The following is a 144,179-nucleotide window of genomic DNA, read 5'->3' as shown; positions in this document are numbered from 1 at the left end:
CTTAGCAGCAGAGTATTTTCCTTTTTGTCTGTCCCATTTGTCTCTTCCACTGTGTGTTACCATCTGCAGTGATGAGGCTAGTGTTTTTGATGGCCAGTGCATTACCCAGGGTCAATTGAGGTGACAGTCAGGGAGAAGGCATGTGACACTGGCAGGGGGAAGAACCCACATAGGGCATTAGTGAAGCCTAGGGACAGGCAGAGGATGGTGTTAGGATGTGTCCTATTCATCGCTCCCTACCTTTAGGGCCATCCTATCTTTTTCCATCCTGTCGTATTTATATCCTTTGTTGTCCTCCTGACATCTGTGTCCGAGTGTGACACCCAAAGGCTGCATAATGGGGTCGCATGTGGCCTGAAGGCTGCGTGTTTGAGTCCCCTGCTCTAGAACATTAGCACAGCCACCAATGGGTCTAAAACTGTGTATGGATACCTTGTTTTCAAAATATTAATTTCACAATAGTGGAATTCGAAGCACAGCCCATCATTCATGCTTTTCTGAAAATTATTTAAAAGCCTACTTATCAAGCTATACTAGAGATAAATTGATAACAATGAGGGTAGATCAAAATTCCATTATTATTTTTTAAGGTGGTAGGGTTTCTGCAACTGGATGGATAGCACATATGTTATTCCAGCACTTGCTAAACTTTTTAGCGATGTTATGACTAGAGATGAGCGAGTTTGCCTTTTTTTGGGTCGAGTCGGGTTTCATGAAACCCGACTTTCGTAAAAGTCGGGTCGAACAAAATCGGCCGACTATAGGGAAAAGTCGGAGGCCGAATGAAACACGAAACACAATGCAAGTCAATGGGGAAGCAAAGTCGTCAGGGAGTGGAGGACAGTAAACACACCTACAGTGCCCATTTCAATGCAAACGACATCAATTCTTATAACTGAAGCTTGTCAACCTTAATTTACTTCCTAATAATAGTTACGCATTGAAAACTGGGGGTTATTTGGCTAAAGTTGTGGGGGGGTAGGGCTGGCTCCAGGTATTCGTGTGCCCTGGGCCAAAGAGTGTCAGTGCGCCCCTTTAACACATACCACAACTCATGATGCTCCGATACGCCACAGAAATATAGCTATAGTACAAAGACACATACTTCACTGCTTACATGACATGACTGATCTATTTTAAATTGTACAATAGCTCAAAAACAGGACAGTATATTACTCCATACAGTGTTATGGCCACCACATTGTACACCATACAGAATAATGAGCCCCATATATTTCTCCATACCAAATAATTAGTCACATATAATGTTCCATACAGTATCTGATGAGCGCCACATAATGCTCCATATATAAAGGGCCCCATTTGTAATGCTCCAGTGTATAATGTGTCCCTTAGATGCTGCTCCAGTGTCTGATCTGCCCCATTTACAATGCTCCAGTACACGATGGGCCTCATGGATGATGCTCCAGTGTATCATGGGCCCTAATAATGCTCCATATATAATGGGCCCCATTTGTAATGTTCCAGTGTATAATGGGCCCCTTAGATGCTGCTCCAGTGTCTGATCTGCCCCATTTACAATGCTCCAGTACATTATGGGCCTCATGAATGATGCTCCAGTGTATGATGGGCTCCAATAATGCTCCATATATAATGGGTCCCATTTGTAATAATCCAGTGTATAATGTGCCCCTTAGATGCCGCTCCAGTGTTTGCTCTGCCCCACTTATATTGCTCCAGTACATGATGGGCCTCATGGATTCATGGATGATGCTCCAGTGTATGATGGGCTCCAATAATGCTCCATATATAATGGGCCCCATTTGTAATGCTCCAGTGTATAATGTGCCCCTTAGATGCTGCTCCAGTGTCTGATCTGCCCCATTTACATTGCTCCAGTACATGATGGGCCCTATTTTTAATTAACCCAGGCATGATATGTGAAAACAGCTCCACGGAGTAATCTGAGGTGTGTGCTTCCACATCCTTCACTTTTGGTGTGGGTGAAGGACACAAGGAAAGGTGTTGCTCCTGACCAGAAGTCTGCAGTTCCGACTCAGTGCTTGCATTTTTTACAACTTCAGAAGAGGAGGCGATAGAGCTGGAGGCTGTTTCAGCAATGTAAGCCACAAACAGTTCCTGATACTCGTTTTAAAAGCAGTCTACCTACTCCCAGAAAAGGGAGCCTTACAGGCCTTCCAGAGCTACACCATGACGCTGGCTCAACACCTCCTGCCTTAGCTGCTATTGTGTTTTTGGCACTACCAGCAGATGCACCACCACCATCAGTACCAGGTGGCCCTCCACGCCCACATCCGCGTCCTCTTCCACCATACTTCCTCATGTTTTTGAAAGTGGACCAAAAATACCAGCAGATATATGGTACTCTATCAGAAGCGTTCAGTTCTATACAGTCTATGGATAACAGTAAATCTCTGCATATATTTCATGAGGCATACATAGACGCTCACAGGCTCAGTATGGATTACCCAATAAAATAACAAGTTGAAAAAAGGGTGCAGTATCACCAGATACAAGGTATATATAGTACAGTCTAAACATTCTGATTATCCGTATACATTTCAGGAGGCAGACACAAACGCTCTCAGGCCCATTACACAAGAATATGAAAAGCTGTAAATGGGTTATGTAACACAAGCATACAGCTGTATACAGTGTTGGGGTAATCTTAAAGTTACAAATATATTGCCGGAGTAACAGACAGACGTTTACAGGCTCATTATGGATTACACCTGAATCTAAATAGCTTAAAAGGTTACTGTATCAGAAGCGTTCTGCTGTATACAGTGTTGGCAAAATTGAAAATATCAGTATATATTTCCGTAGTCACCCTCAGATGCTCACTCAGTTTGGCTTTGACCATAATAAAAAATGTTGTAAAAATGGTCCTGGATAACAAGATAGCAAGTATATATTTTTAGGGTACAATTGAAATCTCAGTATAAATAGTCCCGTAGTCACTCTCAGATGCTTACACAGTATGGATTTGACCGTAATGCTAAATGTCGAACAAAGGTACTGTATAACAAGATACAGGCTGTATCGAGTTTAGTGTAAAAATTTGTTTCTCCGATTCACCGTATATATAGAAGGCAGAACCCACACACGCTCACTCACTATGGATGATGTAGGGAAGGTGGACTGACAGACAAACCAGCCTGTAGTGAGAAGCAGAGGTGTAGCGCACTGTAGGTGTGAAACCGCTAAGATAAAGAGAAAGGGTGCAGTATTTTAGCTTGCCCATTGGAGGGCAGTGGAGATTGTAGGAGTGGGACTGAATAACTGCCATTGGTCAGAGAAACTGTTAGGTGATGGTGGGCGGAGTTACCAGAACTGGAAGTATAAAATGCTGAGGGAAGGTTCTGGAAGAGTCAGTTAGCGAAGGGAGCACAGTAAAGAGGAAGTTCTGCTGAGCAAATAGAGACAGTGGAAAGGCTCCAGAGAGGACTGACAGTTGAGGCGGTCACGGGGGGGGTGGCCCAGAGGACGGTAGCCGCAGACGAAGACGGCCTGGGGCTATCATACGGACGATGTGCTCAGACCGGTGCAGCGCTGTGGTGGTTGGGCCCAGGCCAGCCACAGTGGAAGAGCCACAGAGGACGCCATGATTATAGTTACAAAGGAAGTGAAGGTACCGGGGCCTGTGCATAGAGAAATGTGAAACGGCTGTGGTGAATTGCTGTTGTCGACAGAAGGATGGGCATTAAAAATGGACCTGTTCAATACAAACTCTGTCTTAGCTTCGTGTTTGTCTGCGGCAAGAAGAGGGTTCCCCCCACAGTTGTTTATCCTACAGATGATACCTTAATGCAAATTTTTGAAACAAGGTGCTGTATCAGCACATACCAGGTGTGTCCAGCCTAGGGTTAAATTTCCGTCTATACTTCCGGAGTCAGACACAGACACTAACAGACAAATTTAGGAGAAAAAAGGGAGCAAACGAATCCAAGTAGTATAAAAATATCAAAATCCTTTATTAAATGTGAGCACAGACAATATATATAAATAACCAGCAAAGTTGCAGATGACAAATAGACACCAATATTAAGAAGGCAGGTGGGGGTGAAAAAAAAAAAGGCATATTGTGCCAATTCACATATCCAATCCTCTCCTGTGTGATTCTGTGTGTTGAGCTGTGTATCTAATCCTCTCCTGTTTGATCCTGTCTCCTGAGCTGTATATCTAATCCTGTGTGATACTGTCTTGTGAGCCGTGTATCTAATCCGCTCCTGTGTGATACTGTCTAATGAGCCATGTATCCAATCCTTGCCAATGAGAGACTGTCTGCTGAGCCATGTACCAATCCTTTCCTGTGTGATACTGTCTGCTGAGCCATGTATCTACTCCTCTCCTGTGTGATACTGTCTGCTGAGCCGATATCTAATCCTCTCCTGTGTGATACTGTCTGCTGAGCCATGTATTTAATCCTCCCATGTGTGATACTGTCTGCTGAGCCGTGTATCTAATTATGTGCGAACTATATGGCTGTATTATGTGTCATCTATATGGCGGCATTAGGTGTGATCTATATGGTGGTATTAGGTGTGATCTATATGGCGGCATTAGGTGTGAACTATATGGCGGTATTAGGTATCTATATGATGGTATTAGGTGGGATCTAGGTGATGGTATTAGGTGGGATTTCTGTGGCGGTATTAGGTGGGATCTATATGGCGGTACTATGTGAGAACACTATGACAGTATTATATGCAGAAAGGGGATCCATTCTAGGGTGGTTCTGGCTAATAGATGGGGCAGCATGACCTCCAGTTAGGTGCAGTCAGGGGAGGGCTGGTGAGGCAGCTGAAGAGAGGGGTCTCATTTATTATCGTTATTATATGGCTACATTTCCCCCCAGCCTGCTTCCAAGCATCACCACAGACTGCGCCTGTCGCCTCACATTCACACATCGCCAGGACAGGATCTGAGGAGGGGAATGGGGTCATTTCAGGCAAAGTATGGATCAGAGCAGGCCATCAATCAGCAGATATGTTTCCTGGATTTCTGTGGATTTGACAAGCAGACTGTTGTGAATTCACTTTCTGAACTACCTCTGGTTGCTGGTGAGGGTGGTGGAGCTGGTTGTATTGACAGAGAAGTCGTGAGTTCTCTTTCCAGGCTCCCTCTGGTGGTTGCAGGAGGTAATGAAGCTGATCTAAATAACAGAGACCTGCCACCTGATAATGAGGACGACGATTGGACATCTGGAGTCTCTGACTGGATTTAAGACAGCCAACTCCCTCTATCCCTGCTGGTGATTTTTCCTGCCTCCTGAGGTCTTAGTATCCAGTTCAGTCCCTGCATTCTCAAGCTAAGTGTTCTTTGCTATTGTTCACATTTTATTTGGTTTTGTCTATTCAGTTTGTGTGGTCAGCCAGCCCCGGCTGGGGCTGTGCTGAATTCCCATCCTTATATTACTGTTTGTGCCAGTTTGTTTTTGTCCCTTATTAGATTGGCCTCTTTTTGCTCTGTTCTCAGAATATGCCAGAGTGCTGATATAGTGGGTGAAGTCTAGTGACTTCAGGGTTTTTTTTTCCTATCAGAAGTGTTGGACATTTTTGCAGGGTTTTTTGGCGTGATTGCAGACAGTATCTTTCCTTTCCTGTCCTTTCTAGTTAGTGTGGACCCATCGTTTTCTCAGCCTATTTTCCTACCTGTGTTTATGTTTTCATCTTGTCTCACCGACAATATATGTTTGGGGGCTATCTATTCCTTTGGGGTCTGCTCTGGGGCAGTTTAGATTTCCCCTTTTCTTGCTTTAGGCTTATTTAGTCCTCCGGCTGTGTCGAGGCGTCTAGAATCATCGTAGGTACGCTCCACGGCTACTGCTAGTTGTGTGGATAGGATCAGGGGTCTGCAATCCGCTTAGTTACCAACCTCTCTGGTTTTCTGTGGCTTAGCTTGATCTTGTTTTCCTCCACGGTGACCAAATCTTAACAGAATCACCAGCCTAATCCGCAGATTCTAGGGTACTCAAAAGCAGGAAAGAATTGTTTAAAAAAAAAGTGTCAGAATTTTTTTTTTTATATGTATTTTTTCCTCTTTTTCTCTGCGGCCGTGGGAAGATTTCTTCCTTAATGGAGTTTAAGCAATTGTTTGATCATGTTGAGCAACTCGCTGCTGAAATGCGGGGAATTTCTGCCTATCTCACCCAATCTTCTGTTGTAGAACCAAAAATCCCTACTCCTGATGTGCTTTCTGGAGATCGGTCTAAATTTTTGAATTTTAAGAATAATTGTAAATTATTTCTTGCCTTGAAGCCTAATTCATCGGGGAGCTCTGTGCAGCAGGTTAAAATTGTCATCTCCTTGCTGCACGGCATTCCCCAGGATTGGGCGTTTTCTCTGACACCTGAAAATCCTATACTGACTAATGTGGATGCATTTTTTCAAGCCTTGGGGTTGTTGTATGATGAACCTAATGATATTGATCAAGCTGAGAAAACCCTATTTGCATTGAACCAGGGTCAGAATTCTGCAGAGTTTTACTGTCAAAAATTCCAAAAGTGGGCAGTCCTTACTACATGGAGTGATGGTGCCTTGGCAGCTCTCTTTCGGAAGGGTTTATCAGAGACCGTAAAAGATGTTATGGTGGGATTTCCTGTTCCCTCTGGTCATGATGATTCTATGTCATTAGCTATTTAAGTTGATCATCGTTTACGTGAACATAAAACTACATGAGAGGCGTTGCCACCTTTAGAACAAACGTCTGAACCCATGCAATGTGTCCAGGGCGCAACATCAGGAGTTTAGAAGGCATAATAAGCTGTGTTTTTTTCTGTGGAGACGCCTCTCATACTATTTCTGTCTGCCCTAAACGAGAGAAACGTTTTGCACACACATTTGCTGTGGGCAGTGTACAACCTAAGTTTCTTTTGGCAATTACTCTGATTTGCTCCTTATCCACATTTTCCGCTAAGGCTTTTGTACATTCAGGAGCAGCTTTGAATCTGATGGATTTGGACTTTGCTAAACGTTGTGGTTTTCCCATGATACCTCTGCGGACGCTTATTCTTGATGGGTATTGATGCTACTCCTTTGGCGGAGAATAAACCTCAGTTTTGGACCCAGATGATAATGCGGGTCGCCCCAGACCACCAAGAAAATTGTACATTTTTGATGCTGCACAATTTGCATGATACTATTGTTCTGGGTTTTCCCTGGTTGCAAACTCATAATAAGGTTTTGGATTGGAAATCTGTGTCTGTGGTGAGTTGGGTTGTCAATGTGTTCTTAGCGATACTCCTGTTTTCTCCACCTCTCCTCAGTCTCATGATATTCCTGATTATTTGGCTAATTTTTCTGATGTATTTAGTGAGAGTAAGTCTGAGTCTTTGCCTCCTCATAGGAGTTATGACTGTGCAATTGAGTTGATGCCCGGGTGTAAATTTCCCAAGGGTCTGCTTTTCAACTTATCGGTACCCGAACATGATGCTATGCGATCTTATATCAAGGAGTCATTGGAGAAGGGTCATATTAGACCATCCTCTTCACCCTTAGGTGCTGGGGGTTTTTTTGTGACCAAGAGAGATGGTTCATTAAGGCCATGCATTGACTATCGCTCCTTTAGCAAAATTACAGTTAAATATCAGTACCCGTTACCCCTGATTTCTGATTTATTTGCCAGAGTTAAAAGTGCCTGCTGGTTTACCAAGCTTGACCTCAGGGGGGCGTATAATCTTATTCGCATCAAGCACGGTGATGAATGGAAAACGGCGTTTAATACTCCGGAGGGACATTTTGAGTACCTGGTGATGCCTTTTGGGCTCACTAATGCCCCTTCTGTCTTCCAATCCTTTATGAATGATATTTTCCGAGACATTGTGGATAAGTTTTTGATTATCTATCTGGATGATATTTTGATCTTTTCCAGTGATTGGGATTCTCATGTGGAACATGTCCGGACTGTGTTCCGGATTTTGAGGGAGAATTCCCTGTATGTTAAGGGATCGAAATGCCTCTTTGGTGTACAGAGGATTTCATTCTTGGGATTTATTTTGTCTCTGTCGGCTATTGAATTGGACCCGGCCAAGGTACAGGCCATTTATGTTTGGGTTCAGCCCACTTCTTTGAAGGCTCTCCAGAAGTTTTTGGGTTTTGCTAATTTTTATCGTAAATTTATAGGTAATTTTTCTGGTATTGTCAAACCACTGACTGATCTGACCAAGAAGGGTGCTCATGTGCTGAATTGGTCTCCAGAGGCTGTCTCGGCATTTCAGGAGCTTAAGCGGAGATTCACTTCTGCACTGGTTCTACGGCAACCTAATGTCTCACTTCCATTTCAGGTGGAGGTAGATGCTTCTGAGATTGGTGCAGGAGCTGTTTTGTCCCAAAAAGATCCGGTGACTTCTAAAATGAATCCCTGTGCCTTCTTTTCTCAAAAAATTTTCCCCATCTGAACGTAACTATGATGTGGGGAATCGGGAATTGTTGACCATGAAATGGACATTTGAAGAGTGGAGACATTGGTTGGAGGGAGCTAGACATCAAGTTGTGGTCCTCACCGACCACAAGAATTTAATTTAATTTATCTTGAATTGGCCAAACGCTTGAATTCTAGACAGGCTAGGTGGGCCTTGTTTTTCACACGTTTTAATTTTGTGGTCTCTTTTCATCCAGGCACTAAGAATGTTATGGCAGATGCCCTTTCTAGGAGTTTATTTGCTGAGTCTCTTATTGTGGCCGAGCCTACTACCATCCTAGGTGAGGGGGTAGTTCTTTCTGCCATCTCGCCCGATTTGAGATGCGACCTGGAGGAATTTCAGGAGGATGAACCTGAGCATTGTCCTATGGGAAAATTGAATGTTCCTGACCAGTGGAGGAAGAGAGTGATGTCTGAAGTAGTTAAAACCTCTCTTTTTTTCTGTGGATTAGCTTGGTCTTGTTTTCCTCCATGGTGGCCTAATCATAACACATACGGTCCATCCATGTGTATAAAAGACAGCGCTCTATGTACAATCCCTGGCTGCTCCGCGCACCGAACATGGTGCCCGCCATAGACCAGCACACTGCTCTCCCGAAACACTCTGTGCTGCTGTCACCCTGCTCCCTCCACCATATATCTCCCAGAATCCTTGCAACATGCCTGCCATCCTCGGTGACTGTCTGCTTGTCAGTATAAGTTTGCAGTCACCAACAAAATGGCTGCTGTGTTCCTAAATGTCATCCTCTCTTATCCCTTAGCAAACACCCAGGAGGGGAGTAGAGGAGTGACATCACACCCATGTCAGCAGACTCAGCCCATATTTACTGAAGGGCAGCTAGTTATACAGTAGATTTTTGTCAAATTTCAGTAACTGCTCCCCCTAGTGTTTAAAAGTGGAAATGCCCAATCTTTTAAAAAACATTTTTATATTTTACTAAATTTTTTAACATATGATAATATTTTTTAAGAAAACTTAAACATTAAGACTTTATATTTTTTCAATTGCTGGAAAATTTTCTTTTTGATGCCACCTTCCCTTTAACAAAAAATCACAGGAATAAGATATGCCAAATTTTTTATGAGCAAACAGCAGATGCACTTCGAGTATTACTTTCGATCTTACTTTTAGTCTTTGACAAAATCTTTTAAAAATTTATGTAATAGATAAATGGATATGGATCTTTTATCTTTGACTAAGCGCAAGAGTGGTGCTTGAAATGTGTCAGTTCAGTAGTTTGTTCTCTTAGTAGAATCAGTAGGAGCCAAAACTTTTATGAAACGCTTGAACCGTAGCTTCTGCATTGAAGCAGCTGCTGATCCCACTCCTCCGTTCATTTCAATCACGACAGATGAGCTGTGACTTCATTGCTGTTATTGAAATTTATAAAAAAGGCATTCCTTGCGCTGTTCATATGCTGCAAACTGAAATTTATGTAAGCTGGCTTTAATTTATATCATTTTCTGGCATAAATTAGAGTAAATGTAATGAGCAGACGTGAATAGATAAATAAAAAATTGTCCCCATATTCTCTGTTGTGTCAGTGCGTGGAAATCGGACTTCACTCAGATGTCTTCTGAGTGCAGTCCAAAGTTTCCCACACACTCAATCACTTGCATGACTGAGTGCAATATGAATATCAGATCAAACTTGGGAATGCAGCAATTGTTTTTACAAGGAAAAATATGGATGTGCACATCCCCATAGATTAATATTGATCCCTTCTTTTGTCGGATCACACTCGGACAACAAATATACTCATCTGTGCCTGCCCAAATTATTAGCAGTTGACACCCTAAGTGATATTACATTTATCACCTGTTCTGTATATTGGTTATATAGCTGATATTTAAGACTTTACTTATTTGATTTTCATTTTTTTTTTATTTTCCAATGTCTGGAAAATCTGACGAGTGTCATTTTATGTGGTAATAACTCTGGAATGCTTCAACATATCCCATTGTGTTTTTTTTCCGTTGAATACATGTGAGGGATGCCTGTTATTTAGGGAATCCCCACATGTATTCAGCATGTCCAGCAGTCACAAATCCTGCAGCTGCGTCGACAAAAACTAAATCTCCGAGCACGCCAAAATACTCGGAGGACAACCGAGCATGCTCGGGAAAACCTGAGCAACGAGTATACTCGCTCATCACTAACCCTAACTAAAGAGTCTAATGTTATTAAAATATAACTTTAATTTTAATTTTAATAATTGCGCAATTTAAAACCACAGCATCTGTTTACACCAGCTACCTCCCCAATAGCAGCCTCATTCCCCTGATGAAGCCAGAAATGGTGAAACATGTTGGGAAGGCAGCTGGTGTAAATATGTAAAAGAAGCTTATCTGTATTGATATTTATACACTCACTGGCCACTTTATTAGGTACACCTGTCCAACTGTGTGTTAAGACTTAATTTCTAATCAGCCAATCACATGGCGGCAACTCAGTGCATTTAGGCATGTAGACATGGTCAAGACAATCTCCTGCAGTTCAAACCGAGCATCAGTATGGGGAAGAAAGGTGATTTGAGTGCCTTTGAACGTGGCATGATTGTTGGTGCCAGAAGGGCTGGTCTGAGAATTTCAGAAACTGCTGATCTACTGGGATTTTCACGCACAACCATCTCTAGGGTTTACAGAGAATGGTCCGAAAAAGAAAAAAAATCCAGTGAGCGGCAGTTCTGTGGCCGGAAATGCCATGTTGATGCCAGAGGTCAGAGGAGAATGGGCAGACTGGTTCAAGCTGATAGAAAGGCAACAGTGACTCAAATTGCCACCCGTTACAACCAAGGTAGGCAGAAGAGCATCTCTGAACGCACAGTGCGTCGAACTTTGAGGCAGATGGGCTACAGCAGCAGAAGACCACACTGGGTACCACTCCTCTCAGCTAAGAACAGGAAACTGAGGCTACAATTTGCACAAGCTCATCGAAATTGGACAGTAGAAGATTGGAAAAACATTGCCTGGTCTGATGAGTCTCGATTTCTGCTGCGACATTCGGATGGTAGGGTCAGAATTTGGCGTAAACAACATGAAAGCATGGATCCATCCTGCCTTGTATCAACGGTTCAGGCTGGTGGTGGTGGTGTCATGGTGTGGGGAATTTTTTCTGGGCACTCTTTGGGCCCCTTGGTACCAATTGAGCATCGTTGCAACGCCACAGCCTACCTGAGTATTGTTGCTGACCATGTCCATCCCTTTATGACCACAATGTACCCAACATCTGATGGCTACTTTCAGCAGGATAATGCGCCATGTCATAAAGCTCGAATCATCTCAGATTGGTTTCTTGAACATGACAATGAGTTTACTGTACTCAAATGGCCTCCTCAGTCACCAGATCTCAATCCAATAGAGCATCTTTGGGATGTGGTGGAACGGGAGATTCGCATCAGGGATGTGCAGCCGACAAATCTGCGCCAACTGTGTGATGCCATCATGTCAATATGGTCCAAAATCTCTGAGGAATGCTTCCAGCACCTTGTTGAATCTCTGCCACGAAGAATTGAGGCAGTTCTGAAGGCAAAAGGGGGTCCAACCCCTTACTAGCATGGTGTACCTAATAAAGTGGCCAGTGAGTGTATGCAATTAATAGTGGTTGGCGTGCCACATTATGCAATTATTAACTGAATCTTGAAACGTGCGTACAAGGCGGTTAGGTTGTTTTCCATCACTTTGGTTTACCATTTCTGCACTCAGCACCTTTTTAATACTGTATATGAGCCATTTAACTCTTCTTCTATGTCTAGGCAGTTTTGACTAGAGCAATGCTGAATAATTGACGTTTGTGTACGTGTTTGCTGGTCACATGTCATTCTAGCTATCAGGACTACCTTTTATACGGTGACATTTAGGATTCTGGCCACTTTATACTTACTGCTTGCTTCTATACTAATGTGCACTTTATATGATGTAACTTGTGCCCCTGTATTTCTGTGCTCAGCACTCTATTCTAATGCCAGGCCCGTAGCTGGCAGTGTGGTCTAAATATGCTACTACGGCCTGCAGACTAACATTGAGCACATTGGGCACGTCATTGGTCAGCAAATGAAAGGGAGATGTCAGCGGTGGATCTTGGTGATTTTCGTGGCTGAATACAATCAGCATGGCAGATCATTCCTGAAAATATCCTCAATAAGCACATTGAGAGTATTATAATGCATGAATGTGCATGTATTTTTGCATGTGGTGCTCGCACTCGATACTAAATAAATTGAGATGTTTTGAAAATTTTGTTTTCATATCATTCGCATGTCTATTGATCCATCGATTTCTTTAATTCCCTAATTCAAACTCTGTGACAAATCTTACCTGTCCTGCATGCATTGACTTGGTATGTTTTTTAAACTGACCACTGCAATACCCCCTCAAAACTTTTCAAAATTACCAGCCTGTTTTACTTTGTCTATGTTATATCCAGCATCTTGCTCAATTGTAATTATCTGAAAAAGATGAGCACAGACATCTCCCCTTTGTTTCACACCGGAATGCATTTGTAAGCAAATATATTTTGAGCACTACATCTGCATAGAAGTCAGTCTGACAAGTGCATCAACTAAGTGCAGCACTTAAGTGTATTACAATAAATTAGACCAGAATTTAACCAGAAAGGGACTGAGGATAACTGGATACATAGTCACAATAAACAATGCTTCTGTCTGTTTTCACTCTCATCCCTATAGTCCTTCACTTACTACTAACTCTTCTAATCCCTACACCTAGTAATAAACTGGTCATATTACCCTCCATCCTCCACATCCATCTTGCCTCCTCCTCAGAACTGTACCTCAACATAAAATCCTCTATCTCCGAATACAGACAGCCACCTCTCTTGCTCCCTTCCACAAATACTTTCTCTGCTCCTCCTCATAGCAGGCAATATCTCTCCAAATCGTACTCCTCCTCACCACATTCTCACAGTCAATTCTACCTTTCATCCATGATCTATCATAAATTTCGACAAACTTTCTAACCTTATACCCATTTGTCCAGCCTCTGCTTCTCCAGTCACTCTAACGGGAGCTCTATGGAACCCTCACTCTGTCTGTAACAAACTTTCATACATCCATGATCTTTTCAATACTAACAAACTTACCATCACCGAAACCTGGCTCACACCCTCTGACACAGCTGCTCCAGGTGCACTTTCATATGGTGGATGACAATTTTCCCACACCCTCCATCCCAGCAGTAAGCATGGAGCAGGAGTTGGTTTTCTCCTGTCAGATAACTGCTCCTTCCACTGCCACCATCCACTACTCTCCCCTTTTTTGAGATGCACTCTATGAACATCTTCTCCCCTCCAAACTTCAACTGGCTGTCATCTACCACCCCCCTGAGCCAGTCACCATCATCTTTGACCAATTAACCACCTACAAAAGACAAAATGAGAAAAACCGTCTGTATTTAAATAAAAAGTAAAAGTGCATCTTAATAATTCAGAGTTTTTACTAATACTGTATTTGATCAAATATAGCATTAAAGCCATCCCACCGTCGACAAGCTGACTCTGTGATCGGGGCGATCCTACACTGTCTAATATTAAAAAAACCTTATCATGTGTCAAAGTGTGTGAATAAGGGCAGACAAAAGGACCGGGTCCCAACCAGTGGACACCAGTCAGTGGAAGACTTTAAATACAATTTCCAGCTCAGGAGAGGGAGGCCACACCCCAGCTTGCACAGAATGCAAAAAGAAAAAAACACAAAAATTGAGCTTGGCTTGAGTTGATATACATGCAGCATATAAATGCATGTTCACATTGGCCATAAAGCATACAAAACCTACGAGACAAAATTAGAAAACCCTGCTGTAATTAATTAAAAATCAAAAGTGCATTTAAATAATTCAGAGTTCTTAGTAATACTGTATTTGATCAAATATAGCATATAAACCGTCTCACCGTCAACAAGGTGACTCTGTGGTCGGGGCGGTCCTACACTGTCTAATATTAAAAACCTAATCATGTGTCAAAGTTGACGTCAGTGTGTATAAGGGCAGAAAAAAGGACCGGGTCCCAACCAGTAGACACAGTCAGTGGAAGCCTTTAAATACAATTTCCAGCTCAGGAGAGGTTTTGTTTGCTTTATGGCCAATGTGAACATGCATTTATGCACTGCATGTATACCAACTCAAACCAAGCTCAATTTTTTGTGTTTTTTCTTTGTATTTTTGTACTCTGTACAAGCCGGGTTGTGGCCTCCCTCTTGTGAGCTGGAAATTGCGTTTATATGCTCCATGCACATAAACTCAAACCAAGCTCAATTTTTGTGTTTTTTTAACCCTTTTACATCAGCCTGACTAAAGAACTGAAGTGAGCTTCCTGGGTTGTTGAGCAGAGATAGAAAAATCCCATTCCAAAGAGCACTTTATTGCATTTAAACAGTACCTCACTACTTTCAAGTCCACGCTCACTGTAGAAAAACAAACAACCTCCTGCTTTGTGGTCTCTCCGCTAACACTCTCGCATCCCTCCAATCCATCCTAAACTCCGCTGCCTGACAAATTCATCTATCCCCCACTATTTTCTAGTCTCTCCTCCCTGTCAATCCCTTCACTGGCTCCCCATTGCCCGGAGACTCCAGTTCAAGACCCTAACCATGGCATTCAAAGCCGTCCACAACCTGTCTCCTCCATACATCTGGGACATAGTCTTCCTTATACTTACCTGGATGCAATGTCTGATCCTCACAAGATCTCCTTCTCTACTCCCTTCTTATTTCTTCTTCCCAAATTTTTACCCATGCATACTCCCACTCTGGAATTCTCTACCCCAACATATCAGACTCTCGCCTACTGTGGAATCCTTCAAAAGTAACCTGAAGTCCTACATCTTCTCATAAGCATACAACCTGAAGTATCTCTTGTTCCACCATTCCACTGCATGACCAGCTCTGCCCTCATCTACTGTATTCTCACCTATCCCTTGTAGGTTGTGAGCCCTTACAGGCAGGGTCCTTTCTCCTGTTGTACCACTTAGTGACTTATTTTGTTTAAGATAATTGTGCTTGTTTTTTATTATGCATACATCTTTTTGCATGCAAAGAACCAAGAAAAAATTGGCGCTATAATAATAAAAAATAATAATAATTCTATGACTTTCTCTTGCAATTTCAATATTGTGGAGTGTATTTTGTATGTACCGTATTTTTCGGACAATAAGACGCACTTTTTTCCCCAAAAATTTTTGGGGAAAGTGGGGGGTGCGTCTTATGGTCGCAATGCACGGTACCTGGTGCGCTGGTGGCAGTGGGCGAGGCTCTGCGGTGCGGTGGTGGCAGCGGGCGGCGCTCTGTGGTGCGGTGGTGGCAGCGGGCTGTGCTCCGGTGCAGGGGCGGCGGCTAAGCCGGCATTTCTTCTCAGCCCGGAGGCCCCGCACACCCCTTGCTGGGCGCCACCATGTTGCGGTGGCCTCCGGGAGCATGGACGCCGGCAAGATGGCCGCCGGTCCGGGGACGGCGCATGCGCAGCTTCAGATCTCGTGCCGAGATCTCGGGGGACGAGATCTCGTTGCCAAGATTTAAATCTCGCTCCCGAGATCTCGGCACGAGATCTGAAGCTGCGCATGCGCCGTCCCCGGACCGGCGGCCATCTTGCCGGCGTCCATGCTCCCGGAGGCCACCGCAACATGGCGGCACCCAGCAAGGGGTGTGCGGGGGCCTACGGGCTGCGAAGAAACGCCGGCGGAGCCGCCGCCCCTGCACCAGAGCACAGCCTGCTGCCACCACCGCACTGCAGAGCGCCGCCCGCTGCCACCACCGCAGAGACCACCTGTCCCTGCCACAGCTGCCCCTGCCTCACTGCCCCTGCCACAGCTGCCCCTGCCCACCTGCCCCTGCCACAGCTGCCCCTGCCCCAGCACAGCTGCCCCTGCCCACCTGCCCCTGCCACAGCTGCCCCTGCCCCTGCCACAGCTGCCCCTGCCACAGCTGCCCCTGCCCCAGCACAGCTGCCCCTGCCCACCTGCCCCAGCACAGCTGCCCCTGCCACAGCTGCCCCTGCCCCAGCACAGCTGCCCCTGCCACAGCTGCCCCTGCCACAGCTTCCCCTGCCCCAGCACAGCTGCCCTTGCCCACCTGCCCCAGCACTGCTGCCCCTGCCACACCTGCCCCTGCCACAGCTGCCCCTGCCCCAGCACAGCAGCCCCTGCTACAGCTGCCCCTGCCACAGCTGCCCCTGCCACAGCACAGCTGCCCCTGCCCACCTGCCCCTACCACAGCTGCCCCTGCCCCTGCCACAGCTGCCCCTGCCACAGTTGCCCCTGCCCCAGCACAGCTGCCCCTGCCCACCTGCCCCAGCACAGCTGCCCCTGCCCCAGCACAGCTGCCCCTGCCACAGCTGCCCCTGCCACAGCTGCCCCAGCACAGCTGCCCTTGCCCACCTGCCCCAGCACAGCTACCCCTGCCCCAGCACAGCAGCCCCTGCCACAGCTGCCCCTGCCACAGCTGCCCCTGCCACAGCACAGCTGCCCCTGCACAGCCCACCCGCCCCAGCCCCAGTGCAGCTGCCCCAGCACAGAGCCGCCGCCACCGCACGAGCCTGGACCACTGAATGACCCCTGTGACTACTTCTCCACCTGTGCCGGATCCCTTCCCAGGTAAGCTGAATTCGGAATGTAAGACGGACCCCCATTTGACACATTATTATTTTTTTCCCTATTTTCCTTCTGAAAATTGGGGTGCGTCTTATGGTCCGGTTTGTCTTATAGTCCGAAAAATACGGTATGATAAAAAAGGATGTTGTGTTTTTAGAAATATGACATGGGATTCAACTTAAATAAGCTCTTTCTAAAATATCATACCAGAATACCAGATACTAAATACCAGATAATCACCTCATCATTAGGCCAGCTTAAATTTAGCAGGGGAGATTTGCATTCTAAATACTACAAATTCTTCATACACTGAAAAGATAATTGGATACAGAATCCTTATGAAGCCTAATGTAAAAAATCCTGCTTTTGAGGGTATATTCACTGGTAAGCCACATTTAAGTGTAACTGCTACTCCATCCTAAAACTACAGAGACTGCACAATTTGCAAGTATGATCATTTAATTTGGATTTCATGTTTTAGGCTATTTTCAAGTTTGCTTTTAGCAGACCTCATAGGAGTTAATTTAGTTCACTATTCTTCCTGTCAAAAAGAGGGAACTCTTGAAAAGTTTCCAAATTGTATCCAAACTAGTCCTAGTAAACATTTAAAACTGGTAAATGTTATTCAGATCATGAGTCTAGAGTCTGGTACACTTCTATTCAAGCCAACCCTCTAATGTGAACATAATGTAAGCAGGTGACTGCAGGCAACACACAAATGAGCACTAGGCGGGAACAGACAACAAAATTATCTATTGCTTCCGGAATGGTGGAATTTGTGGATCTGCGTAAGCAGATTAACAATAGAAAACAGCACAAACACAAGTGGGTTATACAATGCAAAACATATAATAAGTCTTACAGTTCAATCAGAATAATCAAGAAGTCACTTAAAGGATTATAATTGCTCTCTGGCAGGGGAGAGCTGCTGCGGGGAGAGCTCCTAGAAGAGGTACTAAGCTAGCTCCTCTTAACACAATGGCAAGGATCACCGCATATTCCCGCTAAGCCGCAAGTCCTCCTAACAAAGTGTATTAAAAAGCGCCAAGCTTCCTTTACACCAGTCAATCCCCATCCACCTGTTGTCCTTGCACAGGTCGACCCCTGTACTATATATTGGTGTAGGAAGTGATGGCCCATCTCACTTGTGTCTTTCTCCTATCACCACAGGCATCCTCACCTGTCAAAGTCTCCTCTTGAATCTTCAATGCTTGAACAAAGTCGAGTGTATCCTTGGCATAGAGGAAAGAGGACTGGGATTTTTCTCCTGGCTGTCATTGTCTGGCATCTGGATCTTGACTAGTGCTGATTGGGGATTTGGACCTTGAGCGACACAGTTTGGGCTTTAGGTCTTGACTTGACTAGAACCATTTTTCGAGTCTTGACCTGCATAATCAGGTCTTTGGATCTCACTGGTTGCCATCTGGGCTCTGTCAGACAGCACCCAGCACCCTGCTGGGGCAGGCTTTCCGCTGAGGCATGTCACTCTGGCTTCAGCGTCGTTTCTGGCCCACATGAACACCTCTCCTTTCCTTGAAGCCAAATTCTCCCCCCCGGTTTGGCACGCAGGATAATTATATCCAGGAACTTCGTCATACAAGGCACCTTACTGCATGTGCACTTGAACTTCTTGTTCCGCCTGCAACTCTTCCGGTTCCGGTTGGTTCCACATGATTCCATCTAGCCAGTAAGTGACAGCCTTTCTGCGCAAATAACACATGACACAGAGGCTTTTCAAGGGTACAATCGCCTCCACTTACATTATCTTTGTATACATAAATAGATAACTTATTTAGTTGTGATCAATGTAGTGTATTTGCAGATTTTATTTAAGTTAAAGGGTTGCTCTCATTGCAAGTTATCACCTATTAGGATAGGTGATAACTTGGCAATCAGTGGGAGTCCAAACATTATGACTCACACCTGTCGAGCAAATGAGACTCTGAAATGTCTCATCGGAATGGAGAAGTGCATGGGAAATTCATGCACACCTCTGCTCCATTATTTCTCTATTATACTACTGTAGATAGTTGAACACTGCGTTCAGCCACTACTCCATTGAAATTTCTCATTTCACAACCCTGACCTTCGGTTCTGTAGCGGTCCCAACACTCAGACTTCCACCTATCAACAAGTTATCTCCTTCTCCATATGAAGAGGGAAATGGAAAGAAAACATTTTAATAGGATACTTAACAATACAGTAAATTTTAGAAAGTTAGCATTAGGAATCCAAAAAATGCCGAAGTATCGTCTTGATTCAGCAGTATCTGAATGATGTAATATTCACAGTAATACTTAATTTTAATTTCAAATGAAAAATGGGCTTTGTGTAAAGTAGATAAAATAGCTCACCCACTGTCACCCTGTTCTCCATTTCTATTCAGAAATAATAGGACCATATTTATACAGAGGAACAATAAGCATTTGAATGTATCTTAGGTCACAAGGTGCTGTCCCGCTAGGCCCATGGAAAATCTTATTGATTTATTGAGATGCTAAAAGAGGCAACTGCAGAGATATTAACATTTCATAGTCAAAGAAAGTGTGTGATATAATTGTGCAAATGATTCAACTGTCAATTCTTTAAAGCAACAACAGTTATATTAGTACCTGAGTATTCAGTATGTTATAAGTCTATCATTAAAGTACGACTATTATTTGTTTAATCAGTCAAAACTATAATTTTATTTAATTTTCTAAAATGTTTTATATGACTTGAATAAGTATAGTATTCCTTCCATGAATTCAAAATCTTTGTGCTATTTTAATAGTGCAAGGAGCAGCCCCTACTAATTAACAAGTCTAGAGTGGTTTCAACTTCTGTAAGGATCTTCAGGACTAGCAATCCTGCATTAAGATAATGCTATGATTGTCTGTGCAATGTAGGCACATAACAATCTGCTCTCGTACAGATATAATTGTAAAGTTCTAAATTAGCTGGAAATTCTTTAAGATCCCAATCGCATTGTGAATACCACACTTGTCCTGGGTTCGAATCCCACCAAGGACAACATCTACAAGGAGTTTGTATGTTCTCCCCGTGTTTGCGTGGGTTTCCTCTGGGTACTCCTGTTTCCTCCCACATTCCAAAGACATACTGATAGGGAATTTAGATTGTGAGCCCCATCGGGGACAGTGATGATAATGTGCGCAAACTGAAAAGCGCTGCGGAATAAGCGCTATATATAAAATAAATTAAAAATAAAGATTATTATTGTTTATCTACTTTGTGCATCTATGGCTTCCTATTTTAACGGTGAACAATTGGCACTTGCCATATTTTCTTAGTATTTTGTGGTACATACCAGTTGCTATCAAAAATTTAGGAATGTGTGTAGGTGTGGCACCCCCAGGAGTATGGTCGCCACAGTGGCATTACCTTCCTCCTAGGGAGCGTGATGTCATGCTTGGAAGCAATAAAGGATCTCTCTGGCAGTTAATCACAACACACAACACAGGTCCCACTCCAGGCCAGCAGAGAATCATAGAATCATAGAATCATAGAATGGTAGAGTTGGAAGGGACCTCCTGGGCCATCTGGTCCAACCCCCTGCTCAAAGCAGGATTCGCTAAATCATCCCAGTTAGATGTCTGTCCAGCCTCTGTTTGAAGACTTCCATTGAAGGAGAACTCACCACTTCTCGTGGCAGCCTGTTCCACTCATTGATCACTCTAACTGTCAAAAAGTTTTTTCTAATATCTAATCTGTGTCTCCTCCCATTCAGCTTCATCCCATTGCTTCTAGTCTTTCCTTGTGCAAATGAGAATAAAGTTGATCCTTCTACAATGTGACAGCCCTTTAGATATTTGTAGACAGCTATTAAGTCTCCTCTCAGTCTTCTCTTTTGCAAACTAAACATTCCCAAATCCTGCAACCTTTCCTCATAAGACAGGGTTTGCAGACCGGTCACCATTCTGGTCGCTCTTTTCTGAACTTGCTCCAGTTTGTTGATGTCTTTTTTAAAATGTGGTGCCCAAAATTGGACACAATATTCCAGATGAGGTCTGACCAAAGAGGAGTAGAGGGAAATAATTACTTCACGTGATCTAGACTGTATGCTTCTGTTAATACATCCTAGAATTGCATTTGCCTTTTTTGCTGCTGCATCACACTGTTGACTCATATTCAGTTTGTGATCGATTAGTATACCCAAGTCTTTTTCACATGTGCTGTCACTTAGCCCTATTCCTCCCATTCTATATATGCTTTTTTCATTTTTATTGCCCAGATGTAGTACTTTGCATTTCTCCCTGTTAAAAACCATTCTGTTAGTTGCTGCCCACTTCTCCAGTTTATTTAAATCTTTATGAATCCTCTCTCTCTCTTCTCTAGTATTAGCTATCCCTCCTAGCTTTGTGTCATCAGCAAATTTAATCAGTTTACCCTCAATTCCTTCATCTAAATCGTTGATAAAGATGTTGAACAATACAGGGCCCAGGACAGAGCCCTGTGGTACCCCACTTGAGACATTCTTCCAACTGGATGTGCAGCCATTTACGACCACTCTTTGGGTCCGATCACTAAGCCAGTTATGAATCCACCTAACAGTTGCTTTGTCCTTCCAAACTTAGTCATTTTTTCAATAAGGATTGTATGAGAGACTTTGTCAAATGCTTTGCTGAAGTCAAGATATACTATATCTACAGCATTTCCTTGATCCACCCAATCAGTAATACCGTCATAGAAGGAAATTAAATTAGTCTGACATGACTTATTAGTTACAAACCCATGCTGACTCTGTTTAATCACTTCATTCTTATCCAGGTATTGACATACATGTTGTTTAATAATTTGTTCAAAGATCTTTCCTGGTATAGAAGTCAGACTCACCGGCCTATAGTTGCCTGGGTCCACCTTCTTCCCCTTTTTGAAGATAGGATCAACATTTGCTCTTCTCCAGTCTTCTGGCACTTCTCCTGTTCTCCAAGAATTTTCAAAGATTATGGAGAGGGGTTCAAAAATTTCTTCTGCTATCTCCTTCAGTACTCTGGGGTGTAATTCATCTGGACCTGGAGACTTGAATTCATTTAGGTTAGCTAAGTGTTTCCTCACTATCTTTCTGTTTATAGATATCCTGGATTCTTCTATTCCCTTAATAGGACAGTGAATAACAGTTGATGTTACATTTCCTTTCTGAGAGAAAACAGATGCAAAATAGGAATTTAAAAGTTCAGCCTTCTCAACATCCTGTCTTACCATTTCATCATTTTCATCCTGTAAAAATCCTATAGCATCTTTGACTTTTCTTTTACTTTTGACATATCCCCAAAATCCTTTATTATTGCTTTTGACATCTCTTGCAAGCCTCAATTCATTTTCAGCTTTAGCTAATCTGATTTGTGCCCTGCAGTTTCTGCAGACAGCATTATATTCTTCTTTAGATATGCCTCCCTCTTTCCATTTTATAAACATTTTTTTCTTCCTTTTTAGCATGTGCTTAAGTTCTGTGTTCATCCATCCTGGTTTCCTTAAATGCTTCCTATTCTTCCCTCTTTTCGGAATTGTTAACAACTGTGCTTTGAGAATTTCATTTTTCAAGATTTCCCATCCTTCCTGGACATTTTTGTCTTTAAGGATATCCAGCCATTGGATCCCTCCAATTCTCTTTCTGAATCCCTTAAAATCTGCCTTTCTGAAATCTAACCTTGACGTCTGAGTCTTCACAGGTCTTCCGCCTCTAGTTATCCAAAATTCTAAAATAGCATGGTCGCTACCTCCTAGGGTCCCAGCCACTTTTACCTCCTCAACCATTTCCTCCCTGTTTATAAGGATTAGATCCAAGGTAGCAGTTCCCCTTGTTTTCTCCTTTACCTTTTGGAAGATAAAGTTGTCAGCAAGAGAGGATAAGAATTTCCTTGACCTGTTAGTTTTGCCTGAGAGAGATTCCCAACAAATGTCTGGATAGTTGAAATCTCCCATGACAACTATGTCATATTTTTTGGAGAACTTGGCCATTTGATGCATAAAGAGTTCATCCATATCTTCAGCTTGCACAGGCGGCCTGTAGTAAATGCCTACAATGGTGTCCTTTCCATTGTTCTGTCCTTGTATTCTTACCCAAACAGTTTCCACAGAACTCCCAGTCTCTGAAGCTTCAATCTCTGTGCAGATATACGCATTTCTAACATACAATGCGACACCCCCTCCTCGTTTATCAAGTCTGTTTCTTGCAAATAAGTTGTATCCTTCTAGTCTTGTATTCCAATCATGTGTATTGTCCCACCAAGTTTCAGTGATTCCAATGACATCATATTTCTTTTCCTGTGTTAGTAGTTCCAATTCTCCTTGTTTGTTGCCCATGCTTTGTGCATTAGTATAGAAACATTTTAGTTTGTGATTGGTTTCTCTTTCTCCAATATTTTTATTAATTAGATTCTTTCGTCTTTGTTCTTCCTTTCCACTTCTAATAGCAGAGTTCTCAATAGCATTTGTCAGGTGTATGGCTTTTTCTGGTCTTTTGCTTCCCTTCCCATGTTGTTCTAGTTTAAAGCTCTCCTTACAAGTGTAGCAAGGCGACTTCCAAATACCTGCTTTCCAGTCTTCGTAAGGTGCACCCCATCTCTAGCAAGTAGTCCATCGTATAAGTAGTTCACTCCGTGATCCAGAAATCCAAATCGTTGCTGACGGCACCATCGACGTAGCCAGTTGTTCACCTGCAGAATCTTATTCCACCTCCTTGTTCCATGGCCATCCACTGGGAGGATGGAAGAGAAGACCACCTGCGCTCCCAGTTCTTTCACTTTCTTGCCTAAGTCTTCAAAGTCTCTGCAGATGGTTTCCAGGTCGTTTCTTGCGGTGTCATTTGTCCCCACATGTAGTAGCAGGAATGGGTAGTCATCTGTAGGTCTGAAGAGTCCTGATATCCTGTCAGACACATCTTTAATTTTTGCACCTGGAAGACAGCACATTTCCCCAAAACTGGGGGAAGAGCTGCTCTCTGAGGGCCAGAAAGGGAAAATTAAGAGTTTGTGGGAGGAGGGCAACGTGTGTGGACGTGAGGAGAGGAGCTGGGGGATTGAGCAGAGTGTTCAGGCTCGTTCCCAGCTATAGCGCATGATCTGGAGTCCAGTATCCAAGGCTGTATGGACACTGATGGTCCTGCAACAGACACTGGAGGAATAGGAAGCTGTAAATGCTCTATTTCAACATAAGATTCGGAGGCACAACAGCTACGGGTGAGCCAGAAGAGAAAGGCTACAGCTGTCTGCCATACGAGGGAGTTCTAAAGAGAATAAGCAAGTGGAACTTCAGTGTAACACAGTACTGCAAGTACCTAAAACTAAGCACTAGGAAGGAGACTACACAACCCATCTGCATAGAGAGATTCCTAAGTTGCTTCCAGGCTAGCCAGCTCCTGTGCCATCTGTAATCTGGACCCTGGACTGCATTTGCCAAGCAAAGTAAAGGTAAAGAAACTGCACCCTATTGTGTCCTTACCTTCTTCCTGCAACCTCTCCAGCACTGCTACATCTCTGTGCCAAACACTACACCCTCTTCCTCAACACCTACCCTCTTCATCTACTCTGCCCTGGGACTCCAGCCCTGCCTGTGGAGGGCTACACCATCATTGCTGCACCCCACCATCTGTCCCAGAGGATCTGTCCGCAGCGTCGGCTTAACATCTTCATTGCTGAACACAACAGGTGGCGTCACAAATCATTCACTCATAAACTTTATTCCATCACTTCATTCCCCTTTTACATGGGCGCCCAGGGCCACGGACAGGGTCACCGCTGCTGTGACATTCCCCTCTGAGAGACCGGCCCGGTACCAAGTACCCCACAACCCTGGGAGGGCAACCCATAGGTAATATTTGCTTTCACTTATTGTCTGAGCTAGTGATGTGAATTCTCTAAGCCATAGGTCTAGGGAAGCAGCATAGACTGGAGTGCAGCAAAGCAGGTCTAGATGAATGAAATGTGAACAGCAGGATATGAAGGATTGAAGACAATAAAGCTTAGCAGGTAGTTCAGAAGAAGCAAAGCCAGGTCTGTGGATACACATGGGAGCAGTAAATGTATGTGAAGCTGGTGTCTTCTGGCAGGAAAACCACAGATCACAGAAATGTAGTCTGGTATCTTCAAGCAAAGAAAAAGATTATACCAGTGATGTATGCAAACTGGGGCTTGCAGTTAGGAAATAGTTAACCTCTGGAAATAGGTGATGTATAGGGAAACTTGAAGTGATGCTTTACATTGATTGCAAGGACCAGGTGTGATTTGGACTGGAAACAGCTACAAAAAGTTGATAGATTGCAGAGAGATTGGTGAGGACAAAAACTGACGAAATGTCACTGCCCTTGTAAATAACTCTGGTTATGGCATGGAGGTTAGGAGAATCTGAGGAGATAACAGACATCTTGTTGGAGCTCAACCTGGTCAAGTGGCAGCAAAAATATTAAAAAACTTGAGGAATCTTGAAACACATCCTGCATAGCAAGCTGTCAATCATTGTGCAGGGGAGTCGTTACAGCACTCACACTGTGTAGTGAACGGTGACAGTAACAGCTCACTGTGCTGGCGAGATGATTGGAAGCGAGTAGTTTCAGGGACAATATATCTTTATTTTCTCTCTATAGTCACTCTTCCAAATAAATTTGTCTTCAGGTTACAAAATAAATCTGAAGGAAAGAAGGAAATAGCATTTTTGGAGTTGACAAGTTCCCTTTAAAGCCAAAACAACTTTACTTTTGATACCATTGATACATGCTGCCCTATCTCATGATGACCAGCCAGCCCTGAGGGATCTCTTTTTTCAAACCTATTATGGTTGTATTTATAACTAGTATGGGCATTGGTGTGGGTTTCACATGATATCTGGGCTATTTAGATACTAGCCTGGCGTAGGTTATTGGTGCATTGGGCTACTTTTTACCCCCTCTTGCTTCTCCTTCCTGATTTTTGGTGTCAATTTGCTATGTGCAATTTTGCTATTTATGACTATTGTTTATACTTGTAATAATAAAGATTGTGATAATTTTCTAAATATAGTCTGGATTCAATCACTCTTTTTTCTCCTTGTGTGTATAGTGTGAGCAATGGTGGTGCACACGGCGAGCAAATGATCATACACACAGAGATAATGCCACTCAGTGTGAACAAAATGCAGACTTCAAAGCTCTGTTACTCCACAGAGAGGAACAATACAAACTAGTTCTAAGTGCTAAGTACTGTTATCTGTCACATGACAAAGCATGTGGATTGAACCGACTCTGCAACAGAACCGTGTCAGTAGCACACGGTAACAAAAGAGGTGCTGAGTATGGAGCCCTAACTATGGGTTGGACATGCTCTGCAAACTGCAGATGCTATGCCAAGCGCCTAATTTCCCCCACTGACACTAGCTGCCTACCTAAAAGTTCAGTTCCAAGCTAGACAGACGAATAGCACATGCAGGCAGAGTGGTATAGTCTCCACACACATAACCACACATCAATGATACTAGTGTGCCCGCGGGCATCGCTGGGAGCCTTTTATACCAAAAGCTCCCCCCAAACACTCATGCTGACATCACTCGTGGGCCAATCCGAAGCTGCCACATCACCAGAGCAGCTGACGTCTGACCACCAATAGGAAGACGCCACATCACGGACATGCCCAGTACGGTGATCTCTGGACTTAGACTCCAGAGCGTCTGAATTCCACTGCCCATCGCTGGTTACCATAGACTTGGTTGGTGAGCCAGCAGTAACCAACTGATGTCTATGCTCAGCAGCACCCACAGCGGCCGAATCTGATTGGGAGACTGCAGAGGCATACAAGGCTTGGGATTTATCCCATGCAACGGGACAATTTCACTGCCTAAAACATAGTCCTGCAGATTCATAGTACAGATTTCTCTTAGTCCCCAGGTCTTAACTGCATATAAACCACTGGCGGAAGTGTGAAATTTTCGTCAGACTAGTATCTCACTCAGACAAGAGTGACCTGTCAATCAGGAAGCCAAGGACTTGAATCTCATTAGCGTTAGCATAAAAATGAAATGCATGATTGCTTTTGAATCCAAAGAAGGATTCTGAAAATAAAGTTATGTATTGATTCTGGATTCCAGCCACCAAACATAGATGTGAGGTAGTAAAACCTGCTAACAGGTTGCCTTTAATAAAATAACTATTTTCATGCATGAGAAAAAAGAAAATATTTGAAACTGGCCTTATAAAAAGAAGGGCTAGAAAAAGTATAAATAACTAAAAAAACAATATATTTTTGTTAGTGTTTACTTCTTTGCGAGGATGAGTTTTAGGTATGAACAGATGTAGCAGGCACGCCAGTGGTGACTTAAATGTCCAGAATAATTTGCATACACTGAGCAACAGAAGTAAAAGTAGTTTTTGTAGACATAAAAATGAAATCCTGGAACATCAAATACATTATGATAATGCAGGTCACTAAGTACATGTTTTTAAGGACTAGAAAATCATTTTAAATCAGTCTCTTCAGTGTTTTTACATCTTTAATAAATGTGTACTTAAAGCAATATCTTACGGCTCCAATTTATCAAGTGTTTTTGACATATCTCTGGTGTAAACACATTGAAAAGTTGCAAAATATCTGTGCAACTAAAAATTGGCAAAAATTTGGTGATTTTTGGTGTTTTCATTCTAGTCATGGCAACAATTGGCAAAACATGGGTGTGATAGGCCATGGCAAATTCTGCCAGATAAATTCTTCAAATTTTCTCCATTTTACAGAAATGTACTGGCAGGGGTAACAGATCTGACAAGGTGCACACTAGTAGTAATATGTGCCTAATTCATTAAGTTACATGCACCACCTAATGAATAAGATGCATTTTACTCCTGTACGCCCATTATTAAGACTGGTGTAGGAAATCATCTGTGTTAAAAGACTTGTAAAATTTTAAGTGAATATTTGAAGTTAAATGGAACCTCACACCAAGATTGGCTGATATGATTTAAGGCCACAACCTTTCAGGCCTGATATACAGCATTCTGTAATGCTGTATATCAACCCCCAACCCGACCTGTAAGAAAACAAAAATAACTTTTATTATACTCACCTGCAGTTATGGTTCGGTCTGAGGGGTGTTGCTCTTTTTGGTTCTTGGTCTGGTGCTTCCCATCATCTTGTGATTCTGTCCTCCTTCTTAATTCATGTGGATGACGTGTCCCTGCATCATCCACAGAAATCTCCTCAACTTTGCGCTCCTGAGCAGTTGTACTTCTCTGACCCATTGAGGGCAGAGCTAAGTACTGCAGTGCGCAGGTGCCAGGAAAGATCCCAGGGAGAGCCCTGATCCCTGCACACTGCATTGCTTTGCTCTGCCCTCAACAGGGCAGAGAAATATGCCTGCACAGGAGAGCAAATCCAAAGACAGTTCTGTGGATGATGCAGGGACGTGTCATCTAGATGAATCAAGAAGGTTCACTTTTAATGAAAGTTAGTTTTCTTCTCTTACAGGTCGAGTTGTGTGCAGATATACAGAATTATAAAATGCTTTATATCTGCCCTGAAAGGTGGTGCCTGCAACTCGTTTTGGCCAAACCTGGTGAGAGGTTCCCTTTAAAAGATGAAATTTGTATGCATGAGGAAATAAAGAACTGACAAAAATGCCGTGGTTTAGCTTTCTCCTTTGACATCAAAAGAGGGATTGAGAATAACCTCACTAGCCAGGAGCATGCTGTCCTGAAATAATTCTAATCGTAGCCTCACTGCTTTAACACAATAGTTCAAAGCAAAAATTAATGTATGTTACGTTGAAAAATGTTAGCATTGTAATTCAACAAAATAGCCTTGGACATGGACATGTCTTGGCATGAATAAAAGAAATACTATGCTTTATTTTGTAAACATTGTAGAGTTAATCCCTTAATGACATATGAGGTACAGTGTAAGTCATATGCCAGCTCCCCGCCTTTTATGCAGGCTTGCAAGCCGAGCATGCATTTTTCCCAGCAGATGATAGCTGTGTTATTCAGCCATCAACCATTTGTAACAGTTGGGGGTGGAGCACAAACATTTGGTAAAAAAGGTTTTAAAAAATATGAAAAATACAGTGGCAACCAAAAGTTTTGCATTTTTTTTAAAGTGTGATTACTCCTGTCTGGTTCTTGTGATGCCATTTTCCTGGTGATTTTAGTAACCTGGAATCAAATTGTTGTCATCTATAAGAATGAAAATTGTGTTTGACATTATTTTATACCTTTAGGTATTAGTTTTCAACATTTGCTGGGCAAAATGTTTTGAATATTTTGTTATGTATGGGTAGTTGAATTTTGACTATTTTTTTTTTTTTGTTTGTGTGTTTTTTGGTTACAACATGGCAAATACAAAGCCAAATTTATCACCAGATGTCAGGAAGCTTATTATTCTAAGACTGAAGTCAGGCAAAAGCCAAAAAGAAGTAGCTACAGAATTCAACTGCTCTCAGAGCAAGTGTCATGTATAATAAAGAATAAAAAAAAGAAAAAGAAGGCTATGGGACAGCTGAAAAACCTAAAAGTGGACAACCACAAAAAACTTCCATCAAAGTTGATCATATTATTACGAAAAAGTCAGTATCTGATGTCCATAAAAGTCCTGTACAGATTTTGAATCAAATGAATGAAGAAAATGGGGTCAAAGTGAGTTGCCAAATTGTGGAGCAGTAGGGTTTAATGCACTAGTTCAAGTAAAGAAGCCTTTCATCTTTACAAAAAACACCAAGGACTGACTTGAGTTTGCCAAAGAACACAGCCAATGGAAAGAGTCAGATAATTACGTGTTTTGGTAGGATGAATGCAAGTTCAATCTGTCTGGTAGTGATGGCAAGTACCATATATACTGCCCAATTGGAAAATGTAATGATGTAAGTACCAAACACCTACAGTGAAACATGGTGGTGGCAATGTTATCATTTAAGAATGCTTTTCTGCATCTGCCAGTGGCCCTCTCTATAGAATTGATAGAAATATAAGTGCTACCATGGACAAGGATAGTGAAAATTCCAGCAAGAAAATGAATATAAGCACCCAGCCAATTTAGTCAAAAATTGATTAGCAAAGAAAAATGTTTTCCTGTTGCAATGGCCAAGTGAATCACCTGATTTAAACCCTACAGAGCATCTTTGGGACGAGTTAGGGCAAAGAGTTGGGGCCCGTACCCATAGCAATAAAGATAAACAACAGACAGCGACAACCCTGGCGCACGCAGCAAACATGTTTTTCACAATAGTGCTCCAATAGCATTTTCTCACACAGAGCCAACTGTCAGCCAAATCAGGGATGACAATAATGATGATACCTCTGTGGTAGACAAGACTTAGGAAGCAGACAGGGTCATTGAGGAGTTAATGTCATCAAAGGAAAAGCATATTGGCCTTGGCGATACACAAAGCAGGCAACATGCATCTACAAGAATCTTTGAGACAAATCTATTTGTTGAGTTGTCAAAATTCTTCATATGTAAAACACCATGGATCCTGGATTATATACAGCGGGTACAGAAAGTATTCAGGTTAGTTTAAAATTTTCAGTTTTTGTTTTTGCAGCCATTTGGTAAATTCAAAAAAGTTCTTTTTTTTCTCATTAATGTACACTCTGTCTGCACCTCATCAATGAATTTTCGGAGGATTTTAGTTCTCCAGAACTACTAAAGTCCTCCAAAGAAACAAAAACAAAAAAACAGCAGAAATAAGGCAGCACCGCTTACCTCTCCAGGACTTTGAACAAATGCACTATGGGATGCATAGTGAAGTGGGTTATGAGCTTGCATGTTTTTAGCCAAAATATTGACCAATATCTCACTATTTTTATGTATTTTGTGGACCGTATTTTTCAGGGTGCAGCCAAGCCCAGCACCTCTGTCTTGTATACAGGGGTGTTCACACTGGGATGCATTGAGAGAGTGCTGGTCAGCCCGCCTAATCGAATAGTAGGGGCGTGACTAATAGCCTGAGAACCAAACACTATGCATTACCTTTATGTGAACAGCGCCCTATACAGACCTTTATTGTGCAAATGTATACTAAGCAGTCACCCCCTCTATGACTGGGTAGGTGGTGAGTGGCTGTCTATTTAGTATTTTGCAACTGTGCTGCCAACATCTTGCTATATGGGCTGGCTATATCCTCTACTGCATTTGTTCAAAGACCTAAGCTGCCTTTTTTCTGCTGTATTTTTTTTTCTAGACATTGGATCACACTCACACCAATGTTAGTTTGTGGGGCCAGGGCTCATGTCAGATTCTTTTCCTTGAAATTGCTGCATTCCCGAGTTTGATGTGAAATTTGGATCCCACTCGGCCATGCAGTGAGTGCTTGGGAAATATCGGATTGCACTCGGATGACCTTTGAGTGCAGTCTGATTTCCACGGCCTCACAGAATAGAGAAGATGGAGACTTTTTTCTCCATTTTCTCATCTGAGAGAATCAGATCACACTATGATCACACTATGAACACATTTTGATCAGAGTGTCGTTTGCATTATTGCCCCGATTCTCTCGGATGAGACAATCTATCGCTGTCTGCACCTGCCGTTATATACAGTATAGTGCCACCATACAGTTGTGGCCAAAAGTATTGACACCCCTGCAATTCTGCAGGATAATACTCAGTTTCTTCCTGAAAATGATTGCAAGCACAAATTCTTTGGTATTATTATCTTCATTTAATTTGTCTTAAATGAAAAAACACAAAAAAGAATGAAGCAAAAAGCAAAACATTGATCATTTCACACAAAACTCCAAAAATGGGCCAGACAAAAGTATTGGCACCCTCAGCCTAATACTTGGTTGCACAACCTTTAGCCAAAATAACTGCGACCTACCGCTTCCGGTAACCATCAATGAGTTTCTTACAATGCTCTGCTGGAATTTTAGACCATTCTTCTTTGGCAAACTGCTCCAGGTCCCTGATATTTGAAGGGTGCCTTCTCCAAACTGCCATTTTTAGATCTCTCCACAGGTGTTCTATTGGATTCAGGTCTGGACTCATTGCTGGCCACCTTAGACGTCTCGAGTGCTTTCTCTCAAACCATTTTCTAGTGCTTTTTGAAGTGTGTTTTGGGTCATTGTCCTGCTGGAAGACCCATGACCTCTGAGGGAGACCCAGCTTTCTCACACTGGGCCCTACATTATGCTGCAAAATTTGTTGGTAGTCTTCAGACTTCATATTGCCATGCACACGGTCAAGCAGTCCAGTGCCAGAGGCAGCAAAGCAACCCCAAAACATCAGGGAACCTCCACCATGTTTGACTGTAGGGACCATGTTTTTATCTTTGAATGCCTCTTTTTTTCTCCTGTAAACTCTATGTTGATGCCTTTGCCCAAAAAGCTCTACTTTTGTCTCATCTGACCAGAGAACATTCTTCCAAAACGTTTTAGGCTTTTTCAGGTAAGTTTTGGCAAACTCCAGTCTGGCTTTTTTATGTCTCGGGGTAAGAAGTGGGGTCTTCCTGGGTCTCCTACCATACAGTCCATTTTCATTCAGATGCCGACAGATAGTATGAGTTGACACTGTTGTACCCTCAGACTGCAGGGCAGCTTGAACTTGTTTGGATGTTAGTCGAGGTTCTTTATCCAACATCCGCACAATATTGCGTTGAAATCTCTTGTGAATTTTTCTTTTCCATCCACATCTAGGGAGGTTAGCCACAGTGCCATGGGCTTTAAATTTCTTGATGACACTGCGCACGGTAGACACAGGAACATTCGGGTCTTTGGAGATGGACTTGTAGCCTTGAGATTGCTCATGCTTCCTCACAATTTGGTTTCTCAAGTCCTCAGACAGTTCTTTGGTCTTCTTTCTTTTCTCCATGCTCAATGTGGTACACACAAGGACACAGGACAGAGGTTGAGTCAACTTTAATCCATGTCAACTGGCTGCAAGTGTGATTTAGTTATTGCCAACACCTGTTAGGTGCCACAGGTAAGTTACAGGTGCTGTTAATTACACAAATTAGAGAAGCATCACATGATTTTTCGAACAGTGCCAATACTTTAGGACAATTCTTTTTGTATTTTTTCATTTCAGACAAACTAAATGAAGATAATAATACCAAAGAATTTGTGTTTGCAATCATTTTCAGGAAAAAACTGAGTATTATCTTACAAAATTGCAGGGGTGTCAATACTTTTGGCCACAACTGTATTCCTAATCTACACCTCCAGCAGTATGCTTGAGCCATCATATGCCATTAAATACAGCATCATCAGCAGATCCAGGCTCATTTTTCACAACACAGCTCACAAATAAGTTGGAGAAATCTGAGCATGTTAGCTACAGACCGGATTGTAAAATTAATTTTGAAAAATATTTAAAAAATATGTTTAGTGTTAAAGCTCAATTTAAATATTATGTACTTTATGATTATGATTCTGTACATTTTCGTATTTATCAGTTTCTGGGCTCGTCCTATACTTAACATTAGATTTTTAGTTTTACAGCTGGTTTTTATATACGGCAGTAAAACATGGCAAAAATTGCATTTTACTGCACAGAACATACAAGATGAACACTCCATTATAGGTAGAAGGAAGGATTTATTTGGAGAGAAAGGTCTATAGTTAATGTGAGCTAGTAAATGCAATACAGTCAGAGAGATTAGGTTCTTCTATTGACCGTATGGTGTTCTCCAATTCTCTCACTATATTTTGTAACCACCGGCGTTCCGGCTTGATCCCTATAAGACAGATTTATTTGTCTCCTTTTCCTATTTAAAGCATCTGTTTTGAGCATGTCATCTATATCTGCAATCCTGTCTCATAAAAATCTTTTATTAACCATATTTCTTCCCATTTTAAGAAACCGACTATTAGGCTTCTGTCACTGCTTCCAACACAAGCATTTCAGTGGTTTATTAAATGTCTCTTGTGCTATATGCTGTCACCAAACTACTTTACTATTCTATATTAATGGCTTGAAAAAAACTCTCTTCATATACTTGGATCTTTTTTCGGCTGGGATAAGAAGGATGAAATTCAGCCAAAAAACAGCAAAGTGAAATACAGTTTAAAATGCTGCAATTATTTACAGCATGTATAATATATTATATATGTTTTAATGATCATACAGTATATTACCTGATTAATCATTTGCAAGATTTTCTAAGTTAATTCTTTTTATACTTGCAGCTTTCTTTGCAAATTCATCAAATTGGTTGTCACAATTCATGAATTTTGCACAGGGCCCAAATTTGTTTCTTCTTTTAAGGTCTTTAATAGGTTTTGAAAATTTTTACAGGGAAAAGTCACATGTTTTGCAAATGTCACAAAAAAAGTGCCAAAATTAACTGATGTACATAAAATATCTCTACAGATGAGCCAAATTTTGTGACTATTTAACCACTTCACCCCCAAGGGTTGTTTGCACGTTCATGACCCGGCCAATTTTTACAATTCTGACCACTGTCCCTTTATGAGGTAATAACTCTGAAACGCTTCCATGGATCCCGGTGATTCTGACACTGTTTTCTCGTGACATATTGTAATTCATGTTAGTGGTAAAATTTCATTCATATAACTTACCTTTATTTGTGAAAAAAATGGAAATTTGGCGAAAATTTTGAAAATTTTGCAATTTTCCAACTTTGAATTTTTATGCCCTTAAATCACAGCGATACGGCACACAAAAAACTTAATAAGTAACATTTCCCACATGTTTACTTTACATCAGCACAATTTTGGAACCAAAATTTTTTTTGTTAGGAAGTTATAAGGGTTTAATTTGACCAGCGATTTCTCATTTTTGCAACACCATTTTATTTTTACGTACCACATCACATTTGAAGCCACTTTGAGGGGTGTATATGATAGAAAATACCCAAAAGTGACAGCATTCTAAAAACTGCACCCCCTCAAGGTGCTCAAAACCACATTCAAGAAGTTTATTAACCCTTCATGTGCTTCACAGGAATTTTTTGAATATTTAAAAAAAAATGAACATTTAACTTTTTTTCCCCAAAAAAATTATTCAGGTTCAATTTTTTTTACTTTATCAAGGGTAAAAGGAGAAATTGGACTGGAAAAGTTATTGTGCAATTTGTCCTGAGTACTCTGATACCTGATATGTGGGGGGGAACTACTGTTTCGGCTCATAGCAGAGCTCAGGAGGGAAGGAGCGCCGTTTGACCTTTTCAATGCAAAATTGGCTGGAATTCTGATCGGATGCCATGTCATGTTTGGAGAGCCCCTGATGTACCGAAACAGTGGAAACCCCCCACAAGTGACCCCATTTTGGAAACTAGACCCCCCAAGGAACTTAACTAGATATGTGGTGAGAACTTTGAACCCACAAGGGCTTCACAGAAGTTTATAACGTACAGTGGTACAATTAAAAAATCATATTTTTTCCACAAAAATGATCTTTTCACCCCCAATTTTTATTTTCCCAAGGGTAACAGGACCCTAAACTTATTGTGCAATTTGTCCTGAGTACGTTGATACCCCATATGTGGGTGTAAATGACTATTTGGGCGCATGGCAGAGCTCGGAAGAGAAGCAGCGCCATTTGACTTTTTTGGCTGGAATTGAGATCTGACACCATGTCGCATTAGGAAAGTCTGTTATGATTGAGTCACCGTAGGAGGCAGACACAAAAATAGAAGCTACGTCCAGAAAACCAGAGAAGTTGGCAAATATCAGATTGCAGACCCCTGAACCTGTCAACACAACTAGCAGTAGCCGTGGGGGGTTCCTACGGTTCCCTAGACCCCTCGATCACAGCCGTAGAGCTAAATAGCCTAAAGACAGAAAAGGAAATCTAAACTGCCCCAGAGCAGACCCCAAAGTAAAAGACAGCCCCCAACATATAATGACGGTGAAGCAAGATGAAAAAACACTCACACAGATAGAAAGATAGGCTGAGCAAACGATGGGGCCCAAGCTAACTAAACAGAACAGGAAAGGAAGGTTGCTGTCTGCAATCTGCCAAAACCCTATCAAAAACATAAGCCAACAAGCTGATATGGAAAAAGACCCTGAAGCAGCTAGGCTTCAAAAACAAAATCAGCACTCAGGTATTTTCAGAAGACAGAGCTAAAGGAATTCAGCTCACCCCAGCAGGGAATGGCAGAAATCCAGAAAAACAAAGCAAAACAAAGTCAAAGCACAAATGCAAAAAGCCGAGCAGAAAACTTAGCTTTAGAAGAGCAGGAATTCACACTGGTCTCCAAGGATCCCACAGAGAAATCACCCGCAGGGCAGAAGGGTGTCGGCGGCCTTATATCCAGTCAGTAACTCCACTCAGCCAGTCATCATCATTAGGCTCAGGTGTTTGATAATCAGGCTCACTACCTTTCTTTACCAGAAGAGGGAGTTCATCGGGCCTCAGTAGTGAAGGGGAAAATGAACTCACAACAAAAGTCCTTGATGTACCAAAACAGTGGAAACCCCCCACAAATGACACCATTTTGGACACAAGACTCCCAAGGAACTTATCTAGATGTTTGCTAAGAACATTGAACCCCCAAGGGCTTCACAGAAGTTTCCACAAAAATGATCTTTTCACCCTCAATTATTACTTTCCCAAGGGAAACAGGACCCTAAAAGTTATTGTGCAATTTGTCCTGAGTACTCTGATATGCCACATGTGGGGGTAAACCACTATTTGGGCGCATGGCAGAGCTCGGAAGGGAAACAGCGCCATTTGAGTTTTTTGGCTGGAATTGAGATCAGACACCATGTCGTGTTTGGAAAGCCCTTGATGTACCTAAACAGTGGAATACCCCCACAAGTGACCCAATTTTGGAAACTAGACCCCCTAAGTAAATTATCTAGATGTGTGGTGAGCACTTTGAACTCCCCCAGTGCTTCACAGAAGGTTATAACGCCCGGGTGTGAAAATAAAAAAAATGTATTTTTTTCACAAACATGATCATTTAGTCCCCATTTTTTATTTTCCCAAGAGTACCAGGAGAAAGTGGACCCCAAAAGTTGTTGTGCAATTTGTCCTGAGTACAGTGATACCCCATATGTGGGAGAAAACTACTGTATAGGCACACGTCGGGGCTCGGAAGGGAAGTAGTGACGTTTTGGAATGCAGACTTTGATGGAATGGTCAGCGGGTGTTATGTTGCCTTTGGAGATCCCCTAATGTACCTAAACAGTGGAAACCCCCCACAAATGACACCATTTTGGAAACTAGACCCCCTAAGGAACTTGACTAGGTGTGTGATGAGCACTTTGATCTCCCCCAGTGCTTCACAGAAGCTTATAACGCCCGGGCGTGAAAATAAAAAAATTGTATTTTTTCCATAAACATTATCATTTAGTCCCCATTTTTTTTTATTTTCCCAAGGGTACCAGGAGAAAATGGACCCCAAAAGTTGTTGTCCAATTTGTCCTGAGTACCATGATACCCTATATGTGGGAGAAAACTACTGTATGGGCCCACGTCGGGGCTCGAAAGGGAAGTAGTGAACGTTTTGGAATACAGACTTTGATGGAATGGTCTGCGGGTGTCATGTTGCCTTTGGAGAGCACCTAATGTACCTAAACAGTGGAAACCCCCCACAAATGACACCATTTTGGAAACTAGACCCCCTAAGGAACTTATCTAGATGTGTGGTGAGTAGTGTTGAGCATTCCGATACCGCAAGTATCGGGTATCGGCCGATATTCGCTGTATCGGAATTCCGATACTTTTTTCATATCGAATACCGGAATCGGAAGTTCCCATAAAGCTAGGAGCGCGCACGATTTGATTCAGCCAATGGGGATCTTCAGAAGTGTGGGCACATCCTGTTAGGCATGTAGGCATGTTAACTACTGGCATGGCTGTGATTGGCTGCTGAAATGATGTCATGATGCACTATAAAAACCGCAGCAGCCGCCATTTCGGGTTCACTCTGCTGTGAATTCAGTTAGGGACAAGCTGCTGTTGAAGACTGTGAGGGACAGTTAGAAATAGCAATCATCAAACATATCTATTGCTCTACCCAGGCTACATAATCCACCACTGTAGCATTTTTGTAGCCCAGCAGCACTGTTTTAATAGCTGTCTGCAAGGGCTGTGTGAGTGCAGACACACGCTGTGTAGTGTGTCCTGCAGGCACGTCTGCTTGTAGGCCGCCTAGCGTGTGTCTCTGCCTCATACACATTTTTCTTTTATTGCTGCTTTTTTTTTCTCCTGTATAGTGTGCTTCCATACGTATCCATATACGTTGGTTGCAAACACTAAAGGAGTGGACAGCGGAGCCTTTCAGCAGCCTTTCAGTGCTATAGCCCATTTCTCTGCACTGTTTTTGGCTGTCTGATAGGTCTCTCTGTGTGTGAGTGCAGCTCACGTTGCAGTGTGCTCTACAGCCACCGCTGGTTGTAGTCCGCTCAGTGTGCGTCACTGCCTCATACATAGTCCTTTTTTTGCAGCTAATTTGTCCAGATTTTTGCTCCTATATTAGTGTGCTTCCATCCGCATCCATTGTCATTGGTTGGTTGCAAACACTATATAGGATTAGATAGAGGAGCCTTTTTGCTGGCTTGTGCCCTTCAGGGCCAGCCAGACTAGTATCACCCTATTTTTTGGAGCCTCATCGATTGCATTGTAGGTTAGCTTCCTGCATTGTAATCGCTCCAAAAAGTTTGTGATACTATAGCTTTCAAATTTTGGTCACATCCTTTTCTTTCCCCCCCCCAAAAAAAAGGAAATAAAGTTCACCAAACACTCCACTTTAGAGATGTGTAGGCCACATTAGATCATATTAAAGTGTAGTACACACACTCTTAGCAAAATTAGTGTTTCTTATACTGGTTAGCAGGTGTTCAGGAATAAGAACACTAAGCCCCCCCTTTTTACTTTTCTGCCTATCTTTATCAGTCTACCAAGATGAAGAAGGCAGGGAGTAAGGCACGTAGTCGTGGCCGTGGAGTTTCAGCAGGGAGAGGACGGGGGGATTCAGCAGGGAGAGGACGTGGGGATTCGGTGTCTGCTGCGGCCACCAGTGACCCGGCATCCCCCACTTTTACCAGGCAACAGTCCTTCATGCGCAGCTTTGTAGGACCTCGCCGTACCCCACTGCTGCGTGACAAACAAATTGAAGCCGTTGTCGGATGGATGGCAGCTAACGCATCCACTTCAATGACTTCCGCATCTTCCCAGGGCCAGAGCACTGAAGAGCAACCATCTGTCTCTTCACCACCTGCCAAATTGCCCAGGCAGTTTGAGAGCCCTGGACAGGAGCCATCTCAATCTTTACTTCTGTTCTCAGAATCTGTTGGCTTGGAAAGAGGTGGCCAGCCAAGCAGCATTCTAGAGCATGAAGAAGAGGTAGTATGCAGCGATGCGCAACTGCTTTGTCCCTCTGAATCTGAAGAGGCGGGTGGGCCAGTGCCTATTGTCAGCACACCTCAGTACTCATCTGATGATGATGAGACTCAGTTGCCAATTTCTGGTGCGTACGGTGCTGGCGAGACAACCCAGGACCAGCCGGTGCTTGAAGAGGGGAGTGGAGATGATGAGATCCTTGACCCATCATGGTGTCAGCCACAGGAAGGTGGTGGGAGCAGCTCTGAGGAAGAGATTCCCTGAACGGCCAAAAGAGGAGGGAGAGGGCGGGGGCTGACTTGGTTGCCTGTAGCCTCCACTTTGGCACCCATGAGGAGCAATCCTCTTCCAAAACAGAAAACGGGCGCTCCCATGACTTGCAGTGCGTGGTCTTTTTTTGACACAGTTGCAGATGACATTTGCTTTGTCAAATGCAAGCTGTCTCATCAGAAAGTTAAACGAGGGAAAAATGTGAGCAACCTCAATACCACAAATATGTGGAAACATGTGCGTACCAAGCACGAGGTGGGGTTACACAGACACCCTGAAGATGTAGGCCAACCTTCAGCAGCACCTACCACCTCTTCAGCTCTTGTTGGGGCCTCTTCCTTCAGCTCACACACAGCTGGTTCGGCTTCCTCACTGCAACGCCATGGAAGAACCTCTGCCACTGTTGTCCAGATACCCAGTGAAATTCCACCCACTGAACCACGTTCTCAGTCATCAGCACACTCCCAAGCCAATCACCAGCAATCGGTAGCACAGGCATGGGAGAAAAAGCAGCCATACTCGGCAAACCATCCCCGAGCACTGGCTCTGAATGCCGGCATTGCCAAACTACTGGCCCTTGAGATGCTGTCATTCAGGCTGGTGGAGACTGACACCTTCCGGAACTTGATGTCATTGGCAGTTCCAAAATACAATGTGCCCAGCCGCTTTTATTTCAGCAGGCAAGCCGTCCCTGCCCTGCAAAAGCATGTGGAGGGAAAAATTAAAAATGCGCTACTAAACGCCGTCAGTAGCAAGGTCCACCTGACCACCGATGCGTGGACCAGTAGCCATGGACAGGGACGATACCTTTCCCTCACTGCCCATTGGGTCAATGTTGTGGAGCCGGTACAGATCTGGAGAGTGGCTCTGTACGTATTCTGCCAACTCGAAGGATTGCAGGAATGCAGTCTGTACATATTGAGTCCTCCTCCTACTCTAGTTCCTCGGAATCAGCACTGCATGAGCCTGTTAGGCCAGATATGAGCACAGGTGTGGCCAAACATCAACAGGCCGTCCTTAAATTAATTTCTTTTGGGAATCGGAGCCACACAGCACAGGAGCTCTGGAATGCCATCAAACAGGAGAGCGATGTGGGGTTTGTGCCAGCGAATCTCCAGCCAGGTTTGGTAGTGAGTGACAATGGCCGAAATCTAGTGGCAGCTCTGGGCCTAGGCAACCTCAGTCACATACCATGTCTGGCACATGTGCTCAATTTGGTCGTGCAGAGCTTTCTAAGGGACAATCCGGATCTTGATGCACTGCTGCACAAGGTTCACCTAGAGTGTGCTCACTTGCGGCGTTCCAGCATGGCAAGATCGCGCATTGCATCTCTGCAATGCCGATTCCGCCTGGCAGAACATCGCATCATATGTGACCTCCCCACCAGGTGGAATACAACGTTACATATGTTGGAGCGGTTGTATGAGCAGCAGGCAGCAGTAATGGAGTACCAGCTGCATCAGGCGCAAACAAGTCGCACTGTGCGCCGGACACACTTCACCACCACTGAGTGGGCCACTATGAGGGACATCTGCCAAGTTTTGCGGGCCTTCGATGACTCCACGCGGATGGCCAGTGCAGATGATGCACTAGTCAGCATGACTGTCCCCCTTGTCTGTCTGCTTCAAAAAACCTTACAAGCACTAAGTGAGGAGGTTTTTGAAGAGGTCGAGGATGAGAAGTCAGAAATGCCATCTGCTTCTGGCAAGTCTGCACAATGTGCTTCCACACAAAGCCCCAGGCAGGGGACACATAGTGAGGAGGATGACGAGGAGTCAATGGAGGAGGAGGAACACATCTCTCCAGAGGAGGGAGGTACACAAGGCTCTAGTAGTCAGTGTGTACAGCGAGGGTGGGGTGATGCTGAGCAGGCTGAGATGCTGCCTCAAGCTGGGGACAGCATTTCCGGTCCAGTTGGCAGTCTGCAGCACATGGTTGATTTCATGCTGCAGTGCTTGTTAAATGACCGCCGCATCGCCAACATTCTCCACACGGCTAATTATTGGGTGTACACCCTCTTAGATCCTCGCTGCCGGGACAACTTACAAAGCCTCATAACACAGTTGATCCGGGAGCGTAAAATGCGGGAGTACCAAGAAACACTTGTGCAGGCCATCATGTTCTCCATTCCCCCCGCAAGTGTTGCTGGTAGTGCTTTTCAAAGCAGCCATGTGGGTAGAGGCAGTGGAGGAAGCTCTGCACAAAGGGGTAGCAGAGGCAGTGCCGCAGGACAAGGCAAGGCCAGTATGGCCCAAATGTGGAAAAGTTTTGTGGGACCGCCACAAACGGCTACACCATCACAGACGGCTCCAGTCAGCAGGAGGCAACGTTTCCGTCAGATGGTGACAGACTACTTGTCTTGCCCTGTTAGTGTACTCCCAGATGGCTCTTCCCCGTTCATGTATTGGGTCTCTAAGCTGGATACATGGCCAGAGCTTAGCCAGTATGCATTGGAGGTGCTGGCTTGCCCTGCTGCCAGTGTATTATCGGAATGTGTCTTTAGTGCTGCAGGTGGTGTGGTAACAGACCGTCGCACGCGACTATCCGCCGATAATGTTGACCGGCTTACTTTTGTGAAAATGAACAAGGCCTGGATCTCATCTGAATTTGCCAGTCCTCTTCCAGAATAATTAATTGGCTGGCAACAGGATCCAGGTCTCCTGTTGTGTTCATGTTTCTATGACCTGAACTTTATTTCCTGGGCTACAGCAATGCCCGTTGTTGCTCAGAAGTGCTGTCCACACAGACAAAACACTCGCTCATGTGTAAGTGGGGTTTGGTAACGTCAGCTGATCCCCTGCTGTGTGTATGGCAAAGTGTCCTGCTCCCTCTAAACTCAAAGTACCTCAGATTTACACCTGGCTCCAAGTAGGCCTCGGCCTACTACCTGATGTTCCCTAGGCTCCGAAACCGCCAGTTGGTGCTCAGATGTGCTGAGCGCACAGACAAAACACTTGTTCATGTGTAAGTGGGGTTCGGTAATGTCTGCTGATCCCCTGCCGTGTGTATGGCAAAATGTCCTGCTCCTTCCAAACTCAAAGTACCTCAGATTTACACCTGGCTCCAAGTAGGCCTCAGCCTACTACCTGATTTTCCCTGGGCTCCGACACCGCCAGTTGGTGCTCAGAAGTGCTGTACGCACAGACAAAACACTCGCTGATGTGTAAGTGGGGTTCGGTAACGTCAGCTGATCCCCTGCTGTGTGTACGGCAAACTCTCCAGCTGCCTTCAACTTCTGACTACCTCTGATTTAATATGTTCTCTGATTTGCCCTCTGTCTCCACTCTGTCTCTAGTATTTCCCCTGACCTCCAACACCGCCAGTTCCTGCTCACAGTTGCCGTACACGCATTCCACACTTGTTCCTGTGTTCCTGGTGTTCTGTTACGTGAGCAGATCCCCCAATGTGTGTCCGGCACTGTCTCCTGCGCTGTCCACCTTCCCACTGCAAGTGGTGGGAAGGTGGACAGAGCAGGAGACATTGGCAGACACTAGTGTTGAGCGATACCGTTCGATACCCCAAAATATCGTATCGGATGGTATCGCCCGATACGAAAAAAAATATCGGGTATCGCCGATTCCGATACCGGAAGTCCCATTCAAGTCAATGGGACTTCCGGTATCGGAATTTAAAAAAGCCCTTTATTTCCTTGTTGGCTAATTCTACATAATTGAAAACAAATAAGAATCATGTAGAATGTATTGTGGGAGGTGGAGGAGACCTTTTTTATATTTTGTCAGATATGTATGTTTCACAACTTCCATGCTCTTCACCTTCTTTTGTACTTCTCCCACACTTTCTCCTTCATGATCCGTAGCAGTAGCATTTTTTTCATCAACTTTTTCTTCACCTTATTCATCTTCTTCTTCTTCATCTTCTTCCCATTAATTTTTTTTTCCATTCTTCATATTCTTCTTATTCAGCTATTATTAATTTTCATATGCTATTTCTTCATCTTCTTCCTATTCTTCTTTTTCTTCATTTTCTTATGGTGACAGACATTCCTGTAGTACTTATCTATAAAAGTTATAAGATTACACCTTACGTTCTGCCTGTCACTAAAGATTTACAACAGGATTTGTCAGCGTTCAGTTTGGCCTGCAGCAGCAGGCATTTTCCAGGGGCACCACGAGGAGGAACGGACTCACCCCCCATTTACTGCTTAGTCTTCTTCTGCTTATAATTTTGATTTCTTTTATGCTGATTTTTAGTCTTATGCTTAATGTTCTTCTGCTTTCTGTTCTTCTGCTTTTGCTTCTTCTGCTTCTTGTTCTTCTGTCTTTTGTTCTGTATCTTGGTGGTTGTCTTCATGTTCTTTGTCCTCTTGGTCATATTATTTAGGGTCATATTTCTGGTCTTCTTTGGTGTGGTCTTCAGGGTCGTCGTCATCAGGGTCGTCGTCATGGAGATCAATACGGATTACCAAAGACAATTTCAAAAAGCTTGATCTTGGAAATGTAGCAGAAGGTACAAGAAGGCTGAGAAACTGGCGAGAACCAGCTGACAGTACTGGAACCCGTAGTGGCAGCAGAAGGAACAAGAGCCAATGGCACTACTGAGGAACAGCTGACGGTGCTGGAACCCAGATGGGTAGCAAAAGCTACAAGAGCCAATGGCACTTCCGAGGACCAACTGACGGTGCTGGACCACGGTTACTAAGCAGAAGGTACCTGTGCTAAAAAGCACTACCAAGGACCAGCTGACGTTGCTGGACCTCGGATACCAAGATGGAGGCACCTAGGCCAAAGGCTCTGGCGAGAACCAGCTGACAGTGCTGGAACCCGGATGGGTAGCAGAAGGAACAAGAGCCAATGGCACTACCGAGGACCAACTGACGGTGCTGGACCACGGTTACTAAGCAGAAGGTACCTGTGCTAAAAAGCACTATCAAGGACCAGCTGACGGTGCTGGACCTCGGATACCGAGATGGAGGCACCTAGGCCATAGGCTCTGGCGAGAACCAGCTGACAGTGCTGGAACCCGGATGGATAACAGAAGGAACAAGAGCCAATGGCACAACCGAGGAACAGCTGATGGTGCTGGTCCACGGTTACTAGGCAGGAGGTACCTGTGCTAGAAAGCACTACCAAGGACCAGCTGACGGTGCTGGACCTTCGGATACCTAGTTGGAGGCACCTAGGCCAAAGGCTCTGGCAAGAACCAGCTGACAGTGCTGGAACCCGGGTGGGTAGCAGAAGGTACCCATCCAAAGCAAAGTAGCCAGGCCGCAAGCCAGCCGCAGTTACCGAAACCCACAGTCCTACAGGGGGTCCATGTCTCATTGGCACTACGGATCCAGCCTTCAGTGCCAGTTCCCGCAGCCCACATAGGAGTCACCTAAACTGCAGGCACCGTAGAATCAGCTAACCAGGCCGCAAGACGACAGGACAACAGATTGTTGGCATAGTGACCTTGACACTACCCGGAAACAGCTGGCGTGCTGGAACCAGGCTGGGCAACAGGGAGTACCCATGCCAAAGACACTGCCGAGAACAAGCTGACGGTGCTGGAACCCAGATGGGTAGCAAAAGCTACAAGAGCCAATGGCACTACCGAGGAACAGCTGAAGGTGCTGGACCACGGTTACTAGGCAGGAGGTACCTGTGCTAGAAAGCACTACCAAGGACCAGCTGACGGTGCTGGACCTTCAGATACCGAGATGGAGGCACCTAGGTCAAAGGCTCTGGCGAGAATCAGCAGACAGTGCTGGAACCCGGGTGGGTAGCAGAAGGTACCCATCCAAAGCAAAGTAGCCAGGCCGCAAGCCGGCCGCAGTTACCGAAACCCACAGTCCTACAGGGGGTCCATGTCCCATTGGCACTACGGATCCAGCCTTCAGTGCCAGTTCCCGCAGCCCACATAGGAGTCACCTAAACTGCAGGCACCGTAGAGTTGGCTAACCCGGCCGCAAGACGACAAGACAACGGATTGTTGGCATAGTGACCTTGACACTACCCGGAAACAGCTGGCATGCTGGAACCAGGCTGGGCAACAGGGAGTACCCGTGCCAAAGACACTGCCGAGCACCAACTGGCGTTGTTGGAACCCAGGGACAATCTTGGTGAAGGCCGAGGCCTACTTGGTGGTAGTTTTAGACTGTTTGTAGGCTACAACAGACTGTCAACGTGCTCCAATTAGGCATCTGTCTCCACTCTGTTTCCAGGATTTCACGTGACCACCAACACCGCTAGTTTATGCGTACAGTAGCCGTCTGCCCAATCCACACGTGTTCCTGTGTTACTGGGGTTCTGTAATGTCAGCAGATCCCCTGATGTGTGTCTGCCAATGTCTCCTGCTCTGTCCACATTCCCACCACTTGCAGTGGGAAGGTGGACAGTGCAGGAGACAGTGCCGGACACACATTGAGGGATCAGCTCACGTAACAGAACACCAGGAACACAGGAACAAGTGTGGAATGCGTGGACGGCAACTGTGAGCAGGAACTGGCAGTGTTGGAGCTCAGGGGAAATACTAGGGACAGAGTGGAGACAGAGGCCAAATCAGAGAATGTTTAAATCTGAAGTAGTTGCAATTTGGAGGCAGCAGCAGTTTGCCCTCCACACAGCAGGGGATCAGCTGACGTTACCGAACCCCACTTTCACATGAACGAGTGTTTTTTTCTGTGTGGACAGCACTTCCAAGCACCAACTGGCGTTGTTGGAGCCCAGGGACAATCATGGTGCAGGCCAAGGCCTACTAGGAGCCAGGTGTAAATCAGAGGTATTTTGACTTTGGAGGGAGCAGGACACTTTACCCTACACACAGCAGGGGATCAGCTGACGTTACCGAACCCCACTTTCACATGAGCAAGTGTTTTTGTCTGTGTGGACAGCACTTCCGAGCACCAACTGGCGTTGTTGGAGCCCAGGGACAATCATGGTGTAGGCCGAGGCCTACTTGGTGGCAGTTTTAGATTGTTTGTAGGCTACAACAGACTGTCAACGTGCTCCAATTAGGCATCTGTATCCACTCTGTTTCCAGGATTTCATGTGACCACCAACACCGCCAGTTTATGCGTACAGCAGCCGTCTGCCCAATCCACACGTGTTCCTGTGTTACTGGGGTTCTGTAATGTCAGCAGATCCCCTGATGTGTGTCTGCCAATGTCTCCTGCTCTGTCCACATTCCCACCGCTTGCAGTGGAAAGGTGGACAGCGCAGGAGACAGTGCCAGACACACATTTGGGGATCTGCTCACGTAATAGAACACCAGGAACACAGGAACAAGTGTGGAATGCGTGTACGGCAACTGTGAGCAGGAACTGGCGGTGTTGGAGGTCAGGGGAAATACTAGACACAGAGTGGAGACAGAGGCCAAATCAGAGAATGTTTAAATCTGAAGTAGTTACAATTTGGAGGCAGCAGCAGTTTGCCTTCCACACAGCAGGGGATCAGCTGACGTTACTGACTCCCACTTTCACATGAACGAGTGTTTGTTTCTGTGTGGACAGCACTTCCGAGCAACAACTGACGAAGTTGGAGCCCAGGGATAGTCATTTTGTAGGCTGAGGCCTACTTGGACGCAGTTTAAGATAAGATGTTGTTTGAATTTGGAGGCAGCAGGATAGTTTGCCGTACACACAGCAGGGGATCAGCTGACGTTCCTGAATCCCACTTTCACATGAGCAAGTGTTTTTTTCTGTGTGGACAGCACTTCCGAGCACCAACTGGCATTGTTGGAGCCCAGGGACAATCATGGTGTAGGCCGAGGCCTACTTGGTGGCAGTTTTAGATTGTTTGTAGGCTACAACAGACTGTCAACGTGCTCCAATTAGGCATCTGTCTCCACTCTGTTTCCAGGATTTCACGTGACCACCAACACCGCCAGTTTATGCGTACAGCAGCCGTCTGCCCAATCCACACGTGTTCCTGTGTTACTGGGGTTCTGTAATGTCAGCAGATCCCCTGATGTTTGTCTGCCACTGTCTCCTGCTCTGTCCACATTCCCACCGCTTGCAGTGGGAAGGTGGACAGCGCAGGAGACAGTGCCGGACACACATTGGGGGATCTGCTCACGTAACAGAACACCAGGAACACAGGAACAAGTGTGGAATGTGTGTACGGCAACTGTGAGCAGGAACTGGCGGTGTTGGAGGTCAGGGGAAATACTAGAGACAGAGTGGAGACAGAGGCCAAATCAGAGAATATTTAAATCTGAAGTAGTTACAATTTGGAGGCAGCAGCAGTTTGCCCTCCACACAGCTGGGGATCAGCTGACGTTACCGAACCCCACTTACACATGAACGAGTGTTTGTTTCTGTGTGGACAGCACTTCCGAGCAACAACTGACGATGTTGGAGCCCAGGGATAGTCATTTTGTAGGCTGAGGCCTACTTGGAGGCAGTTTAAGATAAGACGTTGTTTGAATTTGGAGGCAGCAGGAGAGTTTGCTGTAGACACAGCAGGGGATCAGCTGACGTTACCGAACTCACTTACACATGAGCGAGTGTTTTGTCTGTGCGGACAGCACTTCTGAGCACCAACTGGCGTTGTCGGAGCCCAGGGAAAATCAGGTAGTAGGCCGAGGCCTACTTGGAGCCAGGTGTAAATCTGAGGTTGTTTGTCTGTGGAGGGAGCAGGACACTTTGCCATACACACAGCAGGGGATCAGGTGACGTTACCGAACCCCACTTACACATGAGCGAGTGTTTTGTCTGTGCGGACAGCACTTCTGAGCACCAACTGGCTTTGTAGGAGCCCAGGGAAAATCAGGTAGTAGACTGAGGCCTACTTGGTGGCAGTTTTAGATTGTTTCTAGACTACTACTAACTGTCAATGTACTCCAATTAGGCCTCTGTCTTCACTCTGTTTCGAGTATTTCCTCTAGCTTCCAACCACGCCATTTGCTGCTCTGAAATGCCATCTGCACAACCCACACTTGTTCCTGTGTTACTGGCATTCTGTAACAGCAGCTTCTCCCTAGAGGTGAGTCAGGCAATGTCTCCTGCTCTGTCCACTTTTCCACTACAAGTAGTGGGAATGTAGACAAAGCAGGAGACATTGACGGACTCACCTCTGGAGATGAGCAGATGTTACAGGACCCAGGTAACACAGGAACAAGTGTTGATTGTGCAGACGGCACTTGAGAGCAGAAACAGGCGGTGTTGTAGGCCGGAGGAAATACTCAAAACAGAGTGGAGACAGAGGGCAAATCAGAGAACATATTAAATCAGAGGTAGTCAGAAGTTGTAGGCAGCAGGAGAGTTTGCCGTACACACAGCAGGGGATCAGCTGACGTTACCGAACCCCACTTACACATGAGCGAGTGTTTTGTCTGTGTGGACAGCACTTCTCAGCAACAACGGGCGTTGCTGTAGCCCAGGAAATAAAGTTCAGGTCATAGAAACATGAACACAACAGGAGACCTGGATCCTGTTGCCAGCCAATTATTTATTCTGGAAGAGGACTGGCAAATTCAGGTGAGATCCAGGCCTTGTTCATTTTCAGAAAAATAAGCCGGCCAACATTATCGGTGGATAGTCGCGTGCGACGGTCTGTTACCACACCACCTGCAGCACTAAAGACACGTTCCGATAATACACTGGCAGCAGGGCAAGCCAGCACCTCCAATGCATACTGGCTAAGCTCCGGCCATGTATCCAGCTTAGAGACCCAATACTTGAACGGGGAAGAGCCGTCTGGGAGTACACTAACAGGGCAAGACAAGTAGTCTGTCACCATCTGACGGAAACGTTGCCTCCTGCTGACTGGAGCCATCTGTGATGGTGTAGCCGTTTGTGTCTGTCCCACAAAACTTTTCCACATTTGGGCCATACTGGCCTTGCCTTGTCCTGCGGCACTGCCTCTGCTACCTCTTTGTGCAGAGCTTCCTCCACTGCCTCTACCCACATGGCTGCTTTGAAAAGCACTACCAGCAACACTTGCGGGGGGAATGGAGAACATGATGGCCTGCACAAGTGTTTCTTGGTACTCCAGCATTTTACGCTCCTGGTTCAACTGTGCTTTGAGGCTTTGTAAGTTGTCCCGGTAGCGAGGATCTAGGAGGGTGTACACCCAATAATCAGCCGTGTGGAGAATGTTGACGATGCGGCAGTCATTTAACAAGCACTGCAGCATGAAATCAACCATGTGCTGCAGACTGCCAACTGGACCGGAAACGCTGTCCCCAGCTTGAGGCAGCATCTCAGCCTGCTCAGCATCACCCCACCCTCGCTGTACACACTGACTACTAGAGCCTTGTGTACCTCCCTCCTCTGGAGAGATGTGTTCCTCCTCCTCCATTGACTCCTCGTCATCCTCCTCACTAAGTGTCCCCTGCCTGGGCCTTTGTGTGGAATCACGTTGCGCAGACTTGCCAGAAGCAGATGGCATTTCTGACTCCTCATCCTCTACCTCTTCAAAAACCTCCTCACTTAGTGCTTGTAAGGTTTTTTGAAGCAGACAGATAAGGGGGACAGTCATGCTGACTAGTGCATCATCTGCACTGGCCATCCGCGTGGAGTCATCGAAGGCCCGCAAAACTTGGCAGATGTCCCTCATAGTGGCCCACTCATTCGGGTGAAGTGTGTCCGGCGCACAGTGCGACTTGTTTGCGCCTGATGCAGCTGGTACTCCATTACTGCTGCCTGCTGCTCACACAACCGCTCCAACATATGTAACGTTGAATTCCACCAGGTGGGGAGGTCACATATGATGCGATGTTCTGGCAGGCGGAATCGGCGTTGCATAGATGCAATGCGCTATCTTGCCTTGCTGGAACGCCCCAAGTGAGCATACTCTAGGCGAACCTTGTGCAGCAGTGCATCAAGATCTGGATAGTCCCTCAGAAAGCTCTGCACGACCAAATTGAGCACGTGTGCCAGACATGGTATGTGAGTGAGGTTGCCTAGGCCCAGAGCTGCCACTAGATTTCGGCCATTGTCACTCACTACCAAACCTGGCTGGAGATTCGCTGGCACAAACCACACATCGCTCTCCTGCTTGATGGCATTCCAGAGCTCCTGTGCTGTGTGGCTCCGATTCCCCAAAGAAATTAATTTAAGGACAGTCTGTTGACGTTTGGCCACACCTGTGCTCATATCTGGCCTAATAGGCTCATGCAGTGCTGATTCAGAGGAACTAGAGTAGGAGGAGGACTCAATATGTACAGACTGCATTCCTGCAATCCTTCGAGTTGGCAGAATACGTACAGAGCCACTTTCCAGATCTGTACCCAGCTCCACAACATTGACCCAATGGGCAGTGAGGGAAAGGTATCGTCCCTGTCCATGGCTACTGGTCCACACATCGGTGGTCAGGTGGACCTTGCTACTGACGGCGTTTAGTAGCGCATTTTTAATTTTTCCCTCCACATGCTTTTGCAGGGCAAGGACAGCTTGCCTGCTGAAATAAAAGCGGCTGGGCACATTGTATTGTGGAACTGCCAATGACATCAAGTTCCGGAAGGTGTCAGTCTCCACCAGCCTGAATGACAGCATCTCAAGGGCCAGTAGTTTGGCAATGCCGGCATTCAGAGCCAGTGCTCGGGGATGGTTTGCCGAGTATGGCCGCTTTTTCTCCCATGCCTGTGCTACCGATTGCTGGTGAGTGGCCTGGGAGTGTGCTGATGACTGAGAACGTGGTTCAGTGGGTGGAATTTCACTGGGTCTCTGGACAACAGTGGCAGTGGTTCTTCCATGGCGTTCCAGTGAGGAAGCCGAACCAGCTGTGTGTGAGCTGGAGGAAGAGGCCCCAACACGAGCTGAAGAGGTGGTAGGTGATGCTGAAGGTTGGCCTACATCTTCAGTGTGTCTGTGTAACTCCACCTCGTGCTTGGTACGCACATGTTTCCACATATTTGTGGTATTGAGGTTACTCACATTTTTCCCTCGTTTAACTTTCTGATGACACAACTTGCATTTGACAAAGCAAATGTCATCTGCAACTGTGTCAAAAAAAGACCACGCACTGCAAGTCCTGAGAGCGCGCGTTTTCTGTTTTGGAAGAGGATTGCTCCTCACGGGTGCCAAAGTGGAGGCTACAGGCAACCAAGTCTGCCCCCGCCCTCTCCCTCCTCTTTTGGCCGTTCGGGGAATCTCTTCCTCAGAGCTGCTCCCACCACCTTCCTGTGGCTGACGCCATGATGGGTCAAGGACCTCATCATCTCCACTCCCCTCTTCAAGCACCGGCTGGTCCTGGGTTGTCTCGCCAGCACCGTACGCACCAGAAATTTTCAACTGAGTCTCATCATCATCAGATGAGCACTGAGGTGTGCTGACAATAGGCACTGGCCCACCCGCCTCTTCAGATTCAGAGGGACAAAGCAGTTGCGCATCACTGCATACTCCCTCTTCTTCACGCTCTAGAATGCTGCTTGGCTGGCCACCTCTTTCCAAGCCAACAGATTCTGATAACAGAAGTAAAGATTGAGATGGCTCCTGTCCAGGGCTCTCAGACTGCCTGGGCAATTTGGCAGGTGGTGAAGAGACAGATGGTTGCTCTTCAGTGCTCTGGCCCTGTGAGGATGCGGAAGTCATTGAAGTGGATGCGTTAGCTGCCATCCATCCGACAATGGCTTCAATTTGTTCGTCACGCAGCAGTGGGGTACGGCGAGGTCCTACAAAGCTGCGCATGAAGGACTGTTGCCTGGTAAAAGTGGGGGATGCCGGGTCACTGGTGGCCGCAGCAGACACCGAATCCCCACATCCTCTCCCTGCTGAATCCCCCCGTCCTCTCCCTGCTGAAACTTCACGGCCACAACCACGTGCCTTACTCCCTGCCTTCTTCATCTTGGTAGACTGATAAAGATAGGCAGAAAAGTAAAAAAGGGGGGCTTAGTGTTCTTATTCCTGAACACCTGCTAACCAGTATAAGAAACACTAATTTGGCAAAGAGTGTGTGTACTACACTTTAATATGATCTAATGTGGCCTACACAACTCTAAAGTGGAGTGTTTGGTGAACTTTATTTCCTTTTTTTTTATCTTGGGGAAAAAGAAAAGGATGTGACCAAAGTTTGAAAGCTATAGTATCACAAACTTTTTGGAGCAATTACAATGCAGGAAGCTAACCTACAATGCAATTGATGAGGCTCCAAAAAATAGGGTGATACTAGTCTGGCTGGCCCTGAAGGGCACAAGCCAGCAAAAAGGCTCCTCTATCTAATCCTATATAGTGTTTGCAACCAACCAATGACAACGGATGCGGATGGAAGCACACTAATATAGGAGCAAAAATCTGGACAGATTAGCTGCAAAAAAAGGACTATCAGATGGAAAAACCCAAGATCAACCTCCAATTTGAATTTCAGATCAAAAACAGAGCATTTGAATGGTAAAACATCATTTCTTTTATTAATACAAATATCAAAATTTAAAAGACATTCATGTTCACAGAATTAGTGCAAGAAAAAGGGACAGACGACTCCCATTAAAGTGTATTTTGCTGCATTGTATTAGACCTCATAGCTAATAAACATAAGAACGATAACCACTTTAATTCAATTTGTATACGCTGGTAGAGACCTATACTAAAGTGTCTGCTGTTCAGTAAGAAACATGCAAGGTACACTCACTACACAGCTGGTGCACATAGGCTGAGATGACCACCAGCCTAGGCTGTCCTAATAATGTACCGAAGTTATGTTTATAAATTGCAACTGACTATAACTTATACAAAAGGGTATATATAATATCCAATTAGCGCTAAAGCTACTGAGGCCATTACCTGGATCCTGGCAGCATTAATATGAGTCCAATGGGAAACACTTCCCTCCACCCCGACGTGCACGTTTCGCCCAGCTTCCTCGGGGGGCGTGTCTAGGCTGTGGGTGTGTGGAGTTAAAATACGGGCTTCAGCCAATCAGAGGGAATCTTTCTCCTAAGCCTCAACCAATGAGCCCGGCTCTTTTGTGTAACGCTGTCCGGGATGGTTGTAACGGCGCATGCGCCGATCGCGCTCCACTCCACTTTAATAAATAGACATCCAGCCGCGGTCACGGTGAATGGCCTCCTATCCTCCACCATAAAAACAATGAAGGGGGACGAGCGCCATCAGCATATACGCCCGCGGCACGTATGTCTGGAGGGTGCCGATCCGCACATGCGCACTCCCAGCCCTAGGACTGCTCATATTTCTGGCCCAGATAACTAAGCAGCTGAAGCAAAGACAACAAACTAATAAATATAAAGCCTAAATAACATTTATATATGCACAATATTCATCTATAATAATCAAAACAGAAAAATTTCCTTCCCCACCATCTCATATAATTGTACATATTAATAATAATAATAATAATTGCCTCAGAAAATTTACCCTAATCACCTTTCCTTACTATATTTCACCATTTGCCGTGGATAAGGAATTGGGAAGGCATATATGCAGATTCAAATATTGTATCAAAAATCAAACATCACAATAAGTACCTATCAAGAGATACCCAATACTAAGTGTTAAAGATTATTTCAACAATTAGAAAAAGGATTATTTAATAAATACCCCCCCAAAAAATGGCAAAAATATTGGGGCATCCCAAAATACAAAATTCTTAACCCAAAATGCTCCAATAGATCCCATATAAACTGGCAAAGTCCACCAAATATAAAAGGCAGGGAAAAAATTCTTCATAGACGATCTTATATCAGCGAATTTTCTATATGGCTTCACTTGAATAGATTCCAACCATCTTGCTTGTGGGCCTTTCATTTCCCAGAACTCTCCTTTCATCCTGAATGAGGCTCGTAACCCAAAAACCAAAAAATAGAAAAGAAAAAGGTAAGTACAACTAAAACACTTAGAAAAATTAAAAACACCCCTGCCCTAAAATAATCAAGAGAAAACCCAATGATATCCTATAGAAATGCACCAAAACCTGCATTCTCATTGAGACCCTGTGGTTGAAGTGTACCCAATTTAAATATCCACCTACACTCTAATTTGGCAAGTTTTTTGCCTAAATCCCCTCCTCTTGAATTTAGTACAATGCTGTCAATACCCTTGATTTTCAACAAGTGTGCTTTGCATTCATGGTATCTCTTAAAATGTCTTGGCAATGTTTTGAGAGAACTCCTCAACTCCTCAACATCCTCAACTGTTCTGGCCTTTTCTATATCCAAGCAATGTTCTCTTGTGCGAATTTTTAATTCGAGTGGCACAATTTTTTCCAAGGACTAGACAGTATGGAAAGAAAATAAAAAAAACAAATGTGAGCAAACGGGATGACCATCTTAAGGTAATTAATTTATCACAGCATGAGTTGACAGATACACAAATTGCGGTGTTACAGAGGGGACTAACGTTTTCAATTTCGTCCCATGCAGACACGTTCACGTTAGTAAAGGATCTATCTACACCTGTTCTCAAGAAAATTAATTTTACTAAAAACTCATTTTAAATCGGAACAATTTGAGCTGTTTCCAACAAGGGAAGAGCAGGAAGCGTTGGCTAACCTTCAGTCTTTAATGGAAGAACAATCTTCAGAAGTGAGCTTCTTCCCCAAACATTTGGTAGGTAAATCAAAGAAGTTTCCTCCATTATCATTGGTTCCAGCTGTGGAAGTTTTCACCAAGCTGGTGGCCAATGATATAGCCTCCTTACCGCGTAAACGGTTTGGTCAATCTAATTTAACAATGGAAGAGAAAAGGGCTCTGAAGGCAATGGAATCTTGGGATGATGTGGTGTTTAAGATGGCGGATAAACGGGGTAATATAGTGATCTGGCCTAATTGCATGTACATCATGCAGGGGGAGAAACTATTGAACAACAAGGACTGCTATAGACAGTTAACTTTTAATCCCTCAGTGAAGTTTCAACAGGAGTTAATTGAGATCTTGGAAACCGCACTTGAACACCACATCATTCCCAAAAGATTGGTTGACATTTTTAAGACTATGAAAACAAAGTTGCCAATATTCTATTTGATTCCCAAAGTTCATAAAGATATCCAAAATCCCCCTGGGAGACCTATTGTTTCGAGCAATGACGGCCTGTGTGAGATCATTTGTGATGTTGTTGATTATTTTCTGAAGCCATTGGTCCAGGAACTGCCTTCATGTATTAGAGATACAACTGCGGCTCTAAACCATTTCAACCAGGTACAATTGAGTGATGACATGTTACTCGTGACAGCCGATGTGGAGGTGCTCTATTCTTCTATCTGACATTAGGATGGTATTAGAGCGGTCCAATGGTTTCTGAAATCCAGCAACATACCAAAACCCATGACGAAATTGCTTATTCAATTATTTGATTTTGTACTTAAACATAATGTTTTTACATTTAATAAAAAAAATTATTTACAAATACAGGGGACTGCGATGGGGGCCTCTTGTGCCCCCTCGTATGCCACTTTATTTTTGGGGTCTTGGGAGTGGGAGATATTTCTTAATGATGCCATACCAGGGATGAAGCAGATCCACAATTGGATCAGGTTCATAGATGACGTGCTGTTTATTTGGGAGGGTTCGATGGATGAACTAAACAAGACAATGAAGATTCTCAATGTCAACCCGTACAATATTCGTCTGACACACAAATTTGGCCGAAGTATTGAATTTTTGGATATTCTCATTTCAGCATCTGAAGACGGAGTTCTTTCCACAACTGTATTTCGTAAAAGAACAGCTACCAATTCCCTCTTGAATGCGGGATCTTTTCATCCGAAAACTTTGATACAAGGAATTCCGATTGGGCAGTTTTTACGTATTAAACACATTTGCTCAGAAGACCATCAGTTTGAATTACAAGCCAAGGAACTATCACAACGCTTTAAAGAGCGCAATTATAGTCACAGGAGTATTCACAAAGGTTACATCAGAGCGAAACAGACACCGAGGGATTCATTACTGTGCAGGGCACAGAACAATCACTCATCTGGGAACAAGGTGAGGTTCATAACTACGTTTCATGATCAGTGGAGCGAATGTAGGGATATCTTAAATAAAAACTGGAAAGTGTTATTGAGTGATCCAACTCTAAACAAAATTCTGGATTCATACCCTTCTGTTGTGAGTTCATTTTTCCCTTCACTACTGAGGCCCGAGGAACTCCCTCTTCTGGTGAAGAAAGGTAGTGAGCCTGATTGTCAAACACCTGGGGCTGATGATGATGACTGGCTGAGTGGAGTTAGTGACTGGATATAAGGCTGCCAGCGACCTTCTGGCCTGCAGGTGATTTCTCTGTGGACTTCTAGGAAACCAGTCTGATTCCTGCTCATCAAAAGCTAAGATTTCTGCTTTGCCTTTTTGCATTAGTGTTTTGTTTTCCTTGCTTTTCTGGATTCTGCCATTCCCTGCTGGGGTGAGCTGAATCTCCTTTTGCCTGTTGCTCTGTCTTCAGAATATTCCTGAGTACTGACATAGCCTTTTTTGAAGCCTAGCGTCTTCAGGGCCTTTTTTACTGTCAGTTTGTTGGCTCTTATTTTCTTAGGGTTTTTTCACGGATTGCAGACAGCAGCCTTCCTGTCCTTTCCTATCTAAGCTAGCTTGGGCCCCATCTTTGCTCAGTCTATCCTTCTGTCTGTGTTTTGTTCTTTCTTCTTGCTTCACCGTCATTATATGTGGGGGGCTGCCTTTTGCTTTGGGGTCTGCTCTGGGGCAGATCAGATTTCCCTTTCTGTCTTTAGGCTATGCAGTCCTCCGGCTGTGATCGAGGGGCCTAGGGCATCGTAGGAGCCCCCTACGGCTACTGCTAGTTGTGTTGATATGTTCAGGGGTCTGCAATCCGATAGCTGCCAACTTCTCTGGTTTTCTGGACTTAGCTAGCATTTCTACTTTTGCCTCCTACGGTGACTCAATCATAACACCCTTCAATGGTGGCTAGGCGCTCACGGACGTTACGTGATTGTTTGGTGCACAGTCATTATGAATCTAGTAAAAGGACAAAATCTATGGTGTGTGATAATCCAGGCTTTTTACCTTGTGGTGTCTGTAAGGCTTGTGCTAACTTAATAAGATGAAACACCTTTAAGAATTATAATGGTTCTAAATCTTTTGAAATTCGAAGACATTTAACATGTTCAAGCAAAGGGGTCATATACTATGCCACTTGCCCATGAAATAAAGTGTATGTGAGTTTAACCACTCGCGAATTAAAAATTCGCACAAGAGAACATTGCTTGGATATAGAAAAGGCCAGAACAGCTGAGGATGAGAGTTCTCTCAAAACATTGCCAAGACATTTTAAGAGATACCATGAATGCAAAGCACACTTGTTGAAAAGCAAGGGTATTGACAGGATTGTACTAAATTCAAGAGGAGGGGATTTAGGCAAAGAACTTGCCAAATTAGAGTGTAGGTGGATATTTAAATTGGGTACACTTCAACCACAGGGTCTCAATGAGAATGCAGGTTTTGGTGCATTTCTATAGGATATCATTGGGTTTTCTCTTGATTATTTTAGGGCAGGGGTGTTTTTAATTTTTCTAAGTGTTTTAGTAGTACTTACCTTTTTCTTTTCTATTTTTTGGTTTTTGGGTTACGAGCCTCATTCAGGATGAAAGGAGAGTTCTGGGATATAAGATCGTCTATGAAGAATTTTTTCCCTGCCTTTTATATTTGGTGGACTTTGCCAGTTTATATGGGATCTATTGGAGCATTTTGGGTTAAGAATTTTGTATTTTGGGATGCCCCAATATTTTTGCCATTTTTTGGGGGGGTATTTATTAAATAATCCTTTTTCTAATTGTTGAAATAATCTTTAACACTTAGTATTAGGTATCTCTTGATAGGTACTTATTGTGATGTTTGATTTTTGATACAATATTTGAATCTGCATATATGCCTTCCCAATTCCTTATCCACGGCAAATGGTGAAATATAGTAAGGAAAGGTGATTAGGGTAAATTTTCTGAGGCAATTATTATTATTATTATTAATATGTACAATTATATGAGATGGTGGGGAAGGAAATTTTTCTGTCTTGATTATTATAGATGAATATTGTGCATATATAAATGTTATTTAGGCTTTATATTTATTAGTTTGTTGTCTTTGCTTCAGCCGCTTAGTTATCTGGGTCAGAAATATGAGCAATCCTAGGGCTGGGAGTGCGCATGCGCGGATCGGCACCCTCCAGACATACGTGCCGCGGGCGTATATGCTGATGGCGCTCGTCCCCCTTCATTGTTTTTATGGTGGAGGAAAGGAGGCCATTCACCGTGACCACGGCTGGATGTCTATTTATTAAAGTGGAGTGGAGCGCGATCGGCGCATGCGCCGTTACAACCATCCCGGACAGCGTTACACAAAAGAGCTGGGCTCATTGGTTGAGGCTTAGGAGAAAGATTCCCTCTGATTGGCTGAAGCTCATATTTTAACTCCATACACCCACAGCCTAGACACGCCCCCCGAGGAAGCTGGGCGAAACGTGCACGTCGGGGTGGAGGGAAGTGTCTCCCATGGGACTCATATTAACGCTGCCAGGATCCAGGTAATGGCCTCAGTAGCTTTAGCGCTAATTGGATATTATATATACCCTTTTGTATAAGTTATAGTCAGTTGCAATTTATAAACATAACTTCAGTACATTATTAGGATAGCCTAGGCTGGTGGTCATCTCAGCCTATGTGCACCAGCTGTGTAGTGAGTGTACCTTGCATGTTTCTAACTGAACAGCAGACACTTTAGTATAGGTCTCTACCAGCGTATACAAATTGAATTAAAGGGGTTATCGTTCTTATGTTTATTAGCTATGAGGTCTAATACAATGCAGCAATGAGGTCTAATACAATGCAGCAAAATATACTTTAATGGGAGTCGTATGTCCCTTTTTTCTTGCACTAATTCTGTGAACATGAATGTCTTTTAAATTTTGATATTTGTATTAATAAAAGAAATGATGTTTTACCATTCAAATGCTCTGTATTTTATCTGAACTTCAAATTGGAGGTTGATCTTGGGTTTTTCTATCTGATTGTCTTAAGAGCATTACTTTGGATAATTTTGGCTGGTTTAGTATTAAAAAAAGGACTATGTATGAGGCAGTGACGCACACTGAGCGGACTACAACCAGCGGTGGCTGTAGAGCACACTGCAACGTGAGCTGCACTCACACACAGAGAGACCTATCAGACAGCCAAAAACAGTGCAGAGAAATGGGCTATAGCACTGAAAGGCTGCTGAAAGGCTCCGCTGTCCACTTCTTTAGTGTTTGCAACCAACGTATATGGATACTTATGGAAGCACACTATACAGGAGAAAAAAAAAGCAGCAATAAAAGAAAAATGTGTATGAGGCAGAGACACACGCTGGGCGGCCTACAAGCAGACGTGCCTGCAGGACACACTACACAGCGTGGGTCTTCACTCACACAGCCCTTGCAGACAGCTATTAAAACAGCGCTGCTGGGCTACAAAAATGCTACAGTGGTGGATTATGTAGCCTGGGTCGAGCAATAGATATGTTTGATGATCGCTATTTCTAACTGTCCCTCACAGTCTTCAACAGCAGCCTGTCCCTAACTGAATTCACAGCAGAGTGAACCCAAAATGGCAGCTGCTGCGGTTTTTATAGTGCATCATGACATCATTTCAGCAGCCAATCACAGCCATGCCAGTAGTTAACATGCCTACATGCCTAACAGGATGTGCCCACACTTCTGAGGATCCCCATTGGCTGAATCAAATCGAGTGGGCTCCTAGCATTATGGGAACTTCCGATTCCGGTATTCGATATGAAAAAAGTATCGGAACTAAGTATCGGAATTCGATACAGCGAATATCGGCCGATACCCGATACTTGCGGTATCGGAATGCTCAACACTAGTAGACACACATCAGGGGATCTGCTGACATTACAGAACCCAAGTAACACAGGAACACGTGTGGATTGGGCAGACGGCTACTGTACGCATAAACTGGCGGTGTTGGTGGTCACGTGAAATCCTGGAAACAGAGTGGAGACAGATGCCTAATTGGAGCACGTTGACAGTCTGTTGTAGCCTACAAACAATGTAAAACTACCACCAAGTAGGCCTCGGCCTACACCATGATTGTCCCTGGGCTCCAACAACGCCAGTTGGTGCTCGGAAGTGCTGTCCACACAGAAAAAAACACTTGTTCATGTGAAAGTGGGGTTCGGTAACGTCAGCTGATCCCCTGCTGTGTGGAGGGCAAAGTGTCCTGCTCCCCCCAAAGTCAAAATACCTCCGATTTACACCTGGCTCCAAGTAGGCCTCGGCCTACTACCTGATTTTCCCTGGGCTCCGACACAGCCAGTTGGTACTCAGAAGTGCTGTCCACACAGAAAAAAACACTTGTTCATGTAAAGTGGGGTTCGGTAACGTCAGCTGATCCCTTGCTGTGTGGAGGGCAAAGTGTCCTGCTCCCTCCAAAGTCAAAATACCTCCGATTTACACCTGGCTCCTAGTAGGCCTCGGCCTGTACCATGATTGTCCCTGGGCTCCAACAACGCCAGTTGGTGCTCGGAAGTGCTGTCCACACAGAAAAAAACACTCGTTCATGTGAAAGTGGGGGTCGGTAACGTCAGCTGATCCCCTGCTGTGTGGAGGGCAAACTGCTGCTGCCTCCAAATTGTAACTACTTCAGATTTAAACATTCTCTGATTTGGCCTCTGTCTCCACTCTGTCTCTAGTATTTCCCCTGACCTCCAACACCGCCAGTTCCTGCTCACAGTTGCCGTCCATGCATTCCACACTTGTTCCTGTGTTCCTGTTGTTCTGTTACGTGAGCAGATCCCCCAATGTGTGTCCAGCACTGTCTCCTGCGCTGTCCACCTTTCCACTGCAAGTGGTGGGAATGTGGACAGAGCAGGAGACATTGGCAGACACACATCAGGGGATCTGCTGACATTACAGAACCCCAGCAACACAGGAACACGTGTGGATTGGGCAGAAGGCTACTGTACGCATAAACTGGTGGTGTTGGTGGTCACGTGAAATCCTGGAAACAGAGTGGAGACAGACGCCTAATTGGAGCACGATGACAGTCTGTTGTAGCCCACAAACAATCTAAAACTGCCACCAAGTAGGCCTCGGCCTACACCATGATTGTCCCTGGGCTCCAACAACGCCAGTTGGTGCTCAGCAGTGTCTTTGGCACGGGTACACCTTGTTGCCCAGCCTGTTTTCAGCACGCCTGCTGTTTCCGGGTAGTGTCAAGGTCACTATGCCAACAATCCGTTGTCCTGTCATCTTGCGGCCGGGTTAGCCGACTCTACGGTGCCTGCAGTTTAGGTGACTCCTATGTGGGCTGCGGGAACTGGCACTAAAGGCTGGATCCGTAGTGCCAATCAGACATGGACCCCCTGTAGGACTGTGGGTTTCGGCTACTTTGCTTTGGATGGGTACCTTCTGCTACCCACCCGGGTTCCAGCACTATCAGCTGGTTCTCGCCAGAGCCTTTGGCCTAGGTGCCTCCATCTCGGTATCTGAGGTCCAGCACCGTCAGCTGGTCCTTGGTAGTGCTTTTTAGCACAGGTACCTTCTGCTTAGTAACCGTGGTCCAGCACCGTCAGTTGGTCCTCGGTAGTGCCATTGGCTCTTGTTCCTTCTGCTACCCATCCGGGTGCCAGCACTGTCAGCTGGTTCTCGCCAGAGCCTTTGGCCTAAGTGCCTCCATCGCGGTATCCGAAATCCAGCACCATCAGCTGGTCCTTGGTAGTTCTTTTTAGCACAGGTACCTTCTGCTTAGTAACCGTGGTCCAGCACCGTCAGTTGGTCCTCGGTAGTGCCATTGGCTCTTGTTCCTTCTGCTACCCATCCGGGTTCCAGCACTGTCAGCTGGTTCTCGCCAGAGCCTTTGGCCTAGATGCCTCCATCTCGGTATCCGAGGTCCAGCACCGTCAGCTGGTCCTTGGTAGTGTTTTCTAGCACAGGTACCTCCTGCCTAGTAACCGTGGTCCAGCACCGTCAGCTGTTCCTCGGTAGTGCCATTGGCTCTTGTAGCTTTTGCTACCCATCTGGGTTCCAGCACCGTCAGCTGGTTCTCGGCAGTGTCTTTGGCATGGGTACTCCCTGTTGCCCAGCCTGGTTCCAGCACGCCAGCTGTTTCCGGGTAGTGTCAAGGTCACTATGCCAACAATCCGTTGTCCTGTCGTCTTGCGGCCGGGTTAGCCAACTCTACGGTGCCTGCAGTTTAGGTGACTCCTATGTGGGCTGCGGGAACTGGCACTGAAGGCTGGATTCGTAGTGCCAATCAGACATGCACCCCCTTTAGGACTGTGGGTTTCGGTAACTGCGGCCAACTTGCGGCCTGGCTACTTTACCTTGGATGGGTACCTTCTGCTAACCACCCGGGTTCCAGCACTGTCAGCTGGTGCTCGCCAGAGCCTTTGGCCTAGGTGCCTCCATCTCGGTATCCGAGGTCCAGCACCGTCAGCTGGTCCTTGGCTGTGCTTTTTAGCACAGGTACCTTCTGCTTAGTAACCGTGATCCAGCACCGTCAGTTGGTACTCGGTAGTGCCATTGGCTCTTGTTCCTTCTGCTACCCACCCGGGTTCCAGCACTGTCAGCTGGTTCTCGCCAGAGCCTTTGCCCTAGGTGCCTCCATCTCGGTATCCGAGGTCCAGCAATGTCAGCTGATCCTTGGTAGTGCTTTTTAGTACAGGTACCTTCTGCTTAGTAACCGTGGTCCAGCACCGTCAGTTGGTCCTCGGTAGTGCCATTGGCTCTTGTAGCTTTTGCTACCCATCTGGGTTCCAGCACCGTCAGCTGTTCCTCAGTAGTGCCATTGGCTCTTGTTCCTTCTGCTGCCACTACGGGTTCCAGTACTGTCAGCTGGTTCTCGCCAGTTTCTCAACCTTCTTGTACCTTCTGCTACATTTCCAAGATCAAGCTTTTTGAAATTGTCTTTGGTAATCCGTATTGATCTCCATGACGACGACCCTGATGACGACGACCCTGAAGACCACACCAAAGAAGACCAGAAATATGACCCTAAATAATATGACCAAGAGGACAAAGAACATGAAGACAACCACCAAGATACAGAACAAAAGACAGAAGAACAAGAAGCAGAAGAAGCAAAAGCAGAAGAACAGAAAGCAGAAGAACATTAAGCATAAGACTAAAAATCAGCATAGAAGAAATCAAAATTATAAGCAGAAGAAGACTAAGCAGTAAATGGGGGTAAGTCCGTTCCTCCTCGTGGTGCCCCTGGAAAATGCCTGCTGCTGCAGGCCAAACTGAACGCGGACAAATCCTGTTGTAAATCTTTAGTGACAGGCAGAACGTAAGGTGTAATCTTATAACTTTTATAGATAAGTACTACAGGAATGTCTGTCACCATAAGAAAATGAAGAAAAAGAAGAATAGGAAGAAGATGAAGAAATAGCATATGAAAATTAATAATAGCTGAATAAGAAGAATATGAAGAATGGAAAAAAAAATTAATGGGAAGAAGATGAAGAAGAAGAAGATGAATAAGGTGAAGAAAAAGTTGATGAAAAAAATGCTACTGCTGCGGATCATGAAGGAGAAAGTGTGGGAGAAGTACAAAAGAAGGTGAAGAGCATGGAAGTTGTGAAACATACATATCTGACAAAATATAAAAAAGGTCTCCTCCACCTCCCACAATACATTCTACATGATTCTTATTTGTTTTCAGTTATGTAGAATTAGCCAACAAGGAAATAAAGGGCTTTTTTAAATTCCGATACCGGAAGTTCCATTGACTTGAATGAGACTTCCGGTATCGGAATCGGCGATACCCGATATATTTTTCGTATCGGGCGATACCATCCGATACGATATTTTTGGGTATCGAACGGTATGGCTCAACACTATTGGTGAGCACTTTGAAACCCCAAGGGCTTCACAGAAATTTATAATGCCCGGGCGTGAAAATAAAAAGATCGTATTTTTTCCACAAACATGATCATTTAGTCCCCAATTTTTTTATTTTCCCAAGGGTACCAGGAGAAAATGGCCCCAAAAGTTGTTGTCCAATTTGTCCTGAGTACCCTGATACTCCATATATGGGAGAAAACTACTGTATGGGCCCACGTCGGGGCTCGGAAGGGAAGTAGTGACGTTTTGGAATGCAGACTTTGATGGAATGGTCTGCGGGTGTCATGTTGCCTTTGGAGAGCCCCTAGTGTACCTAAACAGTGGAAACCCCCCACAAATGACACCATTTTGGAAACTAGACCCCATAAGGAACTTATCTAGATGTGTGGTGAGCACTTTGAACTCCCCCAGTGCTTCACAGAAGTTTATAACGCCCGGGTGTGAAAATAAAAAAATCGTATTTTTTCCACAAACATGATCATTTAGTCCCCAATTTTTTTTATTTTCCCAAGGGTACCAGGAGAAAATGGACCCCAAAAGTTGTTGTGCAATTTGTCCTGAGTATACTGATACCCCATTTGTGGGATAAAACTACTGTGTGGGCCCACGTCGGGGCTCGGAAGGGAAGTAGTGACGTTTTGGAATGCAGACTTTGATGAAATGCTCTGCGGGTGTCATGTTGCCTTTGGAGAGCCCCTAATGTACCTAAACAGTGGAAACTCCCCACAAGTGACCCCATTTTAGAAACTAGACACCCCACGGAACTTATCTAGATGTGTGGTGAGCACTTTGAACCCCCAAGGGCTTCACAGAAGCTTATAATGCCCGGGCGAGAAAATGAAAAAATCATATTTTTTTCCCACAAAAATGATCTTTTTGCCCCCAATTATTTATTTTCCTAAGGGCAACAGGAGAAATAGGACCCCAAAAGTTGTTTTGCAATTTCTCCTGAGTAGGCTGATACCCCATATGTGGGGGTAAAACACTGTTTGGGCGCATGGCAGAGCTTGGAAGGGAAGGAGCACCATTTGACTTTTTCAACGCAGAATTGGCTGGAATTGAGATCAGACGCCATGTTGCGTTTGGAGAGCAACTGATGTGCCCAAACAGTGGAAACCCCCCAATTCTAACTCCAACTCTAACCCCAACACACCCCTAACCCTAATCTCAGCCCTAACCCTAGCCCTAACCCTAGCCCTAACCCTAGCCCTAGCCCTAATGGGAAAATGGAAATAAAAACATTTTTTAAATTTTTTTACTTTTCCCTAACTAAGGGGGTGATAATGGGAGGTTTGATTTACTATTTATGGTGGTTTTTATTTTTGGCAGCTGTCACACGCTAAAAGACGCTTTTTATTGTAAAAATAGTTTTTGCATCACCACATATTGAGAGCTATAATTTTTCCGTATTTTGACCCACTGAGTCATTTGAGGTCTTAATTTTGCGGGACGAGTTGGCGTTTTTATTGCTATCATGTTCGGGCACGTGACATTTTTGGATCGCTTTTTATTCTGATTTTTGGGACGCAGAATGAGCAAAAACCAGCTTTTCATAAATTTCTTTTGGGGGGTGCGTTTACACCGTTCTGCGTGGGGCAAAATTGATAAAGCAGTTTTATTCTTCTGGTCAGTACGGTTACAGCGATACCTCACTTATGTCATTTTTTAATGTTTTGGCGCTTTTATGCAATAAAATCAATTTTATATAAAAAATAATTATTTTTCCATTGCTTTATTCTGCGAGCTATAACTTTTTTATTTTTACTCTGATGATGCTGTGTGGCAGCTCGTTTTTTGTGGGATAAGATGACGTTTTCAGCGGTACCATGGATATTTATATGTGTCTTTTTGATTGCGCGTTATTGCACTTTTTGTTTGGTGGTATGATAATAAATCAATATTTTTTGCTTCGTTTTTTATTTTTTAAGGAGTTCGCTAAAGGGGTTAACTAATGGGACAGTTTTATAGGGCAGGTTGTTACGGACGTGGCGATACCAAATATGTGTACTTTTATTGTTTTTTTTATTTCCAAAAAATGAATTTATTAGGGAATATTTTTTTTTTAATCTATTCAGCGATTTTTTAAAAATTATTTTTGCACCTTTTTTTTTTTAAATTTTATTAGGTTGTCCCAGGTGGGACATCACTGTCCTGTGACAGATCGCTGATCTGTCACATCACAGATCACTGTGACAGATCAGCAATCTGTCACAGGCAGTGCAGAAGACTTCCTCATGCCTGCGCTTTGCAGGCACTGAGGATGCCAGCTCCCTGCAGGCCCCCAAAGGTCCCCGTCGCCATCTTGGATCCGGGGACCTGCAGGGAAAGAGCCCCCTGCAGCAGCGCTGCACATTGCGCTGCTGTGGGGGGCTCAGGGAAGCACGGAGGGGCCCCCCCCTGCCGATGCTTCCCTTTAACCCCCGGTACACCGCGATTTTGTTTGATCAGCTGTGATAATCAGCTGACACCTAGCCATGATCAGCGGCGATCACCACGTGGGCGCCGCTGATCATGCTAGGCGTACTATCCCGTCCATGGGCATAGGGGCCCGGGTCCCATGGACGGGATACTGTGTCTGATGTTAGAAAGGGGTTAAAGGGAATCTGTCACCCCCTCAGGGCATTTTTCACTATATTTTGCATGTTTTACATATTTCCCATAAGGGATGGGGGCAGTGCTCTAGAATCACTGCGTTGAGAAACACGTGATGGTGTCTCCGCAGTGCCGGATGTTGATCTCCATGAGGTCAATCATCCTCACTTTTTCTTAGTCTTTTACTAGGCATTGCTCCTACTAGCCAGTTTCCTACTCCACACTGATGAGGGGCAATACCCCGAAACAGCTGTCTGTGGATGGATACCATGTTTTGGCATAGGTGGTTTCCTTCATTGGAGACTGCCCTTCCCGTGGTTGTTCCTTCCCGGTGAAAGACCTGGCTAGTCATTGCTTGCGTTGAGAAACATGTGATGGTGTCTCCGCGTCTTATATATTTTGCATGTTTTACATATTTCCCATAAGGGATGGGGGCAGTGCTCTAGAATAAAGAATCACTGCGTTGAGAAACACGTGATGGTGTCTCCGCAGTGCCGGATGTTGATCTCCATGAGGTCAATCATCCTCACTTTTTCTTAGTCTTTTACTAGGCATTGCTCCTACTAGCCAGTTTCCTACTCCACACTGATGAGGGGCAATACCCCGAAACAGCTGTCTGTGGATGGATACCATGTTTTGGCATAGGTGGTTTCCTTCATTGGAGACTGCCCTTCCCGTGGTTGTTCCTTCCCGGTGAAAGACCTGGCTAGTCATTGCTTGCGTTGAGAAACATGTGATGGTGTCTCCGCGGCTTATATATTTTGCATGTTTTACATATTTCCCATAAGGGATGGAGGCAGTGCTCTAGAATCACTGCGTTGAGAATCATGTGATGGTGTCTCCGCAGTGCCGGATGTTGATCTCCATGAGGTCAATCATCCTCACTTTTTCTTAGTCTTTTACTAGGCATTGCTCCTACTAGCCAGTTTCCTACTCCACACTGATGAGGGGCAATACCCCGAAACAGCTGTCTGTGGATGGATACCATGTTTTGGCATAGGTGGTTTCCTTCATTGGAGACTGCCCTTCCCGTGGTTGTTCCTTCCCGGTGAAAGACCTGGCTAGTCATTGCTTGCGTTGAGAAACATGTGATGGTGTCTCCGCGTCTTATATATTTTGCACGGAGCACTCCAAAGACAGGTTCCAAAAATCAAAAGAGTTGCTGGACAGCTTGTCCAGAGGGTCAAAATATCACAGTGTGCTAGGCCGCAAAATGTCTGCCAAAGTAGGAAGAGTGCAGTGTGGCACTTTTTTGAACAAAATCCTCATGATCAGGCCAAGGTTATCTGTAAGAAGTGCGCAAAGACCTTTAGCCGAGGGAAAAATCTGAAAAATTTGAATACCAGTTGCATTTTTAGACATTTAACCAGCATGCACTTGCAAGCGTGGACACAACACCAAACCTCAAGTACCACATGTGCAACTGATCACAAAGAAGGTAGTCAGCAACGCTACATTGTTTCCCCCACTGTAAGCCCACCGGTTAGCACAGCAGCAAATGTTGAGGTGTCATTGCAAGGCCACAGCAGTCAGGGAATCCCACTGTTATATCAACGAAAGACTGAATCTAGGCCATCAGAAAGAACACCAACTCCATCACCATCATCAACCCTCTATCAGTCCGCCCTGTCCACCGCTACTTCCACCATATGCAGCTCTCAAGTCCAGCTCACCCTCCCAGACACTATGAGTAGGTCAAGAAAGTACTCAGTCTCTCATCCGCGTACACTGTGTTTGAACGCCCACATTGCCAAACTAATCTCGTTAGAGATGATGCCCTATCGGTTGGTGGAAAGCGCAGCTATCCATGAACTCATGGCCTATGCAGTATCACGCTATGACCTACCCAGTCGCCACTTCTCTGGCAAAGCCATCCCAGCCCTCCACCATCATGTGAAAGACCGCATTGTCAGTGAGTGGAAAGGTGCACCTCACAACTGATGCATGGTCCAGTCGGCATGGCCAGGGCCGTTACGTGTCCATCACTGCGCACTGGGGTAATGTGGTGGATGCAGGGTCCACAGGGGACAGCGGTGGTGGGACAGTGCTGCCTAGCCCACGGTATAGAAAACAGTTGGCTGTAGGCGTTCGACCCTCCTCCTCCTCCTCCAGAAGCGAAAAGCTCGTCCACAGAGCGCAGTCGTACGAGCACTCCATCTGCAGCTGCCACTGTTGCACACGAGGTGTCCCCCTATCGAGCAGCTAGTGGAAAGCGTCAGCAGGCTGTGTTGCAGATGATGTGTTTGGGCGACGGACACACCGCCGAGGTACTGGCCGAGTACTTGAAGCGACAAACTGAGTCATGGCTGGGCAGTGTACATCTTGAGGCAGGCAAGGTAGTTAGTGATAACGGCCGTAATTTTGTGGCAGCCATAGCCCTTTCAAAACTCAGCCACATACCTTGCTTGGCTCACACCTTGAACCTGGTGGTGCAGTGCTTCCTCAATAATTATCCGGAGTTAACAGCCCTGCTCCAGAAGGTGCGAAGACTGTGCGCGCTCATCCGCCGGTCGCCTGTACACTCCATTCGTATGCAGAAGCTGCAGCGATTGCTCCACCTTCCCAACCACCGCCTCATTATCAACATTGCAACAAGGTGGAACTCCACCCTGCACATGGTTGAGCGGCTGTGCGAGCAGAGGCAGGCCATAATGCATTTGTGGGAGGATACACGGCCAGGCACTTTGAGAGCAGACATGGAGTTGACAGGTGTGCAGTGGTCGAAGCTGAAAGACCTCTGTAAAGTCCTTCAGTGTTTTGAGGAATGCACACGGCTGGTAAGCGCAGACGACGCCATCCTAAGCATGAGCATCCCACTTATGCGTCTGCTCATGCAAACTTTGATGCACCTTAAGGAGCAGGCATCTGCAGCCAAAGTTGATGAGGAGGAAGAGGAGGAGGGAATCCTTGATGACATTCAGCCATTGTCTGCTCAGGGACCTCTCCTGGACGAGTTGGAGGAAGAAGAGGAGGAGGATGATGATGGGGATGATTACTTAGGGGAGGAGGATGCATCTCGTGGGGCAAGTGAAAATGTTGGCGTGGCAAGGTCTGGTACAGGGTTTGTGCGTGACTGGAGGGATGTGGATTTGCCAGAAAGTGCTCCTCCACCCAGCACTCGCAGTACATCATTGACACCGGGAACATTGGCCCACATGTCAGATTATGCCTTGCAGATCCTAAAAAGGGACCCACGCATTGCCAAAATGATGAACGATGACGACTACTGGTTGGCCAGCATCCTGGATCCACGCTATAAAGGCAAATTACAAAACATCATGCCACCCATATCGATGCTCTCCCGCACAGGTCATTCCCCTTTGACTATTGGGCCGCTAAACTGGACACCTGGCCTGAATTGGCACAATATGCCTTAAAGGAGCTTGCTTGCCCAGCTGCAAGTGTGCTATCGGAAAGAGTCTTCAGTGCAGCTGGATCAATCCTGACAGAAAAAAGGACCCGTCTGTCAACCCAAAATGTGGATGTTCTAACCTTCATTAAAATGAACCATGCATGGGTTTCCAAGTATTTTGTCCCACCTTCCCTTGATTACACATAGGTTGCCAGAAAAATGGCTTGCTTTGGTCCTCCTCCTTTTCCGCGAACTTGACCTATTTCGCCTTTTACAGCAGCTGAATGACCCACATCTACATATGCCACTATGTAAACCTCCCTAAGTGGGCGGCCCCCCCATGGCCGGGGTCACCACCTAGCGCACAAAACCGTGCAAGTGCCGTTGCCCTGGACAGGTGGGTAGGCTGACTCTTGGGCGCGGGCATTGGCATAGGGTCCCTCATAGTGCAATCAAGTGTCTCTGACAGTGGTGGTGCACACCCGCCATCAGACACACTGCCGTACTATTAGGGGCCCAGTGCCAGTACCGACACCCACGAGTGTGCCCCCCTTGCTTGGGCAGGGCCCCAGCATTTGCAATGTTTACCTCTCCCTGCTCCTCCGCTGTTTAGTCTGTGGTGTCAAATCCTTCACTGGGACTGCCACTACAAATTGATTGAACTGAAAGATGATGGTTAAGATGTAGCTATGCCCTGTCCTGCTGGCCGGGCTCTAGCTCCAGATGATCAGTAGCTTCCATTTCTTATGGACGTCGACTGACAATTACATGCAGTGGTGGTTTATCATCAGCTTTCACAGTTTTCCTACTCACAAACGTGTGACATTCCGGCGCACATTTCAAAATGTGCCCTCTCATGCCAATCAAATAGAATCGCCTACGGCCTGTGGCTTCTGTCTTTTGCACTCCAAAGTTACGTGACAGATCATGATAGCCAGTGAGCACCATGTTTACATCGCTCCCTGTGACAAAAATTGGATTGAGATGAGTAACAGTGATGGAATCAACGGAAGTGCGATACAGCAAGACTTTATTCACAAAAAAATGTTTTCACTGTCTCAACACACAAATTAATTGATGGTCAGCATCGCCTATGAGAATTGTGACGGAAGTTTTTCCCGTGAATAATAGTTCCTAGATTTCTGAAATCAATAGCCTTTATGTGAAAAAAGCACATAGCACATGTGAAAAAGACTTGGGTATACTAATAGATCACAGACTGAATATGAGTCAACAGTGTGATGCAGCAGCAAAAAAGGCAAATGCAATTCTAGGATGTATTAACAGAAGCATACAGTCTAGATCACGTGAAGTCATTATTTCCCTCTACTCCTCTTTGGTCAGACCTCATCTGGAATATTGTGTCCAGTTTTGGGCACCACATTTTAAAAAAGACATCAACAAACTGGAGCAAGTTCAGAAAAGAGCGACCAGAATGGTGACCGGTCTGCAAACCCTGTCTTATGAAGAAAGGTTGCAGGATTTGGGAATGTTTAGTTTGCAAAAGAGAAGACTGAGAGGAGACTTAATAGCTGTCTACAAATATCTAAAGGGCTGTCACATTGTAGAAGGATCAACTTTATTCTCATTTGCACAAGGAAAGACTAGAAGCAATGGGATGAAACTGAAGGGGAGGAGACACAGATTAGATATTAGAAAAAACTTTTTGACAGTTAGAGTGATCAATGAGTGGAACAGGCTGCCACGAGAAGTGGTGAGTTCTCCTTCAATGGAAGTCTTCAAACAGAGGCTGGACAGACATCTGACTGGGATGATTTAGCGAATCCTGCTTTGAGCAGGGGGTTGGACCAGATGGCCCAGGAGGTCCCTTCCAACTCTACGATTCTATGATTCTATGATTCTATGATTCTATGTCACTAATTGTATGCATCTCATTTCCTATTGTGGAGAGGCTGGACTGTATTACTGAGACAGAAATATATATGAAGATTTAAAAATAACACCAAAAGTATATAGTTGTGTACGCCTCAAATGCATTTCCTTTTTTCCACTTTTTAGATTGCTGTGTAATCCATACTGAGAACACGGAGATTTTACATGTTTAAACTATGCTATATATACCTGCTATCCAGTGATAAAGTACCCTTTCTCAACTTTTTACAATCTGGTCAAATCCATACTGGCCCTGAGAACATCTGAGTCTGCCTCCTGATCTATAGACATATATTTTTAATGTGTAAACTAGGCTACATATATACGTGTTATCCGGTGAAACTGTACCCTTTATCAACTTTCTACAATGTTGTTGAATCCATACTGGGTCTGAGAACGGCTGCCGAGCTGTTAAGCAAGCTACAGCACCTGTGGTTTGGACACAAAATTTTTTCAGGAATGACGGTTAGGCCTAACTCCGGAATTGCGTTTGACCTGAACTTACTGGGAAATCATCGTTCGCGGGGAATAATCTGAATCCCAGATCCCCATCACTAACGGAGTTCAGCAGGTTATCTGCACCTGTAAGTGACAAAAGCTGGTCCTTTCAGTGTAGCGTGCATGCAGCCCCGGACATGTACTGGAATGCTAGACCTGTTATTGCTCGATCTCATGTGCCACACCCTCGCGTATCCCTCTAGTAAGCTTGACGCGTACCGTGGGGCCATGCTGGAGTCTCGGTCGTTAACGGAATAAAGCTGAGAAATCGCTAGCACAACTACAAATGGACATACCACACCACACAGAATCAACAAAGCTTGCAATCTGTCCTTCTTTTCTGTAGCTTGTATGGTAGTGGTTTCCCGGGTGCAGTCCAATTAAGCCACAGGCTCCACTCCTGGTGGTGCCCTTTTGGACATTCCTTTAAGCTTCAGCTTTGCAATCATACTGGCCCCGGAAACCAAAAACTTTGCTTTCAGGGATGCTGTTGGGAGGTTCGTGGGAATAACGCTGCCCGATCAGCAGTCGGCATATGGGTCGCCCTCCAAGGGCTGTGGGGTACTCAGTACCGGGCCGGTGTCAGTGGGATATGTCACAGCAGTGGTGACCCAGACGGTGGCCCTGGGCGCCCATGTAAATGGCGTGGTATAATGGTAAAGATTTTATATAGATAGTTTGATGCCACCTGTGGTGTTCGGCAACATAGATGTTAGGCCGACGCTGCATGCAGATACTCTGGGACTGATGGTGTTGTGCAGCAAAGATGGTGAAGCTCCCCACAGGTGGAGCTGGAGTCCCAGGGAAGTGTAGATGTAGTGATGGGGGAAAGGCACAGGCGGTGTAGGTGCTGGTACCCAGATGTAGCGGTGCTGGAATAACTGTAGGACACCAGAGCGTGCAGTTCCGAAGCTTTACTCACAGTCTGCAGGTTACACAGATGCCTGCCTCCGTGCTGTGTCCTCCGGGTCAGGACCTCTGCCAACCTCCGGGACCAGAATGGAAAGCTCCCTTCCAACACTCCGCCAACATGTACCTTCCTGAACGTCTCCTTTCTAGCGCTTGTGGGGGAAGCACTCACAGGACCGTGGTTCACTGAAACGCCTCCTGTCTAACAGATGTTCCTCAGACTTTACTTGTATGGCAGACAGCTGTAGCCTTTTCCTTCTGCCTCACACATGTCGATCCTGGGGCCTCCGAGCCTTAGTTGGGTACAGAGCATTTATACCTGCTACTTCCCCCGGTTTCTGCTGCAGGAACGTCAGTGTCCCTACAAACTCGGAGACCGGAATCCGGATCATGCGCTCCAGCTAGGAGTGAGCCTTAACTCTGCTCATCCTCCAGCTCCCCTTCTGACGTCCACACACTTCCCCTTCCCTGCACAGAGTGCCCTAACTTACCTCCTCCCGACCACAGAGAGCAGCTCCTCAGCAGTCAGGCTCAGAGGTCTCTCTGCTGGCCTGGAGTGGGAAATGTGTTGTGTGTTGGTTTCACTGCTAGAGAGATCCTTTGTTGCTCCCAAGCTTGACAACACACTCCCTAGGAGGAAGGCAATGACACAGTGGTGACCGTACTCTTGGGGATGCCACAAGTGCACTGAGGCCCAGCCACTGCTGGATGATGCTGCTGGTACATTGACCCAGACCACTACATTCCCCTCGCACTCTACACAGCCAGAATCTGACCCAGAGGAAACTCAGGTTCCCCTTCCCGCATACTATACCACCTTACACGGTGACAAAGAGGAAGGTGCAGATGAAAGTGCAGGTTCCTTGAGCAGGTGGGGGGGCATACTCATGGGCAATGGCACTGGCACAGGGCACCGCATAGTACGCAAAAGTGTCTCTGCCGGTGGAAGGGCCTAAACAGCCAAGTGCAGTGAGATGGAAGTTGGGGACGACAAGGAGTTCAGAGTAGTGCAGGGATTCCCTAGCAAGGAGACTTATGTAATTGTTTTCAATGTTGGGACAGCAATTTTTGGGGAGCACTATACTCTGGTGAATGATATATGGGGCCCACCATACACTGGAGCATTCCAAAGGTGGACATCAGACACTGGAGCAGCATTTACAGGGCCCATTATACACTAGAGCAGTAGAAATGGGGCCCATTATATATGGAGCATTATTTGGGCCCATAAGACAGTGGAGCTTCATCCATTGGCACCAACATATACTGTAGCATTATGTGGAGCTCATCACAGTTTGAAACATTATATGGGAATAATGATTCCGTATGGAGAAATATATGGGCCTCATTACTCTGTATAGCGCACTAAGCGCTGGCCATAATACTGTATGGAGTTATATACTGTCCGTTTTTGGAGGTATTGGAGAATTTAAAATGGATATCAGTCATGAGATGTAAGAAGTGAAGTATTTTTCATTGTACTCTACTGCTATTTCTCTGCCGTATCGGAGCATCATGAGTTGAGGTATGTGTCAAAGGGGCGCTCTTTGGCCCTGGGCCCACGAAAACCTGGAGCCAGCCCTCCCCCCCACAACTGTAGCCAAATAACCCCCATTTTTCAGTGCGTAACTAGTATTATGAAGTTAATTAAGGTTGACAAGCTTCAGTAACAAGAATTTATGCTTTTGGCATTCAAATGGGCACTGTTGGTGTGTTTCCTGTCCTCCTCTCACTGCCGACTTTAATTCTCCATTGACTTACATTGGGTTTCGTGTTTCGGGACCACCCCGACTTTTCCCTATAGTCGGCCGATTTTGCTCTAACCGACTTTTGGAAAAGTCGGGTTTCATGAAACGAAACTCGACCCTAAAAAACCAAAAGTCGCTCAACACTAGATGTAAGTGTTATATCTTTTTTATGTTTTCAGTTTCAAGTTTACAAAGATGATAGCTAGATATTTGACACCATAACAAAATTTCATGAACAAAAAGGTTATTGCAGGGCTCTCTCCACACGCAACCAATGTCGGCTATATTAAATAGCCAGCATTTATATCTAACAGCCAAGGCTCCAGCCACAACTGATAATGATTTATGTGTCGCATTTTAATGGAATATGTGCCACTGCACATGTTTCCTGGCTAATATCGGTGCATTGTGAGGCAGTCCCGAGGAGCCTATGGGTTACTATTAGGGATGATCAAATGTGATTGGTGATGCCTGGATATCACTTGAGTATGTGGGTGCTTTAATGTGCTCATTACTCGGTGACCTGTAGATGGTGCTCAGTTTAAAACTGGAATCCCTGCATGTTGGTGCCTGTTAATAATAAGCCTGTCAACCCCCTTCATGACCCAGACCTTAATGACCTGGCCATTTTTTGCAATTCTGACCAGTGTCCCTTTATGAGATTCTCAGACTGTTTTTTCAGGTCATATTGGTCTTCATGTTAGTGGTAAATTTCAGTCGATTATTTTTGCATTTATTTGTGAAAAATAACAGAAAATTGGTGAAAATTTTGAAAATTTCACAATTTTGAAATTTTGAATTTTTATTCTGTTAAACCAGAGAGTTATGTGACACAAAATAGTTAATAAATAACATATCCCATATGTCTACTTTACATCAGCACAATTTTGGAAACAATTTTTTTTTGTTAGGAAGTTATAAGGGTTAAAAGTTGACCAGCGATTTCTCATTTTTACAACAAATTTTACCCAAAAGTGACACCATTCTAAAAACTGCACCCCTCAAGCTACTCAAAACTAGATTCAAGAAGATTATTAACCCTTCAGGTGCTTCACAGGAACTAAAGCAACGTGAGAAGGAAAAAATAGACATTTTAATTTTTCCAACAAAAATTTTCTTTTAGCATCAATTTTTTCATTTTTATATGGGTAACAGGATAAAATGTATCCTAAAATTTGTTGGGCAATTTCTTCTGAGTACATCGATACCTCACATGTGGTCATAAACCACTGTTTGGGCACACGGTAGGGCTCAGAAGGGAAGGAGCGCCATTTGACTTTTTGAATGGAAAATATGCTGGAATATATAGTGGTTGTCATGTTGCGTTTGGAGAGTCCTTGTGTGGCTAAGCATTGGAACTCCCCCACAAGTGACCCTATTTTGGAAACTAGACCCTCCAAGGAACATAACTAGTGCATAGTGAGCACTTTGAACCCCCAGGTGCTTCACAAATTGATACGTAAAAAAGTACTTTCTTTTCACAAAAATTTTCTTTTAGCCTCAGTTTTTTCATTTTCACATAGGCAACAGGATAAAATGGATCCTAAAAGTTGTTGTGCAATTTCTTCTGAGTACACCTCATATGTGGTCATGAACCACTGTTTAAGCACACGGCAGGGCCCGGAAGGGAAGGAGCGCCATTTGACTTTTTGAATGGATAATTAGCTCCAATTATTAGCGGACACCATGTCATGTTTAGAGAGCCCCTGTGTGCCTAAAGATTAGAGCTCCCCCACAAGTGACCCCATTTTGGAAACTAGACCCCCGAAGGAACTCATCTAGATGTGTGGTGAGCACTTGAATCCCCCAAGTGCTTCACAGATGTTTATAACGCAGAGCAGTGAAAATAAAAAATCATTTTTTTTCCTCAAAAATGATTTTTTAGCCCGCTATTTTTTATTCTCACAAGGCTAACAGGAGAAATTGGACCACAAAAGTTGTTGTGCAATTTGTCCTGAGTACACCGATACCCAATATGTGGAGGGAACCATTGATTGGGCGCATGGGAGAGCTCAGAAGGGAAGGAGCGCCATTTTGGAATGCAGACTTTGATGGAATGTTCTGCGGGTGGCATGTTGCATTTGCCGAGCCCCTAATGTGCCTAAACAGTAGGAACCCTCCACAAGTGACCCCATGTTGGAAAATATAACCCCCAAGGAGCTTATCTAGATGTGTAGTCAACACTTTGAACCCCCAAGTGCTTCACAGAAGTTTATAACGCAGAGCAGTGAAAATAAAAAATCATTTTTTTTCTCAAAAAGTGATTTTTAGCCCCAATTTTTTATTTTCACAAGGGTAAAAAAAGAAATTGGACACCAAAAGTTGTTGTACAGTTTGTCCTGAGTATGCTTGTACCCCATATGTGGGGGGAACCACTGTTTGGGTACACGTCGGGGCTAGGAAGGGAAGTAGTGACATTTTGAAATGCCGACTTTGATGGAATGTTCTGCGGGTGTCATGTTACGTTTGCAGAGCCCCTGATGTGCCTAAACAGTAGAAACCTCCCACAAGTGACCCCATTTTGGAAACTAGACCCCGCAAGGAACTTCTCTAGATGTGTGTTGAGCACTTTGAACCCCCAAGTGCTTCACAGAAGTTTATAACGCAGAGCCGTGAAAATAAAAAAAAACATTTTTTCCCTCAAAAAATGATTTTTAGCCCACAATTTTTTATTTTCACAAGGGTAGCAGGATAAATTAGACCCCAAAAGTTGTTGTTCAGTTTGTCCTGAGTACACTAGTACCCCATTTGTGAGGGGAGACCACTGTCTGGGCACACGTCGGGGCTTGGAAGGGAAGTAGTGACGTTTTGAAATCCTGACTTGATGGAATGGTCTGCGGACATCATGTTACATTTGCCGAGCCCCTGATGTGCCTAAACAGTGGAAACTCCCCACGATTGACCCCATTTTGGAAACTAGACCTCCCAAGGTACTTATGTGTGATGTGTGGTGAGCACTTTGAACCCCCAAGGGCTTCACAGAAGTTTATAACGCAGACATGTGAAAATAAAAAATCATTTTTTTCCACAAAAATTTTTTTTAGCCCCCAAATTTTTATTTTCCCAAGGGTAACAGGAGAAATTAGACCCCAAACTTATGCAATTTTTCCTGAGTATGCTGATACCCCATATGTGGGGGTAAACCACTGTTTGGGCACACGTAGGGACTCGAAATGGGGGGAGCACTGTTTGACTTTTTGAATGCCAAATTGGCTGGAATAAATGGTGGTGCCATGTTGCGCTTGGAGACCCCGTGATATGCCTAAACAGTGGAAACCCCTCAATTCTAACTCCAACCCTAACTCCAACACAACCCTAACCCTAGTCCCAACCCTAATCATATCCCTAACCACAACCCTAACCCCAACACACCCTTAACCCTAATCCTAACTCTAACCCTAACCACAAGCCTAACCCTAATCCCAACCCCAACCCACCCCTAACCCTAATTCCAACCCTAACCCTAATTCCAACCCGAACCCTATTTCCAACCCTGACCCTATTTCCAACCCTAACCCTATTTCTAACCCTAACCCTAATTCCAACCCTAACTCTAATTCTAACCCTAGTGGAAAAAAAAATATTTTATTTATTTGATTATTTGTCCTTACCTATGGGTGTGATAAAAGAGGGGTTTATTTACTTTTTATATTTTGATCAATGTGGGAGTTTATCACAGTGATCAAAACAAATGAATGAATCTGCAGCATTGCACATTCCGGCAGGCGCACTGCAATATGGCGGCACCCATGATCCGGGACGGCGGGACACCGGGAGCTAGGGCAGGACTCGGAGGGTACTGGGGGGAGGGGAGGTGATCGGACTGCGGGAGGAGTGGAGGGAAGGTGAGGGGGAGCAGATTGTGATGGCGGCAGCCGATCGCTGCCATCAGTCCGTGTGTGGGGGGGGTCAGATTAGTGTTTCCAGCCATGTCCGATGCTACTGCAGCATCGACCGTGGTTGGATTGTAATATTTCATCAAATTTCATTGATGAAATATTACTATCGCTCTGATTGGCTGTTTCACTTTCAACAGGCAATCAGAGCAATCGTAGCCACGTGGGGGCTAAGCCACCCCCACTGTGGTGAAGTATAAAGGGTCCTGTGTGTGAAGTATAAAGGGTCCTTTCATTGACCCCAGTCACCCGAGCCACAGAAGGGTGATTTATACCATGACACCTACATAGGCATCATGGGTCGTATTGGCACAGCTTTTCATGACACCTACGTAGGCGTCATGGGTCGGGTTAGTAATAAGCCAATATGCCTGCAAGGATTGCCTGCGTGTCACTGTAATGTTGTAGCCATCTTAGTAGTGACATTACTTTGATTGTCTGGCCGTGTGACATCATAAGGAGTTATAAAAGAACAGATGTCGCCTGGCTCTGAAAACTGATGCTATTGCTTAGCTCTGTAGCTGTTTGTATTACAGGGAGAAAGTGCCTATCCAGGTGTGTGTGCACATTATAATGAATCAGAGTCCTGTAGTGTTTTTACTGGTGCTGAACCATCATACTAAGAGCCCTTTAAAGGTCTATTTTTTTGCTTTGCTATTTGTATCACATACATTCTGCATTTAGTCTAGGTAGGGAGAGACCGTTGCAGGAGTAGGATCAGTGGCAGGATACAGTCTGTAAACAGGGATTAGGCCTGTGCCGTCCCTTGCAAAATATATAGATGGGGCATTTTTTTGTGTGTGAAATAATTTTAGATATTGTGTGATCCATCAATTATTATATGCTTTGTGGTACATTTTGGTGTTACAACACTCCAAAAAGTGTTAATTTTTTTCTGGATTAAATTACTCACCCATAGCGTATTCCTAGCTCTGGGTTATATTTATGTGATAACTAAGGCCTCTTTCACACTTCAGTTTTTTTGCATCAGTCAAGATCCGCCAAAAGGACGGATGGCGGATCCGTTTTAGTACTGATGCCAACGGATGGCACCCGTCCGTTTTTTGACGGATCCAACAAATGAAGAATTTTAAAGGAATCGCAGCCTGGAGAGAGAGAGAGAGAGAGAGAGAATTTTTTTTTCTCCGGCACCCAGAAAGAATTTCGGGTTAAAACAGTGTCTGGAGGATCCGCCAGAGGGAAAAAACGTTGCAAGCTCCGTTTTGAAATCTTTGAGGATGGTGACGGACAGCAACTTTTGGCGGATCCGCAAAAAAAACAGATGCAACGGACGGCAATCCGTCACAATCCGCCAATAATGGAAGTCAATGGGGAAAAAAACGGATCCTCAAAAAAAAATTGCGGATCCGTTTTTTTCAAAACCTGGCGGATTGTGACTGATTGTAAAAAACTGAAGTGTGAAAGAGGCCTAACACTACAGAATTGCTCACCTATACACTATCCCATGGTGTGAGGTACATTTCTGTGATATCTAACACTTCCAAAAAGCGTTTAAACTTTTTTCTGGCTTAAATTACTCACCCATACAGTATTTTGTGGTCTGGGGAACATTACTGTAATATTGATCACTGTAAAAAAGTTTTAAAAAATGTTGCTGGGTTAAATTTCTCAGCCATATAGTATTCTGGGGTACATTTCTGTGCTATATGACACTCCAAAAAAGTGGTAACATTTTTTGCTGCATTCAATTAGTCATCGATACAGTGTATCATACTTAGTAGGTGACAAAGATGGCAGAACCATGCGAGACTCCCAAGGGAGTGACTGGTGGAATACTGGAGCAAGAGGAAGCTGACGCAACAGCAGAGATGGCAGGACCCTGTTGTCCGGATCCAGACAATTTCCCGGAACCTCAAAGGGTCAAACCCAGGCTGCATTCCTTACCACTGAGGTTTGTGAGGACTGTTGTGAGCTCTCTTGATCCAACTTTTGAGGCACGGCTCCCTCTTGTGGATACTGCTGGTAGTGGTGCTGGTCAGCATGATGTTAACCCAACAGCTGCAGAAGATAATTGGAGGAGTGGTGGTAGTGACTGGGACTACATAAGCGAGCAGACTTCTCTCAGTGACTGCCGGTGATACTCCTTTCTTTGCTTACTGAGGATTTCTGTCTCCTGCCCGATCCTGCATTTTTTCAGCTAAGTGTCATTTGCTAAACCCCTTGCATCTGTTTTTGCCTTGCTGTCAGGGGTCAGCTTGCTTCCCCTGGGGCTGCTGGCTCCTGCCCTGTATGTTTGTATCTTGTGTTTGTTTGCTCAGTCCCCTGCTGTATTAGCCTGTTGCTAGCCGCCAGTTCACACCTGAGTGCTGATATAGTGGGGGCGAGGTTGTTCAAACCTCAGTATTTTTGTACATCAGTCGTGTTAGAAATATTTGGGTTTTTACGGGATTGCAGACAGTGCCTTTTCTGTCCTGTCCTATCCAGTCTGTGTGGGCCCCATCATTTGCTCAGTCTATTTTCTGTCTGTGTTTGTGCTTCATCTTGTCTCACCGACAATATGTGTTTGGGGGCTGTCTATTCCTTTGGGGATCTGCTCCGGGGCAGTTTAGATTTCACCTTTCTGTCTTTAGGCTTAGTTAGTCCTCCGGCTATGACGAAGCGTCTATGGCAACGTAGGAACGCTCCACAGCTACTGCTAGTTGTGTTGTTAAGATAAGGGGTCTGCAATACGCTGAGCGACCAACCTCTCTGGTGTTCTGGTGGCATAGCCTATTGCGCTCTCCTCGGTGACCCATTCATAACAGAGGACCGTGGAAAGGAGAGGCAAGATCCAGGAGCTGGTGGACGGACTTCAGGGTCTAGGCTGATCAGAAAAGACTAGAAGGTGAGCCAGGATCAAGCCTGGAGAAATATTATTGGGACTGATAGCCGCAAGGAACTGATAGATGACATCTCGGGGGGTGGTCATTATGTACGACCCTCAGAGGAGAAGAGAGTCCATTGAAGTGTTTGGGATCCATAATCACATTTCGTTCAACCATCGGGCAGCAGAGATGGAATACTTGCTTCAAAGGCTGCAATAGCTGATGGCTGGAACGAGGGTAATGTTCCTCAAAATGGAGAAGCAACAATGCTGGTATGCAGTGGGTGTGATCCCAGAAGGAAGGGAGTAGGATGCATCCCTCATAAGGAAAGAATGGGCCAGGTAGAGGCATGATGCGGTTAGAGACAGAGCTACTACCACCACCATGAGCATAATATTACTTACAGCTCAGGCACCTGGGAATCAGGCTCCAGGAAGCAGGTGAAGGCAGTTCCCTCAGCCTCCCAAGGAAAGAGAAGGAGAAGCGGACACCTAGAGACAATTGAAGTAGTACTCTCCTTATAATTTATTCCTGGCTTTGCACTTTCTGCAAAGCCTTTATGAGAGCAGATGTACATAATCTTCACTTTTAAAATATTTATGTTCAAAATTTATTTCTGGACTCAATTAGTCATCCATCCAGATTAATGTGTTTTTTGGTGTATTACGGTGGTTTATCAAGTGCTACTGTATTGCTTATGCATAAAATTTTACATGTTTTGGGGTAGATTGGTTGTATATATCCAAAGTTTTTTTTTAAATTATCAATATTATATTGCTCATTCATAGAGCATTACATCTTCTTGGGTGCACTTCAGTGGTATCTATCACTCAAAAAAATTGTTAAAAAATGTATCAGTATTATATTGCTTGTGCATAGAGTATTACATCTTCTTGTGAACATTTTGGTAATATCTATCTCAAAAAAAAGTTACATTTTTTTGCTGTATTATATTGCTCATCCATAGAGTATTACATGTTTTGGAGTATATTTTGGTGGTATATACTGTATAATACTACAAATAAGCAGTGAAAAATTTCTGTGCCTTCAATTACTCGTCCATACAGTTTTATGTGTTTTCTATTACATTTCAATTTTTCATAAAACTCAAAAAATTAAACATTTTTATCTTACTGGTCCATACAGTATTACGTGATTTCTGTTACATTTCAGTGTTTTATTAAAATTTTTAAAAACCTTGAAAAAATGTTTATGGATTCAATGATTCATCCATACACTGTAACGTGGTTTGTGCTATATTTCCATTGGCGATGCTTCCATGGGTCTTCCCCATGCTGTTCTTCTTCCATTCAGCACTTTTTCCATCCATTTCAACATTTTCACTGTCCTTCAGATCTCTTTGCAGGTCTGTGAAAAATGCTTGGATTTTCCATTGACTCCCATTATACTTGTTACTAGAAACAAGCATTTGAGCACTATTAACCCCTTTCTGCTATTAGACGTACTATCCCGTCCATGTGCCCTGGGACTTAATTCCCAGGGACGGGATAGTACGTCTAATGTGATCAGCGGCGCCCACGTGGTGAGCGCTGCTGATCGCGGCCGGGTGTCAGCTGATTATCACAGCTGACACCCGGCACAATGTGTCAGGGGCGGTCACAGACCGCCCCGACATGTTAACCCCTTGTACACCACAATCAAACACAATCGCGGTGTACCGGGGGTTAAAGGGAAGCATCGGCAGGGAGGGGGCTCCCTCCGTGCTTCCCTGAGCCCCCCACGGCAGCGCAATGTGCAGCGCTGCTGCGGGGTCTCCTTCCCTACAGGCCCCCGGATCCAAGATGGTGACGGGGGCCTTCGGGGGCCTGTAGGGAGCTGACTTCCTCACTGCCTGCAAAGCGCAGGCATGAGGAAGTCTGCAGAACTGCCTGTGACAGATTGCAGATCTGTCACAGTGATCTGTGATGTGATAGATCAGCGATCTTTCACAGGACAGTGATGTCCCACCTGGGACTATGTAATAAAGTAAAAAAAAAAAAAAAAAGTGTAAAAATAATTTAAAAAAAATCGCTAAATAAATTAGTAAAAAAAAAAATATTCCCCAATAAATTCATTTTTTGAAAATAAAAAAAAGCAAACAATAAAAGTACACATATTTGGTATCGCCGCTTCCGTACCGACCCACCCTATAAAACTGTCCCATTATTTAACCCCTTTAGCGAACCCCTTAAAAAATAAAAATAAAAAACGAAGCAAAAAATAATGATTTATTATCATACCACCGAACAAAAAGTGCAATAACGCGCGATCAAAAAGACGCATATAAATATCCATGGTACCGCTGAAAACGTCATCTTGACCCACAAAAAAAGAGCCACCATACAGCGTCATCTGCAAAAAAATAAAAAAGTTATAGCTCACAGAATAAAGCGATGCAAAAATAATTATTTTTTTAATAAAATTGTTTTCATTGCAAAAAACCGACAAAACATAAAAAAAGACCTAACCGTACCGACCCGAAGAATGAAACCGCTTTATCAATTTTACCGCACGCGGAACAGTGTAAACGCGCCCCCCCAAAAGAAACTCATGAAACGCTGGTTTTTGTTCATTCTGTGTCCCAAAAATCGGAATAAAAAGCGATCAAAAAATGTCACATGCCCGAAAATGGTACCAATAAAAACGTCAACTCGTCCCGCAAAAAATAAGACCTCACATGACTCGGTGGGTCAAAATATGGAAAAATTATAGCTCTCAATATGTGGTGATGCAAAAACTATTTTTACAATAAAAAGCGTCTTTTAGCGTGCGATAGCCGCCAAACATAAAAACGCCATAAATAGTAAATCAAACCCACCGTTATCACCCACCTAGTTAGGGAAAAATAATAAAACTAAAAGAAAATTTATTTATTTCCATTTTTCCATTAGGGTTAGGGTTAGGGCTAGGGTTAGGGTTAGGGCTAGGGTTAGGGCTCAGATTAGGGTTAGGGGTGTGTTGGGGTTAGGGTTATAATTGGGGGGTTTCCACTGTTTGGGCACATCAGGTGCTCTCCAAATGCAACATGGCGTCTGATCTCAATTCCAGCCAATTCTGCGTTGAAAAAGTTAAATGGTGCTCCTTCCCTTCCAAGCTCTGCCATGCGCCCAAACAGTGTTTTACCCCCACTTATGGGGTATCAGCCTACTCAGGACAAATTACAAAACAACTTTTGGGGTCCAATTTCTCCTGTTACCCTTAGGAAAATAAAAAATTGGGGGCCAAAATATCATTTTTGTGGAAAAAAATGATTTTTTTATTTTCATGCCCAGGCGTTATAAACTTCTGTGAAGCACTTGGGGGTTCAAAGTGCTAACCACACATCTAGATAAGTTCTGTGGGGGGTCTAGTTTCCAAAATGGGGTCACTTGTGGGGAGTTTCAATAGTTTAGGTACATCAGGGGCTCTCCAAACGCACATGACACCTGCAGACCAATCCATCAAATTCTGCATTCCAAAACGTCACTACTTCCCTTCCGAGCCCCGACGTGTGCCCATACAGTAGTTTCCTCCCACATATGAGGTATCAGCGTACTCAGGACAAATTGGACAACAACTTTTGGGGTCCAATTTCTCCTGGTACCCTTGGGAAAATCAAAAAATTGGTGACTAAAAGATCATGTTTGTGGAAAAAATACGATTTTTTTATTTTCACGCCCGGGCGTTTTAAAATTCTGTGAAGCACTGCGGGGTTCTAAGTGCTCACCATACATCTAGATAAGTTCCTTGGGGGGTCTAGTTTCCAAAATGGTGTCATTTGTGGGGGGTTTCTACTGTTTTGGTACATCAGGGGCTTTCCAAACGCGACATGGTGTCCGATCTCAATTCCAGCCAAAAACGTCAAATGGCGCTGCTTCCCTTCCGAGCTCTGCCATGAGCCCAAATAGTCATTTACACCAACATATGGGGTATCAGTGTACTCAGGACAAATTGCACAATAACTTTTAGGGTCCTGTTTAATCCTTGGAAAAATAAAAATTGGGGGTGAAAAGATCATTTTTGTGGAAAAAATATGATATTTTAATTGTACCGCTGTACGTTATAAACTTCTGTGAGGCCCTTGTGGGTTCAAAGTTCTCACCACATATCCAGATAAGTTCCTTGGGGGGTCTAGTTTCCAAAATGGTGTCATTTGTGGGGGGTTTCCACTGTTTTGTTACATCAGGGGTTTTCCAATCACGACATGGTGTCCGATCTCAATTCCAGCCAAAAACGTCAAATGGCGCTGCTTCCCTTCCGAGCTCTGCCATGAGCCCAAATAGTCATTTACACCAACATATGGGGTATCAGTGTACTCAGGACAAATTGCACAATAACTTTTATGGTCCTGTTAACCTTGGAAAAATAAAAATTGGGGGTGAAAAGATCATTTTTGTGGAAAAAATATGATTTTTTAATTGTACCGCTGTACGTTATAAACTTCTGTGAAGCCCTTGTGGGTTCAAAGTTCTCACCACATATCCAGATAAGTTCCTTGGGGAGGTCTAGTCTCCAAAATGGGGTCACTTGGGGGGGTTTCCACTGTTTAGGTACATCAGGGGCTCTCCAAACGCGACATGGAGTCCGATCTGAATTCCAGCCAATTTTGCACTGAAAAAGTCAAACGGCGCTCCTTCCCTGCTGAGGTCTGCGATGCGCCGAAACAGTGGTTCCCCCCCCCAATATCAGGTATCAGCGTACTCAGGACAAATTGCACAATAACTTTTGGATTCCAATTTCTCCTGTTACCCTTGGTAAAATAAAAAAATTGAACCTGAAGTAGTTTTTTTGTGAAAAAAAGTTAAATGTTCATTTTTTTTAAATATTCAAAAAATCCCTGTGACGCACCTAAAGGGTTAATAAACTTCTTGAATGTGGTTTTGAGCACCTTAAGGGGTGCAGTTTTTAGAATGGTGTCACTTTTGGGTATTTTCTATCATATAGACCCCTCAAAGTGGCTTCAAATGTGATGTAGTCCGTAAAAATAAAATGGTGTTGCAAAACTGAGAAATCGCTGGTCAATTTTTAACCCTTATAATTTCCTAACAAAAAAAAATTTTGGTTCCAAAATTGTGCTGATGTAAAGTAAACATGTGGGAAATGTTATTTATTAAGTTTTTTGTGTGCCGTATCACTGTGATTTAAGTGCATAAAAATTCAAAGTTGGAAAATTGCAAAATTTTTGCCAAATTTCCATTTTTTTCACAAATAAATGCAAGTTACATGAATGAAATTTTACCACTAACATGAAGTACATTATGTCACGAGAAAACTATGTCAGAATCACCGGAATCCATTGAAGCGTTTCAGAGTTATTACCTCATAAAGGGACAGTGGTCAGAATTGTAAAAATTGGCCTGGTCATTAACGTGCAAACCACCCTTGGGGCTTAAGGGGTTAATTGCTCAGTTTGAGTAGCGAGCATCCAATCATTTTAGTGCACACTCATCTCTAGTTATGATGGCAGCCAGGGGACTTCTGAAGGCCTTCATCACAGGCATCTCATATGCTGAATTTCAATTGAAATATTCCAATGTATGGTATTTTGGCATAAGTAAGAATTAATGTACAAAATTAAGTAAAGTTTTTAAAAATATAGCAAAATATAAAATTCAAATTAGTCCTCCCACATTGAAAATTAAGAAGTAAAAAAATACACATGTTGCTGTCATGTTCATAAAAGTCCAATCAAAATATAAAAAAACTTAAACCTTGTAATGAGAAAGAAAATCAAAACAGCAGAAAGGCAGTGTTTTTGTCACTGCTAATATCTAACAAAATGCCATAAAGTAAGATCAAAATGTCATATATATAGCCAAAAATTATGTCAATAAAACCAGTGGAAAAAAATGTCACGGAAAATGGCAACACAAACATACAATTTTTTTGTACAAATTTTAGAATCTTTTTCTCCACTTACGTTAAAAAAGTGGAAAAGTTTGGCATCCAGTTATTGAACTGACCTACAGAAGCGTGATTCAAAGTGACTTTTACCACCAAATGTACACCATAAAAACAAACACAGAAAACCATGGCATAATTGCTTTTTTGACAATTCTACTACACTTGAAATTTTTTACAGCTTTTCAGTCCATTGAATGAAAAAATACAATTGATCCTGCAAAACAAGAGCAATCATACAGTTATCTGTATAGAAAGTAAAAAAGTTGACCTTTTGGAAAAAAAAAGAGGTTGAAAAAAGCCATAAAGCAAAAATTGGCTGTGGAGTGAAGGGGTTAAAGGGAGTCTGTCACTCCAAAAAACTTAAATTGAAGTATATATATATATACATATATATATATATATATATATATATATATATATACATATATATATACAGTGGAATGTAAAAGTTTTGGCCCTTTTAGAGATCATCTCATCTTCAACTTTCTTAACAGTTCACAATGACAGTAATTTTGAACAGGGGTGCCTAAACTTTTACATTCCACTGTATATAGAACCTACAAAAGTTAGGAGCATTGAACCCCAGGAGAGAATAGTGCTAGGCTACTGCTTATGATGATCAGAAAACATGTACATTTTATTAATTCCTGATTAAAAAATACATAGTCAACAGATGCTTTTAGGTATGCGATGAGAACACAAAAGATTACAACGTCACCATCCAAAACAATGTATAGGGTATGCTTATTACAAAGCCCAAAAATAATAACTCTCTCCAGGGGCTCAATGCTCCTAACTTTTGTAGAATCCATTTATTCAGGGAGTTGACCCCTTTCCTTAGGGATTATGACATTGAGATAAATTGACCAAGTGACCAAGTGCTAGGTTCTCCATTTCGTCCCCTTAATTACCACCCCTTAACTCATACTCTTATAAACATGTGGACCACTTCAGTTTCTGTCTCCTACCCCTAGTTTTGACTTCCAAAGCTGATATAAAATACAGCCCCAATAAAGGTGATTGGCAACGCTCACTACTTTCCTATCAACATTGACTGCCCACTGCTTTGTGATCCTGTGTGCTTCAAGCATCTGCTACATGCCCATGCACACACTGACACTGTGTGAGGACTCTTTCACACATCTGTGTCTCCGGTACGTGTGGTGACAGTTTTCACATGTATCGGAGACACTGACACATGTAGACCCTTTCAAATAAGTGGATCTGTGCACATGTTTCCCTGGGCAAAAGACACTTACATGTCTGTTTTTTGCAATCAGCATGGACGGCAAAACGTCCCGCACATGTGCACATGGAGAATGCACATTGATGTCCTCCGTGTGTCACCATCGGAATCGGGGTTGAAGCGCTACATTAAGCGCTGTCCCCTAGCTGCAGGTGCTGAAACCAGCTCTCATCATTCTCTCCTTCTCTGCCAGCGAGCAGAGGAGAATGATGAGCGTTATAGTAAAGTCCAAATGACAGCAGGTGGGGGCTTTTGGGACTCTTACCCTCATCATCCGACACCAGCTGCCGCTAATAACAGTGACAGTAGGTGCAGATGATCGGAGTATTCCACAGCCCCCACTTGCTGTCGTTCAGACTTTAATATAATTCTCATCATTCTCCTATGCTTGCCGGAAGAGCAGGGGAGAATGATGAGAGCCGGCGTCAGCACCTACTGCCAGGGAACAGCGTTTACTGTAGAGCTTCTTCGCCGGCCGCCATCCGTGTGGTACTGATGCAGCACATGGGAAGCACACGGTTGCCACATGTGTGCCACACGTAGTACACACATGGATATCGGAAATATCAGGACGTGTGAAACCAGCCTGAACATGGTAAATAAGATATCCAAAAAATGTGTGTGGAATTGCAAATATTTTGCAATCTCAACTGACTTGGAATTGTTTTCCTGCTTTCCAATGCAATACTTGATAAAATGAATGGTATAATTCAAAAGTACAACCCGGTCCACAAAAAACAAGCAATCATACAGCCGTGAAGATGGAAAAATAAAAAAGTTATGGATCTTGGAATAAGAGGAGGAAAAAACGAAAGCACAAAAACTGAAAATCAAAAGGTTTTTAATGGGTAAAACCATTTTTGCAATTGGTTTTAAAAAAATATTGAACCGTTTCTACCGCCTAATCTGGCGGCAGATTTTGCAATATTTCTCTCTCTGATGCCTTCTCTTTTGATTTACACTGAGCAAAATGGTAACAATATTTTGAACTTTTGTCTTTCCATCTCCATATTTCACCATCCATTACTGCTTCGAACGTGAGACTACCATCACTTTACAGACAATCATCTCTGCTATCTCATGCATAAATTTGACTTGCAACTATTTTGCATATGATAAGCTATGCAGATTCTTGTCATGTCACTGCATTGTTACTATTTTGCTCTTGATGTTGGAAAATCTTAATCTTCCTTTGTTCTACAATTAATGACCTGTTCTCACCTTCCCTTAAGCCCCCGTTACACACTGCGATATCGCTAGCAATATCGCTGTAAAGTCACCGATTTTGTGACGTTGCAGCGATATTGCTAGCGATATCGCTGCATGTGATACTTACCTCCGACCGGCTCCCCCGCTGCTCATCGTTGGTCGCGCGAGAAGCTCCTGGATCATTTCTCGTCGAGCGCTTCCTGCTGGGCTTCCTGTGGCACCAACGAGCGATGCGTGGAGGCGGGCGGGAGGACGTCAGGATCCCCGCGTCTGATGGGTAAGTAGCGACCCCCGACCCCAGCGATGTCGCTGGTGAGATCTGCCTGTGTGGCAGCTCACTAGCGACCACTTAGCGATGCACCAGCGATCCATATTGTTGTTGGGATCGCTGGTGCATCGCTATGTGTAACAGTACCCTTATACCTGAGTGTGTCACTATGTTGATTCGCAAGTGGAAGGTCACTGATTCAAATCAAGGAGCAGTCTTGAAGAAGATTTCCCAAGAAAATTAACAAACTGCATCAAGTGAGTATCATGACAGTTGGAACAATACGAAATGAAGTCAGTCCATCCATTCAAAAGTCAAGAGGTGAATGTCTAAACAAAATATCGGAAGGAGCAAGTCAACCCATCACAAGTTCTATCAGTTCTGGTGCTACAAATACTGTAGTGAAGGTGGCTTATATGCTTTGTAATAGTGAGATCACAGATGTCCATGCAAGCTCTGTGAGATGCACATTACACAGGTTTGGAATGGTGGCCTGAAAAACTTTAAGAAGCCTCAACTTTAATGTCGTCAAAGAAGCTTTGACTCGAGTTTGCAGAAAAGTGAGAAAAGTGGAAAATAGATGACTGGAAATGGGAGATTTGGATGAGATGAAAGTCAATAGGCTAGGCTCTGATGGGCGCAAATGGGTCTGAAAGATAAAAGTGATTAAAGGGCTAATGGATTGGGTAATTGAAGGAACTGTCAAGTTTGGTTGAGGAAGCCAGATTATATAGGGAAGTTTCACAGTCAAAGGCCATGGATCAATAGTGGTCTCAATGCTGAGCTTCTGTGAGCATCATACAAGATGAGTAACTACATACACTTGAGTACTATGGGTATGAAGACGTACTGTTCCAGCAGGAAAAATAACCGAAACATACGTTGAGATTGGCAAAGAAATGGTTCACTAAGACAAAGAAGTAGTTGTGCTAGATTGGAAATTCCCCGGACCTCAACCCAATTGAACACTTGTGGGTAGAGTTGAAGAAAATGCTGTATACATAACCAAGTGAGTCAAACAGTATGCACCAACTTTGGAAGCATGTAGTAGAGGCCTTGGAATTTGGTCGAGATATGCTTTAAACTGATCTGGAGCATGCCCAGAAAGATTCAGGTAGTGTAGAAAGCCAAAAGATAGATTTACAAAAAAAGTAAAATGAAGAAAATAAAAATTTAGATTTTAAGAGAAAAACAATAACATTGCAGTAATATTTCTTGAATCTGCATAACTAATGATGCAAAATAGTTACAAATTAAATTTATGTATGAGATAGCCAAGATAATTGTTTATAAATTGATGGTAGTCTCACGGTCGAAGCAATAGTGGATGGTGAGATATGGAGCTTGAAATTTGAAAGTTCAAAACATTGTTACCCTTTTGCTCATGAGTGTATATCCATGTCAAGGTTGAGCTGAACTTTAATGTTGTTATGAATCAGCATAGAAGAGTGTAGGAACAATACATAAAGGTATGAGCACAATTTTATTTCCTCGGGGATTTTACAGTGAATTTTACTGCAAAACCCACATAAAAACTTTTAAATACTCTTGGTTCCTCTTGGTTTCAATAGAAAATCTTTTGTATAGTGTCCATGATGCTGTTTTTTTTTCAATTTGCATTTTACCAGCTCCTATTATAAGGACTCATGCAGATGATCATATTATTGGACCGAGAGGAATCCAACAAAACATTGGATAGCACTCAGACCAATGTTATGCTAAGGGGCCATTCAAATGTCTGATTTTTCCTTGCACAGAACATATTGTTGGAAAAAAAATCACAGCATGCTCGAGTTTTATCAGATATTCATATCACATTTGGCCATGCAAGTCATTGAGTCCCTGGAAAAAATCAGACCATACATGGTTGACATCTGTGTGCTTGCCTATTTCCATGGATCTGGGAGAATCTGAGCTCACTGTGATCACAGAATTTTATCAGTGTGTGATTTGCATAATCAACCTGATTCTTTCGGATGAGAGAATACACATCCATCTTCAGCTAGCCTAAAGGCCCCCGTCCCGCTAGCGAGATCGCTGATTTTGTGACACATCAGCGATCTCGCCAGTGAGATCGCTGTGTGTGACGGGATCAGCGAACGGCCCCCCTGCCGGTTATTGCTGATCATGTAGCATCGGCCAGGGCCATTTTTCGATCGCTGGTCTCCCGCTGGCCAGCGCGCATCACTGCGGTGCTCATGGAAGGTTGTTATGACTAGTGAGCCCTGTCCCCATTCTGCACTGGCATCATTGTCCCCACCTCAAGAGGAAGTGGGAGCTGCACCTGACCGCTCACCTACTTTTAATTATTTATACATCTGAAGGTGGGGACAGTGACATCAGTGCTCTTTGGGTGGAAGGCTCACATGTCATACCAACCTCATGTGAACCAAAGGAACGCGAGTGTTGATACCGCTAGAACGGCAATGACATCAGAGGTGAGAATAAGCTTTTTATTTTAATGAAAATGAGAAGCTCTTGTCCAACTAGTGAACAATATGTGCACAGCACTGTCATTCTTGTGCATTATGTTCATTTTATAGAGTGCTTTTTTAATGCTTTTGTCAAGCATATTCTATGCGGAATCCATCTGAAAAATATGCTGTGCTCACATAACCTTCGGGTTATTAACTTACTGAAAAATTCACAGCTAACTCATTCTTTAGTCTGCTATCTGCACAGAACATAGAGGTTGCACCGGTAAAATTGCTAAGAATTTTTTATTAAACCCAAGTGCAAAGAAAATTATTTTAGTTTTAAATAAAAATGTAAGTAAAATATATTTGCTAGGTAGAATAGAATAAGGGATAACTGAGTAAAAGATAGAAGACTAATACGTTGTTCTTACTAGTAAACTAAAGCAGATGTACTCAACACCAAGCAACAGAACTAAGCAGAAGAAAGAAACCGAACCATCTTTCTACACCATAAGAATTCTGCTCTGAGCTTTTGTATACCATAATGGCCATCATTCTTCCATTCAAATCCCTCTACTTTCTAATTGCCAACTATCTCTGGAGTAAGTGTATAAATAACATGCTATTTTGTGCAATTCACTGTTATTTTTTGGAAAATGATTTTCTTTGCTGGTTCAATTTGACATTTCATTATAGAGAAGTATTATAACTTTGTGTGACCTCTAAAAAGTTGTGTCCTAAAGCATCATCAAAAAGCTTTTTTCCCTCTACACTTTTGTGTTGCCGTTGTCTGGAAAAGGATTTTCTCAGAAGACATTGTGATCTGTAGCGTTTTTGTTATATTTTTTTTTTCGGCAGCCTTACTTCAAAAAACTGTTTCCCAGTTTCTGAGGGTAAAATATCCACATTATTTTATAAATGATACTCCCTACTTTTAATAAAATATTTTTCGTATTCTTTAATAGCAACCACGTAATATAAATTATCACCAATAATGAAAGTAAAAACTATTCAAGTAGACAAAGATTAGATTGGCAATATGAAATACACATTTGAAAATAATCCCAAAACCTAAGCTAAATGGGGTCACCATTTTATCTTTCACTTTCTCCCCAAAAATTGTCCTATATACCTTTTCCTTTCTGCCACTTTTTCATGATATGATCACTTTATTCAATATGAGTATTGTATTTGGCAGTGTTATTTAGTCACTGTACAGTAGTGTTTTTTAGTCACTGTGGGGTGGTGTTATATAGTCGCTGTATGGTGGTGCTATATAGTTACTATATGGTGGTGTTATATAGTCACTGTATGGTGGTGTTAAATAGTCACTGTATGGTGGGGTGGTGTTATTTAGTCATTGTATGGTTGTGTTATTTAGTCACTATATGGTGCTTGTAGTGAAACCTCCACCAGTAGGAGCTAGTGAGGGAAGAGTGGTTACACACTAAGAGTAGCAACCCTGAGCAACAGCACAGGTGCCACAGGTAACGAGAGAGAATAGTCAGACGAACCGAGTCAGAAACTAGCAGGAGCAGACGTACCAGAAGGAGCAGCAATACACGTAGTCAAAATACCAAGCCGAGAGTCAGAAAGCCAGAACATGAGCACGGGGTCCAAAACGTGAGACGAAATACGTGGTCAGGGTACAAGCCGGGGAGTCAGATGCCAGAGAGGGAACATAGCAGCAGAGACGAATACCAAGAGAAGGGGTCAGAAATCAGTCCGGGTCATACACGTGAATATCAGTCAAAGGCAGGAGGATCACCAAGGTACAAGGGTCAGAGGCTCTAAACTGGAAGCTTGAGCTATCAATAACACTGGTCAGCAGGCTGTGAGAGACTGAAATAGCCCAGCTAGCTCCAGAACGAGGCTGAGGAGATTAACTCCCGCATGACCAGTCCGGAGTGAAGACAGCAGAAAATAAACTCCGGACTGGACCATGACAGTACTCCCCTCTCAATGGGGGGCCACTGGACCCCCAGGCTTCCCTGGATGACGAGCGTGAAAGGCCCGGACCAACCGATCCGCATGGACCGAACGCACCGGCATCCATGACCGATCCTCAGGACCGTATCCTTTCCAATGGACCAAGTACTGAAGTGAAAGACGGAGCATACGAGAATCCACCACCTGTTCCACCTCCTACTCGGTCTGACCATCTACCATAACAGGCGGCGGGTGCGAGGGAGACTCATCAGAGGAAGGCACCGACGGCTTCAGAAGTGCTTTATGGAACACATTAGGAATCCGTAATGACGGAGGCAAACGCAGGCGAAAGGCCACAGGATTAATCACCTCTAAAATCTCATATGGACCAATAAACTTGGGACCCAACTTAGCAGAGGGAATTCTCAGCCTTATGTTTTTGGTGGATAACCATACCTTATCCCCCACCTGATAAGTCGGCCCCACCGAGCATCGTTTATCCGCAAAAATTTATATTTGCCCTGAGCCTCCCCAATGTTTCTCTGAACCTCCCTCCAAACCTCCTCCAACCGCAAAAAGGCCGAATCAGCCCCTGGACACTCCGAATCTAGTCTGGAGAATTCACCAAAATGAGGGTGAAACCCATAGTTGCAGAAGAAAGAAGTACCAGTAGACTGATTGACGCGATTATTGAAGGCGAATTCCGCTATAGGTATCACAGAGCACCAATCATCCTGTCTGGATGTGACAAGACACCGCAGGATCTGCTCCAAAGACTGATTGGTCCTTTCAGTCTGACCATTGGTCTCAGGATGGTAGGCGGATGAAAAGGTCAGACTGATGCCCAGCCTTTTACAAAAAGCTCTCCAGAATTTTGCCACGAATTGCACCCCTCTATCAGACACCACACTGACAGGCACACCATGCAACCGAATCACATGCTCAATGAATAGCTTAGATAGAGTCTCAGCATTAGGAAGACCCGTTAAGGGTACAAAATGTGCTTGTTTACTGAACCTATCCACAACTACCCAGATCACAGTTTTGCCATTAGAGGGTGGGAGATGAGTGATAAAATCCATGGACAGGTGAGTCCACGGTCTATCCAGAATTGGCAGTGGCACCAATTCCCCGGCCGGCCGGTTGTGGGAGGCTTTAGCGCGGGCACAAGTTTCACAGGAGGACACAAAACCAGTGACGTCAGAAGTCAACGAGGGCCACCAGAACAGCCTAGTGATGGCTTTACGAGTGGCCGAGTTTCCAGGATGCCCACTCAGAGATGAGTCGTGGAACTCCCGAAGCACCCTTAACCGATACTGGACAGGCACAAAGAGCTTATTTTCAGGTATGGACGGAGGAGCAAGAGATTGGGCCTCACGAATCTCCAGCTCCAATCTCGGGGACACCACAGCCACCACCCCGCGCTGAAGAATGGAGGAAGGAGGCTCAGGTGGCGATACCGGATCTAGGCTGCGAGACAAGGCATCTGCCTTCACATTCTTGGAACCTGGTCCAAAAGTGATGGAAAACTGATATCGGGAAAAAAAAAGTGAACACCTTGCCTGTCTCGAAGCCAGACGTTTGGCGGATTCAATGTAAGACAGGTTCTTGTGATCTGTAATGACAGTGATACGATGGACAGCCCCCTCCAAAAAATGCATCCATTCTTCAAAAGCCAATTTAATGGCCAAAAACTCTCAGTTACCCACATCATAATTCCTTTCAGCAGAGGAAAATTTTTGTAGAAAAGAAGGCACAGGGTCTTAAGTTAGTTAATGTGGTGGGCCCCTGGGACAACACAGCCACCACTCCCACCTCAGAGGCATCCACTTCTATGATGAATGGTTTAGACAAGTCAGGTTGCACCAGTACCGGAGCAGTCATGAAACGTTCTTTTAGCAAAGAAAACACCGCCGCAGCTGGAGCTGACCAGTTTTTGAGATCCACCCCCTTTTGGGTGAGATCAGTGAGGGGTTTGACCACTTGAGAGAACCCCTTGATGAATTTTCTATAATAATTGGCGAACCACAGAAATTGCTGAAGACCCTTGAGATCTCTGGGTTGCACCCAATACACAATGGCCAGTACCTTCCTAGGGTCCATACGAAACCTCTCAGCGGACAGGATGACCCCTAGAAAGGACAATTCTTGAGTAAAAAATGAACATTTCTCCAATTTGGCAAAGAGTGAGTTCTCCCTGAGCCTCTGGGGAACCGCATGAAGATGACCCATATGGCTTTGTCTGTCAGAAGAATATATGAGTATATCGTCAAGATAAACAACTACAAAGCGTCCAATAAAATCAGAAAAAACATGGTTAATGAAATTCTGGAATACCGCTGGTGCGATAGTCAAACCAAAGGGCATAACCAAATTTTCAAACAGACCCTCAGAGGTAAGAAATGCAGTTTTCCATTCATCCCCCTCCCGCCTACGGATGACTAGCACTAACACTGGTCAGCAGGCTTTAAGAGACTGAAATAGCCCAGCTAGCTCCAGAACGAGGCTGAGGAGATTAACTCCCGCATGACCAGTCCGGGGTGAAGACAGCAGAAAATAAACTCCGGACTGGACCATGACAGTGCTGCTATTTAGTAATGTATAGTGATGTTATATAGTCACTGTATAGTGGTGTTATTAAGTCACTGTGTGATGGTGTTATTTAGTCACTGTTTAGTGTTGTTATTTTGTCACTGTAGGATGGTGTTATGTAGTCATTGTAGTGTGGTGTTGTTTAGTCACTGTATGGTGTTATTGTCTGGTAGTTGTAGAATTGGGATATTTAGTCATATTAGGGTGGTTTGATTTAGTCACCATATAATGGTGTTATGCAGTCGCTGTATGGTGATGTTAGTTATCCACTGTATGGTTGTTCCATATGGTCATTGCATGGTGGTGTTATTTAGTCACTGAATGCTGTTACGGTAATTAGTCAATGTATGGTGATTTTATTCAGTCAGTGTTTCTGTCATAGATGGAAATTAGGCTAGTCTGACATTACTTATTAGTTACAAAGCCATGCTGACCCTGGTTAATAACTTCATTCTTATCCAGGTACTTACATATATGTTGTTTAATAATTTATTCAAAGATCTTTCCTGGCATAGAAGTCAGACTCACCAGCCTATAGTTCCCTAGGTCCATGTTCTTCCCCTTTCTGAAGATAGGAACAACATTTGCTCTTCTTCAATCTTCTGGGACTTTTCCTGTTCTCCAAGAAATTTCAAAGATTCAAAAATTTCTTCTGCGATCTCCTTCATTAATCTGGGGTGTAATTCATCCTCACTATCTTTCTGTTTATAGATAGCCTGGATTCTTCTATTCTTTTAGTAGGACAGTGAAGATCAGTTGATGCTATATTTCCTTTCTGAAAGAAAACAAATGCAAAATAGGAATTTAAAAGTTCGGCCATCTAAAAATCTTTTCTTATCATTTTATCATTTTCATCCTGTAAAAATCATATAGCATCTTTGACTTTTCTTCTACTTTTGACATATCCCCAAAATCCTTTTTTATTGCTTTTGGCATCTCTTGCAAGCCTTAATTCATTGTCAGCCTTAGATAATCTGATTCATGCCCTGCAGTTTCTGCAGACTGCATTATATTCTTTTTTAGATATGCCTCCCTCTTTCCATTTGATAAACATTTGTTTCTTCCTTTTTAGCATGTGTTTAAGTTCTGTGCTCCTCCATCCTGGTTTCCTTAAATGCTTCCTATTCTTCCCTCTTTTCGGAATTGTTAACGATTGTGCTTTGAGAATCTCATTTTTCAAAACTTCCCATCCTTCCTGGACATTTTTGTCCTTAAGGATATCCAGCCATTGGATCCCTCCAATTCGCTTTCTGAATCCCTTAAAATCTGCCATTCTGAAATCTAATCTTGAAATCTGAGTCTTCACAGGTCTTCCTCCTCTAGTTATCCAAAATTCTAAAAGAACATTGTCACTACTTCCTTGGGTCACAGCCACTCTTACCCCCTCAACCATTTCCTCCCTGTTTATAAGGAGTAGATTCAAGGTTAGCAGATCCCTTTGTTTTCTCCTCTACCTTTTGGAAGATAAAGTTGTCAGCAAGAGAGGATAAGAATTTGCTTCACCTGTTAGTTTTGCTTGAGAGACATTCCCAGCAAATGTCTGGATAGTTGAAATCTCCCATGTCCAGTATGTCTTATTTTTTGGAGAATTTGGCCATTTGACGCACAAAGAGTTCATCCATATCTTCAGCTTGCACAGGCAGCCTTTAATAAATCCCTACAATGGTGTTCTTTCTGCTTTTCTCTCCTTGTATTCTTACCCAAATAGTTTCCACAGAACTCTCAGTTTCTGAAACTTCAATCTCTGTGCCCATTTGGAGAGACTAAGTCTGGCTATACACATTAGATCCCTCCCTTGACCTGTTATGCACATTCAATATCCAAATAAGTATGTATGGAAGATTTATCTTCCATTTTTTAACAGCTAAAAAATGTCATTTGAGCTCAAATAATTTTCACATATTATTGTCTATCTTTAGTTAAAAAAAATTGCAGACTACCAATTTGGACGCTACTCCTAGATTGGATTTTTCTCTTGAGGTTATGTTCAATACTATTTTCCACTAATGTGCTTTTCTCCTAAACTACAGGCTTTTTTCTCATTTTCTCTTCCTTCTCTGGGAATGTTGATGCTTTCCTTACTCTCCAAAATCTGATCTGCTTCTACAACACCTTCCTTTTTTCTGTGTCTATATATTGCACAGACAGAGCATCTAGCAGCAGAGATTTAATGCATTTGTGATACAATTTGCAGCCGTGTAAAAAAAAGGTTTACACAAACTCTGAAGCAGCACAATTGTACAATAATTTTCAATGTTGAATATCTGGAAAGTTCTTTTAATTTTGCATTTGGGAAGCAAAGCAAAAATATATAAATTTAACAATGCCTTTAGGAACTTGTCAACAATCTAATATATAGGGGGCACTAGTCTTTCCTGCATTATGGCTTATGTCATGGAAAAGAATCATTGAACAGTTGGATTTTGCCACGACTCATCCCTTTGCTTTCAAACTAAATAAAAAATGAAATCTGAGATTGGTGGCAGGATACCTTCCTTTTTCCATACAGAACACATACATATTTGTATACTGAATGTTTGTAATGAGCCAAGTGAGGTATCTATTGTGTATAGCCAGACGGTCACTCAAAATGAGCAAAAGACCTAATATGACAGTTTAGATGCTAAAGGAACTATAAGTAAAGCATCTTAAAAATGCAAAGCAAGAGATACATATTGTATATTCTACAAAGAAATGGGTTAAAAATGGAGAGAAAGAAAACTGCTATATAGAAATGAAGAGTAAAACAGATATCAAGGCACTAAACAAGGATGAAATACGAGTAGAAGCAGAGGAGTTCTGTGGGTTTGCTTTGTGACTATGCATGAAGGGGAATAAGAATCTGTTTTAATTATCTATTTTGTATGAATATATGTTATTTGCTTCTAGATTTATTTTATAAGTGTTTTCATTCACTGTTATCCTGCCTGTAATGATGACAAAGTCATGGTTGGAAAGTAATTTCCACAAAATAGGAAGTGTCAGTCTACAGTAGTTGAGCGAAACGGGTCAGTCAAATTCATGAGTCGCCAACTTTCGATGAAGTCAGGTTTCATGAAACGAAACCCGACTATAACGTGAGGTCGGCCACGAGGTCGGCGACCAGAGCGCCAAAGTCGCGTTTCAAATGATGCTTCCAGAGCCCTTTTTCAGTCAATGATGGAGGGCGCACTCTGTGGGCAAAGCGATGACATGGACATCGGTCACCACCATCTTTGAGAAGGGCATGCAAGTGATTGGCTTGCTTTGTGTGGTGTCACAGGGGATATAAAAAGGCGTGCATGCCAACCGCCATCTTACTTCTGCCGATAATAGCATTAGAGAGAGGTTGCAGCTGCTGATTCTGAATAAGGGAGAGCGTTAGGTAGGGAAGAAGAACAAAAAAACTGATTCTGCTGTTAGCGATTTCCAGTGTACAACACAACAGTTTGTGTGCAGTCACAGGGGAGGCTCTATTTTTTGTGCATCAGCTCTGTTGGTTATTAGGCTGCCTTACAAGGCTCCCTGATAGCTGCATTGCTATTTGCACACTGATGTGCAATCTGCTTTTTAAAAAGCAAAAATAATTTTCTTCCTCTTTTCTGCGCAGTTACCAAACGTTCATTTTTCCACACTTTTGTGTGCAACAGTCCTGCTTATTAGGCTGCCTGCTGCCATACTTGGACTGAGAGCATAATTGTCAACCTCCTAAAATCTCTAGGGAGCTTCCAATTCTCCCCAATACCATATACACACCTTGCATTTTGTCATACACCAGCCAATTTCAGCCTGTTAAATTGAGGTGTAATCTATAGTGGGCCTGAGATTATAGTTCAGCCTCCTAAAATCTCTAGGGAGATTCAAAATCTCCACAATACTATATACACCTTGTACCTTGCTTTACAGTACCATATAGCTGGTGGTATTTTGGGTACATTTTTTCAAAAATGAGGAAGTATGGTGGAAGAGGCCGTGGAAGTGGGTGGGGGTTGCCAGCTGGTACTGATGGTGGTGGGCGTGGTGGTGCATCTGCTGGTAGTGGCAAAAGCACAATAGCACCTAAGGCAGGAGGTGTTGAGCCTGAGTAATTGTCTGGCTCCACAAGGCCCTGAAGGCTCCTGTTATGAATGAGTCACCGTAGGAGGCAAAAACAGAAATGCTAGCTAAGTCCAGAAAACCACAGAAGTTGGCAGCTATCGGATTGCAGACCCCTGAACCTATCAAAAACAACTAGCAGTAGCCGTGGGGGGTTCCTACGATGCCCTAGACCCCTCGATCACAGCCGGAGAACTGCCTAGCCTAAAGACAGAAAGGGAAATCTAAACTGCCCCAGAGCAGACCCCAAAGCAATAGGCAGCCCCCAACATATAATGACGGTGAAGCAAGAAGAAAAAACACTAACACAGATAGAAAGATAGACTGAGCAAATGATGGGGCCCAAGCTAACTAGATAGGACAGGATAGGAAAGCTGCTGTCTGCAATCCGCGAAAAACCCTATCAAAATAAGAGCCAACAGACTGGCGGGAAAAAGGCCCTGAAGACGCCAGCCTTCAAAAAGACTATGTCAGTACTCAGGTATTTTCTGAAGACAGAGCAAACCGACAAAAAGGAATTCAGCTCACCCCAGCAGGGAATGGTAGAATCCAGAAAAGCAAGGCAAACTAAAACCAAAACACAAATGCAAAAAGGCAAAGTAGAAAACTTAGCTTTTGAGGAGCAGGAATAAGACTGGTCTCCTAGAATTCCACAGAGAAATCACCAGCGAGGCAGAAGGGCGTCGGCTGTCTTATATCCAGTCAGAGATCCCCATCGCCCAGTCATCCTCTCCCAGCTCAGGTGCTTGGTAATCAGCCTCACTACCTTCCTTCACCAGGAGAGGGAGTTCATCAGACCTCAATGGTGAAGGGGAAAATTAACTCACAACAGTACCTCCCCCTTGAGGAGGGGTCACCGAACCCTCATCCACGCCACCAGGGCGATCAGGGTGAGCCCGATGAAAGGCACGCACCAATCTCAGAAGCGTCCACCTCTACCTGGAACGGGAGTGAGACATCAGGTTGCCGCAAAACCGGGGCAGAAGTGAATCTTCGCTTCAGCTCCTGAAAGGAAGAAACAGCTTCCGGAGACCAATTCAACACATCGGCACCCTTCTTAGTCAGATCAGTCAGTGGCTTGGCAATACTAGAAAATTTTGCCATAAATTTCCGATAAAAATTAGCAAAACCCCAAAACTTCTGAAGGGCCTTCAAAGAAGTGGGCTGAACCCAATTATAAATGGCCTGTACCTTGGCCGGATCCATTTCAATAGTTGACGGAGACAAAATAAATCCCAAAAATGAAATCCTCTGTACCCCAAAAAGGCATTTCGATCCTTTGACATACAAGGAATTCTCCCTCAAGATCCGGAACACAGTCCGAACATGTTCCACATCAGAATCCCAATCCTTGGAGAAGATCAAAATATCATCCAGATAGATAATCAAAAATTTATCCACAAAGTCTCGGAAAATGTCGTTCATGAAGCACTGGAAGACAGAAGGGGCATTAGTGAGCCCAAAAGGCATCACCAGGTACTCAAAATGTCCCTCTGGAGTATTAAACGCCGTCTTCCATTCATCCCCATGCTTAATGCGGATAAGATTATACGCCCCCCTGAGGTCAAGCTTGGTAAACCAGTAAGCACTTTTAACTCTGGAGAATAGATCCAAAATCAGGGGTAACGGATACTGATATTTAATAGTAATTTTGTTGAGGGCACGATAATCAATACAAGGCCTTAACGAACCATCCTTTTTGGCCATGAAAAAAACCCCAGCACCTAATGGTGAAGAGGATGGTCTAATATGACCCTTCTCCAATGCCTCCTTAATATTGGATCGCATAGCCTCGTGCTCGGGTACAGATAAATTGAAGAGCCGACCCTTGGGAAATTTACACCCCGGACTCAGTTCAATTGCACAGTCATAACTCCAATGAGGAGGCAAAGACGCAGACTCATTCTCACTAAATACATCATAAAAGTCCGCCAAATAGTCAGGGACATCATGCGACTGAGGAGAGGTGGAAAAAACCGGAGCCTCACTAAGGGCACACCGACAACCCCAACTCACCACAGACACAGATTTCCAGTCCAAAACTGGATTATGAATTTGCAACCAGGGAAATCCCAGAACAATAGTATCATGCAAATTATGCAACACCAAAAATCTGCAATTTTCTTGATGGTTTGGGGCGACCCGCATTACCACCTGCGTCCAAAACTGAGGTTTCTTTTTCGCCAAAGGAGTAGCATCAATCCCCCTCAAAGGGATAGGCGTCAGCAGAGGGGTCATAGGAAATCCACAACGTTTAGCAAAATCCAAGTCCATTAGGTTCAGGGCTGCTCCCGAATCCACAAAAGCCTTGGCGGAAAATGTTGGCAGGGAGCAGATCAGAGTAATTGCCAGAAGAAACTTAGGTTGAACACCACCCACAGAAAACGTGTGTGCAAAATGTTTCTCTCGTTTAGGACAGACAGAAATAATATGCGAGGCATCGCCACAAAAAAACACAGCTTATTACGCTTTCTGAACTCCTGACTTTGCTCCCTGGACAAAACTCTATCACATTGCATAGGTTCAGACACTTGTTCAACAGGTGGCAACACCTCTCGTGCAGTCCTGCGTTCACGTAAACGCCGATCAACCTGAATGGCTAATGACATAGATTCATCCAGACCAGAGGGAACAGGAAATCCCACCATAGTATCTTTTATGGCTTCTGACAAACCCTTCCAAAAGAGAGCTGCCAAGGCATTATCATTCCAGGCAGTAAGGACCGCCCACTTTCAGAATTTTTGACAGTACAATTCTGCAGAATCTCGACCCTGGCTCAATGCCAACAGGGTCTTTTCAGCCTGATCAATAGCATTAGGTTCGTCATACAACAACCCCAAGGCTTGAAAAAATGCATTCACATTAGTCAGACTAGGATCATCAGGTTTCAAAGAAAACGCCCAATCCTGGGGATCGCCACGCAGCAAAGAGATGACAATTTTAACCTGCTGCGCGGAGCTCCCTGACGAGTTAGGCTTCAAGGCAAAAAATAATTTACAATTATTTTTGAAATTCAAAAATTTAGACCGATCCCCAAAAAACACATCAGGAGTAGGGATCTTTGGTTCAACAGCATGTCAATGAGCAAGGTAGGCGGAAATTCCCCGCACTTCCGCAGCGAGCTGCTCCACACGATCAGACAATTGCTTTATCTCCATCGAGAGAAAAAAAAATGCCCCCTACGGCCTCAGAGATATAGAGGAAAAAATATACACACCTCTTTTTTTTTAAATTCTTTCCTGCTATTGAGTACCCTAGAATCTGCGGTATGGCTGGTGATTCTGTTATGAATGAGTCACCATAGGAGGCAAAAACAGAAATGCTAGCTAAGTCCAGAAAACCAGAGAAGTTGGCAGCTATCGAATTGCAGACCCCTGAACCTATCAACAACAAATAGCAGTAGCCGTGGGGGGTTCCTACGATGTCCTAGACCCCTTGATCACAGCCGGAGAACTGCCTAGCCTAAAGACAGAAAGGGAAATCTAAACTGCCCCAGAGCAGACCCCAAAGCAATAGGCAGCCCCCAACATATAATGACGGTGAAGCAAGAAGAAAAAACACTAACACAGATAGAAAGATAGACTGAGCAAATGATGGGGCCCAAGCTAACTAGATAGGACAGGATAGGAAAGCTGCTGTCTGCAATCCGCGAAAAACCCTATCAAAATAAGAGCCAACAGACTGACAGGGAAAAAGGCCCTGAAGACGCCAGCCTTCAAAAAGACTATGTCAGTACTCAGGTATTTTCTGAAGACAGAGCAAACCGACAAAAAGGAATTCAGCTCACCCCAGCAGGGAATGGCAGAATCCAGAAAAGCAAGGCAAACTAAAACCAAAACACAAATGCAAAAAGGCAAAGCAGAAAACTTAGCTTTTGAGGAGCAGGAATCAGACTGGTCTCCTAGAATTCCACAGAGAAATCACCAGCGAGGCAGAAGGGCGTCGGCTGCCTTATATCCAGTCAGAGATCCCCGTCGCCCAGTCATCCTCTCCCAGCTCAGGTGCTTGGTAATCAGCCTCACTACCTTCCTTCACCAGGAGAGGGAGTTCATCAGACCTCAATGGTGAAGGGGAAAATGAACTCATAACAGGTTCCCTTTTCTGGGAGTAGGTAAACGCTTTTAAAGCCGGAGCTTCAGGTACAAGCTTTGGCTTATATTGCTGACACAGCCACCAGCTCTATCGCCTCCTCTTTTGAAGTTTCAAAAAATAAAAGCACTGAGTCATCAGTGGAGGCTCCTGGTCAGGAACAACACCTTTCCTTGTGTCCTTCACCCCTACCAAAAGTGAAGGATGTGGCAGGCCACACTACTGATTACTCCATGGAGCTCTTTTCACATACCATGCCTGGGTTATCAAGTCAAATCGTGAATTCCCCAGTCCAAGATGATTCTGACAAGGAGTGCACTGATGCACAGCCACTGCTAGATTTTTCTGCTGGTACATTCACTCAGAGCTCTACATTGTCCTCGCAATGTACTGAGCCAGAATCAGACCCTGATGAAACTCAGTTGCCCCTTCCCGCATACTATAACACCTTACACGGTGACACAGAGGAAGGTGCACATAAAATTGAAGAGGAGGTGATGGATGACCCAGTTGTTGACCCAGATTGGCATCCATTGGGGAAGAGGGTGCTGCTGCCAATAGCTCAGAAGATGAGGAGGAGGATCCACAGCAGGCATCGACATCGCAACAGCTGTTATCTGGCAGGCCCGTAGCAGTCCAAAAACGGTTTACAAAAACCCAAAGTGTTGCAGGACAGCTTGGCCAAATGGTCAAATTAGCACTGCATGCAAGGCCTCAAAATGTCTTCCATAGTAGGAAGAGTGCAGTGTGGCACTTTTTTGAACAAAATCCTAATGATCAGGCAAAGTTTATCTGTAAAAAGTGCGCAAAGACCTTTAGCCGAGTGAAAAATCTGAGAAATTTGAATACCAGTTGCATGCTTAGACATTTAACCACCATGCACTTGCAAGCGTGGACAGATTACCAAACCTCACGTACCACATGTGCACCTGCTCCGAATGAAGGTAGTCAGCAACGCTACATCACTTCCCCCACTGTAAGCCCACCGGTTAGCACACCACCAGCAGCAAATGTTGAGGTGTCGTCGCAAGGCCAAAGCAGTCATGGAATCACAATGTTATTACTACGAAAGACTGCATCTAGGCCATCAGCAAGACCACCAACACCATCACCAATCCTCTCTCAGTCTGCCATGTCCACCGCCAGTTCCACCATATGCAGCTCTCAAGTCCAGCTCACCCTACAAGAGACTCTCAGTAGGACAAGAAAGTACTCATCCTCTTATCCGCGTACACAGTGTTTGAACGTCCACATTGCCAAACTTGTTAGAGATGATGCCCTACTGGTTGGTTGAAAGCAAAGCTTTCCACGAGCTCATGGCCTATGTAGTACCACGCTATGACCTACCCAGTCGGCACTTCTTTTCTCAAAAAGCCATCCCAGCCCTCCACCTGCATGTGAAAGACCGCATTGTCCATGCACTCAAGCAATCAGTGAGTGGAAAGGTGCACCTCACAACAGATGCATGGTCTAGTAGGCATGGCCAGAGCCGTTACGTGTCCATCACTGTGCACTGGGTAATGTGGTGGATGCAGGGTCCACAGGGGACAGCGGTGGTGGGACAGTGCTGCCTAGCCCATGGTATAGGAAGCAGTTGGCTGTAGGCATTCGACCCTCCTCATCCTCTTCCAGAAGCGAAAGCTCGTCCACAGAGCAAAGTCGCACGAGCACTTCATCCGTACCTGCCAGTGTTGCACATGAGGTGTCACACTATCGAACAGCTAGTGGTAAGCATCAGCAGGCTGTGTTGAAGATGATGTTCTTGGGCGACAACAGACACACCACGGAGGTACTGGCCGACTACTTGCAGCGACAAACTGAGTCATGGCTGGGCAGTCTACATCTTGAGGCAGGCAAGGTAGTTAGTAATAACGGCTGGAATTTTGTGGCAGCCATAGCCCTTTCAAAACTCAGCCACATACCTTGCCTGGCTCACACCTTGAACCTGGTGGTGCAGTGCTTCCTTAATAATTATCCGGAGTTAACAGCCCTGCTCCATAAGATGCGAAGACTGTGCTCGCACATCCACTGGTCGCCCGTACACTCCAGTTGAATGCAGAAGCTGCAGCAATTGCTCCACCTTCTCATGCACCGCCTAATTATCGACGTTGCAACAACGTGGAACTCCACCCTGCGCATGGTTCAGAGGCTGTGCAAATTGAGGCAGGCTGTAATGCATTTGAGGGCAGACATGGAGTTGTCTGGTGTGCAGTGGTCGAAGCTGAAAGACCTCTGTAAAGTCCTTCAGTGTTTTGAGGAATGCACATGGCTGGTAAGCGCAGATGACGCCATCATAAGCATGAGCATCCCACTTATGCGTCTGCTCATGCAAACTTTGATGCACATTAAGGAGCAGGCGTCTGCAGCCGACGAGGTAGAGGAGGAGGGAATCCTTGATGATTGTCAGCCATTGTCTGCTCAGGGAACTCTCCTGGATGAGGTGGAGGAAGAAGAGGAAGAGGAGGACTTTGTGCGTGACTGGAGGGATGTTGATTTGTCAGAAAGTGCTCCTCCACCCAGCACTCGCAGTGCATCATTGACACCTGGAACATTAGCCCACATGTGTGATTATGCCTTGCAGATCCTAAAAAGGGACCCCCCGCAGTGCCAAAATGATGAACGATGATGACTACTGGTTGGCCAGCATCCTGGATCCACGCTATAAAGGCAAATTCCAAAACATCATGCCCCAGAAGAACCTAATATTGGCTAACAAAGAAGCAACTCTGGTTAACCATTTGTTTGAGGAATTCCCAACCCATGCAAGGGTTTCAACGGATTTTGTCCCACCTTCCCCTGCTGACACGTAGGTTTCCAGAAAAATGGCTCGCTTTTGCCCTCCTCTTCCTCAGACTTCTCCAATTCCTCCATTTGCAGCTGCTGAATGTCCAACATCAACATGTGCCATTTTTTCAACCTCCCTAACTGGGCTGCCGTGCGAGTGCCGTTGTCCTGGACAGGTGGGTGGGCGCACTCTTGGGTGATGGCACTGGCACAGGGTCCCTCATAGTACAATCAAGTGTCTCTGATGGCGGGGGTGCACACCCGCCGTCAGACACACCGGCATACTATGAGGGGCCCTGTGCCAGTACCACGCCCACGAGTGGGCCCCCCCTGCTTACTCAGGGCCCCAGCACTTGCAATACTTACCTCTCCCTGCTCCACCGCTGTGTAGTCTGGGCTGTTAAATCCTTCACTGGGACTGCCAATACAAATTTGATGAACTGATAGATGATGGTTAAGACGCATCTATGCCATGTGCTGCTGGGCTCTATCTTCAGATGATCAATGGCTTCCATTTGTTATGGACATCGACTGACAATGAGATGCAGTGGTGGTTTATCAACAGCTTTCACGGTTTTCCTACTCACAGGCGTGTGACATTCCTGCCCACATTTTTAAATGTGTCCTCTCATGCCAATCCAATAGAATCGCCTACGGCCTGTGGCTTCTGTCTTTTGCACTCCAAAGTTACCTGACAGATCATGAGAGGCAGTGAGGACAATGTCTACATCTCTCCCTGTGATCACAATTTGATGGAGATGAGTAACGGTGATGGGATCCACGGCACTGCGGTACAGCAAACCTTTCTTCACAAAGAACTGTTTTCGCTGTCTCCACAGACAAAGTAATTGAGGGTCAGCATTGTCTCTGAGAATTCTCCCGGGAGTTTTTCCCATGGTTAGTAATTCCAAAATTTCTGCAATCACTCAACTTTCCGTCTGTACTTGTAGCCATCTCGCTTCCTCTTGTGGAGAGTCTGGACTGTCTTACTGAGACTGAAATATATATGAAGATTGAAAAATACCCCAACAGTGTATACTGGTGTACGCTTCGAATACATTACCCTTTTTCTTCTTTTTCGATTCTTGTCTAATCCATACTGAGGCTGTGAGTGTCTTTGTCTGAAATGTACACAGAGATTTTAAATGTTTAAACTACACTATATATACCTTGTATCCAGTGATACTGTACCCTTTCTCAACTTTCTACAATCTAGTCGAATCCATACTAGGCCTGAGACCGTCTGAGTCTGCCTCCTGATATATAGACATAGATTTTTAATGTTTAAACTATGCTATATATACCTGTTATCCGGTGATACTGTACCCTTTCTCAACTTTCTACAATCTTGTCGAATCCATGCTGGGTCTGAGACCGTCTGAGTCTGCCTCCTGATATATAGACATAGATGTTTAATGTGTAAACTATGCTACATATATACCTTGTATCCAGTGATACTGTACCCTTTCTCAACTTTCTACAATCTAGTCGAATCCATACTAGGCCTGAGACCGTCTGAGTCTGCCTCCTGATATATAGACATAGATTTTTAATGTTTAAGCTATGCTATATATACCTGCAATCCAGTGATACTGTACTCTTTCTCATCTTTCTACAATCACGTCGACTCCATACTGGGCCTGAGACCGTCTGAGTCTGCCTCCTGATTATAGAAGAGCGGTGTTCGAGTCGACCTGTTCGCCAAGTACAAATTCGAGCTGTTTTGTGCGGAGTTCGAGCCGTTCATCGAACTTGAACACTTTGCTTAAAATTCGGCTGTTCGAGGTTCCATTCAAGAACGGTTCGTTCACCAAAAGCATAACTTTATTTTCACATTAATAATGGTTTTAAATGTTAATAAACAGTTTCATGGCATAGTAGCGGTGTCTGGTAGCCAGCGGTGTAGTGCACCTGTCATGGAGCTACACTGTGTGTGTTTCTAATAATTTTTTACCGCATCTTGTCCAGAAAATCCTTTTGGGCCTTGTAGCACTGTCTGCTACTCAGCAGAGGATCCCACCCGTGAACCTAGCTATGCTGCCTATTTATGAAAGAACCAGTTTTTGACTGCATTTAGCCCAGTTAATACTTTGGCCTAGTAACTGTGTCTGCTACTCAGTAGAGGAGCCCACCCGTGAACCAAGCTGTGCTGTCTGTTTATGTAAGAACCATTTTTTAACTCCATTTAGCCCAGTCAATACTTTGGGCCTAGTACCTGTGTCTACTGCTCAGGAGAGGAGCCCACCCATGAACCTAGCTATGCCACCTGTTTATGTAAGCACTGTCTGCTACTCAGCAGAGTTGCCCACCCGTGAACCAAGCTATGCCGCCTGTTTATGTAAGAACTGTGTGCTACTCAGCAGAGGAGTCCAACTGTTAAGCAAGCTACAGCACCTGTGGTTTGGACAATTAATTTTTTCACATTCTTTCTGCAATGCTGGTTAGGCCTAATTCCGAAATTCCGGTTGGCCTGCACTTACTGGGAAATCCTCGCTCGTGTGGAAGAATTGGAATCCCAGATCCCCATCACTAACGGGGTTCAGCGGGTTATCCGCACATGTAAGCGACACACGCTGGTCCTTTTAGTGTAGCGCGCATGCAGCCCCGGACAAGTAAGGGCATGACAGACCCCTCGCGTGCCAGAGCCTCGCGTGTCCCTCTATTAAGCTGGACGCGGACCGCAGGTCATGCCAGAGTCTCGTTCATTAACGGAATTAAGCTGACAAATCGCTAGCACAACTAAAAACGGCCATGCACCACCACCCACAGAATCGACAAAGCTTGCAATCTGTCCATGTTTTCCGTAGCTGGCATGGTTGAGGTTGCCCATGTGGAGTCCAATTAAGCCGTAGGCTCCACTCCTGGTGGTGCCCTTCTGGACATTCCTTTAAGGTTCAGCTTTGCAACCATACTGCCCCCCGGAAACCAAACACTTTGCCTTCATGGACGCTGTTCGGAGGGTCGTGGGAATAACGCCGAACGATCGGCAGTTGGCATAATTTATGGTGGGAAGTCCAACGGTATATGATCGTCTTCGATTTTAGAATTTTAGATTTTTTTTTTATTTTAGATATTTAGTCCAGCCTTTCCTGAATTTATAAGGGCATGACATGCCTATATCTGTGTCTCCTCCTCCTCCTTTTACTCCTCCACCTCTTTTCTATGTGTAGTTGCCCTTTTCCATATGTTATTTTTTTCTTCTGAGCATTGTGTCTGCTTTGAGACACCTTTTAAGGTGTTTTGTAATTGTTTTGTATGTGTTTGTATGTGTTTGTGATGGCCTGCCATTGTTTTCAATGGGGCTCGACGGTGTTCGTCAAACGTTCGACGAACATTCGACGAACTTGCCTCCTCTTTGACGAACCGAACCGATCTCTAGCGGTGTGGCTCAACACTACTCCTGATATATAGATGTACATTTTTAATGTTTAAACTATGCTATATATGCCTGGTATCTGGTGATACTGTACCCTTTCTGCCAGGAAGTCCTCCTCCACCAACCACTCTAAGTGTATCATTGACACCTGGAACATTGGCCCACATGTGTGCTTATTTCTTGCAGATATTCTTTTTATATTGTGGTGTGATCCATCGTGAGCTTGTGAGAGTCTGTGGGTTACTCCTGCAATTTAGATGTAGATTTAAAATTTACCCCAACACTGTGTACAGCTCTACGCTTGTGATACATTACCCATTTACTGCTTTTTATATTCTGGTCTAATCCAAAATGACCAAGTGAGAGTTATTTTCTGACTGTGGAAATAAACACTGATTGACAATGACCCCTACACTGTGTACAGCTGAACGCCTCAGATCCATTACCGTTTTACGGCTTTTTATATTGTGTTGTAATCTATACTGAGCCTGAGAGTGTCTGTGTGTGCCTCCTGAAATATATACGGAGATTTAGAATGTTTAAACTATACTATATATACCTGGCATCTTATGATACTGTACCCTTTATCTACTTTTTATATTCTTGTCTAATCCATACTGAGCCTGTGAGCATTTCTGTGTGACTCATGAAATATATAGGGAGATTGACAATTATCCTTTGACTGTATAGAGCTGTACGCTTCTGATACTGTACCATATATCTGATGCTATTTTGGGTACATTTTCTCCAAAATTTGGAAGAATGGTGGAAGAGGCCGCAGGCTTGGGGGGGCCAGCTGGTACTGATGGTGGTGGTGCATCTGCTGGAAGTGGCAAAAGCACAATAGCAGCTAAGGCAGGAGGTGTTGAGCCTGTGTCATGGTCTGGCTCCAGAACGCCTGGAAGGCTACATTTTCTGAGAGTAGGTTAACCGCTTTTAAAGCCGGAGCATCAGGAACTGGTTTTGGCTTACATTGCCAAAACAGACTCCAGCAAATATGCCCTCCTCTTCTGAAGCTTCAAAAAATGCAAGCACTGAGTCATCAAGTGCTGGCTCCTGGTCAGGAAGAACCCCTTTCCTTGTGTCGTTCACCCCCACCAAAGGTGAATTATGCAACAGGCCACACTTCACATTAGTCCATGTAGCTCTTTCCCACATACTATGCCTGGGTTATCAAGTCAAATCGTGAATTCCCAAGTCCAAGATGAATCTGACATCGAGTATGGGTGGCCAGCCAGGGCAGTGGGGTTAATCGGTAGCGGGCCGGTGTCTCAGAGGGATGTGTCACAGTGGTGGTGACCCGGTCTGTGGGCATGGGCATCCATGCAAAGGGGTGAATAACGTTTATAGGTGAACAATACGTGACGCCACCTGTGGTTTCTGATCAGATTGACCAGCGCTGCAGTGTCACTTTTCTGGGACAGATGTTGTGGTGTAGCTAAGATGTAGAAGCCCTGCACAGGTAGGGCTGTAGTCGCAGGGCAGATGAAAGAGTTGGTAGATGGTGTGTAGTGCAGGATGTAGCAGAGCCATGCGCCAGGCGCAGGAGAAAGATGACAGACACAGTCGTGCAGTTTCTTTACCTGTACTTGGTAAGTGCCGTACAGGACCCAGAGTACAGATGGAGAAGAAGTTGGTCAGCCTGGAAGCAAATTAGGAATTCTGTCTCTGCAGATAGGTATTGTGGCCTCCGTTCTAGCGCTTATCTGACGTACTCGCAGTACTGAGTTCACTGAAGTTCCCCCTGTTGACTCTCTTTTGAAACTTTCTCGTATGGCAGGCAGCCGTAGCCTTTTCCTTCTGGCTCACACAAGTCGCTGTTGGGGCCTCTGAGCCTTAGTTGGGAACAGAGCATTTACAGCTGCTACTTCCTCCGGTTTCTGCTGCAGGACCGTCAGTGCCCCTACAAACTCGGAGACCGGAATCCAGACCATGCGCTCCAGCTAGGAGTGAGTCTTAACTCTGCTCATCCTCCAGCTCCCCTTCTCACATCCACACACTTCCCCTTCCCTTCACAGACTGCCTTAACTTCCCTCCTCCCGGCCACAGAGAGCAGCTCCTCAGCAGTCAGGTTCAGAGCTCTCCCTGCTGGCCTGGAGTGGGAACTGTGTTGTGTGTTGGTTTAACTGCTAGAGAGATCCTTTGTTGCTCCCAAGCATGACATCACACTCCCTAGGAGGAAGGTAATGCCACTGTGGTGACCGTACTCCTAGGGGCGCCACAAGTGCACTGATGCCCAGCCACTGCTAGATGATTCTGCTGGTACATTGACCCCGACCACTACATTCCCCTCGCACTCTACACAGCCAGAATCTGACCCTGATGAAACTTAGGTTCCCCTTCCCGCATACTATAGCACTTTGCTCGGAGAAAAAGAGGAAGATGCAGATGAAAATGCAGGTTCCTGGAGCAGGTGGGGGCGCATACTCATGGGTGATAGCACTGGCACAGGCCCCTCATAGTACGCAAAAGTGTCTCTGCCAGTGGGAGGGCCCATCGCCCACCCGCCGTCAGACACATCGCCGTACTATGAGGGGCACTGTGCCAGTGCCGTCGCCAACGAGTGGGCCTCCCTGCTTGCTCAGGATCACAGCACTTGCAAAGTTGAAATACTTACCTCTCCCTGCTCCACCGCCGTGACGTCTTCCTCGTTTCCTGACAGTGACATTCTGGTCAGAGAGCGCGATGACATCACGTCTGTACGCCCTCTGCCTAAAAGTCCAAGTGCAGAGAGATGGAAGATGGGGACGACGAGGAGTCCAGACTAGTACAGGGATTCCCTAGGGGGAGACTTATTTAATTGTTTTAAAGGTTGGGAGCAATTTTTGGGGAGCACTATACTCTGGAGAATGATATATGGGGCCCACCATATACTGGAGCATTCCAAAGGTGGACATCAGATACTGGAGCAGAATTTACAGGGCCCATTATACACTGGAGCATTAGAAATGGGACCCATTATATATGGAGCATTATTTGGGCCCATAAGACAGTGGAGCTTCATCCATGGGGACCATCATATACTGTAGCATTATGTGGAGCTCATCATATACTGTATAGAACATTATATGGGACCAATGATTCTGTATGGAGAATTATATGGGCCTCATTACTCTGTATAGCGCACTATGCGGTGGCCATAATACTGTATGGAGTAATATACTGTCCGTTTTTGGAGCTATTGGAGAATTTAAAATGGATATCAGTCATGTGATGTAAGACCTGAAGTATTTTTCATTGTACTATACTGCTATTTCTCTGCCGTATCAGAGGATCATGAATTGTGTCATGTGTTAAAGGAGCCCATTGACACTCTTTGGCCCTGGGCCCACGAAAATCTGGAGCCAGCCATACCCCCCCCACAACTTTAGACAAATAACCCCCAGTTTTCAATGCCTAACTATTATTATAAAGTAAATTAAGGTTGACAAGCTTAAGTAATAAGAATTTATGTTTTTGGCATTAAAATGGGCACTGTAGGTGTGTTTCCTGTCCTCCACTCACTGCCGTCTTTTCTTCCCCCTTGACTTGCATTGAGTTTCGTGTTTCAGTCGGCCTTCGACTTTTTACGATAATCGGCCGATTTCGTTCGACCCGACTTTTGCGAAAGTCGGGTTTCATGAAACCAGACTCAACCCGAAAAAAGGCAAAGTCGCTCATCTCTAGTCTACAGTATTGTGAGATCTCAGTGACCCGTGTAAGAACCATATTATATTATTCCGTGTAACTTTTAATAAACCTGTATTAAAGTAACTACCACCATGATTCCCGATGACGCCAGTAATTTATGCAATTAATTATTAATTATTTAATCAATCATCACTGTTCAATATGGAATGATTAACCCCTTCCTGACCAGTGACACAGCGCATGTGCCATGAAAGTCGGTGCCATTCAGACCAATGACGCATATGCTGTGTTATGACTTTAAAGCCCCCCTGCGGGTCGGGTGACCGGGGTCAATGAAAGGTCACCTGACCTGCAGATACAGGGGGCTTTGTACTTCACCACAGGGGGGGTGGCTTCGCCCCCACGTGGCTACGATCGCTCTGATTGGCTGTTAAAAGTGAAACAGCGCTAGTAATATTTCATCAATGAAATTTGATGAAATATTGCAATCCAGCCATTGCCGATGCTGCAGTAGCATCGGACATGGCTGGAGACACCTATCCGACCCCCCCACTGGTTAACAGGGGCGATCTGGCCCCTGCCGCTGAATGACAGCGGAGATCTGCTGCCACATTCCTCATCAGCCTTCCCTCCACTCCCCCTGCCTTCTGATCACCTCCCCTCCCACCCCCCGGTACCTTCCAAGTGCCACTGTCGCTCCCGGTGTCCCGCAGTCCTGCAAAATGGCGGGCGCATGCGCAGTGCGCCCGCCGGAACCTGCGGCTGCAGATACCATTCATTCATTTTGATCACTCTCACAGTGATCAAAATGAAATAAAAAGTAAATAAACCCCCCGCTTATCACCCCCAAAGGTAGGCACATATAATAAAATAAAGAAAATATTTTTATTTTTCCATTAGGGTTAGGGTTAAAGTGGAATTAGGGTTAGGGTTGGAATTAGGGTTAAGATTAGGGTTAGGGATGCGTTGGGGTTAGGGTTGGGATTAGGGTTAGGCTTGTGGTTAGAGTTATGGTTAGGGTTCGGATTAAGGTTAGGGGTGTGTTGGGGTTAGGGTTATGGTTAGGGTTGAGATTAGGGTTAGGGATGTGTTGGGGCTAGGGATGTGCTGGGGTTAGGGTTGGAGTTAGAATTGAGGGGTTTCCATTGTTTAGGCACATCAGGGGGTCTCCAAACGCAACATGGTGCCACCATTCATCCCAGCCAATTTTGTGTTCAAAAAGTCAAACAGTGCTCCCTCCCTTCCAAGCCCCGACGTGTGCCCCAACATATGGGGTATCAGCGTACTCATTAAAAATTGCACAACAACTTTGGGGGTCTAATTTCTCCTGTTACCTTTGGGGAAATAAAAAAATTGGGGGCTAAAAAATTATTTTTGTGGAAAAAAATGATTTTTTTATTTTCACATCTCTGTGTTATAAACTTCTGTGAAGCACTTGGGGGTTCAAAGTGCTTACCAGACATCTAGATAAGTTTCTTGGGTGGTCTAGTTTCCAAAATGGGGTCACTTGTGGGGGGTTTCTACTGTTTAGGCACATCAGGGGCTCTGAAAACGTAACGACGACCACAGACCATTCAATCAAAATGTCACTACTTACATTCCGAGCCCTGATGTGTGTCCAAACAATGGTTTCCCCCCCATATGGGGTACCAGCGTACTCAGGACAAACTGGACAACAACTTTTGTGGTCCAATTTCGCCTGTTACCCTTGTGAAAATAAAAAATTGCGAGCTAAAAAATCATTTTTTGAGGAAAAAAAGATTTTTTATTTCCACAACTTTGTGTTATAAACTTCTGTGAAGCACTTGGGGGTTCAAAGTGCTCACCACACATCTAGATAAGTTCCTTGGTGGGTCTAGTTTCCAAAATGGGGTCATTTGTGGGGGAGCTCCAATGTTTAGGCACACTGGGGCTCTCCAAACACGACATGGTGTCCGCTAATGATTAGAACCAATTTTCATTTCAAAAAGTCAAATGGCGCTCCTTCCCTTCTGAGCCCTGCCGTGCGCCCAAACAGTGGTTCCCCCCCACATATGGGGTACCAGCGTACTCAGGATAAACTGGACAACAACTTTTATGGTCCAATTTCTCCTGTTAGCCATGTAGAAATAAAAAATAGTGTGCTAAAAATCATTTTTGAGGAAAAAAAAAGATTTTTATTTTCACTGCTCTGCGTCGTAAACTTTTGTGAAGCACTTGGTGGTTCAAAGTGCTCACTACACATCTAAATAAGTTCCAAAAGAGGTCTAGTTTCCAAAATCGTGTCACTTGTGGGGGGTTTTCACTGTTTAGGCACACAGGGGCACTTCAAACGCGACATAGTGCCCGATAATGTTTGGAGTTTCCATTCAAAAAGTCAAATAGCACTCCTTCCCTTCCAGACCCTGCCGTGCACCCAAACAGTGGTTTATGACCACATATGAGGTATCGGTGTATGGAGAAATTGCCCAACAAATGTTAGGATCCATTTTATCCAGTTGCCCATGTGAAAATGAAAAAACTGAGGCTAAAAGAAAATTTGTGAAAAAAAGTACTTTTTATGGATCAATTTGTGAAGAACCTGGGGGTTCAAAGTGATCACTATGCATCTAAATAAGTTCCTTGGGGGGTCTAGTTTCCAAAATGGGGTCACTTGTGGGGGAGCTCCAATGTTTAGGCACACAGAGGCTCTCTAAATGCGACACTGCAACCGCTAAATATTCGAGCATATTTTCCATTCAAAAGTCAAATGGCGCTCCTTCCCTTCTGAGCCCTGCCGTGCGCCTAAACTGTGGTTTATGACCACATATGAGGTATCGGGGTACTCAGGAGAAATTGCCCAACAAACTTTACTATCCATTTTATCCTGTTGCCCATGTAAAAATGAAAAAACTGAGGCTAAAAGAAAATTTTTGTGAAAAAAAAGTACTTTTTTTACGGATCAATTTGTGAAGCACCTGGGGGTTAAAATTGATCACTATGCATCTAAATAAGTTCTTGGGGGGTCTTGTTTCAAAAATGGAGTCACTTGTGGGGGAGCTCCAATGTTTAGGCACACAAGGGCTCTCCAAATGCGACATGGCAACCGCTAAATATTTTCCATTCAAAAGTCAAAAGGCGCTCCTTCCCTTCTGAGCCCTGTCATGCACCCAAACAGTAGTTTATGACCACATATGAGGTATCGGGGTACTCAGGAGAAATTGCCCAACAAATTTTAGGATCCATTTTATCCTGTTGTCCATGTGAAAATGAAAAAATTGATGCTAAATGAAAATTTTTGTTGGAAAAATTAAAATGTCCATTTTTTCTTTCCATGTTGCTTTAGTTCCTGTGAAGCACCTGAAGGGTTAATAATCTTCTGGAATGTAGTTTTGAGTAGCTTGAGGGGTGCAGTTTTTAGAATGGTGTCTCATTTGGGTATTTTCTGCCATATAGACCCCTCAAAGTGACTTCAAATGTGAGGTGGTCCCTAAAAAAATGGTTTTGTAAATTTTGTTGTAAAAATGAGAACTCGCTGGTCAACTTTTAATCATTACAACTTCCTAACAAAAAAAATGTTGTTTCCAAAATTGTGCTGATGTAAAGTAGACATGTGGGAAATGTTATTTAGTAACTATTTTGTGTCACATAACTGTCTGGTTTAACAGAATAAAAAATTAAAATATGAAAATTTGCAATATTTTCAAAATTTTTGCCAAATTTTCACCAAATTTCTGATTTTTTCACAAATAAACGCAAAAATTATCGACCTAAACCTACTACTAACATGAAGCCTGACATGAAAAAATAATCTCAGAATTGCTAGGATGCGTTGAAGCGTTCCAGAGTTACCTCAGAAAGGGACACTTGTCAAAATTGAAAAAAATGGTCTGGTCATTAAGGTCAAAATAGGCTTGGTCATGAAGGGGTTAACATCAATAAATGAGGCTATAATACAGTTCACACAAAAATTAAGAAGGTACAGAAGTATCATAACAATAATAATATTAGCACAGCCAAAACACAAATATAGAAATATAGTCCCTATGGACTGCCATATACTCTTCATCCTGCAGGGGTCAACATTAGCATCCACTATGAAATTCAGAGACTCTTCAGGGGAAAAAGTAGGGCTGTAGAACAACATGATATTGTAATATCGAGCTACGATAACTGTCTTCTGGTGGATAGGTGCCTCTTTGTTCTGATGTCCTAAGGGATTAATTGTGATGACCTACATAGGAGGTGGAGGCCTGGCTTTGATTGAATATATAGCTGTATGCCAGAATTTTTGTCACTCTAAGTTACTGGTATCTATTAACACCTTTTGGATTCTGGTATGAATGCTGTTATTTGCCAAGATATCAATATTAATCATTCCATTTTGAACATGGATGTATAGCAGGAGTAGCGATGATTATTTTTTTTGTAAAAACGGGTTTAATAATTTACATTTCAAAGAGCTTTTCCACGTTTTGTCTTTTGGGACTCATTTTCATATAATATTGCTACGGTTTTGAGCTTTCTTTAATTCAGTGCCAAAAGAAATGAATAAGACAAAGGTCATTTTGAAAAAAAAAACATATTTAATATAAAAAGTTTATCAAGCGTCAGTTTCTAAAAGCATATTTTCGTTTAAAACTAAAAATTTGTGCCTTTTGGAAAAAAGTAAGAGATATTGTTCTGGAATATTAGAAAAAAACAATTTATTAAACATCCTTTCTACTATATTTACAAAGGAAAATGAAATGTCAGATAAAATACTAAGGAATAAAATAAGCTCGACATGAAATGTCACCTGTCAAACCCAGGAAGAATTGCAGAGCTGCATTATGCACAGCAAAATACTGTAGACATTGAGACTAAGTGGCATACTACTCCTATTGTGGGGGAATTAAGTGCCTTGATTGATAAACTCTTATTTCTGATATGTAGGGAATCTATGTTGACAGAGATGACACCACAGAGCTGGCGCATGGCAAATATGGAAAGAACATTTAACCAAGTCTCACAGACTGAGTCGGCAAGCTATAGGTCAGGGTAAAATGTTTAACATTTTACTATGAAATGCTCTCCTGGAGTATCTCAGTGGAAAAAGCTCATAACAAAGCATTAGCATGGCTATTTCAGTGATTGGAGCTGTCACATTGATTTGACAGATCTTTCTGTGATGTAAAAGTCTCTTGAATTTCCCAGGAATGCACTATTTCACCTCTTCATGAATCAGGAGCGTCGGATGAGTGGCATGCACCTCTGTGTGTGACTCACAACAAGTCCTACTTCAGACCTGCTGAAACATTTGTGGTGTAGAGAACGCTGCCAATCATCATGAATTTGACAAGCGGCAGTTGCCATCCACCTACCATATGTTGCTCTATACATACATATATCTTGCCCTTTACTACTATGGCACCATTGTAATGTTTCTGGACCAATAGAGTAACCCGATCTAACTGTTTTTGGTTATGTATTTGCCACAGAGTGTACACTGCTCGGGGTATGGTTTTCATACACATCAGAGAGGTCTCTTACACATGTAGGGTAAGTTCTCCTGATTTTAATGCATTCATGTGTACAGAGGCCATTATGCACTAAAGCCTATGGAAGACATTGAAAATGACCTTGGACAAGTATTGAATGGAAGTCCTAGAGATTCCGCGTCCCCTCCGTTGATCGTTTAGGTCCTGCCTTCATCAGGGGGCAAAGGTAAAATTGAGGTGTAAGGGTTAAAAAGGAATGCAGTGAAAATGATTGGCGCCGAAAAAAACGGGCAGCTCACAAAGAACTGGATATGACACAGTGGGGCAAGAGGTGACGCATGTGTCACTGTGGCAGCAGCGAGGCCCGACATCATAGGTTCAGCAGGACAATGGCGGTGAACTAAATGATCGCAAAGATTTCTGGAATGACTTGCTGTGATAAAGATCTAGGGTTACCAGTGCTTTTGTATACACCCCACTGTAAAATATTAGGGTTCCGTTATCTTCATGAGTAGTGTTGAGCGATACCACCCGATACTGAAAAATATCAGATCGGAATGGATAGGCCGATCTAAAAAAAGTATCGGGTATCGCCGATTCCGATCCCGGAAGTCCCATTCAAGTCAATGGGACAGAAATATCGGAATAAAAAAAACTCCTTTCTTGCCTTGTACAGCCTGTTCGGGGGGGGAAGAGTGTGGGCGGTGCGTGGGCAGACACTGTGCGTGTCTGTGTGTGTGGGCGGGGTCTGTACGGGCCTCTCGGTGGTCTGTACGGGCCTCTCTGGGGCCTGTGCCGACTGTCGGTGGTCTTTACGGGCCTCTCAGGGGTCTGTTTGGGCCTCTCGGGGGCCTGTGCCGGCCTGCCGGGAGCCTGTGCTGGCTGCCGGTGGTCTGTACGGGCCTCTCGGTGGCCTGTGCCGGCTGTCGGTGGTCTGTATGGGCCTCTCGGGGGCCTGTGCCGGCTGTCGGTGGTCTGTATGGGCCTCTCGGGGGGCCTGTGCCGGCCTGCCGGGGGGCCTGTGCCGGCTGCCGGTGGTCTGTGCGGGCCTGCCGGGGGTCTTGTGTGTGTGCAGGCATCGTCCGATGGGACTTCAAGTCCCATCGAGTGATGCTTGCTACACTGGCAGTGATTGACACATTAGCCAATGATGGGACAGTAGTAGTCCCATCATCCGGCTAAAGTGTTGAATGTAAAAAAAAAAAAAAACATACTACATACATACTACATACTACATATATACATACTACATACATGCTACATACATGTTACATATATACTACATTCATACAGCATACATAATACATACATGCTACATATATACTACATTCATACAACATACATATATACTACATACATACTACATATATACTACATTCATACAACATACATATATACTACATACATACATGTATACTACATTCATACAACATACATACATACTACATATATACTACATACATGCTACATACATACTACAGATACACTACATTCATACAACATACATACTACACACATACATAGTACATACATACAACATACATACTACATATATACTACATTCATACAACATACATATTTTTTTACAGTGGCGGAGTAATACAGTGCGGAAGGATACCTACCTCCCGACACTGGATTCCTTGAGCCCCGTAGAGGGCGGTTGCATCAGCTGATGCTGCTGCTCTCCACTGGAGATCGGCGTGGGACCTTCGTGGATTTCTGCGGATCAGGGTAAGTATATGGCTTGTTTGTTATTTTAATATTTTTCCTTAGATGACACTGGCTTCGGGGAACAATGTGACAAGTATTGGTGAGTATGTACTCTGTTATATGTACTGTATGTCTATGTATGTATTGTATGAATGTATTGTATGTAGTATATATGCAGTATGTATGCATGTATGTAGTATGTATGTAGTATATATATAGTATGTATGTAGTATATATGTATGTATGTTGTATGAATGTAGTATATATGTAGCATGTATGTAGCATGTATGTATGTTGTATGAATGTAGTATATATGTAGCATGTATGTAGTATGCATGTATGTTGTATGAATGTAGTATATATGTAGCATGTATGTAGTATGTATGTATGTAGTATGTATGTAGTATGATTTTTTTTTTTTACACTCAACACATTAGCCGGATGATGGGACTACTACTGTCCCATCATTGGCTAATGTGTCAATCACTGTCAGTGTAGCAGGCATCGCCCGATGGTACTTATAGTCCCATCGGACGATGCCTGCACACACACAAGACCTCCGGCAGGCCCGCACAGACCACCGACAGCCAGCACAGGCACCAGGCTGGCCCGCACAGACCACCAGCAGCCGGCACAGACCCCCTAGAGGCCCGTACAGACCATCGGCAGCCGGAACATGTCCCCGAGAGGCCCGTACAGACCCCCGACAGTCGGCACAGACCCCCCGCAGTCGGCACAGACCGCGCATCATGATGCGCACAGACCGCGCATCATGATAACGTCATTTCAGCAGCCAATCACAGCCATGCCAATAGTTAACATGCCTAACAGGATGTGCCCACACTTCTGAGGATTCCCATTGGCTGAATCAAAGCGAGCGGGCTCATAGCATTATGGGAACTTCCGATTCCGGTTTCCGATATGAAAAAGTATCGGAAGTCAGTATTGGAATTCCGATACAGCTAATATCGGCCGATACCCGATACTTGCGGTATCGGAATGCTCAACACTATTCATGAGTATATTTATTGCATGTATTATGTCTTTATACTCTTAGATTATAATATCATTACTTCTAGTATTAGTTAATTGCGATCATTGCCATTTAAATATTTTCTTGCATTGGACCAAAATATTACTGCTAACGGTTGTATACATCCAATCTGGTCCCGTACGCATTTGCACTCTATCGCCACAATGCCCACTTGCTCTCTGTATCTTTGTAGTGTCTGACATTAACTCACATGGTCTCATGTGGTGGCGATGTCATTCATCACATGACGCCGATGCTGACGGGCATCGCGGTTGCCATAGTGACAGATGCATCACTTCTGACCCCCTGTATCATATCTGGTTTCTTGTGAGCTGCCAGCTTTTTTTGACACCAAACATTTTCACTGCACTCCTTTTTAACCCTTGCACTGTCACTTTAAAATTGCCCCCTGATGGAGTTAGGGCCAACAAGCGCGTAAGGGTGTACACGCAATGTCTAGGACTTTCATTCAATACTTGTGCAAGGTAATTTTCAATGCATTCCATAGACTTTAGTATGCAAATTGCCTCTTCAGAGAGAAAGAGGACTTTTACTCTACAGCGCCACCTATTGGTACTAGCGATCCTACAAGTCACAATCAACCCTTTAACGAGTCTTGTAATATGACTTAGGATAAAAGCCAAATCAGAATCTCAATTTGCAGACACGGTGTTTCGGGCTATTGGCTCTCGTCAGTGCAAAGTATGAGAACTGATTTGGCTAGGTGAGAGGCTCTGGACTGAGGTCTAAGGGGTAAAGTTTCTCCTTGTGGAGAGTGACATACCAGCTCTGGCTTGTCAAGGTAAGGAGGCTTATTCACTGTGCAATGCTCTTTTGGGAAATTTTATATGCAAATTGCCTCTTCAGAGAGAAAGAGGACTTTTACTCTACAGCGCCACCTATTCTCGTTAAAGGGTTGATTGTGACGTGTAGGATCGCTACTACCAGTAGGTGGCGCTGTAGCGTAAAAGTCCTCTATCTCTCTGAAGAGGCAATTTGCATATAAAATTTCCCAGAGGAGCATTGCATGGTGAATAAGCCTCCTTACCTTGACAAGCCAGAGCTGGTATGTCACTCTCCACAAGGAGAAACCTTACCCCTTAGACCATAGACTTTAGTACATATTGACATCTGTAGACATGGATTCAATTTTTTATATTGCATTCTGTACTATGTATTATATTTCTATTATGTTTCATTGCATTGACAATTTTGTCTAATCAATTGTGCTCCTGTCATATTGCTGTGCACTGGCAAAATTATATAAAGTACTAACCTTAATTCAATTACATGCATTGATTGTGTAATAATATGACGGTAATACTATACAATCAATGCATGAATTATTTCTGTTGGAATGTTCCTCTTGGCGTGACCTTGGTGTGCACAGCTTGTGTTTTCATGTGTATATGTCATTCCCACTACCTTGTTTTGTCATTTATGACCAATATAATAACATTTGATAATTTTTTATTGAACTTTGGACTGTTCATCATCTTTTCTTTCACTTTCCACATATAATTATTTTGTGTTGTCCTTCATCTAGTCCTTATATATATTAGCATGTTTTCTATTCCTATGATACATCTATTTCATAACAGCATCTAACATGCTTTCTTATCTCATGCGTTATATGTCTTGTGATGATTACGTACGTCAAATATTGGGAAGCGTTTAATGTAAGTTCCTTTTTTATAAAGAATACACAAAACTGTTTAATTGATGAACCTGTTAGTAATTCAGACATAGTGCAATGTGCATGTATTCATATACCGTACTTTACAAGAACTCATCTTCTGCTGTTCTCAAAGATCACATGTCTTCTTTGTGGTAGTTGCTTTCCCAATGAAAGACTATGAAACTCACATAGAGGCTTCCAAAGAATTACATCAAGAAAATTACTATTGGTCCAACAGAAAGACATTGTATGATGCTGTGTGTAGTCATGTGTTGCAGAATAGGATCATGGCTCAGTGGTCAGCACTGCAGCCTTATAGCGCTAGGGTTTAGGCTTCAAATCCCACCAAGGACGACATCTGCATGGAGTTTGTATGTTCTCCACGTGTTTGCATGGGTTTCCTCCTGGTACTCCGGTTTCCTCCCACATTCCAAAAGTCATACTGCTAGGGAATTTAGATTGTGAGCCCCATCAGGTACAGTGCCAATAATGTCTGTAAAGCGCTGTGGAATTAATGGCACTATATAAATGAGCGAGTAAAGTAACTGTGCTGGAAATTGGAGAAGACAGAAATTTGATACAATACATTGATATAATACTGTGTACATATCAGATTGATCAATAACATTTCCTTCTGACAGTTCTTCATTAAAGTGACATTTTTGTCTCAAAATGACTTATTGTTTAAACCCTTTACAACATGCGTCGTATATATACGGCGCATGTCGTGATCCACCCACTGCTGTTAAAATGTTAAACGCTGCCGTCATTCTCCCATCGGCGCCCCGTCACATAATCGCTGGGTGCCGATGGGTTGTCATGAAAACCCGAGGTTTGCAGGAGACCCTTGTGGTTGTCATGGCCGATCTGCTATGAGCGCCACCCGGTGGCCAGCATTCACAGCAGATGAGCATTTCTGCTACTCACAGCAGGTCGGCAGCCCTTCTCTGTGTAGCACAAGCGATCAGAAGATTGCAGCTTCAAGTCTACTAAGGAGAGTATTTAAACATGTAAAAAAAGGGAAAAAAATGTTTTTTAAAAATACAAAAAATTAAAAAAATATAAAAGATCAAATCATCCTTCTTATACCCATTTAAAGTAAAGCAATAAAAAAGCACATTTTTGTATCGCTTGATTCATAAACGCCCGATCTATCAAAATATAAAAAGAATGAATCAGCTCACTAAATGGCGTAACGAGAAAAAATTAAAAATGCCATAATTACGTCTTTTTGGTCACCACAACATTTCAATAAAATGCAATATCATATCCCAAAGTGGTGTCAATAAAAATGTTAGCTCAGCACTCAGAAATAAGCCCTCACCCTGCCCCAGATCCAGAAATATGGAGATGCTACAGGTCTTGGAAAATGACACCATTTTTTTTGTTACAAATTTAGGAATTTTTTTCAGCACTTAAATTAAAAAGAACCTAGACATGTTTACTATCTACAAACTCATAATGACATGAGTCATATAAATATAGTCATATAAATAAACTGGAGAAGTGGGCAGCAACTAACAGAATGGTTTTTAACAGGGAGAAATGCAAAGTACTACATCTGGGCAATAAAAATGAAAAAAGCATATACAGAATGGGAGGAATAGGGCTAAGTGACAGCACATGTGAAAAAGACTTGGGTATACTAATAGATCACAGACTGAATATGAGTCAACAGTGTGATGCAGCAGCAAAAAAGGCAAATGCAATTCTAGGATGTATTAACAGAAGCATACAGTCTAGATCACGTGAAGTAATTATTTCCCTCTATTCCTCTTTGGTCAGACCTCATCTGGAATATTGTGTCCAATTTTGGGCACCACATTTAAAAAAGACATCAACAAACTGGAGCAAGTTCAGAAAAGAGCGACCAGAATGGTGACCGGTCTGCAAACCCTGTCTTATGAGGAAAGGTTGCAGGATTTGGGAATGTTTCGTTTGCAAAAGAGAAGACTGAGAGGAGACTTAATAGCTGTCTACAAATATCTAAAGGGCTGTCACATTGTAGAAGGATCAACTTTATTCTCATTTGCACAAGGAAAGACTAGAAGCAATGGGATGAAGCTGAATGGGAGGAGACACAGATTAGATATTAGAAAAAACTTTTTGACAGTTAGAGTGATCAATGAGTGGAACAGGCTGCCACCAGAAGTGGTGAGTTCTCCTTCAATGGAAGTCTTCAAACAGAGGCTGGACAGACATCTAACTGGGATGATTTAGCGAATCCTGCTTTGAGCAGGGGGTTGGACCAGATGGCCCAGGAGGTCCCTTCCAACTCTACGATTCTATGATTCTATGATTCTATGGAGAATCATAATTGCAGATCAGTTTAAGGATTTAGTGAAGATGATAGAAATATAAAAATCAATTGTGGTATTGCACTTTTTTTGCAATTTCATCTTACTTGGAATTTTTCCCCAATTTTCCAGTACACTATATGGTAAAATCAATGATGTCGCTCAAAAGTGCAACTCATCCCACAAAAAACAAGCTCTCACATGACAATATTGATGGAAAAGTAAAAAAAAAAAGTTATGGCTTTGGTAAGAAGGTGGGCAAAAAAAACAGAAATGCAAAAATGAAAAAAATGGCCAGGAGTGAAGGGGTTAAATTAGCTTTTGAGTTAAATGTATATAAAAAAATGCATTTTTGTCTTTATATCACAATGGTTTATAAAAAGCATCTATTAGAAATCTTGCAATTTTCGCACAGGCTAACTGTGAAATTACCTATTGTGGTTTATGGATTCTGTGCTACTAGCTATGCATAAAGATGTTTTCAGTCACTGTAATCCTGCCTCTGATGATAAGGAACTACTGCAAAATATTCTCTAAATGATAGGAATTCGGAGTCTAAAAATCCCCAGTGGCCACTTTGGAAATTACAAGATTACTTATTTTTTGCTTTTTTAACACAGATCGTGATCCGAAAAAAAATATTTAACACAAAAACTTGTTTTAAATAATTGGCCATGTTCTGATGACACCTTCACATTAAGCCAATTTTTCAGCTCCCGTCCTAACTACTTTTATAAAGGTTTTATGATTAGTGATTTCCTAACCCAAAACATAATAGCATGGCTCATGCAGACAGCCATGCAAATTGCAATGCACAGACTCTCTGCAGCTCTCCTGAACCAAGTGTGACAGCCTCGTAGAAATACCTGTAGTTGTTATGCTTTAACCTGGAAATTTGTGGCTAGTTCGTGCTTTGTGGTCAAAGATTCGACCAATCTGAATGGACATCTTCATGAGCACTTGGGCTGTTGTCAAACACCCTTGAAACATGGACCATTCTCGAATTGGAAGACTTAAGGCCCCGTCTCACATAGCGAGATCGCTGATGCGTCACCGATTTTGTGACGCAACAGCAATCTCGCCAGCGATCTCACTACATGTGACACATAGCAGCGACCGCCCCCCCCCACTGGATATCGCTTGATCGTGCTCGAATGTCCTGGGCCATTTTATCATCGTCGGAATCCCACTGGCCAGTATGCATCTCTGTGTTTGACGCCGACGAGCGACCCCGTTGGAGCCCAGAACTCGGACGCAGGCTGGAATTGTTCAAAATAGCTGCTCTGTGTCAACGCACCAGCGAACCTTACCAGGTCGTATCATTGTCAGGATCGCTGGTGCGTCACTATGTGAAATGGGACCCTTATCCTGACCTCTGGGTCTACCTAACTGAATTAAATGCATCACAGTCCGTCCATGTTTCATGAATGTGTGAAACCAGCCTTAGCATTTTAATTTGACTATACCCGTCCCCAATCAGAAGGGTATTACTTGTATACGAATTTTATCAGCTTCCTTTCCTACTTTCTGAAATAAAATTACTCTGACTCAGTAACAGATTTCTAAATTTAGAAACCAATTGGTATGTTAGGAAAGGTTATAAACTTTTTTTAAATATTTGGAAAGTTACTACAGTATAAAATAAAAAACAAACGGGGAGATAATTTTAGATTTAGAAATTGGATACAGTTAGTCTTGGATGATTATGCAAGATGTAAAAGAGCGACCAGAATGGTGACCGGTCTGCAAACCCTGTCTTATGAGGAAAGGTTGCAGGATTTGGGAATGTTTAGTTTGCAAAAGAGAAGACTGAGAGGAGACTTAGTAGCTGTCTACAAATATCTAAAGGGCTGTCACATTGTAGAAGGATCAACTTTATTCTCATTTGCAAAAGGAAAGACAAGAAGCAATGGGATGAAACTGAATGGGAGGAGACACAGATTAGATATTAGAAAAAACTTTTTGACAGTTAGAGTGATCAATGAGTGGAACAAGCTGCCACGAAAAGTGGTGAGTTCTCCTTCAATGGAAGTCTTCAAACAGAGGCTGGACAGACATCTGACTGGGATGATTTAGCGAATCCTGCTTTGAGCAGGGGGTTGGACCAGATGGCCCAGGAGGTCCCTTCCAACTCTACGATTCTATGATTCTATGATGTTTCTTGGATGCTTGTGGAAGAGAAGGCCAATATAGGTACTGATGTTTCACAATGATTTTACTTGTAGATTTAGCTATAATAGTGCTCAAATTTATAGTGCGTTTTCATAAAATATGTAGATTCTACAAAGACAGTGGTCTCATATACAAAGACATGTAACGGTTAGGTTATAGGACCTTGATCATTTTCTTTGACCAAAAGATTCATGTTTTACCATTAACCCCTTCCCGACCAATGACGCCACATAGGCGTCATGAAAACCTGTGCCAATCCAAACAGTGACGCCTATGTGGCATCATGACTTTAAAGCCCCCCTGCGGGTCGGGTGACTGGGGTCACTAAAAGGTCACCCGACCCGCAGATATGGGGACTTTATTCTTCACCACAGGGGGTGCGGCTTCGCCCCACGTGGCTACGATCACTCTGATTGGCTGTTAAAAATGAAAGAGCCAATCAGAGCGATAGTAATATTTCATCAATGAAAATTGATGAAATATTACAATACAGCCATGGCCAATGCTGCAGTAGCATCGGACATGGCTGGAGACCCAGATCCAACCCGCCCATGACCCCCACGGCCCCCGATACCAACTGATGGTGGCAATGTGCCGCCGCCGTCATCATCTGCTCCCCTCCCCCTTCTCTCCACTCCCCCCACCTTCCGACCCCCCCAGTACCTCTGATGTCCCTCTCCAGCTCCCGGTGTCCCGCCGTCCTGCTTCATGGGCACCGCCATCTTGGAAAATGGCGGGCGCATGTGCAGTGCACCCGCCAGCTGCAGATTCATTCATTCATTTTGATCACTGTGATAAACTCTCACAGTGATCAAAATAGAATGAAAAGTAAATAAACCCCCCCTTTATCACCCACATAGGCAGGAACAAATAATAAAATAAAGAAATTATTTGTATTTTTCCATTAGGGTTAGGGTTGGAAATAGGGTTAGGGCTAGGGTTAGGGTTAGGGTTAGAAATAGGGTTAGGGTTAGGGTTGGAATTAGGGTTAGGGCTAGGGTTGGAATTAGGGTTAGGGTTGGAATTAGGGTTAAGGTGGAATTAGGGTTAGAGTGGAATTAGGGTTAGGGTTGGAATTAGGGTTAGGGTTGGAATTAGAGTTAGGGTTAGGGATAGGGTTAGGGGTGTGTTGGGGTTAGGGTTATGGTTAGGGTTGGGATGTGTTGGGGTTAGGGCTGTGGTTAGGGGTGTGTTGAGGTTAGGGTTGGAGTTAGAATTGAGGGGTTTCCACTGTTTAGGCACATCAGGGGGTCTCCAAATGCGACATGGTGCAACCATTGATTCCAGCCAATTTTGCGCTCAAATATTCAAACGGTGCTCCCTCCCTTCCAAGCCCTGACGTGTGCCCGAACAGAAGTTTACCCCAACATATGGGGTATCAGCGTACTCAGGAAAAATTGCACAGCAACTTTGGTGGTCTAATTTCTCCTGTTACCCATGGGAAAATAAAAAATTGGGGCTAAAAAAAATATTTTCGTGGAAAAAAAATGATTTTTTTATTTTCACATGTCTGAGTTATAAACTTCTGTGAAGTGCTTGGGGATTCAAAGTGCTCACCAGACATCTAGATAAGTTCCTTGGAAGATCTAGTTTCCAAAATGGGGTCACTTGTGCGGGGTTTCTACTGTTTAGCCACATCAGGGGCTCTGCAAACGTAACTACGACCGCAGACCTTTCCATCAAAGTCTGCATTTCAAAACGTCACTACTTCCATTCTGATCCCTTACGTGTGCCCAAACAATGGTTCCCCCCATATATAGGGTACCAGCGTACTCAGGACAAACTGGACAGCAACTTTTGGCATCCAATTTCTCCTGTTACCCTTGTGAAAATAAAAATTTGCGAGCTAAAAAATCATTTTTTGAGGAAAAAAATTGATTTTTTATTTTCACAGCTTTGCGTTATAAACTTCTGTGAAGTACTTGGGGGTTCAAAGTGCTCCCCACACATCTAGATAAGTTCCTTGGGGGGTCTAGTTTCCAAAATGGGGTCACTTTGGGGGGGTTCCACAGTTTAGGCACACCAGGTGCTCTGAAAATGTAACATGACGCCCGCAGAACATTCCATCAAAGTCAGCATTTCATAATGTCACTACTTCCCTTCCGAGCCCTGATGTGTGCCCAAACAGTGGTCCTCCACCTATGGGGTACCAGCGTACTCAAGACAAAGGACAACAACTTTTGTGGTCCAATTTATCCTGTTACCCTTGGGAAAATAAAATTGTCGGCTAAAATTCATTTTTTTGAGGAAAAAAAATGATTTTTTATTTTCACGGCTCTGCGTTATAAACTTCAGTGAAGCACTTGGGGGTTCAAGTTGCTCACCATACATCTAGATAAGTTCCTTGGGGGGTCTAGTTTCCAAAATGGGGTCATTTGTGGGGGGTTTCCACAGTTTAGGTACATTAGGGGCTCTGCAAATGTAACATGATGCCCGCAGACCATTCCATCAAAGTCAGCATATCAAAATGTCACTACTTCCCTTCCGAGCCCCGACATGTGCCCAAACAGTGGTGTCCCCCCCACATATGGGGTAAAAGCATACTCACGACAAACTGGAAAACAACTTTTGGTGTCCAGTTTCTCCTGGTACCCTTGTGAAAATAAAAAATTGTGCACTAAAAAATAATTTTTTGAGGAAAAAAATATTTTTTATTTTCATGGCACTGTGTTATAAACTTTTGTGAAGCACTTGGGGGTTGAAAGTGCTCACCATGCATCTAGATAAGTTCCATATGGGGTCTATTTTCCAAAATGGGGTCATTTGTGGGGGTGCTCTAATGTTTAGGCACACAGGGGCTCTCCAAACATGACATGGTGTCCGCTAATGATTAGAGGTAATTTTCATTTCAAAAAGTCAAATGGTTCTCCTTCACTTCTGAGCCCTGCCGTGCACCCAAACAGTGGTGCCCCCTCCACATATGGGGTATCGGTGTACTCAGGACAAACTGGACAACAACTTTTGGGTTCCAATTTCTCCTGTTACCCTTGTGAAAATAAAAAATAGTGTGCTAAAAAATCATGAAAAAAAATGATTTTTTATTTTCACTGCTCTGCGTTATAAATTTTTGTGAAGCACTTGGGGTTCAAAGTGCTCACTACATAAGATAAAACTAGATGAGTTCCATAAGGGGTCTAGTTTTCAAAATGGTGTCACTTGGGGGGTTTCACTGTTTAGGCACACAGGGGCTCTCCAAACACGACATGGTGTCCGATAGCGATTGGAGCTAATTTTCCATTCAAAAAGTCAAATAGCGATCCTTCCCTTCCGAACCCTGCCGTGCGCCCAAACAGTGGTTTATGACTACATATGAGGTATCTGTGCACTCAGGAGATATTTCCCAACAAATTTTAGGATCCATTTTATCCTATTGACCATGTGAAAATGAAAAAATTGATGCTAAAAGAAAATTTTTTTTGTAAAAATTAAAATGTCCATTTTTTCTTTCCACACTGCTTTAGTTCCTGTGAAACACCTGAAGGGTTAATAATCTTCTTGAATGTAGTTTTGAGTAGCTTGAGGGGTGCAGTTTTTAGAATGGTGTCATTTTTGGGCATTTTCTGCCATATAGACCCCTCAAAGTGACTTCAAATGTGAGGTGGTCCCTAATAAAATGTTTTTGTGAATTTTGTTGAAAAAATGAGAAATCACTGGTCAACTTTTAACCCTTTTAACTTCCTAACAAAAAAAATTTTGTTTCCAAAATTGTTCTGATGTAAAGTAGACCTGTGGAAAATGTTACTTAATATCCACTTTTTGTCACTTAACTCTCTGGTTTAACAGAATCAAAATTCAAAATTTGAAAATTGCGAAATTTTCTAAATTTTTGCCAAATTTCTGATTTTTCACAAATAAACGCAAAAATTATCAACCTAAATTTACCACTACCATGAAGCCCAATATGTCACGAAAAAACACTCTCAGAACTGCTAGGATCCGTATCAGGTATCTCCGATTCCAATATTGGAAGTCCCATGCAAGTCTATGGGACAGAAATATCGGAAGTAAAAAAAAACCTTTCTTTACTTGCACATCCATTTTGGGAGGGGGGAAGAGTGTTGGCGGTTCGTGGGCGGACACTGTGCATGTCTGTGTGTGCGGGCGGGGTCTGTACAGGCCTCTCAGGGGTCTGTGCGGGCCTGCCGGGGCTCTGTGCGGGCCTGCCGGGGCCTGTGCGGGCCTGCCGGGGCTCTGTGCGGGCTTCCGGGGCTCTGTGCAGGTTGCCGAGGCTCGGACGATGCCTGCACAGCCCCTCGGCAGTCCTGCACAGACCCCCGGCAGCCCGCACAGAGCCCCGGCAAGCCCGTACAGACCGCACATCATGATGCGCACAGACCGCGCATCATGATGACATAATTTCAGCAGCCAATCACAGCCATAACACTGGCTCATTGCATTATGGGAACTTCCGATTCCGGTATCCGATATTGTAAAAATATCGGTACTCAGTATCGGAATTCCGATACAGCGAATATCGGCCGATACCCGATATTTGCAGTATCGGAATGCTCAACACTAGTGTTGAGCAATACCTTCCGATATCGTGAAATATCGAATCGGATTGGATCAGACCGATACCCAAAAAGTAACGGATATCGCCGATTCCGATACCGGAAACCAATGCAAGTCAATGGGACAGAAATATCGGAATTAAAATAAACCCTTTCTTTCCTTGTAGGTTATTTCTACATGAAGAAAAACAACTAATAATAATGTAGAATGTATTGGGGGAGGTGGAGGAGACATTAAAGGCACAGAGGTTTAGCCCAATCAAATGGAATAGCAGGATTTTTTTTTTTTTTAAGACGTTCGGAGTTACAAAGATATTGACTATGTTAACCTTTTTTATATTTTGTCAGATATGTATGTTTAACTACTTCCATGCTCTTCACCTTCTTTTTTACTTCTCCCACATTTTCTCCTTCATGACCCTCAGCAGCAACAGCAGCATCTTTTTCATCAACTTCTTCTTCACCTTATTCATCTTCTTCTTCACCTTCTTCCTACATTCTTCATATTCTTCTTATTCAACTATTCTTCTTCTTCATATTCTACTTCTTCATCTTCTTCCTATTCTTCTTCTTCATCATATTCTTATTTTGACAGGCATTCCTGTAGTTGTTATCTATAAAAGTTTGAAGATTACACCAGCCGTTCTGCCTGTCACAAGAGATTTACAACAGGATTTGTCCGCGTTCAGTTTGGCCTGCAGCAGCCGGCATTTTCCAGGGGCACCACGAGGAGGAACGGACTCACCCCCATATACTGCTTAGTCTTCTTCTGCTTATAATTTAGATAATATATTTTGCTCTGATTTTTAGTCTTATGCTTAATGTTCTTCTGCTTTTTATTCTTCTGCTTTTTGCTCTTCTGCTTCTTGGTCTTCTGTAACATGTTGTTCTGTATTTTGGTGGTTGCCTTCATGTTCTTGGTTCTCTTGGTCATCTTCTTCAGGGTCATCTTTTTGGTCTTCTTTAGGGTGGTCTTCAGGGTCATCGTCAGGGAGATCCAGAGTGATTACCAAAAACCATTTCAAAAAGTTTGAACTTGGAAATGTAGCAGAAGGTACAAGAAGGCTGAGGAACTGCCGAGAACCAGCTGACTGAACTGGAACCCGGATGGGTAACAGAAGGAAGAAGAGCCAATGGAACTACCGAGGACCAGCTGATGGTACTGGAACTCGGTTACTAAGCAGGAGGTACCTGTGCTAGAAAGCACTACCAAGGACCAGCAGATGTTGCTGGAAATTGGATACCGAGATGGAGGCACCTAAGCCAAAGGCACTGCCGAGAACCAGCTGACGGTGCTGGAAGCCGGATGGGTAGCAGAAGGTACCCATGAAAAACAAAGTTGCAAGGCCGCGAGCCAGCCGCATTATCCGAAACCCACAGTCCTACAGGGGGTGCTTGTCCTATTGGTACTACGGAACCAAAGTGTATTGCCAGAACCCACAGCCCACATAGGAAGCACCTAAACTGCAGGCATCATAGAGTCGGCTAACCCGACCGCAACACAACAGTACAACGTATTGGTGACAAAGTGACGTTGACACTTCCCGGAAACAGCTGGTGTGCTGGAACCAGGCTGGACAGGAGGGAGTACCCGTGCCAAAGACACTGCCGAGAACCAACTGACAGTGCTGGAACCCGGAGGGGCAGCAGAAGGAACAAGAGCCCATGGCACTACCAAGGACCAGCTGACGATACTGGAACCCGGTGACTAAGCAGGAAGTACCTGTGCTAGAAAACACTACCAAGGACCAGCAGACGTTGCTGGAACTCGGATACCGAGATGGAGGCACCTAAGCCAAAGGCACTGCCGAGAACCAGCTGACGGTGCAGGAACCCGTAGGTGCAGCAGAAGGAACAAGAGGTAATGGAACTACCGAGGACCAGCTGACGTTGCTGGAACCCGGATGGGTAGCTGAAGGAACAAGAGCCAATGGCACTACCAAGGACCAGCTGACGTTACTGGAACCCGGTGACTAATCAGGAGGTACCTGTGCTAGAAAGCACTACCAAGGACCAGCAGACGTTGCTGGAACTCGGATACCAAGATGGAGGCACCTAAGCCAAAGGCACTGCCGAGAACCAGCTGATGGTGCTGGAACCCGGAGGTGCAGCAGAAGGAACAAGAGGCAATGGAACTACCGAGGACCAGCTGACAGTGCTGGAACCCGGATGGGTAGCAGAAGGAACAAGAGCCAATGGCACTATCGAGGACAAGCTGACGTTACTGGAACATGGTTACTAAGCAGGAGGTACCTGTGCTAGAAAGCACTACCAAGGACCAGCAGACGTTGCTGGAACTTAGATACTGAGAAGGAGGCACCTAAGCTAAAGGCACTGCCGAGAACCAGCTGACGGTGCTGGAACCCAGATGGGTAGCAGAAGGTACCCTTGAAAAACAAAGTTGCAAGGCCGCGAGCCGGCCGCAGTTACCGAAACTCACAGTCCTACAGGGGGTGCTTGTCCTATTGGCACTGCAGAACCAGCCTTTATTGCCAGAACCCGCAGCCCACATAGGAAGCACCTAAACTGCAGGCATCATAGTGTCGGCTAACCCGACCGCAACACGACAGGACAACGTATTGGTGACAAAGTGACGTTGACACTTCTCAGAAACAGCTGGCGTGCTGGAACCAGGCTGGGCAGGAGGGAGTAACCGTGCCAAAGACACTACCGAGAACCAGCTGACGGTGCTGGAACCCGGATGGATAGCAGAAGCTACAAGAGCCAATGGCACTACCGAGGACCAGCTGACTGTACTGGAACCCGATTACTAAGCAGGAGGTACCTGTGCTAGAAAGCACTACCAAGGACCAGCAGATGTTGCTGGAACTCGGATACCGAGATGGAGGCACCTAAGCCAAAGGCACTGCCGAGAACCAGCTGATGTTGCTGGAACCCGGAGGGGCAGCAGAAGGATCAAGAGGCAATGGAACTACCGAGGACCAGCTGACGTTGCTGGAACCTGGATGGGTAGCAGAAGCTACTAGAGCCAATGGCACTACCGAGGACAAGCTGACGGTACTGGAACCCGGTTACTAAGCAGGAGGTACCTGTGCTAGAAAGCACTTCCAAGGACCAGCAGACGTTGCTGGAACTTGGATACCGAGATGGAGGCACCTAAGCCAAAGGCACTGCCGAGAACCAGCTGATGGTGCTGGAATCCGGATGGGTAGCAGAAGATACCCTTGAAAAACAAAGTTGCAAGGCCGCGAGCCGGCCGCAGTTACTGAAACCCACAGTCCTACAGGAGGTGCTTGTCCTATTGGCACTACGGAACCAGCCTGTATTGCCAGAACCCGCAGCCCACATAGGAAGCACCTAAACTGCAGGCACCATAGTGTCGGATAACCCCACCGCAACACGACAGGACAACGTATTGGTGACAAAGTGACGTTGACACCTCCCGGAAACAGCTGGCGTGCAGGAACAAAGCTGGCCAGGAAGGACTACCTGTGCCAAAGACACTTCTGAGCAGCAACTGGCGGTGTTGGAGCCCAGGGATTACAGTTCAAACAGAGTGGAGGAAGAGTCCTAATTGCAGGAAGTTTAAAATCTTTAGTTGTGTGTGTGGACAGAGCAGGAGACATTGCTGTACACACAGCTGGCGATCAGCTGACATTACTGAACCCCAATAACACTGGAGCATATGTTGACTGTGCAGACGGCACTTCTAAGCAGTAACTGGTGGTGTGGGAGCCCAGGATCAATCATGGTGTAGGCTGAGGCCTACTTGGAGCAAGTTTTAAGTCTGATGTAGTTTGAATGTGGAGGGAGCAGGAGATATTGCCGTACACACAGCAGGGGAGCAGCTTGCGTTCTGAACCCCACTTACACAGGAGCTAGTGTTTTTCTCTGTGCAGACGGCACTTCCGAGCAACAACTGGCAGTGTTGGAGCCCAGGATCAATCATGGTGTAGGCTGAGACCAATTTGGAGCAAGTTTAATATCTGATGTAGTTTGAATGTGGAGGGAGCAGGAGATATTGCTGGACACACAGCAGGGGAGCAGCTGGCGTTACTGAACCCCACTTACACAGGAGCTATTGTTTTTCTCTGTGCAGACGGCACTTCCGAGCAACAACTGGTGGTATTGGAGCCCAGGGTCAATCATGGAGTAGGCTGAGGCCTAATTGGAACAAGTTTAATATCTTATGCGGGTTGGATGTGCAGGGAGCAGGAGATATCGCCGGACACACAGCAGGGGAACAGCTGGCGTTAATGAACCCCACTAACACAGGAGCTAGTGTTTTTTCTGTGCAGAAGGCACTTCTGAGCAACAACTGGCGGTGTTGGATCCCAGGATCAATCATGGTGTAGGCTGAGGCCTAATTGGAGCAAGTTTAATATCTGATTTAGTTTGAATGTGGAGAGAGCAGGAGACATTGCCGTACACACAGCAGGGGAGCAGCTGGTGTTACTGAACCCCACTAACACAGGAGCTAGTGTTTTTTCCTGTGCAGACGGCATTTCTGAGCAGCATCTGGTCGTGTTGGAGCCCAGGGATTACAGTTCAGGTGGTAGAAACATGAACACAACAGGAGACCTGGATACTGTTGCCAACCAATTATTTAATCTGGAAGAGGACTGGCAAATTCAGGCGGGATCCTGGCCTTGTTCATTTTCAGAAATGTAAGCCGGTCAACGTTATCGGAGGGTAGTTGCATGCGATGGTCTGTTAGTACACCACCTGCGGCACTAAAGACACGTTTCGATAATACACTAGCAGCAGGGGAAGCCAGCACCTCCAATGTATACTGGCTAAGCTCTGGCCAGGTATCCAGCTTAGAGACCCAAAGCTTGAGGGGGAAGAGCCGTCTGGGAGTACATTGAGAGGGCAATACATGTAGTCTGTCACCATCTGACGGAAATGTTGCCTCCAGCTGACTGGAGCCGTCTGTGATGGTGTAGACATTTGTGGCGGGCACACATAACTTTGCCACATTTTGGCCATACTGGTTTTGCCTTGTGCTGAGGCGCTGCTTCTGCTCCCTCCTTGTGCAGAGCTTCCTCCACTGCCTTGACGCACAGAGCTGCTTTGTAAAGCACTAGCAGCACTGTTTTCGGGTGGAATGGAGAACATGATGGAATGCACCAGTGTGTCTTGGTACTCCCACATTTTACGCTCCCGGTTCAACGGTGCTATGAGGCTTTGTAAGTTGTCCCGGTAGCAAGGATCTAGGAGGGTGTACACCCAATAATCAGCCGTGTTGAGAATGTGGGCGATGCGGCGGTCATTTTTCAGGCACGGCAACATGAAATCAACCAGGCGCTGCAGACTCCCAACTGGCCAAGAAACGCTGTCCCCTGCTTGAGGCGTCGTCTCTGCCTGCTCTGCATCACCCCACCCTCGCTCTACATACTGACTACTAGAACATTGTGTACCTCCCTCCTCTGGAGAGATGTCTTCCTCCTCCATTGACTCCTCCTCATCCTCCTCACAAAGTGTCCCCTGCCTAGGCCTTTGTGAGGAACCATGTTGCGCAGACTGTCCAGAAGCAGATGACATTTGTGACTCCTCATCCTCCACCTCTTGCAAAACCTCTTGCAGTGTTTTTTGAAGCAGGCAGATAAGGGGGACAGTCATGCTGACTAGTGCATCATCTGCACTCACCATCTGCGTGGAATCATCGAAGGCATGCAAAACGTGGCAGATGTCCTTCATAGAGGCCCACTCAGTGGTGGTGAAGTGTGACCGGCACACAGTGCGACTTGTTTGCGCCTGATGCAGCTGGTACTCCATTACTGCTGCCTGCTGCTCACACAACCGCTCCAACATATGTAACGTTGAAGTCCACCTGGTGGGTAGGTCACATATGATGCGATGTTCCGGAAGGCGTAATCGGCGCTGCAGAGCAGCAATGCGCGATCTTGCCATGCTGGAACGCCGCAAGTGAGTGTACTCTATGCGTACCTTGTGCAGCAGTGCATCAAGATCCGGATAGTCCTTCAGAAAGCTCTGCATGACCAAGTTGAGTACATGTGCCAGAGATGGGATGTGAGTGAGGTTGCCTAGGCCCAGAGCAGCCACCAGATTTCGGCCATTGTCACACCCTACCAAGCCTGGCTGGAGATTCGCTTGCACAAACCACACGTCGCTCTCCTGCTTGATGGCATTCCAGAGCTCCTGCAGTGTGTGGCTTCGATTCCCAAAAAAACATAATTTCAGTACAGCCTGTTGACGTTTGGCCATGGCTGTGCTCATATCGGTCATAACAGGTAAGCGTTCATGGGTCCATGTGGAGGTAGACCGTGACGGCTCCTGCAGCGCTGATTCGGAGGAACTGGAGTCTGCGGAGTAGTCAATGTGTACAGACTGGATTCCTGCAATCCTTGGAGTTGGCAGAACGCGTACAGCGCCAATCTCAAGATCTATACCAGGCTCCACAACATTGACCCAATGGGCAGTGAGGGAAAGGTATCGTCCATGTCCATGGTTACTGGTCCACGCATCGGTGGTCAGGTGGACCTTGCTACTGACGGCATTTAGTAGCGCATGTTTAATTTTTCTCTCCACATGCTTTTGCAGGGCAGGGACGGCTTGCCTGCTGAAATAAAAGCGGCTGGGCACGGTGTATTGTGGGACTGCCAAAGCCATGAAGTTACGGAAGGTGTCAGTCTCCACCAGCCTGAATGAGAGCATTTCAAGAGACAGTAGTTTGGCAATGCCAGCATTCAGAGCCTGTGCTTGGGGATGGTTTGCCGAGTATGGCCGCCTTTTCTCCCATGCCTGTGCTACCGATGGCTGTAGAGTGGCCTGGGAGTGTGAGGATGACAGGGAACGTGGTGCTGTGGGTGGAATGTCACTGGGTCTCTGGACAGCAGTGCCAGAGTTTTTCCATGGCGATCCTGTGAGGAAGCCGAACCAGCTGTGTGTGTGACGCCTCTGGCTAATACGTCCAAGAGTGGACCCTCTGGATCGCGGATCCGGAGCCCCTGGGCCGAGCGCACCTGGTGAAGACCGACCCCTGTACAGGGATCGTTAGGGGCAGGACCGCAGGGGGCGGAACCGCGACAGCCGGAGCCAGCAGGGACGACTCGGAGGACAGGCAGACAGAGCAGGAATAGCGGGGTGGAAAGGCGGAAGGTAATGGCTAGGAGACTACAGGAAAGGTTCAGCGGGGACCACGGGGAGGAGACAGACAGACGGAAATGGACCAGGAACAGGGCAGACAATGGGAACGGCAAGGATAGGCAGGGTACACTGGAAAAGGTATGGCCGATGGGTGCTGCAAGTCACAAACAATCATCAGGCGCCCTCAGAATAGAGCGGACGCCTGATATATGCGGAGACCGGAAGTGCGCCCTACAGACCCTCCCCTAGCGACGCCCCCTACCAACAGAAGAGGCCGGGGGAACGCGCGTGCGCGGCCTAAGGCCGGCGCGGTTACCCGTAGCAGAGCGGTGAGCAGCGCGGAAGAGTGCGCGGACAGGGGGACGCAGGTGAGAGGAAGCTGCGGCGGGCACCGCCGCCGAAGGGGCATCGGCGGGCACGGCCGCCGATGTCACAGTACCCCCTCCCATATGTCCTCTCCTTCTGAGGTTGGTCAGAAATCTTTTCATGATAAGGGGGGCATCGACATTCTCTCGGGGCTCCCAGGACCTCTCCTCTGGGCCAAAACCCTTCCAGTCGATAAGAAAAAGAGTCTTACCCTTGACCCTTTTCATAGCCAGAATGTCCTTTACTTCAAAGACATTGTTAGAACAAATTGGCGAGGGAGGGGACATGGAGGTTGGTTGGAACCGATTCAAGACCACAGGTTTAAGGAGCGAGATATGGAAGGCGTTAGGGACCCGGAGTGATGCCGGCAACCTCAATTTGTAGGCTACTTTGTTAATGCGCCCAAGTACTTCAAAAGGCCCGATGTACCGAGGACTTAATTTGTAAGCAGGGACTTTCAGGCGGATATGTTTGGTAGAAAGCCAGACTTTGTCCCCGGGATGGTACGGGGGTAGATCCCTTCGTCTTTTGTCCGCGTGTTTCTTAATTCGGATGTTGGCTAGCTCGAGCGCCTCTCTGGTCTCCTTCCAAATTTGCGAAAACTCCTTGGCGAGAGTGTCTGCTGCAGGAACTCCAGACGATGCGGAAAAGGGCAATGGAACCCCAGGATTTAGCCCAGTTACCACAAAGAACGGTGTCTTGGACGTTGATTCGCTGGAATGATTATTATGAGCGAATTCCGCCCAAGGTAGAAGAGAGACCCAATTATCCTGATGGGCGTTAGAAAAGTGGCGTAAGTAGGTGGTCAGAATTTGGTTAATCCGTTCCACTTGGCCGTTGGTTTGAGGATGATACGCTGAGGAGAAGTCGAGAGACGTGCCCAGGAGCCGACAGAGGGCCCTCCAGAATCGGGAAGTAAACTGGACCCCTCGATCGGTCACGATTCGCAGAGGAAGACCATGTAGCCTGAACACGTGGTGGATAAAGATCTCGGCCAACTTTGGAGCAGATGGCAGTCCGACCAAGGGAATAAAGTGGGCCATCTTGGAAAAGCGGTCTGCGACGACTAAGATGGTAGTACATCCAGCAGAGCGAGGCAGATCAGTCACGAAATCCATGGCGATTTGCTGCCAAGGGGCCTCTGGCACAGGCAACGGATGAAGGAGACCGGAGGGCAGAGTCCTTGGAACCTTGTTCTGAGCACAAGTCCTGCAGGAGGCTACAAAGTCCTTTGCATCCTGGTGGAGAGAGGGCCACCAGTAATACCGGGAAAGAAGTAAAAAAGTCTTCTTAATCCCAACGTGCCCAGCAACCTTGGAAGAATGTCCCCAGCGCAGTACTTCCAGACTTTTGTTTGAAGGGACGAAGGTCTTGCCAGGCGGAAGGGTAGAGAATCTCACGGGGGCCACGGAGATAACTTTAGCCGGCTCGATAATATATGATGGATCCTCCTCCTTCTCCGGTGGCTGCAAAGACCTGGAAAGCGCATCAGCTTTGATGTTCTTACTGCCGGGCCGGAAGTGGAGCTTAAACTCAAAACGGGAAAAATACAGAGCCCACCTGGCTTGTCTGGAGTTGAGTCTCTGGGCAGATTGCAGGTAGGCCAGGTTCTTGTGGTCCGTGAAGATAGTAAAGGGATGCACTGCCCCCTCGAGCAGATATCGCCATTCCTCCAGCGCCATCTTAATGGCCAATAATTCCCGGTCCCCAATGGAGTAGTTGCACTCCGCCGGAGAAAAGGATTTGGAGAAGAACCCGCAGGGGACTAGACGTCCAGATGGAGCCTGTTGGGAGAGAACCGCCCCAGCTCCAGTGGAGGAGGCATCAACTTCCAGGATGAAGGGCCTACTAGCCACTGGACGGTGTAAGATCGGAGCAGAGGCAAACGAGCGTTTCAGGGCAAGAAAGGCGTCCTCGGCTTCGGAAGACCAGACGTTAGACTTCGTCCCCTTACGGGTCAGGACCGTGATGGGCTTGGTGACTGTAGAGAAGTGGGGTACAAACTGTCGGTAATAGTTAGCGAAGCCGAGGAAACGCTGGATGGCCTTTATGCCAACTGGACGAGGCCACTGGAGTACCGCGGACAGCTTCTCCGGATCCATCTTAAGACCGGAATCCGTGATGATATACCCCAAGAAGGGTAACGCTGTTTGCTCGAAGAGGCACTTCTCGATCTTGGCGTAAAGACGATTTTCTCGAAGGCGCTGCAGGACCATGCGTACACTTCTCCGATGGGAGGAGAGGTCGGTCGAGAAAACGAGGATATCATCCAAATACACCACCACGCAGGAATAGAGTAGGTCTCGGAACACCTCATTTACGAATTCCTGAAACACCGCTGGAGCATTGCAGAGACCGAACGGCATGACCAAGTATTCATAATGGCCGTCCCGGGTATTGAAGGCCGTCTTCCACTCGTCCCCCGCTCGGATTCGGATTAAGTTGTAAGCTCCCCGCAGATCCAACTTCGTGAAGATTCTGGCCCCCCTCAGCCGGTCGAAGAGTTCAGGAATCAGCGGGAGCGGGTACCGGTTTTTA

This window comes from Dendrobates tinctorius, unplaced genomic scaffold (genome assembly GCF_039654945.1).
Source record: "Dendrobates tinctorius isolate UK_male_01 unplaced genomic scaffold, ASM3965494v1 ptg000039l, whole genome shotgun sequence".
NCBI lineage: Eukaryota > Metazoa > Chordata > Amphibia > Anura > Dendrobatidae > Dendrobates > Dendrobates tinctorius.
This window is presented reverse-complemented; position numbering follows the sequence as displayed.